The following is a 121,896-nucleotide window of genomic DNA, read 5'->3' on the forward strand; positions in this document are numbered from 1 at the left end:
ATTGAGAACTGCTGCTCTTAAAACAAAAAAGAAAAGCAGAAACATATTTGGAAGGACACATTACTCCTGCAAACAAAATACAAACTGAACTATATGCCAACATCCGCATGTATAGGTAGAGAAATTATCATCAACACCCCCATCTACATTGGAGTCGGATAATCCATTTTGCAAACAAATACGCATAGTGGTTTAGGACAAAAGCTGGAACTCAATGTGGATGTCAAGTGAAACCACAGGGAGGATGTGGAAAGTAGAATATCTGCTGGAATTAAGCCAGAATGCCTGGGAAGGAAAATGACATGAGAAACATTCAAGGGCTAGGCAGAATTTTTGTAGAAGGTGAATTAGGCATTTGCAGCCTTGAGAACCAATAGGGAAATCACAGGATTGATAAGATCTGCAGCTAAGAGGCAGGCGTGTCATTCTGTGGATTGGCAAACAGTTAAGGTGCAAGGACAGGTGTAGGTTTGTATGCACTTTCCTCCTCTGCCTAGGTGACATGCCTTTTCATGTCAAAGCTAAGATCAAAGGGTGACTGTAGACAACTGAAACAGCCTTGTCAGAACAAGAATGAGAGAATTACCTATTGGGCAGCCTGCAGACATCACAACTTTATGGTCAGCTCCATGTTTGAATGGGTCATAAGCAACATGACTCCCATTCAAATCTTTCTGTGAGTGCAGGAAATCATGCGGCTCTTCATACATTGTTGGAATACAAGTCCAAGTATGGCCAGTGGTGAAGAATGCTGAGAGTTGCAGTTCAACATCATCTGGAAAGCCACATCATTCCCTTCATACTAGTCTAGTGTTTCTCAACCTGTGGGTCCCCAGATGTTTTTGCCTCAACTCCCAGAAATCCTAACAGCTGGTAAACTGGCTGAGATTTCTGGGAATTGTAGGCCAAAACACCTGGGGACCCACAGGTTGATAACCACTGTGTTAATCAATCATGATGGTCTTGGCTGATGAGGCGATGTTTCAAATACACTGGCAACTTTAGTCAACACTGGGCTTATAGTACTGTAGCAAACTGAAATGAGTAGGGGAGATAGCCAAATACTTGGCATTGCCAAAAGTACCAAGACAAAATGAAACCTAGAGGTATTTTTGCACCTCAACTTCAAATATTTCTGACTTTTGGCTGTGCTGACTAGGGCTAATATGAAGGTTGATTACAGTATATTGTTCTTCCATCACTTTTTTATTCCTCGTGCCTAATTGGTTTGTGTGTGTGTGTGTGTGTGTGTATCACCCAAAACATGATTTTAGCCTTTTGGTTGGAGGCTTGTCATTGATGGGAGTAAACTGTTAACCTAGTTATATGGGCAATATTCACTTGAGAGGATTAGAAAACATTGTTTTACAGTTTCTGTTCATATAAGATTTGTTTCCTATTTTGCCTCACTCTATTTTATTTGTGCTGTATTCTGTTTCTCACACAAAATCAAGTCACTTCTTAACAAAGAAGATGTTTCCATGAGCACAGTCTTTCTCTTCTCTCTGGGTGCAAGGACTTTTCCCAACCCTTCCCTATACTCCCTATTCTCAGATCAGTAATGCAGTCAGACAGGTGGCCCTGCATGAGTTTGGATATTTGTCAAGTTACACCAGGCTAGAGCATTTGAAGTCAGGGTTTATAAGAATAATAACAATATAGACAGAGGTACTAAAACATCAAAGAGAACTGCAACTCATAACAAATCATAATGATAAAAAATCTAACTTGCTTAGTAACTCCAGTAGAGCTGGTTCCGAAACATAATGTGTTTCTGGGTCAATTACTGACACCTCCATTGCTAACCGAATAACTACTACCCACTATAACAAGTCACAGAGCAGGTATGGGAATTTTGTAGCTCTCCAGATGTTGTTGAACTTCAGAGACCCACAGAGCTGGAGGCAACCCCAAGGGTGCAAGTCCTTACCACTACTCAAGTATTTGTGATGGGTAGCCACCTAACTTCTGTTTTAAAATCTCCAATGAAGAGTACACTGTCTTCACAACTAGTCTGTTCCACTGCTGAATGGCTCACATCATTGAGCAAATCTTCCATGTTTAATCTGAATCTCAAAATTTGAATCAATTGGTTTGGACTCTGTCTTTTCAAATAAGAAAAAACAAAGTTATTCCACCTGCCAAGTAACAACCTTCCAATAGTTAACGAGTACTATGCTATCACTCCTCAATCTTTTCTTCTTAGCTATATTTACTCAGCTATATTTTATTTCTCTGTGCTAAATTTACTTAACTACCTCAACAGCTTCTCACAGGACTTGATTCCTCATTCCTTTACAATGTTGGCTGTCCTCCTGTGGACATTCAGCAATCTCCAGCATTCCTTTACATCCATTATGCTGATTGGGACTGACTGAGGCTATTGGGAGCTGTGGTCCATAAACATCTGGAATAATTTCCATCCCTCAAAAAAAACAACTTTCCCAACTTGAAGATGTGGACTGTAACTCCCATCATCTCCAGGAAACACAACCAGTGATCAGGCTGGCTGAGAACTGCGAATAGTAGCACAACACTTTGGAGGGCATCCAATAGAAGAGTGACAAAAAATTCCAAAAAACAGGCATGTTAATCTTTTGCAGTAAAAACAGCAGAGCCATATCACAACAATTTTGTGAGTATTTATTGCACTAAAGAAGTCAGTCTGCAGGCGAGTTTCATGCCAACAATGGCTGGGAAAATTGTATTTGGTGCACTGGCCCAATTAACACTCCACTCATTTGGGATGCTAATTTTAATTGCAGCCACCGTTAACCAGGCTGCAACAATCAGAAGCATTTCCTTTGAAGGTACCTACTTAGAAGTAAGCCCTGTTGAGTTCAGTGGGGCTTATTCTTTGCATAGGCTTGCAGCTGCAACTCATACATGTCAAAAATTGTTTTTTTTATAATTCCTTATAAGACTAAAGTGTCTAGACTTGCGAAGTAAATAAGATAGTTCAAAGAACTTTATGGAAAAAAACAAGGGAAATGTTGTAGCCAGGGTTGTTCATTTGCAAATGAACAAGCAAGTGGTTTCCACATCTTTACCACCAAAAATTTTTTGGTCATTACTTTCAATTACTCCCAGTATGATCCCTAAAGTAAGTCTTCATTAAAAATTGTATGAGCTGTTCTGCCAGATTATCAGTTTGAAGCTGATTTATAAATGACATGTAAATGTTCTGGGGTCAGACTGTTAGGGGGGTGGACTATTTCAAAAAAACAAATTCCTATGCACCCTCCACATATCTTATTTGTAGTGCAAATAAGATATTTAACATGACAAACAATTTTAGCCAACATAAACTTACCAGTATTTCAATGGGAAGTGTGAGCCTGCTTTTGACTGATGAGATAGTCAAGTTTATTAGGATTTTTGTTGCTGTGTGCCTTCAAGTTGTTTCACTTAGGGCGAAAGTTTAGGGGCTGAGTAAATGACCTTGGAGAGCCACAACTTCAGTCCCTTAAAAGAGAAATTGACTCCTGAGTTATCATGGCTTAAAAGTGTCTCAACTGATGCTTTATAGCAAATCCTTGTTTCCACAATAAGCCAAATTTGTCAAAATCCAATTATCATAGACAGAAAGTGAGGTGAAATCTTCTGAACAGGGGCATAGACAGAAAAAAAAAACACACCACAGGGGTGTTACTATCCAAAAGTATGTATGTCTCTGTGTATGTCTGTGCGTGTGCATGTGTGTATGCATATATATATATATATATATATATGTTCATAACTTGGGAACTGCCTGTAATAGAGAAAGATACTGGTGACTGGAAAAGATAACACATTTGCCATGGTTGTGTTTCCAAGGTTCAACAGTGGAGTATTTTCTTGAAACAACTAGGTAGCTGGGTTGTTGTGAATTTTCCAGGCTGTATGGCCATGTTCCAGAAGAATTCTCTCCTGACGTTTTGCCCACATCTATGGCAGGCATCCTCAGAAGTTGTGAGGTCTGTTGGAAACAAGGCAAGTGGGGTTTATATATCTGTGGAAAGTCAAGGTTGGGAGAAAGAACTATTGGTCTATTTGAGGCAAGTGTGAATGCTGCAGTTGATCACCTTGATGAGCATTTAATGGCACTGTAGATTCAAAGTCTGGCTGCTTCCTCCCTGAGAGGATCCTTTGTTGGGAGGTGTTAGCTGGCCCTGATTGTTTCCTGTCGGGAATGCCCGTTTTCAGAGTGTTGTTCTTTATTTACTGTCCTGATTTTAGAGTTGCCAGATTTTGTTCATTTTCATGGTTTTCTCCTTTCTGTTGAAATTGTCCACATATTTGTGGGTTTCAATGGCTTCTCTGGGTAACCTCCTGCTGTTCTTGACTCTGTAAAATAGACTGGAATGGAGGCCACGCCTCAACTTTTCCTGCGGTTGCTCCAGTGAGCTACCTCCGAGAAGGCTCTAGCATTGAGCCAAAAGCAGTGTCGACCTGCATCAATTGTAAAATGTAACAACACTCTTTGTTCTGTTTCCACTTTGTGTCTCGCTTTCCTTCTCTAGCCTCCACTTCCCTTTGCCAACCCGAAGAGAAGCGCGCGGCATTAATGCCTACCGCGCATGCGCAAAGGGGAAAAGGCAAGCCACCAACCTTTTCCGGCTATTCTCACGCGAGCGCGATTTTTTTCCCTATGGAAAAGGACGGGGCGGGGATGGGGTTGTCTCGCGCCGAGGCGGTTGGCTGCGCTCACGTGGGGCCGTGGTGGTCTCGCGCCGATGCGCGCGCAAAGGAACTGGGCGGGGCAAAAAGGGAGTGGAAACAGAGAGGGGAGAATGCGAGTTCCTTAAAAAACAAAAAGAAAGCCAAGGAGAAGCCGCGCGCTCTCTCGCGCGAGGACCTTGGCGCATGCGCATTCGCCGCGTTCCTGACGACGAGCCAGCGAGCGACGCTGAAGGGAAAGAGAAGCGGGAGGGGAGGGGGAGGCTTGAGGCGCGGTATAATCGCGAGGTTAACTGTCTGACAGACTTTGGGTTGGCTGCGGCGACGGCCACGTAGCGCTGCGGCCTGAGGGGAGGGCAAAGAGAAGCGCGGAGAAGGAGGAGGCAGCAGCTGAGGGCCCAGGCCTGGTCCTGAGGGAGGAGGAGGAGGAGGAGTAGAGGGGGCTCCAAGGGGAGGGCCGGGAGGGAGGGGGGCCCTGGCTGCCCTCCGCCTTCCCCCCTCCCCACCCGGGTCTCGGCATGGACCGCCAAGGAGGAGGACGAAGCGAAGGAGGAGGAGGCGGTGTTGGCGGCGGAGGAGCGCCGATGGACAGGCGGAGGAGGCGGCGGCACAGGAGAGGCCCGGCCTGGGTGAGTCCCTGCACCGGGAAAGAGCTCGGCTGAGCCATCAGGAAGAACTCCCAGATGGTGAAACCTGTTCAGCCGTGGAATATGCTGCCTTCTCTTAGATTGTGGTGGAGCTTCTTTCTCTGGAAGTGTTTAACAGAGGCAGGGTGGCCATCTGTCGGGAGTGCTTTGGTTGTGTTTCCATACAGTGGCATAATAGGGTTAGAGCCAGGCATAGGCAAACTTCGGCCCTCCCTCCAGGTGGACTTCAACTCCCACAATTCCGGCAGTTAGAAATTGTGGGAGTTTAATAATAACAACAACAATAATAATGTTATTCTTGTACCCCGCCTCCATCTCCCCGAAGGGACTCAGGCGGCTTACATATGGCACAAAGTGCCTAAAACAGCATAAAATTATTATTATTAATAATAATAATAAATCTTTATATCCCGCTTTTCTCCTTCACGGGACCCAAAGCGGCCTAAAACATATTAAAATCACATAAACAGTAATCGGAATACATCCGTAATAAATATAAGCATCATAAAATAAACATATTAAGAAAACAACACGCAGTACAATATAACAAAGTAAAATATTTAGCATATAAAACAATAATTTAAAACTCGGAACAACATCCAAAACGTATGGTGACAACTATAATAGGACATGGCCAGACTGTAGACAAGACAAGGGAATGGGATAGTACAAATTGTAGCTAAGGAATAAGGACATGGAATGAAAGTGCAGTGCTGTATTATTGATTGCAGACCATTGTGGCTAAACATTCTCAAACGTGTATACAATATACTACAAAAAACTTTTATTTGTATAAGCTCTATCTTCCTGAGAAGACACAGAGCAGTTTCCAACATAGGTAAAGCATTCAATTAACAACACAAAATCATACAAAGGCTTGTTTAAATATCCAAGTCTTCTGACCTCTATGGAAGGAGGACAGTGTGGGGACCTACATAATCTCCCTGGGGAGGGCATTCCAAAGCCAGGGGGCCACCACCAAGAAGGTCCTCTATCTCTCTCTCTCTCTCCCCTCACCAACTGTGCTTGAGACGGTGGCGGGACCTAGAGGAGTTGTGCAGGTACATAGAGGGGGATGCAGTCATGAAGATAGTCAGGACCCAAACCATTTTGAAGTGCAAAACACCTGGAAGAAGGGCCAAAGGTTGTCCATGCCTGTGGACTGAATGGTCCTTGGGGTCTCTTCCAACTCAGTACTCTCATAGCCTTGCCCCCTTCACTGGGGCTACACAGCCTTGGAGCTCAGTAAGCCGGAGTTCAGCTGGGCATCAGCAGAGTGCCACTGTGTTTTCCATATGTGTTTATTTGGGGAGACATTAGCAGCACTCTAAGGACCTCATCACACTAGAGCAGGTGTGGGCGAACTTCTGCTCTCTGGCTGTTTTGAACTTCAACTCCCACAATTCTTAACAGCTGTGGGAGTTGAAGTGCAAATCACCTGGAGGGCCGAAGTTTGCCCACACCTGATCTACAGTGTAGAATAAGAATATAATAACTTTTATTTGTTTCTTGTCTCTCCTCATGGCTCGAGACAGGGTATAATACAGTGAAAGCATACAAGACCACTTTTAACAAGCACAGCTTAATACTGTGGAATCGTGGGAATTAACATTTGAGGCCATTTTAACTACCACAGCTCAATGCTATGGAATTCTGGGAGTTACAGTTTGATGAGACACCAGCGCTCGTTAGCAGAGAAGCCTAAAGATGTAAGACTACAGTTCCAATAACTCCGTAGCTGTTAAAGTGACGTCAAACTGCCTTAATTCTCCTGAATATTCCTGAGGACAGTTACAGGTTCATTTATTCAAAAGCTTGAAATCAAAAGTATGCTTGCATGAGGGACTTCAATAGAGTTGGGGGCAGGGGAGTGCTTCTAGACAACCAAGAATGAACAAGTTGTGGGTTTCCAGATGTTTTGAGCTGTCACTCCAATCATCTCGCACCTTTGGCTAGATTTGTAGTCGCATCTGGAAAGCCACAGGTCCCCCTCCCTACCATAGAGAAGAGTGTTGGGTTTGGCACCTGCTTCATTCCCCCTCCCCAATAGAGTTAAGAAGAGTTGGAGAGAGTATGTTGTACAGTCTGATGCACCATTGCTGTTGAGGTATCTAAGAAGTTTGGTGTGGGGAGCATGGTTAAGTAGGTTAAATATCAGTTATCCGGCATGCTTGGCATCAAAAGTGTTTGGGTTTTTTGAAATATATATATATATATATATATATATATATATATATATATATATAATTTTGGAGTGCCTGCATATATGTACATAATGCAATATCTTGAGATTGGATCCAATTCTAAATACAGCATTCATTTATGTTTCATATACTCATAGCATAAAGATAATTTTAAAAAATATTTTAAATAATTTCGTGCATGAAACAAAGTGTGTACTTTGAACTACAAAAAAGCAGAGATAACACTGTCCCAGTCCCCCATGTGGACAATTTTGATTTTGGTACATTTCAGAATTCCAAATAAGGCATACTTAACTTATATTCTCTTGTGCACTTAAATGAACATGCACATACACACATCCCATTTAAGGATCCCATCAAGTAGAAAAGTTTTGGGTCATCATGCCTGAGAAATACTACAAACTATTGAAATACTTTCTCTTCTAATATTTAAATACAAGATTTATTTTAGTACATATAATTCTACTCAGAAGTGAGTTCAGTAGAAATTATGGGCAGATGTGCATTGAATTGCAGGAGAAACCACTAATTAAAACATGCCAATAGGTACTGTAAAAAACAAACATAGGTATCTAAAATGATCACCTGTCCCCTCTTCTGCAAATGGCTTGTATTTATCTAAGTTTATGAATAAGCTTACTTTCAATGTACAGTAGAGTCTCACTTATCCAAGATAAATGGGTCGGCAGAACGTTGGATAAGCGAATATATTGGATAATGAGAGATTAAGAAAAAGCCCATTAAACATCACAATAGGTTATGATTTTACAAATTAAGCACCAAAACATCATGTTATACAACAAATTTGACAGAAAAAGTAGTTTATTACACATTAATTCTATGTAGTAATTACTGTATTTACTAATTTAGCACCAAAATATCACGATGCATTGAAAACATTGACTACAAAAATGTGTTGGATAATCCAGAACATTGGATAAGTGAGACTCTACTGTATTATAGTTTGAGGCTGCAAACTTGATACAAAATGATTACTTCCTTGCTACATCCCTTTGGATAGCATATCTGTTTGCAATTATTTTAGGACAATTAAAAAAATAAGTGTCATTTTTAAAGCTTCTCTTTTCCCCGGAAAAATGCATGTTGTTTCTTGTATCTATGTAAGTTATGGGGTATGTGTATTAAGGGACTGTAGCTTGTGGTTGGTGGTAGTTAGCAAGAATATACAGAACAATAACAACTGGTGAAGGGATCTATAGGTAAAGATGTACAACACGTGTGCTCATCAGGGTATAGCCATGCTGCCTTCCACCTCCCTCAAATTAATGTTTATGCCTGGTAAGATAGAAATGCAGTTGCATTTTCGATAATTTGTCTGAAAACATCTGAACAAACGGGGTAATTTTCAAAAAGATGGGGAGGCTAAAACTGAAGTTTGCAATAGTCAAAATGCATTATTACCAGAAAATGAAGTTGCTTCACTGTGTGTAGAGGTAGTGGGCAAAGTTATGATGGACAAATTAGTGGGCAAAGAATACATTCAGGTCAGTGGATTTGTGGGTAATGTTGGTTTTACTAAGGAAAGTTGTTAATATGAACTATAATACTTCTATATGGACCAGTCAACTTATAGATGCTGGTAATATGGTGCTTCTATTGTGCTCCAGAGAAATGGGAAAAGGTGAAAAATCTCAGAGCAATTGGAGCTGTGGGACAGTATTTCATTGGTTTGTTGTGTACCTTCAAGTCGTTCTAATCTAGGGTGACTCTATGGCTTATCATAGTGTTTTCTTGGCAAGATTTGTTCAGAAGTTTTCCATTGCTTTTCTCAGAGACCGATAGTGTGACTTGCCCAAAATCACCCAATGGATTTCATGGCAGAACTGAAATTCATACCTGGTCTCAGACCACTATACCATGCTGTTTCCTGTTTTGTTTATAATTTGATTTTAAATTAAATGTGCTAGAAAAGCAAAGATAGTATCTCCCAACTTCAGAATCAGTAGCAAATGGTCCAAGCACCTGGTTATTCGACTGTTGCTTTTGTGGCCTTTTTTTAAAATGCATATTTTGTCAGAGAAGAGTTTGGAATAAAAGAAGGACTGTATTTGTTATTTCAGTTTATATTAAAAAGAGAATGAAGGGATGTACTTGCCTGATAACCTATGATCAAAGCAATGAGAACATTAAAAGGGGTTAAGGTACACTGCTGCTTTGAATATCATATTTGTTACTGGGAACACTTTTTATCAGAGATGTATGGTATAGAAGCATACATAGGAAATACTTTGGAGAGAAGATATACTGCAACTCTGGGTAAGATTAGGGTTGAGATTAAATATTATTGTATGTTATTTCCCCACTTTACTAGCATATGCTATTTCATATTATTAGGTGTGCACACAACAACCAAAAGTGAAACACACTACAATTGTGCACCAGGGATCATTTGGGATAGGATTATAAGGAGCTTTCATTGTTTGAAGTATTTTGACAGTGCCTACATTGAGCCTGTAGTGATTATTCTTTGAGATAATGTTTCCCTTTATCTGTTGCATTTTTGTTTTGGGCATCATAAAGTTTCTGTTTCATGGGTTACATAAAACACTAGTGGTTAAAAAGAGGATATAGAGAATACTTCTTGCTTCCTTCAAAGGGTGTTATTTCAAGCCTGGCAAAAGATTTCAAGAACTGAATGATGATTCAAATTGAGTGGCCTGCCATTTCAGTCTTTATTTGGGAAAACTTGATTATCTGTATCCATTTTATGCTAGACTAGCTGTGCCCGGCCACGCATTGCTGTGGCGTTGTCTGGTGGTGTTGGTGAGAAATTTGAGTTAGTGGTGGTATTGAATGTCTGTTGTATGGTTGTCTTTATGTTTAGTATGTATTTGGTTGTTTGTGTAATGTGAAAGTGGTGGGAATAGAGGGGGTCTTTGTCGCTGTGTAGTATTGTATAGTATGCATACATTGTCCAAGTGTTGTGAATGGTTAGATTGCGTCTTGGTGCATAGTAGAAAGGGTTGGGGTGGATGGTCGTTAGGGGTGTCTCCAAATTATTGGATGGTATAGTTCTATGATTATTATTATTGTTGTTGCTGTTATCATCATGATTATTATCTTTATTATCATCATTATTATTATATAGTGGGTGGATGGCCATCTGTCAGGAGTGTTTGGATTGTGTTGTCTTGCATGGTAGAAGGAGGTTGTACTGGATGATTCTTAGGGCTGTCTGCAAAGATAAGGATTCCGTGATATTAGTATTGTTATTATCAAGAGGCTGTATGGCCATCTGTTGGGGATGTTTGGATTGTGTTCTCCATGGCAGGAAGGGGTTGGACTGGATGGCCTTTAGGGGTCTCTCCTATCTGTGTGACTGTAGGATTCTATTATTATTTTTATGGTGGAGATTGTGGAGATATTGGATGGCCATCTGTCAGGAGTGTTTGGATTGTGTGGTCTTGCATGGTAGGAGGAGGTTGTACTGGATGATTCTTAGGGCTGTATGTAAACATAAGGATTTCGTGATATTAGTATTGCTATTATCAAGAGGCTGTATGGCCATCTGTTGGGAATATTTGCTCCATGGCAGGAAGGGGTTGGACTGGATGGCCTTTAGGGGTCTCTCCTATCTGTGTGACTGTAGGATTGTATTATTATTTTTATGGTGGAGATTGTGGAGATATTGGATGGCCATCTGTCAGGAGTGTTTGGATTGTGTGGTCTTGCATGGTAGAAGGAGGTTGTACTGGATGATTCTTAGGGCTGTATGCAAACATAAGGATTTCGTGATATTAGTATTGCTATTATCAAGAGGCTGTATAGCCATCTGTTGGGAATGTTTGGATTGTGTTCTCCATGGCAGGAAGGGGTTGGACTGGATGGCCTTTAGGGGTCTCTCTATCTGTGTGACTGTAGGATTCTATTATTATTTTTATGGTGGAGATTGTGGAGATAAGCACCAAAACATCATGTTAGACAACACATTTGGTAGAAAAAGTAGTTCAATATGCAGTAATGTTATGTTGTAATTACTGTATTTTGGAATTTAGCACCAAAATATCATGATATATTGAAAACATTGACTACAAAAATGGCTTGGATAATCCAGAAACTTGGATAAGCGAGGCTTGGATAAGTGAGACTCTACTGTAAATAATTCAGCTGATGGGCGGGCGCTAGGACCCAGGGGACAGCTTTTTCCCATTGCCTGCCTTTCCTCTTCCCTGCCGGCCTGGATAATCCAGAAACTTGGATAAGCGAGGCTTGGATAAGTGAGACTCTACTGTAAATAATTCGGATGATGGGCGGGCGCTAGGACCCAGGGGACAGCTTTTTCCCATTGCCTGCCTTTACTTTTCTGTGCAGGCCATGAGGGCTTCTCTTTGCCTCCTGGCATGGCTCCCTATGGTGCGTTGTGGGTTCTGTCCATGTGGAGGTGCGTTACGTGATTTTGTGTTGTTTCAACCTTAAGGCCTGGATGATGGGTTGTGTTGTCAAATTTGGAGGTTGGGGGGCCTTTACTTTTGTTGCTTTGCTCGGTGCCGCGATTCCATTAGCCTTTTATATATAGATTTTGTATTTCCCAGGTGAAATTAATGTGTGCTGCCATATTATGGACTCTTCTTATGTGGAGTGGATATAGGTTTGCAGAAGTTGAAATACCCAGATGCACATAGGTTTTATTGAATTCAACTCTGCATTGTATTACATCCTGTATTTCTAATGCGGAGAAGCATTAGAGCAGAACTTCACAGCTTTGGTTAAGACACCTAGTTATCATACAGGTTTAGATAAAATATTCAAAGCATGTACAAAAAGCAAATGAAGTAGAAGTGGATATCCCAGACTTTTCTTAATCCTCATTCTCCTTAAGTTTCAGTTTGAACACATTGTAAGTGCGTTGTTTAAATGCAGCAGACATAAAAATGGTAGGTTAGAGAGATTTCTATCAATTCTGTTCAGAGAATAAACATAAGAGGCCCATAAGAAATTGTAGAGTGAGGTTAGCCAAATATATATATTTTTGCTTTTGCAACAACTCTTCTCCCAGTACTCGCATCTCACTTGTATGCAGTCAAACGATGCACATTCCTATTTCCTTCATCTTTATTCCCTCCTTCAACAAACACAGTTACAAGTGTTGATAAGCATTATTATTTTTAAAAAGAGATTGATTTAGATTTTTCTAGAACATTATATGCAAATCTATACCTACAGACATCTATAACTGAATTGTGATTATTTATCTGACTGAATTAGCAGCTCTTTTTCTGATCATAAAAAATGCTTGGATAAAGATTTATCTAATAAAATCATATAATATTGATTACTTTTGGCTTCTTGCTAGTTCCAAGTAATGACAAGTAATTAGAGATGTATCAACATTTCCAGAAATTTCAAAGCCACAGGAGATAATATTTTTGTCATTTTTTCAGAGGAACAGATTTTGGAAAAATGTGTTATTAGCACATTTTACAGATTTAATTCTATTTCATTACTTCAGGGATATTAGATGTATTATGCATAATTTGATTTGACATAAAGTTATTATCTTTATTTATCTTATGATATATTTACAGTTTATTCTAATTAGTAGTTTCAAGTTGAATTTCTTTAATATTTTTGCAAATGGAACAGCCGAGATCCCGAGCAGCAAGAAATAACTGAAATAAAGCAGTCTATTTAATTTTGTCAAATTAAGCAAATAGTTATTAAGAGCAGACCAAAAAATACAAACAGAAGAAACTTATCAACATTAGTAAAACAGTCCTCCATAATGTCAAACTGACATATAGCACTTGTTCCCATGAAAAGAACTGAGAAAAGAAAAAGGCCAGATATTGCAATGATCATGTACATAGTCTTACAGAAAGGTTTGAGTGAGTAAATACAATTAATTGAGTATTTCTCGCGCCCCCCCCCCCCCCCCTGTCTTCATATTTCTATAGGTCTGGGAGATTCCATTATTCACAAAGCCCTTATTTTATGCTATTGAGTGATTAGTGCTTTATTATGTGTTTATTTCTGCCTTAGTTGAAAGCAAATCCAAGACTCTTTGGTAGTGTGTATAGGCAGTCTCCCAAGTTACAAATATTTGACTTACAAACAAGTCATAGTTAAGAACAGAGGTGAGACAACAGGAAGTGAGAGAAATTTACCCCTTGGAAGATAAATTCACTCCTGAAAGAGTTATTATGGGGGAAAGGTGCCTCCACTAGTAATATAATACGGCTTAAATTGTATGGCTTAAATTGTAACAGTTCAGGCCCTGCCTATCTTTGCAACCGCATCCCCCCATGTACCTGTGCGAGCGCTAAGATCTGCCGGGGAGGCCCTTTTCACAGTCCCACCACCATCACAGTTGAGGATGAGGTAGAGGTCCTTCTCATTGGTGGTCCCCTGGCTTTTGAACACCCTCCCCAGGGAGATTAGGCAGGCACCCTGTCCTCTTTCCAGAGGGAATTGAAAGACTTGGATGTTTAGACAAGCCTTTGAGCCCAATGGTCTGCAATTATAATACAGCACAGCACTTTCATCTCATTCCCTTGTTCCTTAGCTACAACTTGCATTATCCCTTTCTTCTTGTTTACAGTTGGCCATGTTTTTACGACAGTTGACGCTATAGGTTATTGGGTGCTGTTCTGTGTTCAAATTGTAGTTTTATATACTAGTGTTTTTATTTTGTATTGTACTGTGTGTTTATTTTATGCATTGTTTTAGGCACTTTGTGCCATGTGTAAGCCACCCCAAGTCCCTTCAGGGAGATGGAGGAAGGGTACAAAAATAAAGTTACCTGTACAGTAGAGTTTCACTTATCCAACACTCTGGATTATCCAACGCATTTTTGTAGTCAATGTTTTCAATACCTCATGATATTTTGGTGTTAAATTCGTAAATACAGTAATTACTATGTAGCATTACTGCGTATTGAACTACTTTTTCTGTCAAATTTGTTGTATAACATGATGTTTTGGTGCTTAATTTGTAAAATCATAACCTAATTTGATGTTTAATAGGCTTTTCCTTAATCCCTCCTTATTGTCCAACATATTCGCTTATCCAACATTCTACCTGCCCGTTTATGTTGGATAAGTGAGACTCTACTGTATCTATAAAAATGTTCTGTCCACTTGTAGGACCGACTTAACAACAAAACCACTGGACCAAATGCCCCCAAATTTGGTCACAGTACACCAACACATCCAAGGTATGTCCTTCACTAAAAAAAAAAAAAAAAAACCAGATTGGCCTATATCTATTTTTCACTTTTCTCCCCTCCCTTTTTGGCCCGAATGGTACGCTCCCCTCTTTTCCCTTTATTCTCCTCACTTGCCCTGAGGGGGGTGATTGTGTTTACAGTTGACAGGGAGCCCAGCACATGGGGAAGAGCAGGTAGACAGAGAGAGCCAGCTGCCAGGGCTTTTCTTCTTGGAGGGGCTTCTCTCCCTCCTCGCACACACAGGAACACATAGACCTCCAATTAGAAAGCATGCAGGGGGGATGAGGAAGAGTAGTTCTCCCCCTGGCTGCCAGTCAGAATCGTAGGCTCCGCCCCCTTCATGGTATATCAACCCCCTCAGCCACAATGGCACCCTGGGGATTGGCAGGATTCACTTAAGCCTCTTCCACACTACCTATAAAATACAGATTATCTGATTTGAACTGGATTATATGGCAGTGTAGACTAAAAGCCCTGTATAACCCAGCTGTATAACCCAGAATGCCAAGGCAGATAATCCACAGTATCTCCTTTGAACTGGATTATCTTGAGTCCACACTGCCATATAATCCAGTTCAGTGTGGATTTTATACAGCTGCATAGAAGGGGCCTCATATAATCCAGTTCTAAGCAGGTAATATAAGATTATAAATATAATATATGATAATTACTGTGGTATGATAAAACAGAACAATATAATCTCTAAAACCAGGACAGTAAATAAAGAACAACAATCTGAAAATGGGAATTCCAGACAGGAAACAATCAGGACCAGCTAACACCTCCCAACAAAGGATTCCCCCAGGGAGGAACAGATAGGCTATGAAGCTGCTAATCAAGGTGCCTAATTGCAGCATTCAATCTTGCCTCCAACAAACAAGAGTCCTTATCCTATGCTGGACATTACTCCACAGGTATATAAACCACACTTACCTGGCTCCTTCCTACCTAGGGAAGTCAATTGAAAATGAACAAAACCTGGCTCCCAACATTTAAAAAAAACCTCTAAAACTGGGACAGTAAATAAAGAACATCACTCTGAAAACAGGGAAATACGCTACTGGAGGAGTTTGAAATAACAGACTCACCATAGTGGGAGTGCAAGTTTACCCTACAACCACACTGAACCTCAGCAGTGCTGCATCTAGACCAAACTTGCCCAACATAACAGAATTTAAGTACTGATGGATTTTGTAGGCATGAACCAGGCATGATGTGAGTTGCAGTTCACACACAACCCTATGCATACTGTACATATATACAAGCATATACCACCACTTCCTCATTACTTTTTTTTTCAAAACCAGCAGACTACACCATAGCAGCGCCTGGCCGGGCACAGCTATTTATTATTATAAATCGGTATCATGTAGCTAGGAAAAATATTGTCACAAATGTTGATCTGAATTTCACTTATAAACAATCAATTTCCTAATTAATTATGGAAAATAATTTCTTCCAAGTGAATAGACCTTTAATTGAAAAAAGTGATCATTCCTTTTTTTTTCAGGATATAGATTTATCACAAATTATGCTATCCCATTTGTGGACAGATAATCTAGCAAGAAAAATGTTGTGAGCTCTGAACCTCTGTGTTGATTAATATTGTCCATGTTAAAGAAATGCTCAGGGGTGTGTGTAGTCAGGCGGAAAACTTAAACCATATTTCAGACAGTTCTGAACTTTTAAATCCACTCCATAATCCTTTCTACATTGTTTTTTGTTAATAAAAAGGCTTCTCTTGACCTAAAATGGCCATAGAGCACCAAAAAGGACATGAAAGGATTTGACCCTACATCTTCTAGGTGGATTTGGTGAATAAATGTTCAGCTTTTCCTATGGGTGCTCTAGGAGAGTACAGTCTTTCAAGAGGCCTGGTGGGCCAGTATGCCTCTTAACCTCCAACAGTTTCCAATAGTTATGTCATTTGCATTTGGTCGATTGGAATTAGAGAGTCTTAAACTATTAAAAATGGTAAAAAAAATACTTTAAATAAAAATAACATTTTTGTTTCAAGAGCAGGTCATTACATATTACCTTCAAATGACAGGAAAATCCAGGAAACTGTGGGAACCTTGGGTTATCACTTAAAAACAGTGAACCAATGCAACTTACAATTGATAACCATGAATTTCTGTGGATTCTTGCTTACTGTGTTATCTCAGATAGACCAGTCTCTGAATTTCATTATTCAGAAAATGCTGCTATATTTTTTCTAGTTTTACCTTATTATAGACATAGGGTTCTGATTAAAACATTTAGATCATTTGAGGGTGGGGGAATATATGACAGTGTACACTTGGAATATTTCAAATAGAATAGAACTCTTCCAAATGGCATGCATAACACATTTCTTGGAGTGTTTCTTATTTATAGAAAATATCCATTTTTCATGTATTTGCAGTAATTCTATTTGTTCCTAGATAGATGTTTGGAGGGGAGACACTGGTATTTTTATGCCTAGGTACCTTGACCAGTCAAAGTGAGGGCCTACTGTGAATTAAATCTGTACAGTTGAATGCCAGAGATTTTTATAATGGGCATGTAGAGATTTTACAGCAGACAACTTGATGTGGAAATAGTTCTGTCAAGGGGAATGTTTGGAACCATTTCCATCAATCACATTATTTTTATATTTGCATTTTGCTGTTTCCATGTGTTTTATGTGATTTTACAATTGCGCGCATATATATATATATATATATATATATATATATATATTAATTATTGTAAACTGGATTTTGAGGAGGGGTCCATTAGGACTGAAGGTGCAGATTATAAAATTAAATAAGATACAAAACAGTGAAATTCCTTATTTGTTTATAAAATTTAAGACTACTTTCTAAAGAAAAGTCCCACAGCAGTGATTGTTTCTTATAGTAATATGAAGGGTGTGTATTAATATTGCACTAATTTGTACAGACTTCTGAAGTCATTACTGAATTGTAATGTATTTGCTAAAAGTGTAGACCTGTATAAAATGAACCCTGCAACTCACAGTGAAGAGTTCTTGCTTGTGTATGTGTGTGTGTGTCCTTAAATTGCCTGTGAACATGTGATGGTGACATAGGGTTTTCTTCGGGAAGGAAATCATTGGCGTTTTCCTAAGTTTTAATCAGGAAGAAACTGTTTATGCTTTCTGTTTGTTTGAAATGGGAGGGGGCTCAATGTGTACACACAGACAGCAACTTTTTCTCACCTAGGAATTCACAGGTGCATGTAGAACTTGGAAGCAGGGAGGTAAGAAACAAGCCTGTTAACAGTTTGCAGGAGAAAGCAAACATAAATTGGCAGGGAAGAGTCATTGGCTCACATGTTCTTACCTGAGTTTCTATTTTTCCTGTAGGAGAGTTTCAGTTACATCAAGAAAGTCTGTGGTAGGTGTAACTAGGCTTTCAGCTAAGGCAGGTTTTATTTCTTTTAAGGAGGAGTAGGACTATTGTGAAATAAAACAAATAGAATGTAGATTAAATAGTTACATTTTTTCTTCCTTATACCACCTTAAAATGACTATTTTTATCTTGGGGCGGGAAGATAACTGTAAATAAAGTTAGTTGAATTTCATTCCAAGTGTTTATGTACAAGATTGCTCCACTTTAAAGACTTGGAGCATGTTTGCTAAAGTCTTTTACATTTAATAAAATGATTCTAATTTCAGAATATATTCATAACATTTTATTCTTTTCCATGTTCTGACTTAATTCTTACTCATATTCTACCCATGTACTAACAACTGGCCAAATGGCTAAAACTAACAAGGAATTCCATGAAGGCAATTGAGGAGACTGGCAGATAAAATATGGATCACTCCAGCCTTTCTTTGCAATTCACTTGTTTTTGTGAGCAATGAGAAAGTAAGGAGAGTTTCTTTCCTATTACCAGCAGTTAAACACTTTTTTGTGGCTGAAGGAGGATGGATTGCTCCATTCTTTCCCCACCACTTAGAAGATGACATGTTCTTTTTAATAGTTGAATAAAAGATTAGTTGCATGCATTTCTATGCTGTTTGCACCAAAAGGGAACTTTTATTTCTTCATGGGTAGCATGGCAAGATTACTACCGTACCTTCTTGGGAGATCACTATTTTTTTCCAGGCTAGTTGCTTTTCCAATGGCAGTTCCTCTACATCAGCAAGTATTATTGGTACTCTTGCTCCGTCCAAAGTTATTTGATGATATCTCTGTGTGTGTGTGTGTGTGTGTTTAAATAAACATTAAAAGCAGGAATGGGAAATTCGAGGTCTCCCAATTTTTTGGAATCCCATTCACATCAACCTTTCTATTTTGCTGGCTAGGGATGAAGGAGCTGTGTAGTCTAACAGTGTGTACAGGATTATATATTCTCCATCTCTGACAAATAATTTGGTTACTTCTGCTACTTGGGAGTAAATCCCATCTTAATTCATTTCCACTTCCAATTTGCCATTGTAGTTGTATATGGAGTCATGTGTGTTATTTGGAAATAAATCTTACTTAGTTCAGTAGGGTATATTACAAGTAGGACAAGTAGATGTGTAGGAATGGATCTTGTAAAATAAACTCAACTGACTTCAGTATAATTTATTTTTTATGAAAAATCATTATTTCACTCTAATAGAGGAGTGAATCTAATTTGAGTATGCCTGTTTAAATCTGTCTAAAGCTTAGTCAGTAATGAAGTATGAAATTCACAGCAGAGAAGTAAAATGTAGTCGTTACATAACATGGACACATGTGTTTTTAACATGTAAGCTGCATTTAAACTGCGTATTATGTCATCAGCAGAATCTATTCTGGTAGGTACAGGCAAAGCAGTAGTGATTCAGGCCCATATCATTTTTATGTTAACATTTCTGTTATTGATATATATTTAATGGAAATGATATAGTTTCTTTCATTATTATAGCTTCTGACTTGCTGAATTGAGCATACTCATTTATTGGTAGTGTAGATGTTTCTTTTATTTGATAATATTGGTGCAGCCTTTCCCTCAGTTTGTCGTCAAATAAAATAATATCAATATACATTTAGATTTTGAAAAATATATTAACTTCATTTTTGTCAGGAGTGTATTTTCTTATGACATAATACAAGAGTTAATCAAAATACTAAGTTGTGTACCCTTTTCTAAGATATAGAGCACTATGAAATAACTTCTACTGTGATGCAGGTAATTAAAGATCCTTGGAAAGCTTCTATAGAAATGACTGCCTGTTCAGAACAGATTCAAAACTGTTTCAGTAATATATTGGATCTGAAGTAGATAGTAAAAAAATGTATAACCCATTTGACAGATATGTGGGGAACATTGTGTGTAAGGACATGTGGATATTTGCTCTCTGTACAGGTATGCGGTCCACTGAGATATTTTCTCCTTACAGATCCATTTTATTTCTAGGGCATTGCCTTACATGTTTACTTGACTAGTTATGGCTGATTGTGTGTCTCTTCGTTGTAAAAATATGTCTGCTCCATAGCTTCAGAGACTAAGATCTTATGTGTCTAGTAGCATAGTTATGTAGGTGTTCATAAAATGTTATTTATTCTGATGGAAATTGACCATAGATTTGCCCTGGAGTACTGCAGATTCCTAGGGAAGTGTTCTCTCAAGTTTAAAAAGTAGGTTTTTTTATTTGCCATTTTCTCACGTTCAGGTGGGTTCAACTAGCCAATAAAAGAGAAAGTAATAGAGCACATTGTTTACATGTCAGAAATTCCAAGTTTAATCCATGTAACTAGGACGTGATAGACATTCTAATCCCAACATATCTGAAGAACACACATCTTGGAATGCCTGTAGAAATTTTTAAAAACTAGATGAGTTAGTGGTTTGGCTTATTTTGAGGCAGATTCTATTTTTTAAAAATCACATTCTGCAATTGATACAATAGTGCAGTGTAATTGGGACTAAGAGTGTGTGTTCCTACATGGCAGAGAATTGGATTGGATGACCCTTGTGGTCTCTTCCAACTCTATGGCTCTATGATATCACTGTAATTGTCATAGGTCCACCTTGCAAAGTTTTAGGACTTGTAGTTAGGTTGTTATTTATTCGTTCAGTCGCCTCTGACTCTTCGTGACCTCATGGACCAGCCCATGCCAGAGCTTCTTGTCGGCTGTCACCGCCCCCAGCTCCTTCAAGGTCAAGCCAGTCACTTCAAGGATACCATCCATCCATCTTGCCCTTGGTCGGCCTCTCTTCCTTTTTCCTTCCATTTTCCCCAGCATCATGATCTTTTCCAAGCTTTCCTGTCTTCTCATTATGTGGCCAAAGTACTTCATCTTTGCCTCTCATATCCTTCCCTCTAGTGAGCAGCCGGGCATTATTTCCTGGAGTATGGACTGATTGGATCTTCTTGAACTCTCAGGATTTTCCTCCAGCACCAAAGTTCAAAAGCGTCTATCTTCCTTCGCTCAGCCTTCCTTATGGTCCAGCTCTCGCATCCATAGGTTACTATGGGGAATACAATTGCTTTAACTATGCGGGCCTTTGTTGCTAGTGCGATGTCTCTGCTTTTCACTATTTTATTAAGGTTGGCCATTGCCCTCCTCCCAAGAAGTAGACGTCTTCTGATTTCCTGGTTGCAGTCTGCATCTGCCGTGATCTTCACGCCTAGAAATATAAAGTCTGTCACTGCCTCCACGTTTTCTCCCTCTATTTGCTAGTTATCAATCAGTCTGGTTGCCATAATCCTGGGGTGTTTTGATGTTTAACTGCAACCCAGCTTTTGAACTTTCTTCTTTCACCTTGGTGATAAGGCTCTTCAGCTCCTTCTCACTTTCAGCCATCAGAGTGGCATCATCTACATATCTAAGGTCGTTGTTAATGTTTCTTCCAGCAATTTTAACTCCGGCCTTGGATTTGTCAAGCCCTGCACGTCACATGATGTGTTCTGCGTACAAGTTGAATAGATTGGGTGAAAGTATACAGCCCTGCTGTACTCCTTTGCCAATATTGAACCAGTCTGTTGTTCCATGGTCTGTTCTTACTGCGGTTACTTGGTCTTTATACAGATTTCTCAGGAGACAGATGAGGTGACTTGGTAGCCCCATACCACCAAGAACTTGTAGTTAGATAGATACTTAGATTTCCATGCCAAAAAGATCTAGTTTGCAGTTCAAGACACTCTATCAGAAAATTCTAGGTATCACTAAGCTAGAAATACGAGGATTCTACTTCAGGAGACCATGGCAATTTGCTGTAATTGTGCAGTGTAGGTACACTTGAGGACATAAGACTTTTGTCCTCTATTTTTGTTGTGTTTTAGAGTAAAAGACTATTATCCTGAGTTTGACTTAAGAATGGAAATGTTTGTGTTTAAAATGAGTAGATTAAACATACAGTTAATTTCTTAATCATAAAAGCGATCAGCAGGAATAGTTCCCTTATGAGCTCTTTAGGTAAAGGTAAAGGTTTTCCCATGATATTAAGCCTCGTTGTGTCCAACTCTGGGGGTTGGTGCTCATCTCTATTTATAGGCCAAAGAGCCAGTGTTGTCTGTAGGCCACTCCAAGGTTATGTGGCCGGCATGACTGCATGGAACGCCATTACCTATTGATCTATTTACATTTGCATGTTTTCAAACTGCTAGATTGGCAGAAGCTGGGGCTAACAGCAGGAGCTCACCCCACTCCCCAGATTTGAACCGTCAACCTTTCAGTCAGCAAGTTTAGCAGCTCAGTGCTGCACCACCAGAGGTTCTCTGAGCTATTTACAGACCATATTTTATTCCTCTTTTTATAAAGCATCACATTAACTAAGGTTGGATTTAAATACTTATCAGCTGCATATCATAATTAAATCTTGGGATAATGTGGTTCATTAATTGAACACAAATATAGTAAAATTGGTTTAACTTTAATGTGAAATAGCTTAATACTGGAGAGCACTTTAAACACCTCTAAACACATTGCCTACAATTATGTTTTTACTGAAATATAATAGGACTACTTCTCGCTGGTGTATTCATAAAATATTCAAGCACATTTGATGTGGGTAACTGTTTGACAAATTTAAAAGCAAGCTTTTAAATTACAATTAAGAGCCATAATTTGTTAATGAAAGTTATTTGTACTGCATTTCTCAAAATGAAGTTTTAAAATAGAGAAACCTTATATTTTGTGGGATATTTTGAACATAATTATACATAAGTCTCTTGACTTACTCATCTTCAAAGATCAAAGATGAAAAACTTTGAGTATTTCTCAATTTTGCAGGGCAAACATAGACATGCTTACTCAGATATAAGATAGTTGCACTCAGTGGGGCTTACCCTAGTATTTATGTTTAGGGTTGCAGCTTTTATTATGCAAGTGACTTTATAGGAACTTCTGTGTAACCAAAACTGCCTTTCAAAGAAAAATTATTGACCAGAAAGGAAAAGGTAATGTATAAACCATTTAGCAGTTCATTCAGGAGGTCTTCTATATTTGAGATAGCAATAGAAGCGTAAGTCCCAAATTTTCCTTCCATATTTCTAAAGTGACACAGACTCAGTTGATGTTGAGTCTAAAACTTCAAAGTCTTTAGATCTGTCTGAATTTAAATGTTTTTAACTTATTTAGTAACAATAGATGCTACATAAGTTGGATTGTTGTTTTGAGACGTATGCTGACTACCATTTCTCTAGCTTGCCCATTATATTATAAACTGCCTTGAATCCTAATTTGGGAGAAGGCAGTACTTTAATTAAACAAATATAGAATATTTAGGCCAGAACATTCCCCTCTGGTACGTGAACGAAATCTTTCCATTGCCCTTCTGTTAGAGTTCTTCCATGGTACTTTGTAGTGCAGAGAAAGAGTGACTTTGCTGGAATGTCACTGCCTTTGTTCTCTGGTATGTGCTTATATCACTTTCCCTAAAGGATATTCATAATACCTGTAAATAAAATGCCTGAATTGAATTTATAATTGTAGCTTGAGGTACTGTATTTACATAAGTTGCTGAAAGCAGGTTGGTCCAATGTATCTGAAACACAGCCTATCACAGTGTTAGATGTTATGTTCTTAGATGTTATGTTAAGATGTTCTTCTTAGATGTTATGTTCCGCAGATCATATTTAATTTTGTTTCTCCTTTCCACCAAACCCACATGTGACATTGCAGTTCTTGAATACAAACCTGCAGTTAGTGGTGGATTGGCTAATGGTGTATAATCTTCAGTTTAGTTATGGTAATATAATTTTTTAATGACTGGAAGATCCATTGTTGATGTACCAGTTTTAGACAGGATAACATTATTCCTGTAAGAGCTGGATTTACCATTCAAATATGCTACTGTACTCAGTGTAATTTTTGATTGCAGCTGTAGTTTGGAGAACTTAATAGCTAACTTAGTTTATGTGTTGACTCTGCCTGCTTCTGAAAGACAGAATACAGTACCCATGCTTGAATGTTGCATACATTTTATGTGGGGCTGGTTTTAAAGATAGTTAGAAACTTCAGCTAGTCCCAAAGTAGCATGCATGCTTTTTATTGAAAAATGTCCCAGATTCAATTCCTAGCTCCTCTAGTTAAAAGAACTAGGTAGCTGGTATTAGAAAAGATCTTGTGTCACAAGCCCTAGGGAGTAGCTGCCAGTCATAGTAGGGAATACTGAGCTAGGTGGACAATTAAACTGACCTCTGATGCAAGACAGCTTCCTGCATTCCTGTTTTACTAAATACTGCTCACAAGTTTCAAAATGGTATTTGAGACCGTAATGTTAGGATATTTTCAGGATGCACCAAGTTCTGTGATGCAGATCAAATTCTTAGTTTCAAATCTGAAATCAGAGAAACACAGCCTTATAGAGACCGTTAGAGATTTAATATGAGAAGCTCATCTTGTTATGCAGAATTAATTGGAAAACTAAGCTACTATTTAAAGGAATTTTCAATAAATATGAATTTAATCTGCATGTTTAAATGTTTTTAATAAAATGGAGGAATACTTTACCCATGTGGTTAGGTTTAATTGTGTGGCATCCTTATAATTCTTTTGTAGTCTTGTGTCATGGAACCCAGTTACAGGGCTTTGGTAATTCAGCCCTGTAACTGGGAGTCATAACATAAACAATCCCAGGAGCACCTGGCAGAAGAAGATAGAATATGCCTGGGAACTTGGGGCCGAAAGTATAAACAATTATAATTGGTCTAGTGTGTGAAAATGGTAGTAATGTGATATTGGGGGTGGGACTTGATGATGATATTTACGTGTGGTGTTACGTAGCATCAAAAGTTATAAAAATAGTTGTATGTAAACATTGAGTCATTCCTGACTTTTCCAAAGTCATGTGTTCTTCAATAAAGATTGGATTTGAGAGCAGCCATCTCTGATCTGCGTTCAGACTGATCCTTTGAAGTGAGCAGGACAATTAAGTCAGGAATCCAGTTCTCACCCTCCTGCAAATTTGCAGTGAAGTGATAATGAGCAGGGAAGGAGATCAAAGCCATGACGGAGCAAAGGGGCCTCCGCTGGGAGCTCTGCCGTTGGCAGAAGAGACATTGCAAGCCATAGCTTCCTCTACGGGGTACCCCAAGCCGGACGGCGTGACCCAGAGGATTCCCAGAGGGGGAAGAGGCGTTCCGGCGGCGGCAGAAACCAGTTGGGGATCTGGAGGAAGTATGCCGGAGACCGTGGCCCTGCGGTTATCCATCCTGGAAACTCATTTATCCAGGCTGTCGGATACCGTGGGGAGAATAGTGCCAATATTGGAAGAGAATCTCCAAAAAGAGCACATCCGATATGGCGCCGAGAGAGAGCCAAGCAAAGGAGGCGATTGGAGCCAGAGGGGACAGCGAGCTTCAACGCAGAGTCCCGCGGCGGCAAGGGACGAGGGAAACGAGGAATATTGGCAAGAGCTGGAGTTCCGGGACAGAATGGCGCGCGAAGTGGAGCGCCAGCAAGCTCTGGGAATTCTGAGGCCGCCAACCCCAACAGAGCTCCCAACCCCCCGAATGGGCGTCGGAGTAGAAAGACCACTGGGGCCAGGGATCGGGTCCAGTGGATTAGCTGACGAAGGCGGAGAGGAGCAGGAGATCCAGGAAGAGGAGGAGGATGTGCCGTACGACGGGGAAAGGCGAGATGCGGGGGCTACAGCGAGGCCAGTATGCGGATGGGGGGAAGGGCCGACAGCGGCGGCAGGATTTCGGGAGCCGCGCAGAATGACCACCGGAGTGGGGCGCGGCGTGATCCAAGGAAACCCGATGCAACCCTTCCCCATGCCTCCCAGACAGCATCAAGGGGCCGCTGAATGGATGCCAAGAAGGGAAGATCTCAAGCTAGAATACGGAGGGGAATCAGCCGAACTGAACTTTTTTCTAATTAGCATCAGGGGATACATGGAAGACAATGCACACACATTCCCCTCCGAAGCAAGCAGGGTTCGGGCCATCGGCAACACACTAAAGAGAGGAGCGGCCAGCTGGTATGTGCAACTACATGCCAGACAGGACCCATGCCTGAGGTCAGTGCCCCGCTTCCTCGCCGCACTGGAAAACCGGTTCAGAGACCGGCTAGAGCAATTGAGGGCTCGAGACCAGCTGAAAGGAATAAAGCAGAGGGACAAAACGGTGCCCGAGTACGCAGAGGAATTCCTCCACCTCGCGGAAAGGGTACCAGAGTGGTCTGAAGTGACCAAAGTGGAATTATTTAAAGAGGGACTACGCCCCGAGATTTTCAGCTGGGCAGCGCACAGAGATGACCCCGAAACGCTCCAGGGATGGATTCAACTAGCGGGGCGCGTTGAATCCACCCTGGCCCAAGTAAGGCGCTTCAGGAGCAGCGGCGGCCAGCAAAGACCGGTGGCGAGAGGTCGAGGAGAAACGAGGAAGCAGGAAAGACCCGGAGGGAGGCCGGGGATTCCCTCCAGAGGAGACGACAACAAACCTAAACCGGGATGCTTTGTATGTGGGAAGACGGGCCATCGAGCAGCAGAATGCTGGGCACGGAAGGGGGAGCCGCCAAAACCCCCAAAGCCCAAGCCAGCAACCGGGAGGCGTGCGGAGGAGGAGGTGCAAGCCCCAGAATCTCCAGAAAAATTGGTGAGTCGGGACAAACGCATGATAGTAGTGCCAATCTGCCTCTCGGGGCTAGAGAATCGGGCCACCTGCAAGGCATTTGTGGATTGTGGTTGTTCCAGGAATATTATAACTCCAGAGTTAGCAGGAGCGTTGAAATGCCAGCAGATGGCGCTTGACTCCCCAATTGCGTTTTCGCAGCTAGACGGATCAGTTGCTACTGGGGAAGTATCTACAAAGGAAATACGGGAGGTCCCATGTAAAATAGGCAAATGGGAAGGAAGAATATCCTTTGTGATAGCCCCTATTGCCACATACCACGTAATATTAGGGATACCATGGCTCGAACAGGCAAATCCCGAAGTAGATTGGAGAGGAAAGAGCCTAGCATTTAAAGAACAGCAGACGCAATGGGAGATAAGCAAGATTGCAGAAGAGGAGGACGAGGGAGATGAAGAAGGTGAAATAGACCCACTGCTATTGCCACCTGAATACAGAGACTTTGTGGATGTGTTCAATCAGAAAGAGGCAAGTAAATTACCTCCCAAAAGGAATATAGAAGTAGAAATTGAAATAACCCCCGGAGCAAACTTACCAAAACCAAAAGTGTATCCCATGTCTGTGCAGGAGAAGGAGGAATTGAGGAAATACATTGATAAAAACCTGGCGCGGGGCTTCATTAAGCCATCCAATTCTCCTCTCGGGGCCCCAGTGTTATTCAGGAGAAAGAAAGACAACTCCCTAAGATTGTGCATTGATTATCGAAATTTAAATGCAATTACTAAGGACAATAAATACCCTATGCCCTTAGTAAAGGATTTAATTACCGTATTGAAAAAAGGGAGCATATTTACTAAACTTGATTTAATTGAAGCATATCATAAATTAAGGATCAAACCGGAGGATACTTGGAAAACTGCATTTTCCTGCGCATTCGGCCATTTTGAATATAAAATTTTACCTTTCGGATTAAAAAATGGAGGCGGGTGCTTTATGCAGCTTATAAATGAAATACTGCACCCATTGTTGTACAGAGGGGTATTCATATTTCTTGATGATATCTTGATTGTGACTGAAGATAAGGAAAAGCACGTGAAATTGGTCCGGGAAGTTTTGCAGAGACTAAGAGAAGCAAAGCTGTACGCAAAACTGTCCAAATGTGAATTTAATAAAACTCAAATTGACTTTCTGGGGTATCGGATATCTCCAGAAGGGTTAGCTATGGATCCAGCTAAAGTATCAGATGTAAAAGAATGGGGAGTGCCTCAAACAAGGAGGCAATTGCAATCGTTTCTGGGGTTTGCAAATTTTTATAGATCCTTCATAAAAGGCTTCGCGCAAATAACCGCACCCCTTACTGAACTTTTAAAAACAAAAGGGAAAGGAGAGACAGCAAAAGTAAAAGCTCCTGGCACCAAACTAAGTTGGACGCCAGAATGCCAAAAGGCATTTGAAACCCTAAAAGAATGCTTCACAGAAGGACCCATTCTAAAACACCCCGATATCAGGAGCCCTTTCATAATCCATTGCGATGCCTCAGACTGTGCGTATGGGGCAGTACTATTGCAAAAGGATCAAAATGGGAACTTAAAACCCTGTGGATATTTGTCCCGGAAGTTCAGCGAAACTGAAAAATGTTGGCCGATATGGGAAAAAGAGGCACTAGCCATATTAAAAGCCTTAGAATGCTGGCGACACTTTCTCGAAGGAAGCGGAATCCCATTTGAAATTTGGTCTGACCATAAGAACCTCCAGTATTTAAAGTCCCCTCGAAAATTGTCCCCCAAACAGATTAGATGGGCACAATACTTCAGCAGGTTCGATTTCCAATTAAAGTTTTTTCAAGGGAAGCAGAATGTCTTGGCAGATGCTCTTTCACGCATGCCTCAACACGAAGGAATACCCACAGCAAAAGAGGGAACAATATTCTCTGACAAACAATGGGGCTTAGCTGTCAGAACAAGAGCACAAACCCAAAAGGAGAACACTGCTATGGTTGAACTCGACGGAAAAGATAATTGGGGAAACGAGCTGAAACAGTCTTATGAAGGAGACCAGTGGATCGCATCCAATGCAGAACAGGGGGAGCAGAAGGGGGGATTTTGGTTTGTGAACAAGAAACTGTATATCCCAGCAACATTAAGGATCAAGATTTTGCATCGTTTTCACAACAACCAGAGCGCTGGTCATACAGGAATTACAAAAACAACAAAAGCAATAGCAAAACATTGCTGGTGGCCAGGGATGAGGAAGGACATAAAAAATCATGTTGTTCAATGTGATGATTGTGCCAGAAATAAATCGAGAGGAGGGAAGCCAATGGGATTATTACAAACAGTAGCAGAACCTACCAGACCTTGGGAATGTGTAGCTATGGACTTTGTGGGGGAACTACCAGTTAGCAAAGGACATCGTTATATTTGGACGGTATTGGACCTGTTTTCTAAACAGGCCCACTTTATAGCACTGACGAAACTACCATCAGCCGAGAAACTAGCTGAATTGTACATAAACCACATTTACAAACTGCATGGATGTCCCAGTAGAGTGGTCAGTGACAGAGGAGTACAATTCACAGCAAAATTTTGGGAAAAATTCCTGGAAATGCTAGGAGCAGAAAGGAGTTTAAGTTCTGCTTTTCACCCCATGACAAATGGGGCGGTAGAACGTACTCAGCAGACACTTGGGCAGTTCCTTCGAATGTACTCTAACATGAGACAAAATGACTGGTCTCGGTGGTTGGCTTTTGCAGAACTAGCTTTTAATTCGACTATACATTCAGCAACAAATAAAACCCCCTTTGAAGTAGTTTACGGGTATGAAATACAGCCTCTGCCCCAGCTGCCAAGATGGACAGAGAATGAGGGAACAGAGGCAGGGAAATGGAAAGCGCAAATGATGGAATGCTGGAGTCAAGTGACTGCATCCTTAAAAGAAGCACATAAAAAGTATAAAGTATTCGCAGACAGAAAGAGGGTGGAAGGTGATAAATTGGAGAAAGGAGATTTAGTGTGGCTAAGTACCCAAAACATCAAACTGGGGCTACCTTCGAAAAAATTGGGCCCTAAATATATTGGACCATTTAGAATACAGGGTGTTATCAACGAGGTGACTTTCCAGTTGGCATTGCCAAAAAGTTTAGGGAAAATACACCCTGTATTCCATCGTAGCTTACTGAAAAAATATATGGGTACTTTGGACAAAATGGACACATAGAATTATTGTTTTGTTTCAGACTTGTGATGAAAGAAGAACCGAAGAGGAGGACGGAGAAAAGGAGGGCACCATGTCATGGAACCCAGTTACAGGGCTTTGGTAATTCAGCCCTGTAACTGGGAGTCATAACATAAACAATCCCAGGAGCACCTGGCAGAAGAAGATAGAATATGCCTGGGAACTTGGGGCCGAAAGTATAAACAATTATAATTGGTCTAGTGTGTGAAAATGGTAGTAATGTGATATTGGGGGTGGGACTTGATGATGATATTTACGTGTGGTGTTACGTAGCATCAAAAGTTATAAAAATAGTTGTATGTAAACATTGAGTCATTCCTGACTTTTCCAAAGTCATGTGTTCTTCAATAAAGATTGGATTTGAGAGCAGCCATCTCTGATCTGCGTTCAGACTGATCCTTTGAAGTGAGCAGGACAGTCTTGATTATAATATTTAAACATTGGATTGAGAGAATGCCAATATGGATGTCTTGAGTTCATAGCTTGACATTTTTTGTGCCATCTTTATGATAAATGAAGCATTTTAAAATGTACTAGCTGTGCCCGGCCACGCTTTGCTGTGGCGAAGTATGGTGGTATGGGAAATAAAGTATTGAGGAATTGGTGGTAGTTAAGGTCAAGGCTAAAGGTGCCAGCCTGTTTATGTTGGATAAGTGAGACTCTACTGTATATTTATAATCTTATATTATCTGCTTAGAACTGGATTATATGAGGCCCCTTCTGTATAAAATGCTGTATAAAATGCACACTGAAGTGGATTATATGGCAGTGTGGAGTCAAGATAATCCAGTTCAAAGCAGATTCTAAATGGGTTATATAGCTGTGTGGAAGGGCCTTGAGTCTACACTGCCATATAATCCAGTGCAAATTAGATAATCTGTGGAAGAGGCCTAAGTGAATCCTAACTCTGCCTGTCCCCTGGGCTGAGTCGGTTGCTAGGAGACCAAGTGGGCGGAGCTTAGCCTTCTAAGTGGCAACAATCGGATAAAAACAATTATTCCTCTCCCTCTAATTAGGACTTTATTTTTCTTTTCTTTTTGTTGTATCAACCTAGAGCCATGGATGATGGGTTGTGTTGTCAAATTTCGAGGTTGGGGGCCCTGTAGTTTCGTTGTTTTGTCCGCTGCCCTGATGCCATCACTCTTTTATATATATAGATGTCTGTGCCTTCCGTTACTCTAAGGATCAGATGAAAAACATGTACTTCCAACAGTACAATTAAACCTTTTGTCCCTTGATCCATGAAATAAGATAAATAGTCCTTTATTGAAAATAGTTAACAATGTGTGCCGCCAATCCTGTACTTTGCCTAGATTAGGTAGCAAATGATTTTAAGACTATATTTATTCAGCCACTGACTTAATTTTCTCCTTCTTTTCTAGACAAAATATTCAGCTGTTGATTGGCAGCTTTCTTCCTGTGAACTGATGCCAGTGTCCTTGTGCTGTAAAACCTGAGTTCCATGACCTACACATGCTTTGGTGCTCTGCTTCCCAAAGGCAGTCATGTGTTAGCTATTTTCGACGATTCGTCTTGTTCCAGAGGAATTACTACATTGGTATTCTGGGATACAAGGTGCTCAATGAATCGAGAGCCCCCATGAATGAAACAGCCAGCGCTTGCCAGCAGATGGCTAAAAACTGCACCACACACATAGCAGGGATGGCACAAGAGGAGAGAGGTCAAGGGCCACCTCCTTTTTATCATGGTGCCAGCCAGGAACTGGACTTGTCCACCAAAGTGTACAAAAGGGAGTCTGGAAGTCCATACTCTGTACTGGTGGATCCCAAAGCAAGTAAGCCACATCTTCATGAACGAGAAGAGCAGCCATATTTCAGGGAGGACAGAACAGTAGGAGAGGTCCGAGCCGTGAAAGAAGACAGGGAGAACTCTGACGACTTGCAGGAGGAGGACGAAGAGGAAGATGAAGTGACTTACAAAAGGGAGCAGATAATAGTAGAGGTAAACCTTAACAACCAAACATTAAATGTATCAAAAGGGGAGAAGGGGGTCCCCTCCCAATCCAAAGAAACTGCTGTTCTTAAGACCAGCAGTGAGGAAGAGGAGGGTGACAGTGGGGAGGAAGAGGCCACTGAAGACAGTAATGATGAGGAGGAAAATGAGAGGCAGAAGAAAAAAGAGCAAAGAGAGGAAAAGGATAGTGTTGCACAAAGGAGGACAAGGAGAGCTGCATCTGCTGCAGCCGCCACAACTTCCCCTACTTCCAGAACTACAAGGGGTCGTAGAAAAAGCGTTGATCCCCCCAAGCGTAAGAAGAAAGCTGCAAAGGAGCCCAAGGCACCTGTGCAGAAATCAAAGTGTGAAGAAAAGGAGACTTTGACCTGTGAGAAGTGTCCCAGGGTGTTTAACACACGCTGGTATCTGGAGAAGCACATGAACGTCACTCATAGACGTATGCAGATCTGCGACAAGTGTGGGAAGAAATTTGTTCTAGAAAGTGAGCTCTCCCTTCACCAGCAAACAGACTGTGAAAAAAACATCCAGGTAGGTTCTCTTGCCTGCTTGCAAGATTTCCCTGCCTTCTGCTGTCCCCTGGACATTTGAAAGGGTGGAAATCCTTTGAGAAGAACAAGGTTCCAGGCCTTTCTGCTTCTATCAACATTTTCTTTTGCACATTAACGGAAATCAATATTTCTAAATGGGGGAGGGGAGGAAATTATAGCTGATGTACAAGATTTTTCTGTACAACATCACAGTGAAAATGACACATCGAGAGCTAAGAATGTGTCTTTGAGCACTGGTTAGCATAAACAGAAGGTGATTTCTGAATAATATTAATTTAAATGTAACTTTTGAGTTTGCCATGTGTTAGGGAGAAGAATGAGTCCAAGTATGATTTCACTCTTGTTTGTTTTTATACATGGATGTTACTTTCATGTAGGAAAGCTGCAAAGGACACTGTAATGCATAACAAAGGGATATGTGTCTTAAGCACTCATATATGGAAAAGGTAATTACAGATTATTTCTGAGGCATATGTTGTGAAATATATGTTTGTATACGTATTACAAAACTGTAGTAATTCATCTAATGTGAAAATTTTCTGAGTGACATGAGAAGAGCAAGATTAATGTGGAAGTTAGATCCTCAGCTCCAATGACAGGAAGATAAAGAAAGACCTATGAAGCCTGGATCAAAGAAGAAGTCTCTCTTCTCCCTTCAAATTGCTCTGGCTTTTTGCTTTTTCAGAATTGTGAGAAGCAAAATTGTACTGCCACTCAGGCTCTGTTTGTGTGGTTTGGGAGCTCAAATACTGTAAATGGTGGGCAGTGGTATTAACTGTCCATTCCCGAAGCCTTAAGGAATACAGTGGGAACTTACATGCAAAAAACACTGATAATTTTCATAACAGTGACCATTACCCAACAGTATTTCATTGCTTTTCATGTATCCTTATGTAGTTGAGTTGAGGTAGTGTAGTTAAAAGGCTTTATTCCTATTCAAGCCATAAGAAAGTGTAAACAAACTACTCACAAGTAGCAACAGACATCCGGTACAGATGACCAACACATAACACTGAGTCTGGTGCAGACATAGATGCCAATTGTGTTTTCTATCTCAGCTTTGGCAATTCTTTTGCAGGGCATAATGTTCTCCAGAACATCACAGTTGGTATACTAACTCATTTTTCAGTGTTATATTGTGCCTTAGTTTGCTATCAGCATTCTATTGCATTCTACATCGGACAAACAGAACAGTCTCTAGATCAAAGAATAAATGGGCACTAATCATAAATAACAATTGTAATGCACACACAATGGAGAAAAATGTGAGTCTCCAGGGATACGATGGCTAAAGGAGTCCTTTTAGGATGTTTGGAAAGGAAACTTCCAAGGAAAACTTGACTGCCCAACATTAAAAAGCTAAGCAAAAAGAATGATTTTTGCCTGCCAATATTCATGTGCAAGGATGACTGACACCACCCAAAATACTGGTAGTTAACTATTATGGTCATTACCACTCTTTTTATTGTAATTTTCACATTTCAGTTCCTCTGACCCTAACAGTTACAATCCCTGACTCATTAATCCACCCATGTAATGACATAATACATGAATCTTTAAAGTACTGCAAGATTCTTTACTGTTTGTTTGTATTTATTTATTTTGCAACTGAGTAATGTAGCAATCTCCACAGAAGTGCTTATCTGTGATCATTTAAAATGCAGTGTTGATGATAGCACACACATCTTGATAATGCTTCAATAATTAATACACATATTATCATAAAAACTGCCTATAGAAATTCAGGGTACAATATAAGCCATGCACTGATGATGATGATAATAATTTTCTTGCCTGCCTCTTCATGGCTTGAGATGGGTTACAACACACATTTGCCTAAAAACATTATTTAAAATAAACATATTAAAACAAATTTCCACAAGATACATATTAAAATATACCAAATGTGGATTAAACATAAAATGCAATTTTAAAATTTGTCATTAAAACTTTCTGGGTAGGCCTGCTAGAAGAGTTAGGTCTTCACTTGTGTCTTAAATTCTGGCAGCTGACATAGCTGTTGGGTGTTTTTCCGACAGGTCATTCCACAGTTTTGGGGTGGCCAATGAAAAGGTCCTCTAGGGGGTGGTTGCCAGTTGGGTTCTGGTAGGCTTGGAGCAGATGCCCTCCAGAGGACCTCCATGTTCAAGGCATTTTGTACAGAAGAAGGTAATCCTGTAGGTAACCTGGAAGTCTCTTGATGAATTGTAATTCAATGAACTTGTGTCATAGTTTTCCTTTAAAGTTTCTTCATTCAGAAACGTCTCTCTTATAGTCAGAATATTACAGTGTTCTGATAGAGTTCTGTTATTGTGTTCATTTATGGTAATTTTCACAAGACTTCATTGATTTTTGCTGTTCTGGTGGTGAAAGGCCTCTCTTTTAACCTTTATTCAATGTGACACAAAACCCCTACAATAGTATTGCCTTAGGTTAGAGTTAAGATGAAGGCACATAACAGTTACTAGGATAAGGTTGATTGTCAAAGTTGTGGACCATTTTCTGATCTCAGTGAGAATTCCAATGCATTACATACAGGGTGTTAAATGTCCAAAGGTTACATGCAGAACCAGTTTTGTTTTACCCAGACACTCAGAGGTGGAATGAAAGCATGATAAATATGATGAAATGAAATAGAACACACACACTTTGTATTGTGAAGTGTCCCCTGAGTCCAGTGACTCCTATTGTCTCCCAAATAGTAGAAATTATTATTTTAAAAAAGCCAACCAGAGCATGTCAGTTCTGCATCATGACTGAAAACATGGGTAATTTTTTGCTAGTGTATTCCTAGACATAGAACAGGAAAAAAAATATCTGTCCCATGTGTGCTTTGTTTTCAAAGAGAAATTGTACACATGGCAAGTACCTGGAATTTGGAGACATAGTGTACAATTTACAAGTGACAATGTTGTATATTCTGGACTGACTTCTGTATATATTATTTAAAATGTGCATTTCTGTGTGATCAAAATATCCCATTGTAGTCCATGTTATGTACACTGCAATTTTTGCAAAATTCCAAAGATCTACTAAAGCCTACTCTTCCTCCTTTTTAATTTTCAGATTTTTTTTGGTCATGCTACCAGAAAGCCACAACTTGTACATCTATTCAAGTGTGGCTCTTAGCATCACTATATTTGAGATACAGCTTTGTCAGCCATAATAAATACAATATGAAAGCTTTATTTTCATATTACAAAAATTCTTCAATTTGAATCATTCAGATTTGCACTTAGTAGTATTGGTTTTAAAAGTCTGAGTAATGATGATTCAGTTTCCTTTTCATTTGTATGATGTTTGTCATAGTGTGCCTTCATCTCAAGCCTATGTGATTTTGTATAATGCTTATACTTTCTTTATTTTTAGAAATATTGTACCAGAGCTGATAAGAAAGTGATTGTTTCAAAGCTGGGGGTCTCTTAGAAAGCCATTCCAGCAAGAAGTTGTGCTGTTTGTTTTCTTCTAGGCTTGTAGAAGTAATGAAGTTTAGAACAGGGACTATGATAAAAAAAAAGCCCTGGCACAGATTTATTGATGAACATAAAAGGGGTGGGGTGATATTCCATAGGGGGTCAGCAAGCAACTTCCTACTCTGAACCTGAGGAATCCAGTATTATGGAGCTAAGTATCTGGATTATGTTTACATTTATAATTTATCAAAGGCTACAAAATGATAGGGGAACCTTCAGATATTTCTGCAGTTGATGCCACACCATTTGCCTGTTTTTATTTCATGTCGAAAGCATTGCATAACAAAATACATTTTTAGAATGATAAAAAAAGGAAATCACAAGCACCTAAATAGTTTTAGACCAAAAGCAGGCAACAGCAACTACATTGTCCGTAGCTTTAAGCAACTACTCCTCTGTACATGAGGCAGGACATTGTGGGCAAGCATACATATGCGGAGTTGTTTGTTCTGCTCCACAGTCACACAAAGTGGAGGATTCCTCCAGGTAGTGCCACCTTGCCAAGTTGTCTTTAGATCTGCCCACTCCACTTCTGAGTCTGTTCAGGGACTTCCAAGTTGACCATTCTTGGTTTGCCCCTGGAGGAGGACCCTCATGGGCGGCCATCCAGTTAGAATTGCCAGGTTTAGCTGCCCAGAGGGATACTCTTGCTGCTGCTGGAGGAACATCAAGAGGAATGGTGGTTTTCATGAAGCCCTTCCTTGATTTGAGTCTGGTGGGAGGAGGCTGATAGTCATGCAGTGGGTGGCTTTCACAATGTTCGACCTTATTTCTCTCGCAGTTAGCAGCAACTTCCCGTCGCACGTCAGGAGGGGCAATGCCAGCTAACTTGTAGAGTTTATCAACAGGTGTAGGTTTAAGGCATCCTGTGATGATTCTGCATGTTTCGTTCAGTACTATGTCCACCTGCTTCGCATGGGTAGACTTTTGCCAGACAGGACAGGCGTACTCAGCAGTTGAGTAAGACAAGGCCAGGGCTGATGTTCTTATTACTTGTGGGTCTGCACCCTATGCGCTGCCAGTCAGTTTCCGCAGGATGTTGTTGCGTGCAGCTACTTAGAATCATAGAATCATAGAATAGTAGAGTTAGAAGAGACCTCATGGGCCATCTAGTCCAACCCCCCGCTAAGAAGCAGGAAATCGCATTCAAAGCACCCCCAACAGATGGCCATCCAGCCTCTGCTTAAAAGCTTCCAAAGAAGCTTGGTGTTCATGTTTGCCTGTTAAGAAGTGTCTGATAGTTAAGATGCTGAAGACTTACAGTTAGTATTCTTCAGACAGATTATAACTAAGTACCAACATCAAAGAAACTCTTCTTTGTCAGGAATACCTCACAGTGTTATGATAGCTTTGTACTTGCTGCATTTCATGTACTCAGTTGACTCTTGTAGTGGAATGTTTGCTAAATCTTCCAAGGGCTCTTCTGCTGTTCCACATTTTGATATTGAGCCTACTCTATAAACTTGAAAGAAGCTGTTCTGACATCCATGTGATTCAGATTAGCTGCTGCTCCTCTTTTCCATTTTAGATTTCTTATTATTATGCCCTTATCTCATCTTGGAAAATTCTGTGAGCCAGATTTGTTGTGGCTTTTTCTAGTTGGAACAGGAACTCATTTTCTTCTGTATATACCCGGTTTAAATGGGAAAGTACAAGCAAGTAAATTACATGAGAATTCCAAGTGGACCACACTAATCTGGATTATGTAGCAGGCTAATCAGTTTGAATGCTCTATCCCCAGTGCCAGAGGCTGGATTATAAAATCATCAGGGCTCTTATAATATTTGTTTTTCTTTTTAAAATTGATTTACTGAATGGTTAGTGCGTTTCTGTGTATTTTATGTATGCAATTGATACAAGTTATAAAATTCCACATCACTAATTCTTGCCATATGCTTTTAATGTTTGAGCATAGATTGAACATAGCCTTATGTATTATAACCTAGGCATCAGGAATTGTGTTAAGAATTTTTTGTGTTTATTCCCATTTCCAATTGGTGTATGTTACCCAATAGTGGAGGGGAAATGTTTCATTATATCTTTGCTTGATTTTAATCTGTAATTTTCTGTGTCACATTGTGTCCAGTAATAGTTTTCTGCAGACAGAACAAAGTCTGCTGGAGGTTCAAGTTACTTCTCTTCCTGCAAACTCTGTATTTTATGCCAGTAATCTTCTCCACAGGATTTGGGGGTCCTTTATAGCAGATTTTGGGAACTGCAAGCAGTAAGAGGGCATCAGACATTACAGTTAAGCAAGTGGAACTCTATTGATTTGAAATGTTTGGCTTTACCTCTTCCTCTAAGATGATTTTTTGAGAAATACTTTGGATGTATTATAATTTAGGAAGTGCCATATAAATTAATAAATAAAGACCTAACTACTAGTTGATGAAAAACAGAATTATCTCCTTTTACAAGCATGCATTGGTATGATTATTGCCCATGATTAGGTCAACCTTTTGTAAATCTCTTTAAAAACAGCCTTTGGATAGCTTCCTTGCTTCCACCCCAGCCCAGTTCCTGCCTAAACTACTAGATTTTTCTGAAATAGATAAGAACTTTGAATATACTTCCCTCTAAATAATGTATTATTATTATTCTTGTTGCTATTGTTAAATACCCCACTTTTTCTCTCCACAAAAGAGACTTAAAGTGGCTTCTGTTTTCATGATACAGGACATTCTAGACTTCCAAAGAATTGTACATGAATGCAGATCTGCTGACTTCTTTCAAAATTAAAATATTGTTGTATGCCAGCGAGGTGGCTTTAGTCACAAAAAGGATTTGGCTTGTGGGTTATACTGAATTCTTCTATAACAACAGAGCCAGCTGCTTTCTTCCATCTAAACCAAATGGAGTGGAGTGAACCACTGTATACCACACAGGTTATTGAAATCTCATGTTCTTCTCTTGAGGAATCAGCAGGTGGCATCCTAAGTCCAGCAGCATTCACTCCTTTGATCTAAGCTGGTATTTTTTCACTTCAGCAACTCTTGTGAAATGGCAGTGAGTAGCATTTTGTTAGTTGCTCTGAAATAATACATCCAAGATTGTTTTCCCTTTTCATATATATGTTTTCTTCATTTTGACTATAGTTGTCTTGAAGTATCAGAATTGAACCCTGTTTAAATTATGCCTTTTTGTCCCATCCATCCATTTAGTGTGTCACTTGTAATAAATCATTCAAGAAGCTGTGGTCCCTCCATGAGCATATCAAGATTGTCCATGGATATGCAGAGAAAAAATTCTCCTGTGAGATATGTGAAAAGAAGTTCTACACCATGGCTCACGTGCGAAAGCACATGGTTGGTGAGTTTTTGCTGCCTGTTTTTTCACAACATGATGTCTCTGTTCCATCCTTCTTAGGCTGTTCCAAGTCTCACGCTTCATTACAAGTGTTTCCTGTGTTGTAATGTTTCTTTCCTGTCCTATGCCCTTATTGATTCTGATCAACAATTACATCTATTTGAACTCAAGCTCCAAAATCAAGAGTAAATGCCTGCTGAATGTCCACATGGCAAAAGGACAGACAAGTACAAAGTTATCTGGGAAGTAAGGTTACAAGATTTTTTTAAACTACAAAGAATGGATATATTTTAATAAAAATTGCATGGATTATAGCATAGGTATTACATTATTTTTCCACATAATAACTACTCAGTTCAATACATTTTGTCATCCATGGGACGAGTTTTTTATGCCTGTGTCATAGAAGTCTCCCACCGGGGAAAGCAGCAGCAACAAAGCTGGAGCTGGAAGCAGGAGGCGGAAGTGAGGCTGAGGCTGCCTCTTGGCTGGAAGGGTTCCCTGAGCTTCCTCCTCTTTCCCCCTCCTCCTCCTCAGTGGCATCCTCAAGCAGGTTCTGCCCGGCTTTCGGCACCCATCTCCCAGCTTCATGATCTCACCAGGGGAGAAGGAAGAGGAAAGAGGAGGAGGAGGCGGCTCCTCCTCTTCCTCCCCTTGCCTTCCTCCTCTTCATTCATCTGGTGCAGCTCATCCTTGCCATGGTGCAGCTCATCAGGGGGCTCGGAAGCTCGGGTAGCCCCTCCAGCCAAGAGTCAGCTTCAGCTTTGTTGCTGCTGCTTCCTCCGGTGGGAGACTTCTATTACACAGGCATTAAACACTCATCCCATGGATGACTGAATGTATTGAAGTAATAGTGATTCTGTGGAAAAATAATGTGATATCTGTGCTATAATCCATGTACGTTTTATTAAAATATATTCATTTTTTGTATTTTAAAAAAATCTTGTACCCTTACTTTCCAGATATCCCTCATAGATCTTAGCAACGCAATTTCACATTTTTAATACCAGACTATTCACCCTCCTCACATTTTTCTTTACTTTATACGAACTGCATGGGGCCATGTAATGTGAAAGCGACAAATGCAGCTTGAAATAAGGTAGATGGCGCTCCAGACTGTGTACACTTAAATAATATTGTGCCTTGATTCAGCTTTCTGTGCGGTTCTTCCTTTTTTAATTATATAAAGATGTCTGTAATCAAAATATTCATATTACTGTAGCTTAAATGATGGGTTGGCAGGTTGTTTTGGCTAACCTTTTTTACTTCCGGACCCTAACATCCACAGACAGAGACAACAACAGTTGTTCTACTGGTAATAGTCTGAAAGAAATATGCTCAGTGTAATTTGGGAGGGAGATATACTGGTTTGCTTGATTTGAATAATAGAAGCTATGTTGCCCTTCTTAATTGAGTCTCTTTTATTAAGATGCTGTTGATGATTGAATGAAGCCATTGATTTGACCCAGTAAAATGAAATGTTTGACCTTAGATGTGGAATTTAAGACAGGGTGGGTTATTAGCAAAAGCCTGTTTTCCTCTTTGCTAATAAGAAGTTGAGATATGTAGTTCTTTGGGTCTTTGCAGTAGTTTAGCAGCAGAAAAGAAGGATTTCTCGTAATCAAATTGATAGGCCTTGTATTTGTTAGTTGTGTGATAAGATTACGTTGCCAGATTAATTGTAGCCAAATTATTTACAGTAGAGGTATAAATCCTTAGCTCTTCTAAATGTTGATGGACTACTCATCATGCTTCACAATTGATCAGACTGGGAATTGGGAGATTTGGAAAACCATAGATTCCCCCTCCTCTAATCTTCTGTTTGTTTCCTTTTGTAAGGCTCAATAGCAGGCTTTTAAGCTTTTTGGTTTAAATTGTTTTTCTTGTCATTCTCCTTCATTTATATTTCAAAGAATACATATTTATGTTTTGTTATAAATAAGCCTGGGAATTATTTTTGCTTAAAGGTGCTATAAATATATATATGAAATTAATTGAGATTGTTAATACCTTTTGAAGAATCCTGCCTAAGTATCCTGTACAATCGCCTCTTTTGATTCACTACAGTAACAGGATAAAAAGTGCAACACATATTCTTGTGGAATCTTAAAGACATCTTCGAATGCAGTATTGAGCATACAATGTTGTAAATGAAGCTGCCTGTATATTTGTAAACATACAAATATATAAAGTTGTCTATAATTTGTTATTTCAGCACATACAAAGGACATGCCATTTACATGTGAAACCTGTGGAAAATCCTTCAAACGCAGTATGTCATTAAAGGTTCACTCCCTGCAGCATTCTGGAGAGAAACCTTTTCGGTGTGAGGTATGAACTCAATTAATTCAATGTTGCACTAAGGGTTGCTTTGACTTTGAAAACCATATAGTCATGAATGACTCTTGAAGCTGGTTACATCAGCAAAGGCCTTTTTAGTTATGTGTTCTCATTCCATAGTAGCCAGCTAGTACTTCGTGAATACCTCACAAGCAAGATGTAATTACAGCAACACACTGTACCTTACTTCTGGTAACTGTTTGCTTCATGGTGACTGTTTAAACTCTTTGTAACGCTATGAATTATACCCATTCACACTGCTGGACAAAAATGGAAGGTAGAAGGAGTGTATTAAAATTTTATTTGTTCAGCTGATTGACTGTTGGTGCTATTTCATCATAAATCTTTAAGTAGTCACCATATTGCAGAAATGACTGCATCCTCTTTTAGTGTGAGCAACAGAACAAAAATTGAGTATGAATGTACAGGGCAAGAAATACTCAAACTCTTGGAAGTGTGAACTTTTTGCCACTACTTTGTCATCTGTAGCAGTGATTCGTAAACTTTGGTATCCAGGTGTTTTGGATTGCAATCCTCAGAAGCAACAGCTGCCTTGGCAATGATTAGGGATTCTGTGAGCTAAAGTCCAAAACAAACAGAAGACCAAAATTTGGGAAACATTGATCAATAGCAATGAAAAGTTGGCCATGGGAAACAAAATATCCTTCTTTCCACATGTATCTGTCTGTTGTACTTAAATTTGATGAATGCAAAATGTCAATATTAGACATGATCTAATTCTTCTATATATTCATTTAAAAACTTCTTTGATGTTGGAACTTGAAATAAAACAGAACATTTTTCCTCTTCATTTTCTGCTCTGTGTCTTGCCTTGAGGTCCATAAATCTGAAAAATAAGTATTGCAGTCCTTTTTTACCAGTGCAATAATCCAGTGAAATCTTTGTGTAGTTTCTTACTTTTAGACAATATACTCTAAAGCTATCCCCAAAACTGATCAACATTGCAGATGATTCATTTTTGAAATTTCTTTATAATATATTGTCAATAACCTTGATGTACTGTGTACTAAAGCAATATATTGATACAAATTTTCTGCTGTATTTGGGATATACAGAGTTCCCTCACTTATCACGGGGGTTAGGTTCCAGGACCACCCGCAATGTGAAAATCCATGAAGTAGGGACGCTATATATTTATATTATTTTAGTAGTTATACACTATTTTAAGTCTTTATCAACCAATCGTGTGTTGATAAATCGCCTCCTCCTCCTCCCATTGCTGCTTGGGCTCCTTTTCTCTCCCTTCGGCTTCTCCTTCCTCCCTTCCTTAGGCTGTAAATTGTAATTTTTTATGATTTATAATATTCTTTTAGAGTTTATTGAAAAACCGCAAAACAGCAAATCCGCAAAAAGCGAACCGGGAAGTAGTGAGGGAGCACTGTACTGCTGCAATATTATAATGCCATTGCCTGTGATTTCTGCAAATTAAGCATCTGTTTCTCACTGCCTTTTGCAGAACTGTGATGAAAGGTTTCAGTACAAATACCAGCTTCGTTCCCATATGAGCATTCATATCGGACACAAGCAGTTTATGTGCCAGTGGTGTGGTAAAGATTTCAACATGAAACAGTACTTTGATGAGCACATGAAAACCCACACTGGTAAGGACGAGTTGTTTTCCCCCCTCAATAATCTTTGGCAACATCAAAAAGTACATGGGACCTACTGTGATCAAATATGAGCTGAAGTAGCGAAATCAAATTTAATTTGGCAGCATGTAACTTCTTTCTTCCTTCAGTAATAATTGGCTAGTGAAGAAAAAGCCTAGTCCCCTGCTCTAGTCTAAATGAGGAAGGAAGTCAGGATTGACAAGAATTGAATTTAAAAACATTTCTGTTGGGAATGAGATTAAACAAGACATAGGGTTCACAACAAAATATTGTTGACATAATGCATGGAGTTCCATACATCAGATGCAGGAACTCCATTCATTATGCAGAAGGGAATGGAGAATGGGCATACATTATTGCATTATTGAAATTGAAAAGAAAAATATTCTTAGTAAAAATTAAGTTGCAAGTAGATGTGGGAATACTGAGATGGAACAAGGGGAGGCCAAATACGTATGTTTGGAAAAAATAAAGACGGAACATGATTCAAGTGTGGATCCTCTGAGCTTTTTCAGATACGAAGGACTTCTTCCACAAATCATGAAGAATTGCTAACAGACTTAATTTTAAGTACAGTAACTAAGTGCTGACATAATTTCTTTTGCAGCAATTATATTGACTACAGAAGTCAAGGCTAAGTTGTTAGTAATTGAGAGAAGTTTTGGAAGAGATTTTGGTTTAGAATTTGGTATAAACCAGAGGTTTAGTGTAATATCTAGAAGGTAAATGTTACTGACTAGACATGAAGACTTCTTGTAAAATAGTTATCCTTATGAAACGGACTCCAGTTGATTGAAATGAAAAATAGAAATTGGGATGCGATAGAATCAGGGGACAAATTAAAACAGTGTGGTCACTTTAGCCAGTGAGGAATAGGGAAGAGAGAATTTAGAGACATAGAGAAGAAAAGAGGTTAAAAAGTGGGTGTGGACAGCTCTGATTTTGTATCTATAAACAGGAAAGTAGAAATGTTGAGATATAATGTGTGGTATCTCAGATTAAGAAATTTCAAGGATTCATAAGAGTAGTGTGGTAGTGTTGCTTAGTTCAAAAAGTAGTAGAGCACTCTTGGATACTCTAGTATTCATTCATCTTGATTATTCTGTATTTTATTTGTAAGTTCTTGAGAGTAGACCTGCTTAGTTGTTTTTATTGCAGTTATAGAAATAGAAATAACTGAATCTGATTGAGGGGGTTTTAACACATGAAAGAATGGCATTTGATAAGTAACACTTCTAATTTTTAACAGGAGAGAAGCCTTTCATCTGTGAAATCTGTGGCAAAAGTTTCACCAGTCGCCCCAACATGAAGAGACATCGCAGAACTCACACAGGGGAGAAGCCATACCCTTGCGACGTGTGTGGTCAGCGATTTCGCTTTTCCAACATGCTTAAGGCACACAAGGAGAAGTGCTTCCGTGTTACCAGTCCTGTTAATGTGCTCCCTGCTGCCCAGATACCACTTGCCACCACCTCTCCTGCCCCCAATTTACCTTCTGTTGTGAACACAGTAAATGCCCCTGCTCCGACTCCACCGATGAATATGAACCCAGTGGGCACACTTTCTCCCCGTCCCATTGGCCATCCTTATTCTCACCTGCATCTCCACCCTCACCACCTTCCGGTTCCTGTTCCACCTGTCTCACACTTACCTCCACCTCCCGCTCTGTTTAAGAGTGAGCCTTTAAATCACAGGGGCCAAGGCGAGGACAGTTTTCTGCGACACCTAGCAGAAAAGAACAGTTCAGTACAGCACCACTAACTCTCTTGTCTTCTATCAGCCATTGTCTTGGTCTTGCGGACTTGGAAGTGTGCCCCCCACCCAGAAATCTTGTGGTTTCTTTTGCAGCCCCAATGTAAGAGCTTTCCATTAATTCTGGCTGTCTGGAAAAGTGATTATCAAGCCCAAGGGGAACTGATAGGAGAGAAGCCCAGTTTGGCTTTCACGTTTTACTGTTGACTTTTATAGATTTCGAAATGACTGACACTTGTGGAATTTTTTATAATTTCATATCAGCTAATGAGGTATGCTTGCTTTTATATCCTGGACTTTCTCCTCAAAGAGGGGATGGCCCCGGTTTCCTTTGTACTAATCAGAAAGACTGTGAGACTAAATACCAGAGCATTAATTATCACTGTGTATCATTAATTTCTTTTCTGCTTTGTATGTGTGTGTGAGTGTATGGGTGCGGGTGGATGGGCGTGCTGGCTGTGGAGTGGATCACATGATCACAGAATATCAAACATTATAGCAAAAAGACAGTAAACAAAACATAATCTCATTTGAGTAGTTCTCCTAACACACTCTTTATTTTAATACAGAAAAAATTATTTTAGAGTTTTTGTATAGACCTATTTAGTAGCCTGTTTTTAAAATGAAATGTATTTCAAATAAGCGGTGTAATTTTTTTCAGTGTAGCTGGACCTATGTTGTTACAATAGATAATTTTTATAATCATTCAAATGTGATTCTTTCAGAAAAAAGATGCAAATAACTTCTATGATAAAATTTATTATTACATCTGTACTACTCTTAAAAGGTGCTTTGAAGGGCGAGGAAAAGAATGCAAGAAGTCTCTGGTCAGGCTGCCTCAAAAATGGAGATGATTTCAGAATTTTATATAACTTATTCACAGGGAGGGTCTCTTAATAGGACTGTTGTCTTGTTTCAGTGTCATGGGGTGGGTTTGGGGGTGTTTATTACATAAGGACATTAAACTGATGTAGGGACATTAAACTGCTGTATTCCAACAAATGCTTTTTACTCAGCTCTGCTGGACTGAGGTGTGAAATGTTTCAGAATGAACATACTTTAATGAGGGGAAGATTTGGAAGCTGTGAGGGAGGGAGAGAGTCTCAAACAGAAGTGGCATTTTCAGATTAATGTGCTATCATTTCTTGGCAAACATTAGATGTAGTTCATGATATAGAAGTGTGTATAAGGGGTTACTTGATTTAGGGATCATATTTGATGCTGCTTGTTTTTTCTTGAGTTAATTGAGTGATAAGTGGGAGCCAGAATAAAGTGTTGTTTGGCAAGAGTTGTAAAAAAGGGGGGGGGATTTGGGGGGAAGGCAGTTGTCATGTTGGCTGAAAAATGTTTTCCACAGAGTATATGCACAGATTGAAGCTGTGTCCTGTATAGTTGATGATTCATATTATATAGGATAGCTTCTTTCAGATTTGACTTCAGGTTTTTCAAGAGAGCAGAAAAGAAATGTTTGAATGTTAAGCAAGTTTCCAGTTGTGTATCCTCAGTCTCCAGTGGCACTAAATTGTGGCAAACTAGTGAGAATGCAGAGAGCTATGGGTCTTATTCAGATGTAGTTAATGGACATTGAAATACAGCACCATTTAAGCAGCTGAATAGCTGTAGGCACCTTGAGGAGAAGGCAGAGATACCCACCCAATTAAGGAGTTTTATTTTCCCTAAGCTTAATTCTACCACCCAAAGACCATCATGCTGATCTTTAGAATGGAGTTCTCTTTCAAAAAAATAGACTTTACACCTATTCAGGGAGGGATATTGTATCAAAGAAAATGGAAAGCCCTCACCATTGTACTCGTGAGATTGCTGATTATGTTTCAACCATTGATTAACTTTGATTTTGCATTAAAAATAGTATTAGGCCATTTTGATTCCTGTTCATATTTGAATGAAAATCTATTAACCCCACTCTTTCTTTCTGAAAAATGAGTATTTTAAAGATGTAATAACATTTATCTGTTCCTTCTCTTTTGTAGGTAGTAAATCTAGCTATAAAAGTGAATCTTTAATATTTAACGGTTTGCCATCTTCTACTACCTTGGATGGTTTTATACATTCCATGTCATGTTTGCAGTTCTGTGTAGATATGCTACAGGACAGCAATCTGCCCTGTTAAATCTACTTTTATAAATTTTAAGGATAAGAAAAAACCCACCTTGATAAATCTGTTGTAATCCAATTTTGCAAAAAAAATGTTTTCTCAATAAATTTACAGTATTTGGCTGCTATTTATGAATCCTACTGCTTGAGATGGGTGTGCTTTTTCCTTCCCCCTGGAAAATGGGCTGTTCTTGAACAATTGAGATAATTTTACATACTTCAGAAATGTATTCTTCTATGCATGGGCAAAGTTGGACAAGCCAAAGGTGGGTGGGATATTTCAGATTATTTCAGTGTTGCATCACTTTGCACTAGCTAAGTCTTTTGTGATAGAAGTCAACATCCCTCAGCAAACATGGTTCACATGTTACAGAGAAAAACTATACATGAATTTAATGTCCGATTTTAACATTTATCATACAGGGGCTTAACCCCAGTTGTTAGACCCATTGGTAATAGTGGAAATTCGGTAATTTGACACGTATGAAAATTCTGCTACACATTTTGATTTGGACTAATAATCCAGAGCAAGCACACAACTGTATGAGTAGATTTGGCCTGTCCTCTGTATTGAGTGCCATGCCCTTTCTGGCCCATTCCTGACAGGCTCTATATCCTAGGATCTGATCCCAGGTTTTCTGTTTATTCCAGATTATCTGGCAGTGGAGACTCATATAATCTAGTTTAATGCAGAAAACCTGGGATCAGATCCTGGGATATAGGGCCTGTCTGGAAGGGCCCTCATAACATTGGGGAAAGGGGGCAACTGCTAATGGCATAATGCTGCATGGACATACATTATGTTTATTATGCCTGTGGTTTCCTGATTGTTATGTGTTTATTTGGAGTTTAATCCTAAAACTCAGGAAACATTGAGGTCCTTTTCCTTCAGAGGTTTTCAAGGGAGATTTCCTACAGTGGGTTGTTTCTCCTGTTTGCTTGGCTAGGACCAAGTTCATGGTAGAGGCAGCAGGGGAAGCCACCCATGAACAGCTCAGTCTCATTCCTGCCTTGTTCTCCTTAGGCTATTCATCTCTTTAGTTTAGTACTTTCTTAGTAGTTTCTGTTCTCTTTAATTTTCTTTCTGCTTTCTTGTCAACTAGTATTTCAGCTCATGAGGAAGATAGCCTAGGAGGTCTGGAAATTCTTCCCCCCACACTCCCAATTTTCTGTTTCCAGCAGTCAGCTTGCCATTTCCATCTGCAAGGGGAATGTTGCAATCGGAGGGTGAGATCATTTGTGGTCAGTGTATTTGATGCTGCAGTTACCAGGGTACATGGCCACAATTTCAATTCTGGATGGGATGACTGCACCTTGAGTTTCTCTCCCAGTAATGATGGGACAGACGATCCAGACTTCTGTAGCTGGATCTATGTGATCACTGCCCAAGAGGCCAGTGGCCTCCTTTGGTAGTCTTGCTTCCTGTTGGCTTATCCCCACCACTGAAGCACAATGATTTTGGGCTCCCCAGTGTATCCAACATATCTCAAGATTGTATTTCCCCCTCCCCCAATGGAGGGATCTGCTATTCCTTGCTTTAGGCATGGGAGCTTCAAACTAAAATGGCATTAGTGTAGCCTCCATTTTAGAAAAGGGCAAAGGGCAGGTTCTTTTGTACTAGCAGCAATTTTGGGCTACAAAATTTTTTCAGGACAATCTTAAATTACATAAAATTACAAATTGCCAAAAGTGGCTACTTTCATGGCTGATGTTATTCAGTTTAGTTCAAGAGCTCAAGGGGCAGCCAGATTTAGCTAAATGTCGATTCTAAGCAAAACTTCACCTTCTCTCTGTGTGGGGAAGCTCTTGAACCTATATTCATAGACATTAAAGATAAAATGAAGATTCAAGTGTACTCAGAATAAGCAAAACAATAATTTTCCACTCAGGGCTGTCTTCCTTTCATCCCTACAGGAACAATTATGGCTCATTCTGCTCATAGTGCTGCTATGCCTGTTGCTCTGGCTACAAATGCTCCTCTAGTAGAAATTTGTAGAGCTTTTCCTTGGTCTTCACCATCCATATTTGTGCATCATTTCCATTTGGATGCCTTCACCTCTGCGTAGGCCTCCTTTGGCGGATACATTCAGAAATGGATAGTGTCTACTTAGGGGTTCTTCAGCTTTACCCATCAAATTGTTGGGAGCTTTGCTATCTCTTACTGTAGAAGGTCACCTTTCCACTGGTGGAAGAAGGGGCTTCGGTCTTAACTGTGAGATGTCAATTTTTGGCAGTGGATAAGGAAGCCTCCCCCCTACCGGAAACTGCTTTCTTGATACTGGCATGGAGAGGCTCAGAGTTTGTGCTTGCAGGATTTTATTTTCTTTCCCCGCTCCCTCCATCTGCCTTTTCTTCTGTGTTATCTGGTTTCTTGTCTATGGTTGCTGTGCTGACTGAGTTATTCATGGGTCGCATCTTCTGCTGTCTGCTACTGCGAACTTTGTCCTACGTACCTTTCAGGACAACAAACCATTGCAGAAGGTTTCCCCGCCCACCACTGAAAATGAACATCTCATAGGTAAACTTAATATCCCATTTTGTATTATGGTAGTGCTGAAATTTTTGAGTGTTCTGTCTGGTCAAATGGTATCCACATTGATCAGTCCTATGAAGAAGATGCAGCTGATAGTTAAGTCAATGCTTTGAAGAAACGGCACAATAAATCAGTTTTGTTGCATCTCATCACAAGTTTTTTAGAAGGCAAGGAAAGGTGGACTTTGCCAAACAAAAGAGCTCATTTACTTTCCATGTTTTTACCAATGGCAGTACTGGTTCTAATAGAGGCAAGTACAACTAGTTTCTTTCTGATACAATTGATAATATGTTTTGAAAACATCACATTCTGCTTCCATTATACCACTACTTGGCTGGTCTTGGAATGAATGCCAACTTAGGTACACTATGCTTTGCAGTTCATAGATTCTAACAACATAATGAAGCTCAGGTGCTTGTTGGTCTCTTTCACATGGAATACAGTTTTTGTTTTATGTTAATATTGCAAACAGGTTTTCCTCAGATTGCAAATACCCGTATATGTGTTAATCTGATTTCATTGTACCTGTATGTCAGAATGGCATATATTGTACAGTTAATCTGCCAGAGTGTGGGATGTCATTACAACAAACCACAGTGTCCAATTGCTCCTTGACAAAAATCTATAAAATTGTGGTTTAAGAAAAGAGACTGTATGGGAATTTCTATTACACGTGCTAGCTATAACATAAAAGTCCTTACAGATATATGAATATCCTTACAGATATATGAAATATATGACAGTATAAGACGCTGTCAGAAATAAAAAAAATATCAGTGTCCTAATATAATTATCATTGGTATAAGAAATCAGTGAAAAAAATAAAAGCAAGTGGTAGCACTTCTGGAAAAACCACAACATGTTAAGATTCATCACTAAAGGTTTCAGTTCACCTGGGAAGAACTTTACTACTGAAAACTAAAACTCTTTTCTTTGAATACATTCTGCATGTGATGTTCCTAAGTAGACACAATGTTAAAAAATGATTTGAATCGCATATATCTACCATCTCATTTAATTTGGGGTCTGAGAATTCGCAGCTACTATGTCTGTGCATCAAATCAGTCATTTCTGGAAAAGGCATGAAATCGGTAACCCTACAGTTAAGTATTTATTTACTTTCCTGAATGCTTGTTTTTTCTTATTAATTTTCTACCATGATTGAATTATAGATTGAAACACAAGTTTATTTTCTGGGGAAAAAAACTTTGTGTCGAGAAATTCGTCATGTTGATTTGCCTGTGTAAAATGTTCCATTCATTTCCGCATTTTGTATATCCCTGTGTGCTCCTGTCTCAAGAGAACTAAAGCAGAGGAAATAAGCAAAACATAATATAGGTAGACAAGCAAACAGACTTGGTGGAAACATTACTTTAGTGACCCAAGGGATTCTGAGTTTTAAAGTCCAAAAAGTCTCCATTCTCTGTGTCAAACAGTGCAGTGTTTCGAAGCCGTTATCCTCCCCCTCCCCCCCCCCCCCCCCCCGCCCTTCTTCAAATCCCATCCTGTAGTCTGTGATACTGATTTGAAATCTATTTTCTGTTTCTTTCAACTTGACTCAACATAGGCTTTTGAATGAGATCCTTCTGAACATAGATCTCTCTATCCTTACATTTTGACTTTCAGGAAATAATAAACGGCATCCTAGGAATCTTGGAGAATAGAATGGAGAGGTAAGTTGATAATATTATAATTTTACCAGTGAATTGTGATAAAAATAGGTTTGTGTGTGTACTTAAAATTAGAAATATGCCATACCAGTTTTTCTTATGTGCAGATATGTGTTCAGTTTGCCTTAAATGCTGGCACGGTGGCATGTTGGCTAACACTCTAAACAAACTTGCAAAATTAGAAACTTGTGAAGTTACTGGTTATAGAACAGAGTCTGCTGTGCTCTTTTCTAAAAAGAGCCCTCTTTGCTTTGGCAGGCCCACTGTGGCCTGGTGAATAAAAACACGGTTATTTCTTTCCTTTCATTCATTTTTATTTGCTTCCATATTTGAAAAAAAAAATTAAAAAGAAAACCAACCTCAGACACTTTGAGAATAGAAAACTTTCCTTGTGGTAGTGTTGGAATTCTTCCTGTCATGCTCTGTTGCATTTGTTTTTAACAAACTCTGGAGAGCCATGGGTTTCTCAGACGGGCTCTGAAAGCCTTATACAACTGGATAAATGAATGGTTTTGGTGGCCTATATCCTGGCACTAGTTCATGGATGTGTTATTGGTTCTTTGTGACTTAAGGTTATGCGCTAATTGTTTCCTGAAATTTGATTACCCTGCCTTGCTGGATATTAGGCTCCCAAGTCTGTTAGCCTATCGTGTTAAGAAAATCATTGCCATGGGTAAACCTGAGATAAAAGACTGTCTGGAATGCCCTGCCATGTGGCAGGCTAGTCTGGATTATGTGGATACTGTCATTGCCTTTTATTCTTTTGCCTTCATTATCTCTTTATAGATTGTCACATGTGCTTGTTTTTTCAAAAAGTATTGTCGCCTTCTTGAACTGTCTTTGAAAGTGGGTACCAGTTGCTTTGATTTGAAAAGTGAAGAGCAAGGTTAGGGAATCTTTGCTTTCCAAAGGTTCTTGAACAACTATTTCCATCACACTTTACCACTAACAGGGTTAATGGGAATTGGAGCTCAACAATATCTAGAACAGTAGTTCCCAACCTTTGGGTCTCCAGGTGTTTTGAACTTCGTCCCACAGTTCCTAACAGCTAGTAAGCTGGCTGGGATTTTTGAGAGTTGAAGTCCAAAACACCTGGAGGCCCAACGGTTTGGAGCCATTGATCTAGAAGGACACAGACACCTGACTCTAGTGTATGGGATGCCACCTTTGTGTGTTGAATGGCTATCCGTTCCTGAAATTCAAGTGCATCTGAGCTTGAACTCTTTTTCTGCTCCCCATCAATTTATGATAACAAGATGCTGTTAAACAACCCAACGTTTTGTGTCCATTTGAAAATTTCCTGTTTCACAATGCACCTGTTTTTAAAGATACTGGTTAAACCTGTAAGAAAGATAGTGTTCTATTTCATCTTGATCTAGACTGTGCCATTTCCCTATAGCTTTCTATGCAAATTTAATTGCTAAATGTCACCAGTAAGTAGGGAGATATATTTCCTAAGTACAGTAGAGTCTCACTTATCCAAGCTAATCGGCCGGCAGAAGCTTGGATAAGCAAATATCTTGGATAATAAGGAGGGATTAAGGAAAAGCCTACTAAACATCAAATTAGGTTATGATTTTACAAACTGAGCACCAAAACATCATGTTATACAACAAATTAGAAAGAAAAAGTAGTTCAATACACAGTAATGTTATGTTGTAATTACTGTATTTACAAATTTAGCACCAAAATATCACGATATATTGAAAACTTTGACTACAAAAATGGCTTGGAAAATCCAGAGGCTTGGATAAGCGAGGCTTGGATAAGTGAGACTCTACTGTAATAGAAGAAATATATATCCTATATATCAGATTGGAAACCTTTGGCTCTCCCAGTATTTGGGACTTAATTTCCTTTCATGGCAAATGGTAAAAGATTCCAAAAGTTAATATTCTAAATGTGTGATTGATGGACAAAAAGTTTCCCACTTCTGCCACTAAAGTATGTTAGTCAAAGTCTTGAAATTGGAAAGGTGTTGCTTTCTGCGGCCAAAGATCTGTCTGCATCTGTAATGTACAATTACTCCTGTAATACTTATTTGTTTTAAGGCTCCGATTTCATTTTTTTCCATTTATGTCAAGATAGTACAAGGGCTGTGAAAGGCCAAAGGTTAAAATGGAAATATTGTTGTCAGAAGTATATGAGTCATGGACATAAGGCTAATGCACGTAGGCTGCTTCTAGAGCCTATTTAACCCTTCAAATAATGGTATACTGACAGTGATATTGCTTTGGGAAGCTACACATATATGCAATCTATTCTGTCCTCATTTGTGTGACTAAAAGCACAAATGCATAAAGAACCCCCTTTCTAGCTGTAGCCAGTTTCCTTAAATGATGTGAACTAAACACGACTTTATTTTGAATTCTGTTGGTGCTGCCCACTTTTGTTGTCTCTGCTGTAACTGAAGTAAAATTCCTTTATATTTAAAATGAAGATGCCAACATTTTTTATGCTTCTTGAACTTGAGCCGACAAAACAGTTGCAAGTTGATGTTACATTTCTTGCCCTGTGCTTGAATCTTTTGTTTTGTTCCTCATGTAGTATAAAATTAGCTGGGACAAAAACAAACTATTCTGCTATTTGAATATTATAAGAAAATGCTTGAGAAGGAAAAGATTTGATCACAGTTTTTGACATGATTCTCTCACTAGTTTTATGCAAATTAAAATAATTTGCATTAGACTATGTCCTTGATTGCTTCCTATTGTCCAAAGGAAAGATTACTTTGATAAAAATGTGCCATTGCTATACTTCAGAGGCAGAAATCTGGATTCTAATATGATTTATTTGGGGCAGATGAAATTGAGATAGTGTTACATATCTTAGTGTGATTCCTTGAAGCTTTGATGTTTATATCTTATATCAGGGAGGAGTGTGACTATTAATAGGAATTATGTTATGACATAGTTCAATCTTGTATGCAAATAACCTTGATTATATCTTTGGAATGAACTATGAGGCACTGGTCACTTTGTCTTTGCTCTACTTGCAGTATGTAGAAGTCTAAATAATCATAGGGCTGGGTTGTCATTTTTCTTCCTGTTGCACTATGAACTGCAGTGAAAACCCATGACATTTAACCTAAATGTGACCCTTTCCCTAAGTAGATCAAATACAGCTCATATGCAGCTTGAAAGAATGCAAAAGAAAGTCCATACAGCTGCACTTGTCCTTTTCTGTCTACAACAGAGAACCTTTTTTTTTTTTGCTGCAATACACGCATCTTTCAGTGATTTCCCCCCCTCTTCAGAGTGACCATATAGAAAGAAAAGACAGAGGAACAGTGGTACAGAAGAGGAAATGTCATCATTGTTTCTTGCATACAACGACTAAAGTTGTATTTGTTGAAATCCCCCCCTTTTGGTATTGCAGAGACAGGATGATGGTGATGCCACCACTGAATCTCTTACCTTATGTTGAAACGTGGCACTGATGGTACAGTGTGAGTTTGGCACCTTTTCCATTCTTGGTGAAATTCCTGACAATTGCAGAAACACTAAATAGATTGTGGGACTTCAAGAGATTTTTGAAGGACCTGCTCATTGCAAGGCAGTAAACCATCTGTTGGTGTAGTCCGCTTTGTCGAGAATTGCCATATGGAAGGTAGTGACAGAGCACAAATTGTGCTCTTCTCCCATGTTAAAAAGCTCCTGAATGGGAACTGTTTGAAGTCTTCCTTGAAGGAGAAAATGAAACATGGTGAAGGAAATTGCCCTGGAATTCAGGACCCACCACAAGGTACAATATACCTTCTCTCAGATTCAGTTCAGACCTGTTTAGAGTTGGTCTTTGGAGAAAAAGATATCCAGATGAAAGGTTTTCATATTGGACAATTTTGAGGAAAATCTCACATTGGGCTTTTTTACTGTTCTGATTCTCAAAATTAACAGAAGTGATAGTGATAAGGTTAAAGGAGTAAAAGGAAGAGCTATTGATAATTGCAGTTAAAATTTGAAAACCTACAACATGCATTCTTCTTTGAGCTGATAAAATGTCACAGATTGGATTGCAAATTTTGGCATTAATTGAACGAATGTGACCAATCTCTAGAAATTGGTTTTTTTGTGAAATGATTGTCCAGTGTGCTGTTTGCTTTAGAAAAAAGTGTTCACTAATAGAGTGACATATGACATTTAGTGTTCTTCTCCTGTATGGATCTATTGCTAAGGTGAAAATATGCAAAGCTTTCAATCCAGAAATCCAGCTGAAACTTGTGTATAAGCTTATGTGATTAACAGCTGTCATTTAATGTTTTGTTCTTTTCAGTGGCTCTCTGGCGCAGAGTAATTTGTCTTCCAATCTCCCAAAAATCATTTTAAGAACTAGAGCGAAAAGGGAGAAACTAATCTTTACACATAACTTGCGAAGATCCTGAGATGAAAAAGACCATAGATTTATTAGATCTGAGAATTGGTAGGAGCCAAGCCCTGTCACAAGAATACAGAAGCAATCCTTTCCATAAAGCCCAGAAGTTCTGAAAGGCTTCGTATGGGCAGAATTTTTACACTGTAATATTTTAGTGGGTTCTTTTAAATTTAGGACCGACTGTAAGCATTCCTCAATAGTTAGCATAAGGAGCAAAAAGGAAGCCTGTAACTTTCTACTATACCGAAATAGTGTTGGCAAAGACCACACCCGGGGCTTAATGGCCTGTTTACCTTATCTCCCTGAAACATGTGGGATTGAATTAGAAGGCCCAGCAAAACCAAAGATACATTTAGGCCCTGAAGGGCTGCCTTACTGAGCTTCCCCCACAATTTCAGGGTAGAGGTAGACTTGTTTAACATGCCACCCTGTTCTTAGTAACCTATAATCTCATGTTCTGCGTGGCAGAGTTTGGATTCTATAGTTAGCCATTAGCAGTATGATGTTTTCCAGATGTAACAACCTTTTTCAAAGGGTCTATTTTTGTTTCTTTGATTTCCAAGTTTGTCACAGCAACATTGAATTGGAAACTGCCTAGATTTTGTAGTTGCTTAACTGGAAAATATTGAAGTTATAAGCAAAATCGAGTGAAAAATCACCGAATCACATTGGTTTGCACTATTTGTCTGTGATAACATCTTAAATATCCTCAGAGGCAACGGAAAATTAGAATTACAGGGTGTATATATGCATTAAAAATTAAGCTTCCAAGTTGGGTTCAGCATTTGTGCATTTGTGATACCAGTATAAAAATGTCTGACTTGGCTTACTTAAGCATGAAGTAGTAAGGGTGGTAGTTAGCATCACACAAAATTGTTGTTATATTTATTTATATCTTGTTTTTTCTCTCATAAAGGAGACTCAAAGTAATGAAACATTTTGTTTCATTGTATTGGGGAGGAGAGGGCTTTTATGACTTTAGAAATGAATATAGTTTTGCTTAAAAGGTGAGTGAACTTATGCCTGAACTAGTGATGAGATTTGGAGAAGGTTGCTGTTTAAGCTTTTTGTTGTATTTGCAATGTATTTTTCCAGATACAGAGCTTAGCAACCCTTGTGATCATAAATTTAGAAGGGATCTGATTAAATGTTGTTACTGTGTTTGTTTTATTTGTTTGAACCAATTATATTGACTTCATTATAAACGGAATTCTCTAGAGCAGGGCTTCTTAAACTTTTCCAGTCTGGTCCCCTTTTGACCCAAGATATTTTTACGTGACCCCAGCTATATAGGTTCGTAAAATAGGTATAAAAACCAAACATTTACTGATAACAAATCAGTATTTGCAAGGCTTGCTAAACAGGCTTGTTTTTCTTTTTAGGAAATACAACTGAAGCATATTCCACAAAATCCACTGTAAACGCTGCATAACAGATTTGTGTAAATGTCTACAACAAATGCTAGATGACATTCAGGGAAAAAATTGAGGACCCCAACACTGAGCTTGGGATCAGTTTAAGCTTTTTGTTATATTTACAGTATATTTTCCCACGGTTTAAGAGCAGGGAACTAGATTAGGAGTGGGAATTCATAGCCTTTTAGTTTTTAAGCTATATCTTCCATACTCCCTGACCATTATGTAATGTTGGCTGGGAATGTTGGAAGTTGGAACATCTAAAGGACTACCCATTCTTCTCACTTGTCTGTATTTCTGGAAATACATATATGTTTTCTTCTTCTGGTGTTTTGGAGTCAGATTGTTCTGGACACTTTAGAGGGCCAAGATTGGATAAGGGAAATAATTAGACCAAAGCAAGAACTATCATTGAAAGTAAAAAACAACAACAAATAAATTGCTTTTTTAAACTTGAGAGAACTTCTCTCTAGGAATTACTAGGTCTTCCAATATGACTTTGTGGTTAGCTTCTTCTGGAGAATGATGATAGAATTGCATTTGAGGACCTCGAGATTCCTAGAAAGGTCTTCTCTTCAGTAAATAGTGACTGGAGGGCGAATGTGGTCCCTATCTTCAAGAAGGGAAAAAAGAACGACCCAAACAATTACCGTCCGGTCAGCCTCACATCAATACCAGGCAAAATTCTGGAAAAGATCATTAAGGAAGTGGTCTGTGAACACTTAGAAACAAATGCGGTCATTGCTAATAGTCAACACGGATTTACCAAAAACAAGTCATGCCAGACTAATCTGATCTCTTTTTTCGATAGAGTTACGAGTTGGGTCGATACAGGGAATGCCGTGGATGTAGCGTACCTGGATTTCAGTAAGGCCTTCGACAAAGTCCCCCACGACCTTCTGGCAAACAAACTAGTAAAATGTGGGCTAGACAAAACTACGGTTAGGTGGATCTGTAATTGGCTAAGCGAACGAACCCAAAGGGTGCTCACCAATGCGTCGTCTTCATCATGGAAAGAAGTGACAAGTGGAGTGCCGCAGGGCTCTGTCCTGGACCCGGTTCTGTTCAACATCTTTATTAACGACTTAGACGAAGGGTTAGAAGGCACGATCATCAAGTTTGCAGACGACACAAAACTGGGAGGGATAGCTAACACTCCAGAAGACAGGAGCAGAATTCAAAACGATCTTGACAGACTAGAGAGATGGGCCGAAACTAACAAAATGAAGTTCAACAGGGACAAATGCAAGATACTTCACTTCGGCAGAAAAATGGAAATCAAAGATACAGAATGGGGGACGCCTGGCTTGACAGCAGTGTGTGCGAAAAAGACCTTGGAGTCCTTGTGGACAACAAGTTAAACATGAGCCAACAATGTGATGCGGCTGCTAAAAAAGCCAATGGGATTCTGGCCTGCATCAATAGGGGAATAGCGTCTAGATCCAGGGAAGTTATGCTCCCCCTCTATTCTGCCTTGGTCAGACCACACCTGGAATACTGCGTCCAATTCTGGGCACCACAGTTGAAGGGAGATGTTGACAAGCTGGAAAGCGTCCAGAGGAGGGCGACTAAAATGATTAAGGGTCTGGAGAACAAGCCCTATGAGGAGCGGCTTAAAGAGCTGGGCATGTTTAGCCTGCAGAAGAGAAGGCTGAGAGGAGACATGATAGCCATGTACAAATACGTGAAGGGAAGTCAAAGGGAGGAGGGAGCAAGCTTGTTTTCTGCTGCCCTGCAGACTAGGACACGGAACAATGGCTTCAAACTACAGGAAAGGAGATTCCACTTGAACATCAGGAAGAACTTCCTCACTGTGAGAGCTGTTCGACAGTGGAACTCTCTCCCCGGGGCCGTGGTGGAGGCTCCTTCTTTGGAGGCTTTTAAGCAGAGGCTGGATGGCCATCTGTCGGGGGTGCTTTGAATGCGATTTCCTGCTTCTTAGCAGGGGGTTGGACTGGATGGCCCATGAGGTCTCTTCCAACTCTACTATTCTATGATTCTATGATCTGTCAGGGGTGCTTTGAATGCGATTTTCCTGCTTCTTGTAGGGGATTGGACTGGATGGCCCACGAAGTCTCTTCCAACTCTATGATTCTAGTAACCTGTAGGTCCTTCAGCATGACTGGAGAAAGTTAGAATGACACTGGAGGACATAGAGAAACATTTTAAACCAAATATGCAAAAGTGAAAACTGCAAATGTGGATGGATTACTTTGCATTAGCTGTCTGGAACCCATTGAAAGTTAAGGAGGGGCAACTTTGGTTAATACTTGGATGAAAAACCACCAACAAATACCAAGTACTATAAGGCATATTTGAGAAAAAGCAGCTGCCAAAATCACATTTGACTCTTCCTTAGAAAACTCTAGAGATCCAGTGTGGTGGTGTGCTTTGAGTAGTGAAGTGTGACCACTTCTCAAATTATGGTGCAACTATAATATAGATTCAGTTTGACACTGGTTTAACTGCCATGCCTTTGTGCTATGGAATCCTGGGGCTCATAGTTTGTTGAGGCACCAACCCTCTTTGACAGAGAAAGCCCAAGACTTTGCAAAACTACAACTCTCATTATTCTATGGCATTGAGCCATGGCAGTTAAAGTGGTGATCCGATCACATTAATGCTATAGTGTAGATGCAGCCAGAGAAAGCTGGGGACTACAACTGCCAGGAAACCATGGCAGTTTATAGTGGTGGCATTGCTTCTACAATGTGGATGCAGGAAGAGAAAGCTGGGGACTGCAACTCTCATTGAACCAGGACAGTTTAAAGTGGTAGCATTGCTTCTGCAGTACAGATCAGCATTGGCAAACTTCAGCCCGCCTGGTGTTTTGGACTTCAATTCCTAATGCTATTAGGAATTGTGTGAGTTCATAGAATCGTAGAGTTGGAAGAGACTTATGGGCCATTCAGTCCAACCCTCTGGCGAGAAGCAAGAAATCGCATTCAAAGCACCCCCGACAGATGGCCATCCAGCCTCTGCTTAAAACCCTCCAAAGAAGGAGCCTCCACCACACTAAGGGGCAGAGAGTTCCACTGCTGAACACTCTCACAGTTAGAAAGTTCTTCCTAATGTTCAGATTGAATCTCTTTTCCCCTAGTTCAAAGCCATTGTTCTGCGCCCTAGTATCCAGGGCAGCAGAAAACAGGCTTGCTCCCTCCTCCCTATGACTTCCCCTCACATATTTATACATGGCCCTCATCATGTCTCCTCTGAGCCTTCTCTTCAGCTTTTTCAGCCGCTCCTCATAGGGCTTGTTCTCCAGACCCTTGAGGTCCAAAACACCCAGAGGACCGAAGTTTGCCTACACCTGCTCTGATGCGATGAGGTCCTTAGAGTGCTGCGAATATCCTCCCATATAGGCACATATGGAAAACACAGCGGCACTCTGCACATGCTCAGCTGAACTCCAAGGCTGTGCATCTCCTGAAGACCATGGGTGACCTTGGGCGAGTCACACTCTCTCAGCTGTTTTAAAAAAACTCCATAAGGTCGCAATAAGTTTTAAAGGATGCACCCAACAGCAAGAAGTATCGTCTATGAAATCAATGGGGTTGTTATAAAGCAGGCATGGGCAAACTTCGTCCCTCCAGGTGTTTTGGACTTCCAACTCCCACTGGCTGTTAGGGATTGTGGGAGTTGAAGTCCAAAACACCTGGAGGGACGAAGTTTGCCCACGCCTGTTATAAAGCGATTTGAAAGCACCAATTAGCAATAGGGCCGGGAAACTTATCAGGGAAGATCTCTGTTTGTGTTCCTGGAGGCAGCTAAGGATGTCGCAAGAAGCCCTTCCTGATCCAGGCGACAGGTGACCCAGTTGCAGGGTGGATGAGGTCCCTGGCCTTGCCTGTGGCGTGGCTCTTCTCTTCGGGATGGCGCGGGCAAAGGTCGGTTCCTGCAGTGCTCTCCTTCCCCTCCTCCTCCTCCTCCCTGGGCTTTGCAGAGATATGGAGACGCCGGCTCTCCGGTTGCAAAGCAGGAGAATAACACTTTCTCCATCCCCGGGAAGGGAGGGATCTTGCTTTCCTTTTCCCCCTGCATTGCCCTGAAAGGTCCGGGCCGCTCATGGATGCTTTCTGCTGCTGCTGCGGGTCTCTTCCCCTTTTGATCTGAGCCCAGTCGCCGCTCCAATTGGCTGCCTCCCTTGTGACGTCTGCAGGCTGCGGTGGTCCCTATGTAGCCAAGCCTTGAGTTGCCGCCGTCCCCTTCCAGACAAACACCAAAGGGAGAAAGAAGGGTGCAGGGAAGCCGGGGACGCTCAAGAAAACCGGCTCCGGCTCCCCTCTTGTTTCCTTTCCCCCCTTTCCCGCCCCGATCCTCCTTTCGAGGAGGGGAAAGGGGGGCAAAGCTCCCTCCCTCCCCCGCACTAGTGAGGCAAGACCCTCCTCCAAGAGCCATGCAGTCCGCAAAGTTGGAAGTCTTGAGCTGAAACTACATCTCCCTCTCTTCCTCTCCTTCCCTCCCTTCCTTTCTCACAACCGGGATCCGGTCCAAGGACGCACGTGAGTCTGCCGCACTTTTGACGGGGGAAGAAGGAGTTTCCAGCATCGGCCAAGGGCAAAAGGGACGCGGGAGGGATGGAGAGGCCGCCTCCTGGGACCCCCTTCTCTGAAGCAGGAGCAAAAGCCAAGGGTGCCCAGAGAAGATGTAGAAGTAACAGACTAGAGGAGGAGGAGGAGGGAGACACAGGAAAAGGGTTTCCCAGCACTGAAGTTAACAGGTGAAGGAGAGAAGGGTCTTCTTTGATGACTTGGTGGGAAGGTGAGGATGGAGAGCACCAGCCAGAAAGTGGGGACTTGGAATCAAGGACAGGAGAGACAAGAATTAGCACCAGGACAAGAGGCAAGAGAATTCAGTTTGGACTATTTGCTCCTCTCTCTGGGTTTGGTGTTTATGTTCTAGTGGTCTAGAGGCTGACCAGGGGTCGTAAAGTGGGGTCTGGACTCTAGGGGATGATAAGGAAGAATCAGTACTGGGTGGTTGTAGGTGAAACAAAAGATGCAGAATTTAAATCATACTATTGTCAAAGGCTTTCATGGCCGGGATCACAGGGTTGTTGTATGTCTTTCGGGCTGTGTGGCCATGTTCCAGAAGTATTGTCTCCTGACGTTTCGCCCACATTATTATTTATTATTATTTACAGCATTTATATTGCCCGAAGGTGACTCAGGGCGGATCACATTACACATATAGGCAAACATTCAATGCCTTTTAACATAGAACAAAGACAAGACAAACATAGGCTCCGAGCAGGCCTCGAACTCATGACCTCCTGGTCAGAGTGATTCATTGCAGCTGGTTGCAGCTGGCTTGCTCTCCAGCCTGCACCACAGCCCGGGCAGGCATCCTCAGAGGCTGTGAGGCATGGATTTTTTCCTTTCCTTGCCTAGTTTATCCATGCCTCACAGCCTCTGAGGATGCCTGCTATAGATGTGGGTGAAACGTCAGGAGAGAATACTTCTGGAACATGGCCACACAGCCCAAAAGACATACAACAATCCTTAAGTCATACTGTTTGCTCTATTATCTGGGTTTAGGGGTCCAGATGATCAATTGGTGGGAATGGAGACCAGGGGACAGAATGTGGGGACCAGAATCTAGGGAGTGATTGGAAAAGGATAAATACCAGGTGGGACAAGAAATGCAGACTTTGATATGGACTCTTTGCTTGTCTCTCTGAGTTTGGAGACCACGCTCAAGATGATGACTTGGTGGGAATGGAGAGCAGGGGCCAGAAAGTGGGGATTGGGTGAGGATACTATGTTCTAGACCAAGCATGGGCAAACTTCAGCCCTCCAGGTGTTTTGGACTTCAACTCCCACAATTCCTAACAGCCAGTAAGTTTGCCCATGCCTGGTCTAGAGGATGACCAGGGGCCAGAAAGTGGGGACTGGACTCTAGGATGATAGGTGAGGATTATGAGGATTAGTACTTGGTGGTTGTAGGTGAGACAAAAGTTGCAGAATTTAAGTCATACTGTTTGCTTGATTCTCTGGGTTTAGATGTTATGATCAAGGGGTCCAGATTATCACTTGGTGGGAAGGTAGGAATGGAGACCAGGGGCCAGAAAATGGGGACTGGAATCTAGGGGATGATTGGATAAGGATAAATACCAGGTGAGATAACAGATGCAGAATTTGATATGGACTCTGCTTTTCTCTCTGAGTTTGGAGGAAAGCAGGGGCCAGAAAGCCAGGACTGGAATCCAGGGGATGATTGACAGGGATTAGTTCTGGATGGGGGTAAGCGGGACCAGAGATGCAAGATTCAATTTGATCCGTTTGCTTGTCTCTCTGGAGGAGGATGTTCTGTTTTGGGGGGTCTAGATGATGACATGTGGGAATAGAGACAATGGGCCAGAAAGTGGGAACTGAAAACTAAGGAATGATTGGCCAATATTTTTTTCTGAATGAGGGTAGGTGGGACAAGAGTGCAGAATTTAATTTGGTGTTTGCTCATCTCTCTGGGTTTGGAGGTTATGTTCCAGGGATCGCGAGGATGACTTTTTGAGAAGGTGGGAATGGAGACTGTAGGCCAGAAAGTGGAGACTGGGATCCAGAAGATGATGGGGCAGAGGAGATGAGACTAGCAAAATTCAATTTGGATTTTGTTCTCCTCTCTCCACGTTTGGGGGTATGTTCTATAAATGATGACTTGGCAGGAATGGAGACCATGGGCCAGAAAGTGAAGACTGGAATCCAGGGGATGATGGAACAAAGATTAGTATTAGGTTGGGGAGGTGAGACAAGACTTGCAGAATTTAATTTGGACTGTTTGCTTGCCTTTCTCTAGTGGGGGGAGGTTATATTCTAGCCCAAAAGCGTGTGATTTCCCCTATCTATTTAAAGCAATTTACAGGGGGAAATTTTCCCTGTAGAGAGGAGTCACAGCTTATAGATAGAGATGATGGCAGTGATCCAGAGTGTATCTGTCCCCTGGTCATTTGAGGATATGTGTGTGGGTGGTTATTCAATACCTTTGGCATTGGCCTGCTGTAGGTTACAATAGAGGTATGTGCAAAGCAGTTCCCTGAGGCATTTCCTGGCCCTGACCTCTATATAAATGCCACTCAGTCAATCTGGAATTGCCATGTTTACCATGATTTTTGTTCTTTGGAGTGATGGCCGGAAGTAATTTTCCCCAACCCCCATCATTTTTAAAAGATATTTTGTTTTGTAGTGGCATGTTAAAATAGACTGTCAGAAGTTCGTTCCCTTTTCATTCTCATTGTCTCACAGGAGTGTGTATATGCATGCATATGAGTGTGTGCATATATGTGCATGTGCACACTCACATACATGCACACACACAATCAAGAGATAGAAAGCCAAAAAGCCTAAACTTTGCAGGCTGGACCTGTTTTTTTGGGGGGGATGTTTTTGTTTTTTGAGAGAGAGAAAGAGAGAGAGAGAAGCCTGGGCCACGTTTTTGTCTTGAGGATATGTGAACAGAGAAAAGGAGGAAGATATTGGCTTTGGGAGAGATAAAGAGGAGTATAAATAAATGTAATTAAAGCACTCAGCTGGAGACCGAAAGGTCCCAGGTTCAATCCCTGGGAGTGGCGGGAGCGGCCACTGTTAGCTCCAGATCCTGCCAACCTAGCAGTTCGAAAACATGCCAATGTGAGTAGATCAATAGGTACCGCTCCAGGGGGAAGGTAACAGCACTCCATGCAGTCATGCCAGCCACATGACCTTGGAGGTGTCTACGGACAACGCCGGCTCTTCGGCTTAGAAATGGAGATGAGCACCAATCCCCAGAGTCAGACATGACTGGACTTAACATCAGGGGAAAGCCTTTACCTTTACCTTTTATTTAATCCCTCAGACGTTTTGGACTATGGGTCCCATCTGCCACAGTCACTACAGACAGTGGTTGTGGGTGATGGGCAAAATAGTCCATAATGTCTGGAGGGCCCCAGATAAGAGGAAGCTGAAGGCATGACACAGCAAGCTAAACTGATCTGGGACTCGTCAATACAACTAGGAGGAAAGTTACTTGGGAACTCTACATCAGCTGCATTGAGCCCCAGGGGGGAATGGCAAAATGTAGATAAAATAAACAAACAGATATGGGGAAAGCTGCATTTTTGGTTTATAACTTCCCGTTCCCCAGCCAGTTTGTGTGGCCTGTTTATCTTTATATACATATAAATTAGCTGATACTGCTGGAAATTGGACCTCAGTTAATATTGCAAAATCCAAAAGGAGGCATAAGTATCTAGGCAGACTATAGAATCGGTTATCCAGAATTTGGGAAGATTACTACAAGAGAGAGATGTGTTTAGGAGGCAGGTAGAGAATCAGTACTGGTGACACTTTTAAAAGTTCAGCAGGAAAGCCTGAGAAAAAAGTTCTTTTTCTCAGGTTGAGCTATCATGCCAAGCAAACTGGACCAGAAAGCTGCATCGTTTCTCCTGTTCTTTGGGAGAAGTCAGGAGGCGAGGTGTTGGGGTTTGAAGAAGGCTGCAAAATACTGGCTTTAAAGTCTGCTGAGAAAGTAAAGCAAGGCCTCCTGTGTGACAGCCAAGAATAGGAAAGATGTGGCACAGGTCATCATTTTTCTGCAGTTTTCAATGTTTTTCTGTTTCTAAACTGTCCTGCATCTTAATATTAAACCCATGTTACAGATGGAGACCTGAGGCAAAATAGTAGCTCATTAAAGGCTACAGGTTAGGGAAAACTTTTAACATAACACCTTCCTGGGGCCACACCAAATGCTTGATGGCTTTTGGCAGTATTATGGACCGAGATACAGGGAGAGTAGGACTGGCTAAAGTTGGTAGATGTAGGGCCTAAATGGAAAATTTTCAGTGTTATATTCATGTCATGGCAGAAGAAGTTTTCTTTGGACTTTGGACAGGATGACTTGCATTCTGTCTCCTTCTTCATAGATTACTGTGTGTCAGCCCCCCTCTTCAGAATTTTAGGGTTTTGTATAATGGATCTACCATAAAAACTATGTAAATTTATACTTTGGCTTATTGTACATAATGCATCTTCCCTCATTGGGGTTGAGTATAGAGCTGTACAAGAAAATGGGCTATTGGGATTGCCTTTTTGACTGTAGGAGCCTATGGTGACATCCTAAGTTGTTTGTCCACTGCCACATCCTGTGCTTAAGTAAGTGGAAACTCTGGAGAGTCATCTTTTTTGGACTGCAGTCCTAGAATCCTCTACCTGCATGGCTACTAGCCGTACTGGCTGGGGGATATTGGGCTTTCTAATACAAAAAGTAAATTCCAAATTCTGTCAGTTACCATGGAACATGTAGCTAACATGACTAGCAGCCAGGAGCACTGAGAGTTTCCATCTTAAACATCTGAAAAGCATTCTGTGGGAGAAGCCTGCCCTAGATCGTGAACTGGAACTGATGCAAGTGTGTGATAAAGTAGTGGACTGGTGCCAGATGAGAAGGGCGAGATGATTGAGATTTCTTACCTGCCTATCCCTATAGAAGAAGGTGGCGGACAACAACAGATTCAAATACCACAACAGATTAGAAACACAACATGAGATTAAGAACAGATAACATCACTTTTTAAAGTATTGAGTGTTACAATGCAGTTGCCATCTCATACCTACATCCTTGGGCTAAATTATCCTAGGTTTAATGGAACTCACATTTGAGCAGGCATATATAAAAATCTTCTGTAAAGATTTTTCATTGCTCTTAAAAAGTCAATCAGAGCTGGGGAAACTTAGATTTTGAAACTACAATTCAAAATGTAGGTTCTGGGACTTGCAGACTATCCCCTTGTTTTAAAAATAAACCTTTCCAAGCTCTGGCATGTCCTTGACGCATATAGACTAGGCTGCTTTGTTTCCATCTGCTATAAAATAGTTGCCCGCACATTCACCTCAATACCGTCTTAATGATATCCCTGTCCTTTTGCACATCTTTCTGGTTTCACTTCCTCGTTGGTCAATACCTTCTCATCTGATTGTCATTGGCATATCCTTTACCAATTGCCCGAGTTTCCCTCTGCCCCACCTTGATGTATGTAGATAGCAGGCTCCCTTACAAGGTTATGACAGCAGCCTTCTCATGGCCGCAGGAGCAGAAGAGAGCAACACTGAATTTAGGGCATGTTTTGAAAGAGCCGTTTAGACATCTTAAAAAATACAGCCCCATGGAGATCCTCCTCAAATAACTGCACTGCTTTTTTGGATGAAAAACCTTCCAATATAAATACAGGTTTATCCATAACGTTTTATTTCAAGCCCTTTAAGGGTTTTCTTTTTCCATGTTTGCTTATTTGTTCTTCTTCCTTTGGCTTCTCTCTTTCTTTTCCCCGGATTAGGTGATTTTCCCTTCTGAGGGACTCCCACAGACCAGCTGTCATCAGGCAAATAATGTGTTTGTCAGTGGAAAAAGGGATTTCAAACGATTCCAGTTCTTTTAACGAAAAATTCAACAGTGAGAGCTACATTTAGAAACTACCTAAATACCTTTTTGAATTCCCTCTAAATTAAAACTGTTCTATTAAAATAAAGCCAACATTCCTTCCAGGGTTCTGTGCCATTCTCAACAAAGTGAGTGGCAACCATTGGGTCTGGAATGGCAAGATTGACTTTGCACTGCATCCTCGAGATAAAACCTGCAACACACAAGTGTGAAGGTGACCTCTCTCTAGTTTCCAGTCCTACCTGACAGGGTTGTTTTGGAGGATTAATAAAATAAGAATGGCTTTATGTGATGGAAAGTGATGTGCATGGAAAAAATTATCTGTAGATGGCAATCAGTTTTCAACACTTCCTCATTCTTTGTGACTGAGATCAGCTTCTCACAGAGATGGTCAGCCTGTAGAGACGTGTATGAGTAAATACTCTTCCCTATAACACATATATTCCTTTCATATAGAAATCCGCCTATATATTCCATCCATATAGAAAGCACGCAGATCAGGGTGAAGTCTCAACACTGCTCTCTATGACAGTCTTTTATTGTGGGGGGATTATAAATATATATCTCACATATATGTGTGTGTGTGTGTGAAGTAAAGTTAGGCAAAAACTCCATGTTTATATATGGTATGCTGCCAAATGCCAGTTGCTGAGGATCAATAATAAGAGTATTTCCTTCATAGCCCAGGTCTAGGCTTCTAAGAGGGATTTCACAGACCAATATGAGAAGCAGAACCTTGGCTTATGTTCTACCTTTCCTCCTTTGAACTCAAGGTGACATAGTACATGGACCTCCTCTTCCTGGCTTCACTGTCACAACAGAAAGATCAGGTTGAGACATAGTGACTGGGTCCAGGCCAACCAGTGATTTTCATGGCCAACTAGGAACATCAACCTGTGTTACCAAAGATTTTGTTTAATAAGCTATTCAATACACCATACTAGAGCTTCCTGATTTCAGTACTACCTTCCAGCATAGGTGGATTGGTTCAGATCAGTGAGGGGAAATAGTGCTATGCTTTGAAGAGGCTAAAATCGCCATCAAAGCTTGTCCTTCTCTTCCTAACAATCTTGCTCTTTGCAGGCAAGGATTCTGTTAACAAAAAACCCTAATGAATCCACATTCTTCCTCCAGAATTTTTTTTTCAAGTTCTGATCCTCAATTGTCCTGCTCAGGGCTTACAAACTTAAGGCAGTTGTAGTTTCCTCAACTGAATTGATCCACCTGTAATTGTGCCTTCCTCCCCCGCCCCGCCCCGCCTTCTAACTTACCAAGCATTATTGTGTTTTCACTGAGCCCTAAGCACAATAGTTTCGAGAGCCAGCATGGTACACTGGTTTGAACATTGGACTATGACTCTGGCAGCCAGAGTTTGAATCCCTACTTAACCTTGAAACCCACTGGGTGATCTTGGGCAAGTCGCACTTAAAGAAAGGCAAAGGTAAACCCTCTCTGAATAAACTTTGCCAAGAAAACCCATGGTAGATTTGTCAGAAACATGCATTTTTGGGGCGAGGTTAGGAACGTACACCTGGTGTAGTGTCTTGCCTTATACAGAATACAGCTATGGTAAGAAGGTCAAATATGGGGCTCAAAGAAGCAATTGCATCTGCTTGTTTGAGCCCCAAGTTTAACTTTCTTATTGTTGCATTCTGTAAAACTGTTTAACTGCTTCTTTGAAGAAAGGACTCTCATTGCTCTCTCCTGTCCCAGCTTTGCTAGTTCCTTTGATTTCCCCCTATCTCCCCAGCTCTGCCAATTTCTAGTAGTGCACTTCCTGAAACTGAGATGAAAATAGACTTATAAGGAAAACGTTAAGAAACCCAAAAACTCTTTTTCAGTCTTCCTCAGTCTGGTGCCCTCCGTATTTCCACTTTTCAGCACTCCTGAATGGACAACATAGTTAAGTCTGATGGAAGGTGGAATACAAAACATCTAGAAAGCACCAGCTTGGGGTAAGCTGGTCTATCTAGTCTAATCAGACTTCAATCATTTTGTTTGCCATGGCAAATGGGTGCCACCCTCTAATGAAAATGGTAGGTGGATGGCACCCCAACTTTAAAGCTGCAAAATTAAATTTGAGAGGTCAGTGTGGGAAGGTACAAAAGAGTAAGCCCTTCTTGGCACTGTTGTTCTTTTTGTGCTTAGGGATCGAAAAATTATATTGATCTGCTCAGACTGTCACTCTATGCCATTGTCCCCTCAGGAAACTTTAAGAGGCTGCCTTTCTGAAAGCTTATATAAATTGCTCCATTTTAATTTTTAAAAAGACATTTTGCATAAATTTTTGCTGTGATATCAGTCAGGCTTATAGGTCAATAGTTCTTTGGGTTGGTTTTTTCTCCTTATTAATAGGGACAATAATGCTCATCTGCCAGCCTCTAGGTATACTGCATGAATTGTTAATGTGAGAGAACAACTCTGCTAAAAGTTGGGCCCACCAATCACTGTTGTTCTTAAATAGTTCAGCCGGCAAAAAAATCCTCCCCTGGTGCTTTATATATGAGAATATTAGACCTAGTGCCCATTCCAATGCATGTCAGCTGGATGTGGGGCTTGGGATTGGGGAATTAACTATAGATTTTGACATTGGCAGCCCAAAGTCACAGGCCCCCAAGCCAAGCATCCTGTTTCTCTACAGTGATCAACCTGATACCTCTGGGAACATCCTATGCCATAAAAGAAAGGCAATAGTTTATCCGTTCTATGTCTCTGTCGACCCTTTTCTGCCTTTTTATGACATCCCAAAACTGTTTCCTGAAGCAGGAACGTTTGTCTTGCTAGTGGTCATGCTGGCCTAGGAGATACATGCCTGGCACGTCTGTCCTCATGCCCAGTGCGAACAAAACTGTTGTTGACTCATCTTCTTGAAATGGTTTGTTTTTTTAAAGTATCAGGATCTCCCTCCCTCTCTACCATCATCCCTGCCCCGGTTGGTTTCCGATATGCCAAATATTGCCATGACTCAGCTGAACCAGGCGAAACAATGCACTCATGTTTAGTCTGCACTTGGCCTGCAAGCAGCGGAGTTGATCATCATAGGTTAAATGAGGACACGCAGCCGCTTGTGGACACTGTGTCTTCCCATCCGACTCTCATCACAAAGTGAGAGACAACAACAATCTCTTGACAGGAAGACGTTCTGAAATCAGAAGCATTTTTATGCTCAGAGCACAGGATGGCATTTTTTCCCCTTCTTCCCTTCTTTCATCAGATCAGCACACAGTTTCATGCTGAGCTACATGGAAAATTTTCAAGAAGCAGCAGCTTAGAGAAAGGCACATCCCATTGTTTCCTGAGCAGTTTTCATCCTGCCTTAACATTTCATTAGAACATATTTTGCAATGACAAAAGGAGAAGAAGCAGATTTAGATGCAGGCATTGGACACCTGTGTGCCAGCCCAACTAGTAGACAAAGGGCAGCAGGTTTGAGGTATCATGAAAAGACCACAAAGTGCTCACGATTTTCAAAATAAATTATATTTTATGCAGGGTGGGCCAAAAGTCACAAAGACATTTGATGTTCTAATAACTTCTTTAAAAATTTAAAAGATTTTGCATGTAATGTAATTTTCGATACACACTGTATATGATTATATGGTATTGTAAATTAAAAACAAAAAAGGAGTTACTAAATATTGAAAACCCTTTGTGCCTTTTGACTAACCAAGGACCTAGAAAATTCCTAGAGAGGACATGCATTGCTGGATGTGGGTAGGTGAAACCACAGGAACCAATCCGGTGGGTATGTGGGATTTTTTTTGTGTGTCAGGAGCAACTTGAGAAACTGCAAGTCGCTTCTGGTATGAGAGAATTGGCTGTTGCCCAGGGGATGCCCAGATGTTTAAAGTTTTACCATCCTGTGGGAGGCTTCTCTCATGTATGGGGAGCTGGAGCTGACAGAAGGAGCTCACCTACTCTCCCTGGATTCAAACCCCTGACCTGTTGGTTAGCAAGTCCTGCCAGCACAAGGGTTTAATCCATTGTGCCACCAGGATTGCAATGCATAGAAACGGTGCTCTTTCTCTCTTTTGTCATTGTCAGCTTCAGGTATCAATCTTTCTTTTCATTTTGGACTTCTTCATTTTAAAAAAATGCTGTTTATAGAAGTTGAAAGGGTCCCTGTATAGCTATCAACAACATTTATCAACGTTTACAAGAGCATATATTTGCAAGAGCATATACGTATGCATATAAACCCGAGGGAAGAAGAGAGCAATGCTGAATGTTGACAGCAGCTGTGCTAAAGTTTCGAAACAGTTGGAGTTGTGTAATGCCTGAAAGAGGAAAGAGTTGCAGCATTAAGCCTCCACTGGAAAACAAGAAACTATGTTAATAATGCTCTTGTGATCTTTATATAGGGAACTCTTGCATGTTGAAACATTGAATGATGCTGGTCGCACCCTCCACTTCAAACACAGAAGAACAGAAGTTCTGCACCAAAACTGGATTCTTTTTCTGTATAACTTAGGCAAATGCTTCTCCTGCATCTCCTCTCCCCCCCCCCCCCCCACCAAAAGTGCCCAACAGAAACACAAGGCAGGTAACAGTAAAATAAAATACAGAAATACAAAACTGCAATGCAATACCAGTGTATTAAAGGTAACACTAATTCATACTAGAAAGTGCCTGGGAGATTCAGAATTGAAACATAAGAGCGAACTTTTCCAAATTCTGGATATTTTGCAAATTGAGACTTTTTATAATATCCGGGCCAAAGATGTAGCAAAAAGGTCTCAGAATGCTTACTGGAGGTTATGGAAACTTTTTTTTTACATATATTACCTCCCCCCAAAAAAACACATTAAGGTTTTTGGATCCTGAAAGCCACAGAAATGAGCCTGGGAAATTAGAGTCAAAGGATATTGCTATTTCATGTTCTTGTCAGTAGCCATGAGGGCTAAAAACTTTATAATCTTGATAAATCACACTATTCACATGTACAATGTGATTACAATATATATAGGAGACTTATATTTCTGTTCACCACTCAATAGTATGCCTCCCTGACCAAGAAACTAAATCCATATGGCATTTGTGATTTTATAGATACTCAGCAATGCTTATATGTGAGATGCGGCAGGATAAGAAATTGTCTGCTGAATTTTTGCAGCCCGTAGTATGTTTCCACCTCCCAAAGAGATAATAGAATCCCCACTCCCACTTCGGTCTTAAGGCATCACCAAAAAAATAGCTATCCTATAACTGGCTTAAATCAAATCCTTATGGAATTTCTTTGAACTTCAGTCACATGCAGTAAGTTTCTTTTAAAAATCCTCCTGCTTCTATCCGCTCATGGGAACCATACAGCCCTGTAGATGTTGCATTTTGACTCCCAGCATTCCTGATGACTGGCTATGCAGAATGAGAACTGCTGGGAGTTGCAGTCCTATAATATCTGTGGGCTGCATGCTTCTCATGGATGGTCAAACCCATGCGATAAACCACAGTGGAGTTGGCTAGAACTGGATGGTCAAGGAGTTCACAGAACTCCCAGAATCCTTTATAACAGCACAACCAGGGGATTTGGGAAGTCCTTTTTGCCACCTAAAGCTTCCAGTGTTTCCAAGCACTGCAAAGGAATCCAAATTAGATTCCAGGATGCTCTCCGAAGTCAGCCCCAGTGGCCACTTTGCGTTGATCTGTGCCAGCATGTCATCCCCTCCCTACGTGCCAGAGCGAACGAACGTGGTGCGGAGACTGCTACCCTCCCTTTGCCTTCTGCTCTCTCTTTGAAGAAAGGTGACAGAGGGACATGGATATCTGCCTGTGGCTTAACCAGTTTCCCCCAAATTCCACCTAGCCCAGGTTGTCCCCAACTAATAAAAATACTCTCCTGGGGTTTCTGGTTGCCACATATTGCTGTGTTTAATTGGTAGCATGTGGCATTGCTGAGTCGGCACATCCTACATGCTCTGTGTTGCGCTTGCCAAGCCCGGGGCCAGCTTAGGACAGAGAACATCCTGTGAAACAAGGAGAAGGAGGCGGCCACAACCGGCTCCCCGGCCCTCCTGGCGTTAGCACTTTGACATTTGCTGGAACAAGGATCCCACAGCAGTGTTTCTTTTCTTTTTTCCAGCCAGCAATTCTTGTCGATTTTTTTCCCTTTCCATGATTTACTTTTCCACATTCATGAGATTTAGGCTGTGAGAGATAGGTTTGTTGCCTTGAGGGCTAGCCTGGTTGGCTGTTTACCTTGCAGTGGCAGCCTGCAAAAGATATTTGGGTTAATACCTCCTGATGAAAGGCTGGATGGATATTTCCTTTTAAAATAATTGTAGGCAGAACTAGAAAAACTACACAGATCACGAGAAGACAAGAGACATCAGAAAAGCAGAGAGGGGAGGGACAAGCTAATGCTTTAAGGTATACAGTTTAAAATGAAAAAGGTGATTTTTGGAATGTTAAATTTTTGGATGGTAACTCAAAGGATGTATAGTTTGGAATGGATAAATAGAGCTTCAAAAAGTTACATTTTTGCACAACTACTTTCATTTTCTTCCAGTCGGTTGTCTGGGGGTTGCTGTCCAAAAATGTAACTTTTCAAGTTTTGATGCCAATTAATATTGGGAATAGACAGATTTTAGTCTTGTTGAGACTATCGTAATTTTTTTTATTACTGTCCCCAGTTCCACCAGCTGAAGCATCACTTAAATAGCCAAGATGTAGAAATGCAAAAAAAAAAGGAGGTAGAAATAAAGAATTTTCATCCCAAGAACTTGCTCTTCGGGCCAGAACTGATCAATGCTTCTTCTACCACCTTTCTTCATTTCATTATTAAAAATTGGTGGGAGGACTTGCAGTGATAGTATCAAACTATTGGAAATCCTGTCTTACCTGCTTCAACTCATTCATACATCCTCCTATAGTTCCCAGTCTACCTTCTGCCCACCTAGCCATCCAGATGTGCTTGTTTATTCATAATACATGGACATCAAACAAGCAGGATTATTAAGATGGCTTTTCTTTTGTTTTCCATCCACTTTTGTTTTTCACACAATCTTGGTACCCCAGACACTGGGACAAATTTCTTATTTTCTTACTCGCTTCCGTAATGCATAAATTAGCAACTATTTAAAGCAGGAGTGGGGAAAATATGGCCATCTGAGTTCATTTGAACTATAGCTCCTTTTATCCTTGGCTATTTGCACTTGGTCTGGTGGGAGTTGGAATCCTTGACATTCCAGAAAGCCACGGGTTTCCCTCACCCGCAGTTCCAGAATATAGCCCTTGTCTTAGGAAAGGCTTCTTTCCTTCAGAACCTTGGCTCAAGCAACCCATTAGATACTAATGCATTCTCATGGTTATTCTCTCTAACTGAGAAGAATGTTATAGCAATGTGTTTCAGTGGTTCACAACCTTAGGTATCCCAGATGTAATTGGACTTCAACTCCATCTCTGCAGCGAGAAATAGCTAGTGGTCAGAGAGCCTGCGGAGTCCAAAACATTCTGAGGTCCAAACATTGAGATCTATTTTCCCATTCAGTGCTGAAAGAAGTCCCACTTCTTGATGATCCATTTATAATTATTTGGGTAACAAGACCCCAGTGGAGGAGCGGGTTAAACCTCTGAGCTGCTGAACTTGCTGACCAAAAGGTCGGTGGTTCAAATCCAAGGAGCGGGGTGAGCTCCTGCTGTTAGTCCCAGCTTCTGCCAATCTAATAATTCAGAAACATGCAAATGTGAGTAGATCAATAGATACTGCTCCAGCAGGAAGGTAACAGTGTTCCATGCAGTCATGCCAGCCACATGACCTTGGAGGTGTCTACAGACAACGCTGTCTCTTCGGATTAGAAATGGAGATGAGCACCAACCCTCAGAGTCGGACAAGACTGGACTTAATGTCAGGGGAAAACCTTTACTTTTACTAGTTCCCCATGCTGTGGGTGTTATCTTTTATATGTGTTTCTGTTAAAACACACACTCTGCACTTTACACTGTTCTTTTCAGAAAGGAAGACGGTTCAGTAAATTTTCAGCAAAACCAGGCACTGCCAGTACTGATTGGCTGTATTCTGTGAAATCGTAAAACCACCCCTTCTCAAATGGATTTTGCATTGTATCAGATTGATTTTTCTTGTGTGTTTCAGTCAGATAATAAAATGAATGTTTAAATGATAGTGAGATAGTGAGATAGAGAGATAAATCTGTTTATTGATCAGTCCAGGAGAATTGAGTAAACATAAGTAAACATTCATGTGAATCTTTAAATAATAAGAATGGGAAAAGACAGACCACCCATCCTAGAAGAACCGTTTGATCAATAGGAATTTGCATGGACGTTGCTAGCATTTATGAGAGAAAGCTGGCTTCTGCCTTCTGGTCTTATCCTTCAGGAGTATAAATCCAGCCATGACTATTTTAAGTTAATTCCAGTGCACTCTTAAGAGCCAAGCTACAGGTTGCAATGAAATCCCATGATTTTTGTGTTATAGATCAGGACTTTGCTCTTTTATTTTTCCTGGGCACAAGAGGGCAGTAGAAGGTAGTAGAAGAGGACACACTTTCCTTGTACAAATTGTACAAAAGAATTTATAGCCGGAACAAATCAGCAGCGAATGCCTCTTTATATAATCCTCAGTGCCAGATTTGATATGAGGCTACATCAATGGCAGTTCTGCAGCATTGCATCTGTTGCGTATGTGCGGACTTTTGGGCAACCTTTTTTTTTTGATAGGCAACCTGTTCCTGATTGTGACAACATGAGCAGGTAACAAGGATTCAGCTTTTATATGGGAAATGTGGATGATTTTGTCTCAGATCCCCCTATTGTAGACTTACGTGTTGCTTCCGCAGGAAGGTGATAGGGAGGAACCATAGCTCAGTAGATAGAGCACATGCCTTACATGTAAAATGTCACACTCATTCTCACATACATTGACTTCTCTGTGTTATGTAAAGAAGATTGCCATCTCAATACTAAGAGAACCACTGCCAACCAAGATAAACCAGCCTCACCAACTTGGGGTTTGCTAGATAGAAAGCAATGCCCCAAATGCCCATTGGCTATATTTGCTGAAGGATTTGGGGAGATGTAGTCTTGAAAATAGTTTCCAAATTCTGAGCAAAAATATGGTGCTCATCAGCACTACAGTTCTTAACAGTAGTTTATTAAAGAGATGAGGAAAACAAGTCGGTATTTGTAACAGGTGATCAGGTTTTGAAGCAATGATCAGAGCCATAAAGGGAAAAAGTTGAGATGGCATGGGTTGTATGTGTTTCTGGTATGAAGAAGGTTTTGAAGTGGGAGGCCAGGCTCAGCTTTCCCCATGCAGCCAACTTTCTCTCTCTCTTACACACACACAAATGTGATTTGTGCTTTCTTTGGCAGCTAAGAGGCCCCATGCAAAGAAAGTGTTAACTCCTAGGGAATGTGCCATTTGGGCAACTAGAGCGCTGAAGATGAAAAGGTGCTTTGAAGGTGTTGGGCTGCGGTGTTTCCTTCAGGTGAGTGGGATTCTTTCGCAATTGGGCCACGGTGGGGAAGGAGATCTCGCAATCGTGGGGCACGGCCACATTCGATGTTCAGGCCAAGCTCCAATCCCTTGCTTCCTGTGGCAAGAGGTGGGACCCCTCGTACCACAGTCCTCAGCAGGGTCAACTCTGCACTATTGAGTTGGGGAGGGGACCCAAAGGCTGAAATTGGTATCTAGAGCAAAATTGTTAAATTGTCCTCAGTGGTGCAAGGGAAGGAGGGTAGGCAACTGGCTGTGCCTCAGGTGGCAAAATGCCTTGAGACTTTAGCTTTGGCTAACGTCTTGGGCCCTTCTCTGCTATCTTAGCTTAACTGCTTTGCCTCTACTGCCTGCAACCTCTAGGCCATGCCTCTCTGTCTTCATTGGTTGGCATTCTGCATTTCTGATTGGCGGGCTGAGTCTATATAAGGTAGTGTGCGATGGCAGAACAAGAAGTACAGGTAAGCTGGAGGGTGAGATGGGCCGGATGGGATATAGTGGGCGAGGGCGGGCTCGGAAACTCCATCCTTAGAACTCCAAAATATTGGCTAATTCTATTAGTTGTTAGAGCTACACTCACAGTTAGGAGAGCTATTGTAAAAACTTTAACTGAATGCAAACCCCCCCTAAAACCCTAAGTCTGTAGTAATGAATAGACATTTTGTCACCCATCTTTTATGCATCTTGTAGCCACTTTTCCTTGTTCGCTCATTTCCCTTTCCAAGCTTTGTGCCTTCTGCAGTTCTCTCGTGTCCTGTCATTGTCCTTTTGGAACAGCAGCATGGGAGTTTCAAGGGCAGTAAATCGTCTTGTTCACTAAGGAGAACAACTAGGATTAAGAGAGACGCAAACCCTGATCCCCTTTACTTGACAGGCTAAGCCTCTTATGGTCAGGGTTGAAGATATATGGGACACGGAAGGGGGGGGGAGATTACAGTCCCACTGAGAATGGAAGGGCGCACTGAAGCATTAATCGGCCGTGGTGATTTGTCTAAATAGCTCACTTGAGATTGCCACTGCAGTCCCAGATTTACTTCTCTCTCAGGGTTTCATTTAGTCTTTTTCCACACTGGGCTTTCTTATATGAGCAGCCTTCCCTAAAAGTGTGCTACCTTGAGGATAATGAGAGTTCTGGTGCAACACCTCTCAGGGATACTGATTTTGGGGAAGCTGCTATAAGAAAGTAGAAGGCAAGCTTTTCAGAGTTGGTAATAATACCAGGAACTTATATGATGTGCAGTCACAGCTCCAGGATCACAAAAAAGTCCATGGTTCATCATGGACCAGTGCCAACCTGCAAGCTATTGCCTGCCAACCCACAGTCAGTTTCCAGGAATATGCGGATGGGCATAATTGTGATGCCAGTCTCTGGCACAGAGGCCAAAAAAAAAATCCTGCTGCTCTCCTACATAAGCTTAAGAAACACTGCCCTATATCATAAGTGAAATTTGAGAAGAGCTTGCTACAGCCCTATCAAGCAGAGATATTTTGGGATAAATTTTTGGAATCCCCCAGCCATCAGGGCCTGATAAATCCTACAGGTTATAGTCCAAAAAATTATTTATCCAGATGATTACCACCAGTTGTGTGGTGAGAAACACCTAAACAAGCCTGTGTTCAAGCATCTTGTGCTTTTTAATTTTTTCAGGATGGGAGCATGGCTGCCACCGCAACACAGAAAAACCTCCTTGTTTTTGACTTTGACGAGACCATCGTAAACGAGAACAGCGATGACTCCATCCTCCAGGTTGCTCCGGGGAAACAGCTTCCGGAGTCGATACGCCAAACCTTTCGAGAGGGATCCTACAATGAATACATGCAGCGTGTCTTGAAGTACATGGGAGATCAAGGGGTGAAGATGGCCGATTTCAAGGCAGTCTATGAGAAGATCCCACTTTCTCCTGGCATGCGGGACCTCCTCCAGTTTCTCTCCAAGCAGCAGGACCACTTTGAAATCATCCTCATCTCTGATGCCAACATGTTCGGCATTGAATGTGCCTTAAGGGCTGCCGGGGCCTATTCCCTCTTCCGTAAGATCTTCAGCAACCCTTCCAGCTTTGACAAGAGAGGCTACCTCACCTTGGGCCCCTACCACTCACACAACTGCCCACGATGCCCAGCAAACATGTGCAAACATAAGATCCTGACGGAATACCTGGCAGAGAGGGCTCGGGAGGGAGCCAGGTTCGAGCGGGTCTTCTATGTTGGAGATGGAGCCAATGACTTCTGCCCTTCCACCGCTCTAAGATCAAGTGATGTTGCGTTCCCGAGGAAAGGCTATCCCATGCACCAGCTCATCCTGGAGGTAGAGAAAAACCAACCTGGGACCTACCAGGCCACCGTTGTCCCTTGGGACTCAGCCATAGAAATTTGCTGCTACCTTCAAGATGTTCTCAAGAAAAAGTGTTGAGGGAGGAGAGGACTTGGGAGAAGAAAGTGCTGCTTTTCATCCATCCCCTACAAGCAGTTCAGAAAAATCTGAACCATTAACATCACACTTCTCTCATGCTTGTCTTAACTCTGGGTTTTCTTCTTCCCATTTCTCAAACTCTGGTCTCTGGATATTCCTTTCCTTTGGTCCTGAGACAAGAGCTTTCTATGCAGTTAAGTGATCCATTCAAGAAAGGGTGGGTGGATGCTTTAGCCATTTAAATTTTTCCCACTCCCTTCATGTTTTTAAAAGCTTACTTTGGCATTCCCTCACATCATGTATCTCTTTAATCTCAAATTACTCATCAGAAGCACTTTGGGGAGAGTATGGTTTCTATTGCCGCTGAAGCACTTAACAGTTGGAGATTATGGGGCTGCATTGCCCCCACTAGGAAAACTTTTAAGGGCTCCACTTTCCCTGCAAAGCCAAATGCTCCCCAAAAATTCCTCCGAAGTCATAAGGCATTTTGCCATGTTTAGTTCCCAATCTAGGCTACATGAGACCTTTCTCACAGTACGAAGTTATCCAGAAGTCATTTCCATATTACCTCTTGTTTTTGATTTTTAAAAGTGCCCCTGGTGGTGCAGTGGATTAAACTGCTGAACTGCTGAATTTGCTGACCAAAAGGTTGGCGGTTCAAATCCGGGGAACGGAGTGAGCTCCCACTGTCAGCTCCAGCTTCTCCAACCTAGAAGTTCAAAAACATGTAAATGTGAGTAGATCAATAGGTACCACTCCGACGGGAAGGTAACACTGCTCCATGCAGTCATTCCAGCCACATGACCTTGGGGATGTCTACGGACAACGTCGGCTCTTTGGCTTAGAAATGGAGATGCCACCAACCCCTAAAGTCGGACACAACAAGACTTAACGTCAGGGGGAAACCTTTACCTTTACCTAAGTGTCCCTGACCCTAAGATAGGCCAAATGTTCTTCCATGTAGCAAATTGTCACTTAACCCCCCCTAGAGCAGAGCTTTCCAAACATTTCATGTTCGTGACACACTTTGTAGGCATCCATCATTTTGCGACACCGCAATTCAGTTGTACTCCAAACTAGAAATACAGATCCATACAGAAATTGTAATGATGGAATGTGTAGCAACACAATATATCCCGTAAAAACATTTCAGATATATGATTTGTAAGATAATAACATACATTGCCAAGGTTTTTGCCCTTTCTCGTTGCGTTCACTTACACACTACAGACGACACACTAATGAGTCACGATACAAAGTTTGGAAAGCTGTGTCCTAGAGAACATTGGGGACAATTGACAAAAATGAGCTTTTGGATCAGGCATGGGCAAACTTTGGCCCGCCAGGTGTTTTGGACTTCAACTTCCACCATTCCTAACAGCCTCAGGCCCCTTCCTTTTCCCTCTCAGCCGCTTAAGCGGCTGAGAGGGAAAAGGAAAGGGCCTGTGGCTGTTAGGAATGGTGGGAGTTGAAGTCCAAAACACCTGGCAGACCAAAATTTGCGCATGCCTGCTCTGGATGCATAACCAACGAAAATTGGCTTTTGAAAAAAGGGGAACATATGCCTCCAGAAGATTCCAAGACATCCAATTCTCCACCACACTTTGGTATAGCAAACAATGCAAAGACTATAATCTTTTCCTTTTTTGCGGGCAGGTCAAGGGGACATTTTCCACCTCTGTTCTATATCCACCCTGAGCTTATGCCGATCTAGTTTGGAGCAGAGGAAAGATTCTACTGTTTCCAGATAGACAAGGGGGTAGTGACACTGGAGAGATTATTCTGCAACTGTTTTGGTCACATCTCTGTCATCTGGTAAGCATTCCTGTTTCACGGCACGGTTGTGGGACTTCCTTCACTGGTGAGATGAATGACCTAAACCGGGCATGTTGTAATGACAGAAAGCACTTTTGCTGCTGCAACAAACAATGGGTGTTCATCACCCCTCTCAAGGGTGGCATTGGTGCTGCTAAAAAGAAAAAGGTTTCTATCTCAATGAGGCAGGTTGAGGATGCATAGCTGGTACAACAGTGGTTCTCAGCCTGGGGTCCCCAGATGTTTTTGGCCTACTACTCCCAGAAATCCCAGCCAGTTTACCAGCTGTTAGGATTTCTGGGAGTTGAAGGCCAAAAACATCTGGGGACCCACAGATTGAGAACCACTGAGATACAAGGAATGATAAAATGGACAACAAAGCAAGCAAACGACTCCATGGTCGAATGAGAAGCAAATAGGAACAACCTATTGGGGACATTGTACACGTACAGCTCCCTCCATTCCCTATGTGTATAAGAAATCAGAGTTTGTAAGCTGCTTGTTTTAAACTGCTAGCCAGGGGATTCTGGGAATTGTAGTCCAAAAAGTAACTCCCAAGTATATGACAGTTTCCTGCCTAATTTCTCAAAGGGGTTATATGGCAATATTTTAGGGTTATTTTTTATTTTACTGCTCTGATGTTAATTTTTTATGACTCTGATGTTAGTCTTTATATTAATTTTCCCTTCATATACAGCCTTTCCTTCAATTACAGACTTTATCCTTTGGTTGGAGGTGTGGGAATCTATGACAAGTCCAGGGGCAATTTTTCTTCTTCTGCAGATTGTATGAACTTCCCAAAAACAAAGCAAAAACCTGGAGTGGCCAGAAGTTCACTTCTGGGTTTGAAAAACGGGTATTTTTTTCGACGTTAAATGGCACAGAGGCAACCTGAAATCTATTCCATGCCATAAATAGAGTAATATCGGAGTCTAAAGGGGTTGAGGGCCATATACAGTCCATGCATAATAATCACATGGGGCCCAACCGCTTTACTTTGCCCACCTGCTCTATTGTTTCTCACACACGCACTAAAACTATGCTGAAACAATGTGTTTGCATCCATTCCCCCCATTAAATATGCTGTGTGGGGAGTTATGGAGTGCGAGGACTCTGGAAATGATATCATTGCATTATTCTAAATATAAAGGGCTTCTTAAACTGTATTTACGCTGCTTTTATATAATGGATCCAATAATGGTTTCCTCCAAAGAATTGTGGGGGGTGTGGTTTGGTGATAGTGTTGAGCGTAACTTGTTTACATATCAATGGACCACTTACAGACCTAAAGTTTCTTGAGGGTTGAGAGAGAAATTGCTGGCCCATGGGATTAAGCCCCGTTGGATTACTAGGGCAGCCAAAAGTATATGGTAAATAATTCCAATTTCAGTTGCATTTTGTATAGTATGTTGGCATTACCAGTAATCATTGCATGATCTACCTCTACATTTTCAAGTGTTGCCTCACACTATGTTGTTATCAGGATTCCCATTTTCTTGTCCTGAAATGGTGTGTATGGACTTCTACTTTAGGCAACACGAACCATGGAAAGATGTCTCTACTTTTCTATCCCTGCCTCTTGGGGAGTCACCCATGATCTCATAAACCAAAAACCCAATTTCTCTCTCAGCCTTCAGTACAAAGCTACTTAGCAATCTCAGTGCTCCCACTTTAGAAAGCTATGCCTTCAGTTGCTTCTTTTTATTTTAATGTGCTTTGTTTCCTCTCTTTAAAAAATGAAAGCAGAATTAAAGGGCAGAAATCAGGAGTCTTGAGAGTGCTGCATTTCACTTAGCTTTATACTTAAAGCAGTAGGAGGGAGCCATCAAGCCACAACCTCGTTCTACATGGCCTCCCCTGGCTTCACTCACAATCATGTACAATTGTCTCCAGATTGGTCAGACATCACACTTAGAGGCCAGGGTAGTTGGATGGCTCCAAAACATTCCCCTCTTTGCCTCAATCCAAGAAAAAGATGTGGCTGAAAATATTCAGAAGAGAAGATTGAGGACTGATGTGATAGCCATAATATCTGAAAGGATGTCATGTGGAAGATTAAATCTGTGGGTTGAGAGTCTATGGATACAGAGGGCCAGCTATATTTTTTACATTGTGGTCTGTGCCCTTTAGGTTTTACCCAATTTGGATCCCCAGGTGTTATTGAATGAAAACTCCCCATCACTTTTGATTATCCGCCATGTGAACTGGAGATAATGGGGATCACAACCCACATTATCCAACAGTGCTTGTGGCTCTGAGGTTGGGGAAATGTTTAAGGACATTTTAAAGGCAGAAATCATATCCACAAGCTTTATATCCAAATTGAAATCAAATGCAGATGTTACCAACTCCCATCACCCCTAGTCATGATGGCTAATGATGAGGAATATGAAGTTGTAGTCTAGCATTTTGGAGGGTCACATACAATGATATAGGCTGGATTCGGACTGTGGACCTTGAGTTTGACATCTGTGAACAAGGTGGTCTATGGGAACACTCCAGATCCACTGTTCTATGAAAATGAAAACCTGATGCTTTTGTTTTCAGAGAATGGGATTGGGTTTACTGCAAAATGCCCCCCACGTCAGCCTGAACAGATGAGAATACCATTGAGTTTTCCAGCTTAAGAGAGCCTCTTTGCAAAGCAACATCATAGCAGATTCAAGCATTATTCCATCTTGCCAGGTGCTACATTTTGCATGTAGAAGAGGTTGAGAAGTGTTGACCTTCCAGTTTTGATGGACTACTACCACATACCATTGGCTATGTTACTATATGCCTGTGGGAAGCCCCAAACATCTGGAAACCCACCTGTGCTGCAGATTGAAGTTAGATAACACTGCTACCTTCTGGCATTGAGAGAGGAAAAACCACACCGTGTCCTTCAATGCACTTTAATGATGTTTATTACAATTCAGGATGGAGCAAGTAATGGTTTCTGCAGCAACTGCTTTATGTCAGTGCTTTAATGTATCTTATTAGCTAGTACAAAGGCTTCATGGAAGAGGATCCCAAAAAGCATAATAGTTTTAATACTGCAAAAAAATGGGAAGTTTCCTGTCATAAATGGTTTCCTGCTAGTTTTCATTCAGCCTGCAAGTCAGGGAAATTATGAATGTTGTTATAGCAACATATACCACTGTCCACTCAGGATTTCTTCTGTGTCTCATTTCAAAGCAAGAGCAAGGCAGTCAGTCTGCTCCAATCACAGTTCATCAGAAATCACAGTGTTCACTGCCTTGCATTGTGATCCACGTCCTTTAGTGCAACGGCTCCACGTAGTTGCCAGGGAACAATCCTGTTGCATCACTGGCCACACCTTCACACCAGCCATCCGAATATTTTCGCGTCACATAGATAATACTCCCTTCTTCGAATGAGATTTCGTTCTCTTTTTGCTGAGTGTAAGGGTAGAGAGTCACAACTGCAGGAGAAGAGAGGAGCAAGTATTTACTGGGGGAAGCAATAAAAAAGAAAGTACAGTAGAGTCTCACTTATTCAACATAAACGGGCTGGCAGAACGTTGGATAAGCGAATATGTTGGATAATAAGGAGGCATTATGGAAAAGCCTATTAAACATCAAATTAGTTTATGATTTTACAAATTAAGCACCAAAACATCATGTTATACAACAAATTTGACAGAAAAAGTAGTTCAATACATGGTAATGCTATATAGTAATTACTGTATTTATGAATTCAGTACCAAAATATCATGATGTCTTGAAAACATTGTCTACAAAAATGCGTTGGATAATCCAGAATGTTGGATAAGCGAGTGTTGGATAAGTGAGACTCTACTGTACGTAAGTTTTCAAGAAGTCTCTAAGGAAAATTATGGAGGTAGTGACAGGGGAATTGTATTGTCAGGGCCACCTGATTCAGCCAATATATAAATAGGCTATGGAACATCCTTCCACAAGGCTTTCCATCATGGGGATGATATCAAGAGACAGGCAGATTGATCTGACACTATGAAGGTGCGTGCAAGATTTGCTGAAAAAACAAGAACTTTTCCAAAAACGTGCTGGAACATTTAGTCAAGTTCATGTAGCATACTTACTTGCAGCTTTTCAAAACTCCACTCAGGACTGACACAGCAGACCTCATGCAACAGGTTTGGGATATTGTTTATTCAGAAGGGCTTGGTGCCAGACACAACCTCATGTGCAAATTGGATTTCACTTTTCAGGAGCACAAGTGTCTGTGGCTGCTCTGATAAAGGATTTCTGACATATATAGCCAATTTCTTTGATTCTAAGACATACTTTCCCCTTACATAAACATCTCTAAAAGTAGGGTGCATCTTAGAATCACAGGTGCTTTTCTTAGATATAAATAAAGCCTTTTTTCTTATTGGTGGTACTGAAATTAGTGTGCATCTTACAATGAATGACATCTTAGAATCGAAGGAATGCAGTAATATACATGCACGTATGGCACAATCAAGGAAAAGGAGATCTACACTTTCCAATGGTACTATCACCAAATGCTCAAACTCAAACTTAGAATGGGTCCTCAGCACTTTATTAATAACAGAGGTAAGTCAAAAATTGAGGTTGAGGACAGCTGTGCAAGACAACAATAATGCCTTCCATCTTGGAGCCCTGGCACCCAAAAGCTCATTATCCCAAAGCAGAAGGAAAGCAAAACCACATCAGCTGTTCTTAGGTTATGACTAAGATACCTTTTTCCACATATACTTCTGGGGCCCATGGTAATTTCTCTGGGGGAGGAGGAGGTGGCAGATATTGAGGCGTCAACTGCTCACAGTTAGTGGTGTCCAGAGGTGGTGGAGGCGGAGATGTTGGAAAATCAAGATCTGCAAATATGTGACAAATTAGCCTGTTTCACATGTTAGAAAATCAAAGATGCATTTTGTGTATATACTGCCATATCCTTCTAGTGTCCACACTTCTCAGACTTGTTGGACACCCACAGCCTAGCTACCTATTGGCTTCTAAGTTTTTGCCATGGATCATCTGCTCATTTTCAGGTCATATTTACAGACATAGAGACTAGAGACTTGATCAAAACCAAGCATAAAACAGTGTGGGAGGAGCGATAGTGCAATGAGTTAAACCTTGTGCCGGCTGCTGACCAGAAAGTCAAAGGTCCGAATTCACAAGACGGAGATTCAAGTCTGTCAGCCCCAACTTCCCATGCAGAGACATGAGAGAATCCTCCCACAGGATGGTAACACATCCAGGCATCCCCTGGGCAACGTCTTTGTAGACGGCCGATTCTCTCACACCAGAAGCGACTTGCAGTATGTGCTCAAGTCACTTCTGACATGATAAAAAAATTAAGCAGTGTTACCAGGCATTTGATTTTGAATTCAAATTTGTTCCTAGTTCTTATAAATAAAAAGCTCTCACCTGATGGCAGTGGTAATATATCATCATTTGCAACAGGTGGGGGTGGCAAAGTGTCTTCTTGGACAGAAGGGACGAGATTGTCGCCTTTTGTTGGTGGAGGGAAAAGTGACAACATAGAAGGTGGAGGGAGAGGTGGCTCAGGAGGCGCGTTTGTGGTGGCACCAACCAACAACTCTGTGGCACTGCTGTGACATTTGGATAAGGACACATTTCAGTTGCATGAATAGTACATTGGGCAAATATCTATGCAGGCAGTGGAATATGTGGTAGGAGTCTGAGATGAGATATATGAAACTGTATGTGCCCCTGCTGGCACAGCGGGTTAAACCACTGAGTTGCTGAACTTGCTAACCGAAAGGTTGGTGGTTCAAATTGGGGGAGCAGGGGGAGCTCCTGCTGTTAGCCCCAGCTTCTGCCAATATAGCAGTTGGAAAACATGCAAATATTTGTAGATCAATACATACTGCTCCGGCGGAAAGGTAATGGCACTCCATACAGTAATGCCGGCCACATGATCTTGGAGGCATCTAAGGACAATGCCGGTTCTTCAGCTTAGAAATGGACAGGTCTAAACTTAATGTCAGGGGAAAACTTTTACCTTTACCTATGTGCTAGAAAGGCAGATATTTTTTTCTTCAGCAGTCCTCTGTGGCCTGGATAATCTCAAGGAGAATAGCTGTGTCCAGACATTATTGAATACTTAGCCCCAAACCAGGCAGAATTTCCACATTTCTGGCACCAGTGTCCCAAAAATGCTCCAAGGCAATCTTCCCCAACTAACTGGTCTCTAGATGTGTTGAATTGACTCTTATCCTACCCAACTTGGAATAGCCAACAGCCATAAAGACTGGAAAAGATAGAAGTTGTAACCCAAGACCAGTCTGGAAATGGTTGCACAAATCCCTTCTGGGCAGCTGAGAAATATTATGGTTAAAGGATGCACACTGAATTGTGTCAAGAAAAGCTGCAGAGTTTATTTACAGTGTTCTTTAGGGATTGATTTCAAACATGAAAAGACAACTTTTCCGAATATCTGTTGAAATAGCTTGAAATGACTGGAGGGTTTGGGCAGCAGGAACCATTGCATTTTAAAAGACAATTTGTATAGTACTATGGCCGGTATCACTCAGGATAATGTGTCCAGGAGAAGAGATGGATTAACACAACATCAAAGACCAGTTTGACCACGTCTATTGGGGTATGTATCTAGACCCCTCTCCTAGTACAAGTTAGTGTGCAAAGTGCTTTACAGTCCTTATCATCTTCAAATAATTAAAGAATGGAGAAAACCTTTGGCCTTCGTAATGTTTTGGATTTCATTTTTTAGAAGGTCCAGTCAACTTTGTTATTGGTATGGGATTGTGGGAATTGTAGTATGAAATATAAAACATCACAAGAGCCCAATGTTCTCTGCTCTGATATAAAGTGGAATGATTACCCTAAAGACAAGTAATATCACTTATTCCTTGTCTTTAGCAAAATTATTTTAGGTAAGTGACGGTCATACATTGTTCTATTATCAATAAAGTGAAATAATAGCAGTTCTCTGACCTCAAAAACTTGAACTGAAAGTTCTTCTGACATAAAACATTGCTTTTATGGGCTGTAAGCAGCAGCAACCAATTTCCCCTTAAGCCTGCTCTTTCCTATTCAGTGGTACTGGGGGGTCTCACAATTGGTACCTCAGAGATGACACAGATGAGGCTGAGGAGAGTTTGCCATCTGGGATCACTGGTGTTAGTATTGGCTCCAAGCTTCTATGACTTCTCCTACAATAAAAAGACAAGTTTACACAAAAGTTTCGTCATGTTCATTTTTTTAATGTTTCTAATTTTATTTGAAATTGAAATAACCAAAGCCTTATAAAGAAAGTACAAAGTGCTCGTTAATTTACTGATTCTTTGCTTAATTTGTCCCCAACCTCCAAAAAGAGTGCTTAACAGTAATGAAATTCAAATTTAAAATAGAACAAGTTCGGAAATGAATTAAAAGGCACATCAATGAGAGACTCAGACATCTTCAACAGGATACCAGCCTAGAAGCCAAAGGCTTACCAGAATACTTTGTCTACTGATGGAAAAACAGGAAAGGAAAGGTACCAGTTTCTCTATATTAGGTAGGTAGTCTATAGAATCTATATATATTAACTATTATGTATTATTTTATTGCATGGGACAGGAAGGTTCAAGGGATCCAGAGTCTACCATCGGAGACTCGGCTAAGGCTGGAAAAATAAGGGGGAACCTTGAAATCTGTCATAGAATCATAGAAGCATAGAATCATAGAGTTTGGAAGAGATTTCATGGGCTATCCAGTCTAACCCCCTGCCAAGAAGCAGGAAAATCACATTCCAAGCACCCCCAACAGATGGCCATCCAGCCTGTGCTTAAAAGCCTCCAAAGAAGGAGCCTCCACCACACTCCGGGGCAGAGAGTTCCACTGCTGAACATCACTCAAAGTGAGGAAGTTGTTCCTAATGTTCAGGTGGAATCTCCTTTCCTGTAGTTTGAAGCCATTGTTCCATGTCCTAGTCCCCAGGGCAGCAGAAAACAAGCTTGCTCCCTCCTCCCTATGACTTCCCCTCACATATTTATACATGGCCATTATGTCTCCTCTCAGCATTCTCTTCTGCAGGCAAAACATTTCCATCTCTTTAAGCCGCTCCTCACAGGGCTTGTTCTCCAGACCCTTGATCATTTTAGTCGCTCTCCTCTGGACACATTCCAGCTTGTCAACATCTCCCTTCAACTGCGGTGCCCAGAATTGGACACAGTATTCCAGGTGTGGTCTGACCAAGACAGAATAGACAAGTAGCATGACGTCCCTGGATCTAGACACTATACTCCTATTTATGCAGGCCAAAATCCCACTGGCTTTTTTTTTTTTTTTTTTGCTGCCGCATCACATTACTGGCTCATGTTTAACTTGTTGTCCACCAGGACTCCAAGATCTTTTTCACACGTACTGCTGTCGAACCAGACATCCCCCATTCTGTATCTTTGCATCCCCTTTCTTTCTTCAGAATAAGCCTATTGGAGCTTAGAAAGACACTGAGCTACAATAGAAGCATTCATTGAGAGCTAAAAGTGCAAATTAGAATCCAAATCTCCTTTTGCTAACCCAAAATTCTAGACTGGGTATGGGGAACTAATCAAGGGGACAGTTCTGACCCCTGATTAGCACCAATCTGGCCATCCGGGGTTCCTCACTTTGTCCTGACCCTTTCCCTGTGATATCATCATTTGAGGGGCAGGGTCTGGCGTTTCTATATTCTTTTTCTTCCCATTGTAAATGAGACATCAATTAGATAATTTCCTAGATTTTTGTCCCCAACCCCCCCAAAAAACACCAAGTTAAAATATTTCCCTTAAGATTTATTGGTAGTAAGAGCTTTAATGTAAAATACGTTGCTATTTGCCCCAACTACCATTGGAATATGCACACACACACACACCCAATAAATATAAACCCACCTTCTTGTGTATCAACTTTGGACCTCAGGCTGAAAGAAACCCTTTTAATGAAGGAATGCCTTTAAATGCTTGACAATCTTTACAGCAGAGGATTGGCACATGTCAAAGAAGACACATCAGTCACCCTAACTGCACTACAAGTTATAGTAATCTATACCAGGTCCATTGCCTCTCACCCAAGGCTCCCAGATGACTGTCCGGCTAATGTCTTGGTTCCTCGTCGGGTCAGAGTCCCTGTTCTGGCCAACTGTGAGCTTTGGTCCTAGGGAGAAAGTAATCACATGAGTAGATTTGGTTTTGGAAAATTCTTTTGATATTCAAGGATTTGCAAGTCCTTTTAAAATCACGTATTAGTTTATTGGAAACTAACAAAAGGATGCAGATATTTCATAGCCTTTTATTGGCTAGATAATTTTTCTCCACTTGTGATCCAATGGATAGAAGATCTAACAGTGCTAGGCAAAATGTACAAATGGACCTATATCTGGACATTTGTTCAGCTTTTATAGAAACCTATGACTAATGTGGTTATTTTTCCTCTTTGTATTTTTCTGCTTTTGTTATACTCAAACATCAATGTAAACAACTGAGCTCCCTTTAAAATGTAAATATGTTTTTAAAAATTGTTATGGCAAGGAAACAGAACATTCCTCAAGTACCTTTCACTGGCAGTACAAAGACAATAATAGCACATTTTAAAGTAGCAATTAGCTGCTCTTTTATGGTACACCTCAAACCTGATGCCCGAGGCATCCACTTCACTCTAACTCACAGTAAGCCCAGCCCTGAGCATGAACAGCGTGTTGTGTTGTTGATCTATATGCAGGTCCCTTAGGCTGAAGTCTCCTTTCACCTGGGAATTGCTCCCAGGAGGAAGAGGAAGTAAGTGTTTTCCTGGCATCCTTCCAGGAAAGAGCTTGAGGCTAAGCCAAAAAAAAGAGTGGATCGGGGGTTGTTGATGGCGTAGGAGGGAGAGGCATGGGAAAAATCAAAATTAGCTGGGAGTGAAAGGCAATGAAAAGAAAGGAAATGTGCAGAAATATTTTCTTAATGAATACAGAGCCATGTTGGAAGCATCAATGCAGTAGTCCTGGGGGGAAAGCAAGGACACCATCATGACTTTGTAGCCACATGCCCCAAAGCAGCAGCTATAACAGTACTATTCAAAGTGGCGTTCCACTGACCAAAGTCAGCCCTTGAGCCATACATTGCCAATCCGCAGCAAGTTTCCAAAAAAAATGATGGGAACAGAATAATAATATGGCACTAATGTGATGCCAGTCCCTGCTACATTGGAAGGGGAAATGCCAGTCCACCACATCAGCTAGCTGAAGAACTTCAATTCCATAGGGAGCCTCTGGTTTTGCAACAGACACAGACTACATTTTTTAAAAAATTTACTAGCTTGGGGACCCGGCGATGCCCGGGTCATTTGAGAATGGTATTATTTGTCTTTTAATGTTATGTATTCTGTTTGGAGTGGGTGAACTACAATTCCCAGTATCGTGGCTGAATCCTCCCCAAACCCTGCCAGTATTATAAGTCGGCCATTTGGGGCGTGTGTACCAGGTGTGCTGCAGTATTGTGTGGATGGGGGTGAACTACTGCAACTCCCAGATTCCCGGGGCAATTGCCCCAAAATATCTATCAGTATCCACAGCAGGGAATATTTAGTCTGTGTGCCAAGTTCGGTCTAGATTTGTTATTGGCTGGGTTCAGTGGTCTTTAGATGGAGGTGAACTACAACTCCCAAAATGAAGGCCCATTCCCACAAATACCTACAGTATATTCAGTAGGTCATGAGGCTTCTCTGTGTGACGTGTGGTCCTAGTGCATTGTTGGTTGGGGTCCGTGTTTATCTGGCTGCAGGTGAACTATAACTCCCTTTTCCCCAAACTTGTCCAATATGTTGTATTGGTTATGGGGGTCTGTGTGCCAATTGTGATGCTCATTCATTGCAGGTGAACTATAAATCCCAGTACCTACTACTCCTCAACTTCCAGGCCAATTGCCCTCCAAACCCACCAGTAGTCAAATCTGGGCATATCGCGTCTGCATGGCAAGTTTGGTCCAGACCCATCATTTTTTGGGTTCATAGCGTTCTGGGTGTAGGTGAACTACAACTCCTACATATTCCCCAGTTGGAGTGACAGTGCTCTGACTTGATTCAGGGTGAACTACAACTTCCACCATGTGGAGTCAATCCCTAAACTCCTCCAGTAAGTTTAGTTGCAGCTCAGTTCTGCTGTGTTTGTTATGCAGAGAGATTGGAAAGGAAAGGGAAGTGGCCATGCAAATTCCACAGCAATTGAGAACCCTGGGATGCCTGCCTGTGGTGGAAGAAAAAGCAAAATCTAGGATGAAATGGTCCCCAAACGAAAGCATTCCTTGGGTGGTGGGCTGTAGTGTTTGGGAAGGACATTGGCAGGGGCTGGGCTGCATGTTCATGACGCTCGCTGTAACTGTAATGTCAGTGCCAAGAGGTGATTTGCTAGATTCTTAACCCTGGGAAGTATAGCCTGTTTGTGGAGGCCGGAGGCTGTCTGTGTGAGTGGATACCCGTGCCACATACACACTTACAGGTTTCACTTTTATTATGGATTTAGATTAGATTAGATTAGATTAGATTTAGATTTGTGACATTTATATCCTGTCCTTCTCACCGTGAAGGGGACTCAGGGCGGCTTACAAGTTATATGTACATACAATATATTGTTATTATTATTTTATTTATTTAACCAGTCATATGACAATTTCAAAGTACAACACAAATAAAAACATGGCAGAAAGGAGCATAGCACAATATAAGCATTATATATTACTATATTGTACTATAACACTATGTTGCAATGTTATTAGTAAGATTACTTGTCATATATAATATATAATTATGATAGTGTAGTATTACAGTAGAGTCTCACTTATCCAACATTCTGGATTATCCAACACATTTTTGTAGTCAATGTTTTCAATATATCATGATATTTTGGTGCTAAATTCGTAAATACAGTAATTACTACATCACATAAATGTGTAATGAACTACTTTTTCTGTCAAATATGTTGAATAATATGATGTTTTGGTGCTTAATTTGTAAAATCATAACCTATTTTGATGTTTAATAGGCTTTTTCTTAATCTCTCCTTATTATCCAACATATTCGCTTATCCAACGTTCTGCCGGCCCGTTTATGTTGGATAAGTGAGACTCTACTGTATTATTATTATTATTATTATTATTATTATTATTATATTGTCAATTATATTTATCCTAATGTTGCCATGACTGTGGCCGTGCTGGTTGGGAGATTTTGAAAAGTATATTCCAACAAATAGCTTTCCCAGACTTTATATGGAACATAACTTGATAAACAATATCTTACCCCCTTATTTCTTTAACCTACAACAGGGGGCAAAATTATAGATGTTTATATGACGTATGGATAAGTCGAGGGTCGTTCTGCAGAGAGGAGAAAGTACTAATGCTACTGCAGGGAGCCAGCCACCCCATCAATTGCTGCTGTCATTTCAAAAAGGCCAGAAGTGAGACAATATGGAGAGAGTAAAAGGACCGGTGCTTCTTTTAGGCTCTCCCACAGTGGACTAAGCTCTTGCTTTTCATCACCTTTACCCAGCAAAGGGGTTGGATTCTTTTAAAATAAGAGTCAAAGCACAATACTCACTTTGACCAATGGATAAGCCACCCCATTTTAAGGGGGTTGATTTTTGACTAAATTTCCAGACTGAGTAGGTTAAGGAAAAGGTTTGCCCCTGACATTGTCTAGTCATGTTCGACTCTAGGGGTTGGTACTCATCTCCATTTCTAAGCTGAGGAGCCGACACCTCCAAGATCATGTGGCCAGCAGGACTGCCGGAGCGCTACCTATTGATCTACTCACATTTGCATGTTTTCAAACTGCTAGGTTAGCAGAAGCTAGAGCTGACAGTGGGAGCTCACCCCACTCCCTGGATTTGAACCACCAACTTTTTGGTCAGCAAGTTCAGCAGCTCTGTAGTTTAATCCACTGTGCCCCAGGGGCTCTAGTCTGGGTATATAGGGTAATTTGTTTTTAAAGTATCTTTCCAAACTCCTCTCAACGTTGTTTCACTGTGGGTGGATGTGCAGTCATGTGTACTCAGTCTGCTGAGTTTCCGGATTGTCGTCGGATCTTTCCTGGCACGGCTGCACCTGCTCTGAGTAGGAGGTAGTTGAGGTTTTTTCCCCATCCAATTTGAGCCCCAGAACACCAAGTTAGAAAACGTTCCTTTCCGCAGAGGGGCACCTTTGCTTAAACTAGGTCATGTCTTTTCGCCCCCAGCCACGTTGCTTGCTGTTGATGCTGTGGCTTAACAAAAGAGCGGCAAAAGCACTGCAAGGCCCCCGCTGTGGTATCGGCCTCGGTGGTGGTGAGAAGACCGCTGGGAAAGTAGACCCCGACGTGGGAACAGAAAACTCATGCAGAGCTTCCTCTCTGTTCAAAACCTCTTTGCCTCATCAGTTTCAGATGCTTGTGGCTTCAGATTCAGCCTAGCTGGCTGGCCACAGCTGACAGTACAATTCTCCTTTTCTTCTCAAGGTGGCTTGCAAAGCCCAGAGGAGACAGAAAAAAACGCTTATATTTAAACTTGAGTGCATTGTTATGGCTGCAGCTTTTTAACTTGCTGGCAGGCTGAATTTAGAAACCTATTCTTGCTCCAGAGAAGATTGAGAAATGTTTGAAAATCATGACAGTGAGGCAGGTGGCTGCTCTTGATAGTGCTTAGCCAAAGGCATTGCCATTTAACAGTGTAAAAAAGTAATAATCTATAGTAAAATACAATAAAATGCCCTATATCCAATTGTTAGTACCAACTAGCGTTAGATCCGTTGAATATTGGGAATACTGGGATTTCAGCTAATACAGAGTACTTTAAAATTATAACCATGCAATAGAGATACTGACAATTGTTCACAAGTAATGAATAAGAATTTGTTAAAATCAACCACAATTTCCTGACTGCTAGAGCGAATAATACCATTTTATAAGGGTATACGCTATAGATTTAATGCAGTTTGATGCCTCTTTAATTGCTGTGGAATCAGGAGAATTCAAGTTTTACAAGATCATTAGTCTTCTCTGCCAATCTTCACCAAACTTCAAATCCCAGGATTCCATAGCATTGAGCCATGCCAGTGAAACTGGTGTCAAACTGCATTAATTCTACAGTGCGGATGCACCCTGATTTCCAATAAATTCCAATTCTACAAAGGGGCTTTTCACAGTATGTATGGTTATAACACTATGATTCTATTTTTACTGCCATGACAATACCCTGCAGAATCCTGGGCTTTGTAGTTTGATAAGGCAACAACGTTTCTCTGGCTAAGTATTTTTTTTCCTTAAACTGGATATCCAAGTTTTCCTTAGGATGGAACCACGACAGTTAAAGAGGAATCATACATAGCACCATAATTGTCTCGTGTGAAAGTGTCTCTTTGCTTTTTTAAAAAAGAGGAAGAAAGTAGTTACTTGGTGCTTCATCAAAATACTCGGTTTTTCCACAGAGGAAGTGTTTGGAGACTCACTGTCTGTGACTGACTTTCAGTCTCTATATAACTCAGCTAAACTTGTAGGCAAGCCAAAGTACCTACTTCATTTTCAGACCTAAGCAAACTACACTCTTAGTGCCACAAGCAGCAGCATAACCAGACATGAATAAAAACAAGTGTTTCTGTACTGACTTGCTGATTACTTTAGTAGCTCAACAATTCTGATGTTAGTTGGAGATCTACTATTGCAGCCTTCTACCTGTAAATAAGTACCATGACCCTGGACTTTTCCAGGCTCTCTAAAAAATGCCCAAAAAAATGCAGCATGGGCACAGATTTAAATGCTAGTCTAAAATGTGTTGTTTTGCATGTGTGTATATGCCTTCAAGGGTGTACATATACTGTAAATGAATGCTGTTTGCCATGGCTCAATCCTACGGAATCATGGAAATTTTACAAGATGCTTACCCTTCCAGCTCTTACCTTTATCCCATGGCCAACTTCATCCAAACTGCTGAAGTTCAGTGGTTTCCTGTAGTATGTCTCCAAGGGCTCAAGATTTTGGGGGTAGATGATTTTCTTGGAATTTGGAAAAGTCTTGCAAATGGTAAGAGACCCAATTTCTCGGCGGGACACTTTCTCTTTGTGTATTTCAACCACCTACAACAGAAAGACATTGACAGGAAAGCATTTAGGGTTCTGGTTTTCTGAAGACTCAGCACCAACTCTATTATTTATTTACTTACTTACTTACTTACTTCATTTCTATCCTGCTTTTCTCTACCCCAGAGGGAACTCAAGGTCCCAGATCTATCCCTATATGTGTACCATACCCACCAACATTTCACAGATGGAATTGTAGTCCAAAAAGTGCCATTTCTGAATCATAATAATAAAATGCACGTGAATAATTTGCACCGATTTAACTGGAGATTCAGTACCACTTAGCAACATCCCTTCGGGGAGATGGGGCGGGGTATAAAAATAAAGTTATTATTATTATTATTATTATTATTATTATTATTATTATTATTATCTCTTCCCTAAAATAAGGAAAAGGAAAAGCAGCGGAGAACACCCAGAACTGATCATAATTAGCCATCACAGCTGGCTATACCAATATACCAATACTGAATTCCATCTCAGAATATAGATTCTTATGTAGCCAACCTGAAAAAAGTTAATGGAAGAATTGAGAGGCAGATCTTCAAAACTGCATCTTTTGGAAAGTAAGATTCCTAGAGTCCTGCTGAGTGGGAATTATAGAGAGTTGTAATCTCCAAAAGTAACTTTTCCAAGATGTGTTTCAAGTTCTGCAGGAGTACAAAAATAAGGCAAAATTCAGAAATACACACAAAGGGCCTTGTGTTGTGATTTCAGCTCTGCAATACCATGGGTCCAGAATCCCAGTGTGTCAAGCAGCCAGAAGGTTGAAAGTAACATGGATGGATTAGAAGGTAAAAGCAGACATTTTTATTCTCAATTATCGAAGAGGATGTTAGAAAAGCATGCATTCAAAGTACTAACATAACACAATAGAAAATACAGAACATTTTTATGCACTTTGTCAGGTGTTCAGAAAAAACATGCAGGCTCCTGATTGTCTGAGAAACAGACTGGCTAGGATCCAGACTCCCGTTGGCTGGGAGCTCCATGAAATGGCTCTGATGGTTGACTTCTGGTGCTGGTGGGAAATTCAATAAACTGTCATTCGTTGATTTGAAGTGTCAGTCCATTTAGTGATCCACCCCTGAGAGGGGCACCATCAAAAGGAATGCAATGTGGAAATATGTAAAACAATCAATTATGGACTTAATAGGGCCGCCCAGGTAAACAGAATAGAGTGAGCTCAGTGTACACAAAAAACAATGATGGATGATAGTCAAGTTAATGGGGAAACTTAGCCCAGAGCTTGGGCGCTGAACCCCAAGCAGAGATAGCTCTGATTTTATCAATGAAGGCAGGAAGCTCATGAATGAGAGTAGGAACTTCACTGATGGGACAGGAGTTCTCAACAGTAGTAGGGAGAGGTTCTTCAATGAAGCAGAAATTTGTCAGTGGCCTCGGAGAGTGCTCTGACATATATGCGCTGAACCGCTTCTCCCTCTGTTGCCCAGTCAACTATGAAAGGATTATGCAGATGGGGATATGGATCCTAGGCCACAGTCCAAAGGTGATTTTATTGTGAGAGGTTACAGGAAGTCAAAAGGAGTGGCCTGCTGGCTCTCGCAGCAATAAAATTATTATTTCATATTACTTAATCCGAGTTTTATCATCCATAATTTGGGGGGCTGATTTCTCAATAACACATGCCAGCTACGCAAGTATAGTAATATGATGCCACTTTATCTGCCATGGAAACATGCAGAGTTTTTTTATTGACAGTTTAGGAAATAGTGAAGTCATTTGAGTGTTGGAATACAACTCTGAAGACTAGGGTTCAGATTCCTGTTCAGCTACAGAAACTCACTGAGTGGCCTTGGGCAAGTCACAGTCTCTCAACCTCAACAGAAAGCAAAGGGAAACCCCGGTGAAGAATCTTGCCAAGGAAACCCTGCAAGTGGGTGGCCATAAATAGGAAAATACTTGAAGGCCTGAAACAACAACAAAACTTAAAATTTTCTACTAGGGAAATCAAGTCCAGCCCCAGACAACCCAAGGAGGACTAAGCACGCACAAATCAATAACTGCATGTGAATACAAGGAAGGATAGGAATCTCAATTTGTTAGCTTTCCTGTTTACTCTTTTTTTTTTCTTTTATAACTTGTCTATTAAATTGTTCGCATGATTGACCTTTCTAGATTCATTCCAGAGCCCGACAACATTACTTTTAGGAAGGCAACTTGCAGAATTTCTTAACAGGCCTATTTAGTGTCCAAACTGGGAGAATCAAAGACTTGCTGTCCCAAACAGTAATTTTCCCATTTTGTTTAAACCCCTCCAAGGTACATGAGAAATACGTTGTAGTAATGATAAGCTACAATGCACTACATGACAGTTAAAGTGGCACAAAGTTGCACTTCCCTTATAATGGTCACTTTAAAGAGCAATTGTGCTTCCTCCCAGTTTGCTTTCTAACAATGCTTTAGGAGGCTAAGAGGCCTCAGACTGGTCCAAACTGGTTCTGGGACTGAGTCTTTAAGATTAGCCTTTGGCCTTTTGCCCCAGTAAAGCAGAACATCCTATTTGAAGCGTGGCTGATGAGGGCCATTCTAATCTCTTCCTGACAACAAGCTGAAAGGAACAACTGGTAACCTCTAAAAAATCTCCCAAGAGGGATAACAGGCTTGTTAGTCTATTTCAATGCTTGGAAAAGTTGCTTTATGGGACAATAACTCCCAGAATTTCCTGGCCAGCATAGCACAAGCTGCTTGGGGAGATTCCTGGAAACTGACTGTAATCTAAATATATATATATATATATTTTCAAAGCTTGGGTCCATAACAACAAACAACAAAGATTCTTGTAGGACTTAACGGTAGGCTGATTTACTGTAGCTTTTTATTTACTTACTTAGGGGACTGAGATTTGTTAGATTCAAGAAATTCAAATTATATTCCCAGTGGCCAGGTGGGTTAAAATAGAGCATATGTAGTCACAGGCACACACACGTGCTGAGAGACAATATACATTTAAATGACAGTAAATGCAAGAAAACAGTTGGTAGGAGTTTTGTTTACCATTCAAGCTGAGTTGCCATTCACAATAGCAATAATGGATAAAACAGCAGCCTAAGCTTTTCTATACCAGGAACTTATGTCTCAATCTGAGTCTTTAAAAATCAAATCAAACATTCATATGTATTTTCACTTTCCCATTTCAAATAGGAGTGTCTTTCCAACATTCATTTGTGAAATAATGTTTAAAAAAAAAACAACCTCAGACCAGCGATCTTGGAAGGTGGAAATATTCTCCATATTTAGAATTATAACAATTGCTAAGAGCCCAAGAAGATAGGCTAGCAGGGTGAACCCATAAAGGTTTTCTGTATGAGTCCATAAAACAGCAAATGGCATCCATCCACCCCACAAGATCATGGTACATCATTCCTAAAATCAAACTTATTTTAGTTCATAAAGCAGAAAATTCAATGGGATATCTCAGGCATGGGCAAACTTTGGCCCTCCAGGTTTTGGACTTCAACTCCCATAATTCCTAACAGCTTACCAGTCCAAAACACCCCATGCCTGGGATATACACATGACACAAGAAAACACCATTTGTATGCTTCACTCTTCTACAAAGATGATCTGCAAAATAAATTCGAAGCTTGGATAAAGTAACATTTCGAGCTACAAGTCCCTGAATCCCTCCGGTGGCGTGGCCATTCAACAATGCCAGGAATATTCAAAGGTGGACTCTCTCAAGGAAACTTAACAAAGATTTTAGCAAACAGATAAATAACTAGTGAAAGGACAAAGCTGATTAATTCATTCCACTGATGTTTCCTGATTTATTGTGCATTTTTCTTCTTGTTGTGGTATTATATCCAGAGAAACAGGAAAATCATCAGGCAGCTCTCAAGTCTTTTTTCCAGTGAACAGGAAAAGGGATCTGAGTCTGAGAACATTGTGTATATGTAATATCAGCCTCCCTACATTCCATTGGGAGGGGAAAATAGAAGGGGAGGAAGAGCTCGCTTTCTGACTAATTCACCAGGGATCTCAGTTTGAGGATGGGTTTCCTCTGGGCAACGATCCAGATTGGCATGTCAAGAACCACAAAAAAGACTGAAAAAATACCCAACTCATAAGAGGTTCTAGTTTATAACCACATGTCAAATGAAGCTCTTATTCCCTTCTCAAACTATCTCCCCGAATGCAGTTCTTTCTTGCTCACCTGTGTGATGGAGCGGACATTGGCTTCCACTTGCCGGATTTCAGCCGCCTGCAAGTCCAGCATTTTGAGGATGTCACTGGCCAGGTTGCTGATTTGGTAGGCCACACTGGCTAATGACTGAGTGGCAAAACCCATGGTTTCCTCAAGGGCTTTCCGTTTGTCTTGTGCCTAAATCATTTCAGAAGACGAGGAAAAGAAAGGGGAAGAGGAAACAGGAAAACTTAGAGAGATACCGAGACATATTTGGTGGTGGCTAATCAGACAGCGCTCCATGCAGTCATGCCGGCCACATGACCTTGGAGGTGTCTATGGACAACGCCGGCTCTTCGGCTTAGAAATGGAGATGAGTACCACACCCCAGAGTCAGACATGACTGGACTTAACGTCAGGGGAAACCTTTACCTTTAATCAGATGTAACTTTTGCTATGGAAACCTTAATTAAGTATGGTTTTATCCTTGTGATGCTACAAACCTGGAGAAGAGTTTATAGGTTATGCCTGAAACACTGGGGTTTTTTTTGTTGGAATCTTCACAAAACCCTGTGAAAATTAAAATGCAAGTAACCTATAGTTTACTTATCTCTAGAAAATAACCTCTAAAGACCTTCCAAGAAACTGAAACTTAGTCCTTAGGCTTAAAAAAATGTTCCCTACTCTTGTATTAGGCAGAAGTGAACAACTGCATAGATGGCAGGGAATAATTTACACCCTTCACAGAGACTTCCCATTGGGTCACTGCAGTGCACTGAAATGAGGTCATGGCATATCTGGTCATCATTTTTCAGCTGTATTTTGATCCAAAGAAGGCATAGGATTGAAGAAATCAAACTGCAGAATTTTTTGCCTGTTGAGGACATTTAGGGCTTGAAAAATCAGTCCAAAATCACCCCAAAGTTTCAGTTGGAGGACAGATTCGAGTTTTTGGGACATGTAAAGATGCTTTGGTACAACAAAGCTGATCCCCTTCCCATCTCTTGGTTAAATGGTTTTCTGGCTTCCTAGGCAGGAGTGTTGGGTGACTAGGATCTCTGCATAAATGCAGAGATGGTTTTATTGCCCTGATTTTAAAAAAAATTAATGCTGGTAGCCAGATTTTGTTCATTTTCATGGTTTCCTCCTTTCTGTTGAAATTGTCCACTTGCTTGTGGATTTCAATGGCATCTCTGTGTAGTTTGACATGGTGGTTGTTAGAGTGGTCCAGCATTTCTGTGTTCTCAAATAATATGCTGTGTCCAGGTTGGTTCATCAAGTGCTCTGCTGAATCACTTGATGCCATGAATTAATCAGGGTCAGCTAACACCTCCCAACAAAGGATGCCCCCAGGCAGTAAGCAGCCAGACCTTAAAGCTGAAAGGCTATTCAATGCTAATCAAGGTGGCCAATTGACACATTCACACCTGCCTCAAACAGACAAGAATTCTTTCTCCCATACTAGACCTTCCACAGATATATAAACCCCACTTGCCTAGTTTCCAGCAGACCTCCCAACCTCTGAGGATGCCTGCCATAGATGTGAGTGAAATATCAGGAGATAATGCTTCTGGAAAATGGCCATAAAGCCCAGAAAATTCACAGCAAACCAGTGATTCTGGCCATGAGAGCCTTCAACAAGGGGATAACACTTTCTGCCACACCTGAGAGCAACAAGCTAGTTTATGACATATCAAATTACTTCTTGACTACAAATCCTGGAATCTCAATTTTTCTGGAAATTCTAGGAATTACAGCCCAAAAGGTAACTCAAGTCTCCAATAGCTGTAAAATAGTGCAATCCTCCAACAAAAGGGATAGGCCAGCAGACTAAGAAGGAACAGCTGGGGAAAACTGCAACTGCCTCTCCAGCATCTGCCACCTGAACTAGTTGTTTCTACCCAATGGTAGAGCCAGCCCTACTTCTATGGCAAGCACTGTCTCAGAGTCCTACCCTGCTGTGACTCACCTGCCCATAGTTGCTCTCACAGTAATCAGCCACTTTGAGCAGGTTGTTGTAGTTGTCCTTCAGGACCCCCCTTGCACAAGGGATGGATGCCTGCATCAGCTGCTGCAGCTCGGAGGACATGCTGTCACCAGTGTGGTCTCCACACTTCCTCCTGACAGCGTCTGGTGTGGCAGCTTCACCCGAGAACCAATTTTAGTCTCACACAACTCGTGGTGACACTGTCTGGCTGGGAACTCTTTTAAACTTGAGTCGACGCCTCCTGTGGCAGAGCCAATCCCACCCCTCGGTCTTCTTGCTGACACCCTGAGATTTATTGCTGTCCTCCAAGCATGCATGGAAACTCCTGTGTGGACACCCTCTCCCATCCCTGGAGTGACAACTAGCTCCAAGCTTAGCATACGAGATAAGAAAACTTTCTGAGAGAACAACAATACATGATGAGGAAACATTGAGCGGGTGGTACAGGGAGGGGAGCGAGACTGTCAAGAGAGGAAACTATTATTTTTAGAACTTCGTTTGCTTAACTGATTGCAGCGATGCTGACTTTTATTGCTAAGCAAGCCAGGTGAACATGTGTAACTTAACTCAGGCCCCTTCTACACAGATGTATAAAATCCACATTATCTGCTTTGAACTGGATTATATGGCAGAGTAGAGTAAAATAATCCAGTTCAAATCAGATAATGTGTTATTTTTTTTTGCTTTGATAACCTGGATTATTTGGCAGTGTAGAAGGGATCTCAGAGTTTGGGACAACATATTTTGGCCTACAGTTCCTAGCATCCCATTGGCCATGCTGGCTTAGGGATTCTAGGAACTATAGTTCTCCAAAGTTACTTCTCTAAACTCTGAGCTAATCTGGGGAGTGGATGTTATAGAGGAAAATTTATATCTCCCTTGATACTACTTTACAGCACACATTGCTAATCAACATGGAAAACTACTACATTGTATCTGATCCATCAAACCAGCATGTCCAAGCTGCCCAACCCATTTATTTATTTATTTACAGTATTTATATATTTATATATTTATAAATATATATTTATATATTTATAAACACACACATTACAACTTGTACCCTCAGTTCGCTTCTGACACGATAAATAAATAAATAGTATTTATATTCCACCCTTCTCACCCCACACAGAACACATATACGGCAAACATTCAATGCTGATTATAACAAAGACAAGATAGAGAACAGATATATATATGCTTTCCCATCTTTCGGCATCTTTAGAGACTGTGCTCAGTTCCGGCCACCAGAGGGTGCTGTCACTCCATCTTCCTGCCGAAGAGCTTTCTTTGTTCGTAAATGTCCTCCTTTTTTCTGATCGAAATGTCGAGCCTAAATACCTCCCCGCTTTGAAGTGGTTCCTACTCTACTCACATTTGTTTTCAAACTGCTAGGTAAGCAGAAGCTGGGCTAAAGGTCAGGAGCTCACCCTAGCCCAGGCTTCAAACTCTCAACCTTTCAGTTGGCAAGATTTATTGCACCTTAGTGATTAACCTGCTGTGCTAAAGCCCAGCAATTATTTAATTTGCTTTTCCACATTGAGCATTAATCACCCACTCACTTCTTGAGATCCTTTCTGATTCAACTGGTTTCCATTCCCATCCCACCCCCATGGACCCTTATGTCCCCTGTCCCATCAGGAGGGGGAAAAGCAAAAGAACCTTGAAGCTACTCAGGGAAAGTAAGAGAAGAACTACACAAATTGTAGTTTCTGTCTCTGTTTTGGGCCACTATCTCAGTCTGCTTCCATCTTCTTTGACACAAACAGGAAAAGCAGAAGTCAAACCAGCTATACTGCTATCTTGAAGTACTAACTCAATTTTGCATTGACCTTTACTTGCAGCCCTCTCCAAGGTGTTGGCTGGGAGAATCCCCATCATCTGTTTCAGGCAGAAATTCATCGTATGCCCTCCCAAGGTTCCTCTCTCCTGCACCAACAGTGGTTCCCATGTTATTGAATTATGAAACTACTACAGGTTTTTAGTTTCCTTAAAATTTAAGGGAACTGACCTGGAGCCTAAACCCTGATAATTAGGGAAACTGGCCTGGGGACTATAACCCAAGTCTTACCAATTCCTTTCTCTGAAATGTTGCTACAGCTCCTGGTATTCACTGGCAGCCTCCCATCCAAGTATTAACTAGTGCTGACCCTGTTTAGCTTCCAAGATCAAACAGAATCTGGTGCCTTTAGTATATTTAACCTCTATGTTTTGAGGATAGTAGATGCGAAATCACCAGAATCAACCAAGGCAATGCTGAATTAATGTGTTGCCGAAGGCTTTCATGGCCAGAATCACTGGATTGCTGTGAGTTTTCCTGGATGTATAACTATGTTCCAGCATTCTCTCCTGACGTTTCACCCACATCTATGGCAGGCATTCTCAGAAGTTGTGAGGTCTCAGCCCAGTAAACTCACAGCAACCCAATGCTGAATTAATTTCCTCATGTTCTGTAAAATCCATATAATTGAAGTAGCAATAATTGTCAGCATAACCCAGGAGCTGGAAAAACCAGACCTCCTTCCCAGAATCTAACAAAGCTTGTAAACTAAGGCCCTTGTGAAATACATTGATTTATACTACACATAATTGATAGTGTATTTCCTATTTGTCATTAAATAAAAGAAGAATGTGTGTCAAGGATTTATTTGAATAAAAGCTGAGATGCTAAAGATGTTAAGTTCTTGAAAAGGCAGAAACAGCTTACATAGGTACAATAAGATGAGGAGAGCCAAAGGAAGCCAACCATAGACACCTGTAGTTCAACATCATTAGATGTCTATGGGATGTTCACAGGTTGTTCACCAGTAACTGATATTAGGAGCTGAGTGCGCATGTGGAATGCATATTGCCCTCTTGACATGCATCCAATTCTGCTCATGTTAAGCCACTAAGTACCTTTAGGAGACTAATTCCTACTGGAAGACTACACAGAAACACAACTTGAATTTAACCTTGATATGCCTGATCATAATTTTTTGTAAATATATCCAGAAAGAAAAGTGTGTATATGTATGGGGTGGGACAAGAGAGAGATCAAGGTTAATGAGCATATGAAAGCCATTCTCTTGACCTCCAAATATGGAACCTTATTCCTGGTCCTAGTTGTGTAGAGATTATTATTGTTCTGTGCCTTCAAGTCCTTTTTGAATTATGGTGACCCTAAAGCAAACCTATCAAGAGGTTTTTGGGGCTAAAAGAATCTGACTCACGCAAGTTCATCTAGTAGGTTCCATGGTCAAGTGGGGAACTGAACTCTGGTTTCCAGAGTCAGAGTCCAATGCTCAAGGCACTACACCAGGTATCCTCAAACTGCAGTCCTCCAGCTGTTTGGACTTCCAACCCCCAGAATTCTTGACCATTGAAAAAGCTGGCTAAGGCTTCTGGGAGTTGGAGGCCCAAACAGCTGGAGAGCCGCAGTTTGAAGATGCCTGCACTACATCATGTAGAGATGGACAGTGACTATTTTTTGATGAAGGAAATACAATCTTTCTCGGCTCAGGTCACCTTTTCTTATTATTGCTTCATATATCCTAGAAGTTGTCAATTTAACATAGGGGCTTATGGGATGAGTAGAAAATAATTGTTCAATGAACCCATAGATAACTAGTAGGTTAGCCCTAGAGTCAGTTCGGTGCAGAGGACAAGCAGACAAAAACAAATCTGGAGCATTTCACTGAATAACTAGGGAATTGTTTTGGGGACTCAGGGTTGAGGTCTAGATTTTGAGCCTGGAACATCTCATTTAGTCACATCTGCCTTGTGTATATGTCTCCTATTCTAATGGATCCATTGATCTATTTTTTTTTTTCAAATGTGCCATCTGTTGTCTCTCTTCTCTCTCTCAGCTTAGCCTGGCCTTTGAGGTTAATTCACAACACCTGACCAGTTTTAACCAGCTGAGTTTATTATCAGATTAAGGACAGAAGACAATCAGTTCCAAAGGAAGACACCATCTAATGCCAAAGTTTTCTTTGACCAGAGAACTGAACACAGCAGAGGACTTATTTTCATCAACTCGGGCAGATGTATCTCTAAAACACCGTGGAGTTTTTGAGGGGGAAACACATCAAAGGAGGTAGGTTGGTATTCTTTCATAGAATGGGGTTGGTTGAGAGGCAAGGCATCACATAAAGTAGATGTCCAGTGTACCTTTCCATGGCAGAAAGCGTCATTTATTTCAAAGTATCTTACTCAGAAATAGGGTCAGAGACAAAGATTTGTTGGGTTTCTGTATCCATAAGGTCTCGCTTGAAAATGAAACAAAGTGAAGAGACTTCCTTTAAATGTTGGCATCATCAGTGTGAGTGTGTCTAATTAGATCAATGGTTCCCAACCTTTTTTGACCAGGCACCACTCTTCAACATCGGTACCAAAAGGTTTACAAATCAGTTTCTGGTCAACTTTAGATTTGGTTTGGTTATTTGGGGTGCTGATTCAGAAAATTACATTGGCTAGACCATATCAGCTGTAGTTTCTGATACAGAATATTTGCCATCCAGTAGTTGCCATCTGCTCGCCCACAGAAAACCATATTTAATAATCTAGAATTGATATGGTCTATCCAATGCAATTTTCTGAACCAGCACCCCAAATAACCCCAGGAACAGGCCTAAAAACAAAGACACCAAGAAAACTTTTTTTTTGTTGGGCTGTGTTATCAGTAGTAACGGTGAGGCTGCGAACCATATTTTAGTTCTTGCGGACCACTAGTGGTCCACGGACCACAGGTTGGGAACCACTGGCTTCGATGAAGGGCTGAAGGGACCAATTTGACCAGGGACCACACTCCAACATTAGTACCAAAAGGGTTACAAATTAGTTTTTGATCAATTTTAGATTTGGTTTGGTTATTTGGGGTGCTGCTTCAGCTCTGGTTTCTGATACAGAAGATATGCCATCCAGTAGTTGCCATCTGCTTAACCAGAGAAAACCATATTTAATAATCTTTTTTGGGGGGGAGGGGGGTTAGGCTGTGTTATTATCCATAGCAGTAATGGTGAGGCCGCGGACCAAATATTAGTTTTTGCAGACCACTGGTGGTTCATGGACCACAGGTTGGAAACCATTGCCCTAAGGCAAACCTATCATGGAATTTTCAGATATCCCTTGTCTTTCTCAGCCTCTCTCTCCCCCCCCCCCTTTCTTTAAGGAGAATCACAGTGCTATAATGTGCCAATAAAATTGCACTTTTGCATTATAACACTTTAACACTGAGCATGCATAAAAAGTAAAAGCAATGCAGTTTGGCACCACTTTAACTGCCATGGCTTAATTAATTAATCCTCATGGGAGTAGTATGGATGTTTCATAACATTGTTAGTCTTCTATACAGGACCATTTGAGCAAACCATGTTTCACTTTTTAGAAAACATTCAGAGGAATCCTAGCCCAGATCCATGAAGTCACTACAACCCTCCTCCCCCCCCCCCAAATGGAAATAGTAGACAAGGGGGTCACAACTATCAGCAAAACTGAAGAAGTTTTCATGCGAAAAATCATGCTTCCTTAGACAAATCTGAAATAATCTTAATACATACGTAAGAGGGATGATTATGCAGAGACATAGCACTCATGGCATATGCAGTGGTTCCCAACCCTGGGCCTCCAGGTGTTTTGGATTTCAGCTCCCATAGTTCCTAACAGCTGGTAAGATGGCTAGGATTTCTGGGAGTTGAAGTCCAAAATACTTGGAGGCCCAAAGGCTGGGAACCACTGGCATATAACATGACATGTTATACCAAATCTCCTTTCTTCGTGTTCTTCTTTGACATATCAAGAATCTTGGTGCACTTCTGCACCTGGGACCACAAGATGCTCTTGGGCTGAGAGGCCACTACAAAACTTAGAATAAATAATTTGGATTACAATTTCATCCCCTCTAACTATCCCAATTTTGCAGAGACAATCCAAATTGATCCTCCATCCTTCCATTTCTTCAGTTGCTTTTTAAATGTTCCAGTTTCTCTCAGGGCTTTTCCAGAGAGGCCCTATATCCCAGGATCCAATCCCAGGTTTTCTGCTTAAAGCTAGATTATATGAGTCCACACTGCCTGATAATCTGTGGCCCCTTCCACACAGCTGAATAAAATCCCACATTTTCTGCTTTGAATATGGCAATGTGGCCTCAGATAACCCAGTTCAAAGCATATATTGTGGGATTTTTGCCTTGATATTCAGGGGGCCCTTCCACACAACCATATAACCCAGAATATCCAGGCTGAAAATCCCATAATATCTCTTTGAACTGAGGCCTCTTTCACACAGCTGAATAAAATCCCAAATTTTCTGCTTTGAACTGGAATATATGGCAGTGTGGATTCAGAAAACCCAGTTCAAAGCAGATATTGTGGGATTTTCTGCCTCAATGTTCTGGGTTATATGGCTGTGTGGAACGGCCCTGGCCATACTGCCATATATTCCAGTACAAAGCAGATAATGTGGGATTTTATTCAGCTGTGTAGAAGGGCCCTGGGATAAACAGAAAACTTGAGATCAGATCCTGGGATATAGGGCCTGTCTGGAAGGGACCTCACCTCTCTCTACCTTCAGCTTATTTCAATTGCTGCAAACTGATTTCAAAGGATAGAAAGGGATTATATCTAATTAGCTCAGCAGTAGAAAGGGGGAGAGTCCAAAGCTTGCATTTTCCTGGAGGCTTGGACAAAAGCAAACTGCTACAGCCTCTCTTGGTTTGTGTGTTCTTCCTCATTATTAATTTTACCTATCTTGAGTGAGATCTGATGTTGCTTGGCCACTCATGTTCACCTGTGAAATTCTGGAAGATATGCAACCTCCAGAATCTTCAAGCCACCATAGTGAATCCCATACAGTGGAGAATGAAAGTATTTTATTTTATCAACAGTTTGACCTAGCGATGCTTCTATAAATTGGGATATTTGTTTCATAATAGGTTAAGAAATGGGAAAGTCCACAACTCAGGACATCACATTCTGCATATTGAACAGTTCTTAAATTATATGTATTAGACTTTTATTTATTTTTTACAAAAGGATAGGCAACTTGCAGCCTATGAACCACTGTCAACACCAGATTCATTTCTTTGAGTCCTTATTGTCCCCCCACATTACTATGGCAAAAATCTAATTTACCGTGTTTCCCCGAAAATAAGACAGTGTCCTATATTAATTTTTGCTCCCAAAGATGCGCTAGGTCTTATTTTCAGGGGATGTCTTAGTTTTCCATGAAGAAAAATTCACATTTATTGTTGAACAAAAAAATGAACATTTATTATATACTGTACAGTAGTTGTCATCACATGCCAGCATAACCAGACAAACTGTGAATCCTATCAAGAATTTCTTATTCCTACCATTATTTCCATGTACAACATTCTATGATACGTACATTTACCAATCCTGCATGCTCTGGTGTTTTGTTCGGCGGGCATGCTTACAAGCAAAAACTTTGCTAGGTCTTACTTTTGGGGGAGGCCTTATATTTAGCAATTCAGCAAAACTTCTACTAGGTCTTATTTTTGGGGGATGTCTTATTTTAGGGGAAACAGGGTAGAAGCTGCAGCCGTGTCTATTTTTTTTCTCCTTGTAAGAACACTTGCAAGGATCTTGTAGGCCTCCGTGGCTTGTTCTCTACTGTGTCATATATTTTTAGCCTTATCCTGCCAAAGCAGTTCCATTTGCATGCATTAGATCTGTAAACTCCATCAGCATTAGCACAAGAAGTCCTAGCTTACTTGAACAGGGTCATACAGATTTGGATTAAGTATTTTGTCCCAATATCGAAAATAGTTCAAGGGAAAAGGGTGGTGGAGGGTGGGAGACGAAACCTGTTGATAAGACATTGGGGAAACATGCAAGGGACAAGGAACAGCAGATTCATGCCCTTTATATATGAAGAACAAAATAATGTTCTTGAAGAAAAACATATTTCAGTGTCTAGACCAGGCATGGGAAAACTTTGGCCCTCCAGGTATTTTGGACTTCAACTCCCACAATTCCTAACAGCCTCAGGCCCTTTCCTTTCCCCCCTCAGCCGCTTAAGCGGCTGAGGGGGGAAAGGAAGGGGCCTGAGGCTGTTAGGAATTGTGGGAGTTGATGTCCAAAACACCTGGAGGGCCAAAGTTTGCCCATGCCTAGTCTAGATATTCTGAGATTGACTTAACTGCTAGTCAAACAATGCTTGAACACATTCTATTCAGTTGCTACAGAAGAGTCTGTAAAGGAAGAATCTGTGCTATGGACTCATGGGTGTTATGGTTTGTTGAGGCACTCACAGAGAACACTAAAGACCTTGTACAACTACAGTTCCCAAGATTCGATAGCATTGAGCCATGGCAGTGAAAATGGTGCCAGACTGCATGGATTCTACAGTATATATGCAACATGTGCCAGATAGCCTGGACCTGAGTCATATAGGGCTTCGTAGGACATCTGTTTCTAGGCACACTTGCAAAGACGTAATGATGGATGACATTGTATGAGAGTTTCAATGCTCCAGTTCTAGAAGAATAGCAGTCACTTTCAAATATTGCAGCAACACTAGCCAAGGGGCATTCACAGGATCAAACCAGGATGTTTTAGACTGGTTGGGGGAGACCTTGCCGAAAAATGCATTGGTCCTTGTAATGCATAGGATAGGATTGCCGGATCTCAGTGCCTGCTTGGTCCTGAGTCTCAGCCTGGATCCCTTTCTTTGATCATCTGAGCAAGGGGAAGGAATCTCAGGGCAAGAACACTGTATTGAAAACATTGACGACTGACAACAATGCCTACTAACAAATCGACTACAAATAAAGATAGAATTGGAGCCCCGGTGGCGAAGTGTGTTAAAGCAGACCGAAAAGTCCCAGGTTCAAATCCCGGGAGCGGAGTGAGCGCCCGCTGTTAGCTCCAACTTCTGCCAACCTAGCAGTTCAAAAACATGCAAATGTGAGTAGATCAATAGATACCGCTCCAGCGGGAAGGTAACAGTGCTCCATGCAGTCATGCTGGCCACATGACCTGGAGATGTCTATGGACAACACTGGCTCTTTGGCTTAGAGATGGAGATGAGCACCAACCCCCCTGGACTTAATGTCAGGGGAAACCTTTATCTTTTTAAAGATAGAATTACATAAAATGAACTTGCAGTAACAACGTTGTCGGAAGTTAAATCCATAAAAAGTTCAGTCCTTGCAACCTAGAGATACAGCTGTGGATCCGGGCAGGAGGCAGACTGCATTGGATAATCCAGAACATTGGATAAGCGAAGGTTGGATAAGCAAGACTTTACTGTATATAGATTTCCTCAAAGTGAACCAAATTGTAGGGACCAAACTGAAGTGAAGAGAACCAAATTGTAGGAAGACACTGGGAGATTCAAAAATGCTCTTGGGAGACAACATAAAGGGCACTGGCTGTCTTTCCCCACCCCTGCTTTTTGTCTGTCACTATGAATCTTCCTATCAGAAAGTGTGGCGTACTATCTAGAATGGGGTGGGCAAAATGTGGTCCTCTACTACCTCGTCACATTAAGGCTTTAAAGCGGACACAGTCCCCTTCTTCTTGAGTGAACAGAATTCTGGGAAATGTAGTTTAGGGTGGGACCTTTTGAATTCACTGCCACAGGGGTCCTTGCCTTCCCAAACTACATTTCCCAGAATTCTGTTTGCTCAGGAAGAATGGGGCTGTCCGCATTAAAGCCTTAATGTGATCAGACACTTAATGTTGTTGGACGGCACTCCAAGCATTCCTCAGCATTGATGATGTTGGCCAGAGATGATGGTAGCTCAATCCAACCACAGCTGAAATAGCTTCCCCTCCTTTGCTCAAGATTCAGGGCTGGGTGAAATCACTTTTAACCCATCCCTGAATCTTGAGCAAATAAAGGGAAGCTATTCCATTTCAAGAGCTGAATTCATTTTGAGAGAGGTTGCATTTGATGCTGGAGAAACAAAAGCAAAGTCTAAGAACCAAAAATCTCAGCATATTTCAAGTGCAAAGCACTTACTTTTGCCTTAGAAGAATGGAGGGAAAATGAACAAGTGTTGAGAGTTGATTTGTCTGTTTCCCACCATTTTCCCAATATGGGATACAAGGCAGCAAATCATCAAATGATGGGGTCACACCACCCAGCCTTCTAGGCTCCCTCTGTGGGGCAGAATCCAGCTCCAGGGTCTCAGATTCCCCACTCTTGGTGCAGAACATTGAATTGTCCATTCAGTCTCCAAGATCAAAAGTTCTTGGCCCATCACAGATTTTCAATGTAACCCTACAACGTAAAGGCCGTAGGACAGAGGTGTGTCTGGGCCATCTTGTCTTTGTCTCAGGTGGGTCAGATCTGACTTAAAGGTTGTTTTCTCTGAACTTTTAATGCATCACTGAATCTATGAGAAATCGTAGAGGCCCAAAGGATGGGTGTACTTCTTTGCTCATTACAGTTAGTCCCCGAGTTACAAATATCTGACTAACGAAGAACTCACAGGTAAGAACAGGGGTGAGACAAGAGGAAGGGAAATTCTCTCCTGAAAGAGTTATCATGGGGAAAAGATGTCTCCATTGAAGTTTTATCACCAATCCTTGTTTTCAGAACAAGCCAAAATTGTCCAAATCCAATTATCACAGGGACAGAAAATGAGGTGAAATCTTCTGAACAGGGGCACAGACGGCAAAACAAACACCACAGAGGTATTAACCTTTCGCTATGCTGTATGGGGTTGCGGTGGCATAGTGGGTTAAGCTGCTAAGCTGCAGAACTTGCTGACCAGAATGTCAGCGGTTGTAATCCACAGGAAGGGGGAGCTCCCATTGTTAGCTACTGCTTCTGTTAACCTAGCAGTTCAAAAACATGCAAATGTGAGTAGATCAATAGGTACCGCTTCGGCAGAAAGTTAACAGCACTCCATGCAGTTATGCCGGCCACATGACCTAGGAGGCGTCTACGGACAACACTGGCTCTTTGGCTTAGAAATGGAGATGAGCACCAACCCCCAGAGTCAGACTTGACTAGATTTAAAGTCAAGGGGAAACCTTTATCTTTACCTTTATGATATCCAGAGCTAAACAATATATATCTGGAGACACACTTCAAAAATGTACCTGTTCAAACTTACATACACATTCAACTTATGAACAAACCTACAGAACCAATTTTGTTCGTAACTCAGGGACTGCCTGTATTGGTTCAAAGCTTTTCTAATATTGTTATTGCTGTGTGGCTTCAAGTCCTTTCTTACTTATAGAAACCCTAAAATGAGTTTTTCTTAGCAAGATTGACTCAGAAAGATTTACTTTTCTCTCCCTCTGAGGCTGAGGGAGAGTGTCTTTCTTAAGGTCACCCAGTGGGTTTCCATGGCCAGGTGGAGATTCAAATCCTGGTCTCCCAGTATCCTAGTCCATCATCCAAACCACTAGATCATGTTAGTTTACCTTTCTTAAATGTTCTTTCTTACACAATGTGGGAGGGATACAAATCAAATGAAGACATTTTTGAATACAATTAAAGATGAGAAGCAGTCAACCCAATCAAAGAGAATTCACCAAAAGCCACCAATGACCAAAAGTCCTTTTTAAAAAGTAAAGGGTTCACACTGCAGGCTCATAAGGCTGTAAGAAGAGCGCTGAGTGGAACAGACCAAAGGTCTCTTTAGTCCAACATCCTATTTCCTACTGTGATCCACAGCCTCTGAGAAGCCCACCACCAGCAGAACATGAGTTCAATAGTACTCCAAACCCCACTTCTCATTGAGCCTAAATGGTGTAACAACACTGTTAAACTGCATTGGAGCTCGTTGTAACACAGTAGTCCTCAACCTGTGGGTCCCCAGATGCTTTGGCCTTCAACTCCCAGAAATCCTGATAAACTGGCTGGGATTTCTGGGAGTCGTAGGCCAAAACACCTGGGGACCCACAATTGAGAACCACTGTTATAATGCATGGGATCGGGTTTCCAGGTCTTAGGGCCTGGTCCTGGGTCTCAGCCTGAGCAAGGAGGAGGAATCTCAGGGCAAGAACACTGCCTTGAACTGTGTAAGTTTATGTGAATATAAATTTCCTCGTTTGTTAGATTTTGGTTTTTAGTTAGTATAAAACGGTATCTGTGCAGCTGTCTGGATATTTAAGGTATCACATTCCTCTTGAAACAGCATCCTTGTGACATCACCATGATCTGCTACCTATCAAATCAAGAGGTCATCACTAAGTCTTAGGGTTTGGTCTTGACATTTTAGGGCCAATGATAATGCTGACTTGGCAAACCTAGAATGGGGTGTAATTTGAGAAGCAAAACAGCTTGGCACTTTTCAACAGCTCCTCGTTGTGGCCAAACCTACTTTTTTTTTTTTTTTGCTGGATAATGATGAGCCTTGGCCTGCATGAATTGAGCCTACATCTAGCCTTAAAAATGCCACCAAGGGTATTGAGAAAACAATAACAAGAGTATCACAAAAGAACTGTTGCAGAAGAATGAACCCAGATCTTGGCAATTCATTCACAATAAGCACTTCAGATTACTACAACATACAACATTGCAATACATAACTCCAAAATGTCTGGACACAATTAATCATTTTTTTGCATCGGTTCAATGTACTGAAAACCTGTTTTAACTGCAACCCAAAAACTTCAGCCTGGTTTTGTTTAATGACCTTGGAGAAGCCATTGAAATAATTCATCCCTGTGTGCCATTGGTTCCTGAAATGCAGATAAAGCTTACCTTCCTCATGGGGGGTATGGGTTGGAGAGAGTCAGAGAGGCTTAATTCATTAGTGATGATCAAGCACATTGGATCTCAGGCATGGAAAAACCGTAGCAAAGGACAACTTCTTAACTTCTTAAGTTCAGCCTGGAAATAGCAACAAGGTTGACAAAATGTTGTGTGTGTGTGCGATTGAGCAGAAGCCGGTCAGATATGCTTCAAAGAATAAATTCTCACATTTGCTAAACATGCATGGTGACCCTACCATAAGGCACAGGGAGGCAACCACACTGAATGACTGGAAAAGGAGGTCTGTTCTCTGATTATTTCTATGTCCGGGTAGCATGTATTCCACGTAGCATGCATTCAACCTCTGAGCTAGTCCGCTGCCCTTAAAGGTAGAGGATGTGGCCCTACCACCACTATACTCTCCAACTGTCCTGATTTGGCAGAGACAGAGCCAATTAATCCCATCATCTTATTTTAAAACGTCCCAGTTTCTCTCTCCTCCTCCCACTTTTCCTTTTCATCTTCATCTTACTTTACCTGCAAACTGAGTTCAAAGTATATAAACAATTTGTCATTGAAGGGTTTCAAAGCCGGAATCACTGGGTTGCTGTGAGTTTTCCTGGCAATATGGCCATGTTCCAACAAATTCAACAACCTTTGAGGATGCCTACCATAGATATGGCGAAACGTCAGGAGAGAATGCTTCTGGAATATGGCCATATAGCCCGGAAACCTCACAGCAACCTATAAAAATAATTCACATTCAACTTAGCAGGAGAAAGAAGTGCTCAGGAAAAAGCAAACAGCTATCTTGTGTGTTCCTCCTCATTAATAACTATTGCCATCTTGACCAGTTCTAATGTTGCTTCACCACACATGTTCTGATTCTAATCTGTGAAATATTGGGGAGATATACATTTGTCCCATTATTCCATGGTCAGTTCACTTCAGTAGATGAAATAAAGAGAAGATACTCCAGGTATCAAAATGTCTTAGGTCTAGTGAAGGTTCTGATAATACTTAAGTGAGACTATTCATTTCTCTGTAGGGCAGTGGTTCTCAAGCTGTGGGTCCTCAAATGTTTTGGCCCTCAACTCCCAGAAATCCCAACAGCTGGTAAACTAGCTGGGATTTCTGGGAGTTGTAGGCCAAAACACCTGGGGACCCACAGATTGAGAACCACTGCTGTAGGGTTACAGATTCCACAGTTCCATAAGTGGAAGGAATAACTATTCAGCTAGCTTTTACCAGTACCTGGGATATGTCAATCGGCAAAAAAGTTGGAAAAATTACTTCATTGGCTACATTTCATTGTAGCTGGCTGATTCATTCTCAGAGTTGTAGTCCAAAAAGAGTCATTTTTCCAAGCACAATAGACAAGCTTATATAGAAGCCTTCCCAAACCTCCGTAGATGTGCTAAACAACTGTTTCCATGGTGAGGCTTTAGTGCAACACATCTGAAGGGCAACAGGAAGAATGAGGAAGGCTGTTGCATGAGTTGGAAGAAACAAGAAACAGGCAGGCAAAACAAACAAAATAGCGATATCAGAAACAGAAGCCTTTATCCGGCTTTTCACAAATTCAAATTATCAAGAAATAAATGAGAGCTTTTGCAACCATTTAGGGAATAGCTAATCAAAGCAATGGCATATGGTGGTAACAGGAATTTGAATAAGCAGCTTAACCACAGAACTAATTGATTAAACTTGGATTTTACTGCTACCTTGAGGGTGAGAGAGAGAGAGAGATGTGAAATCATCATTGCTGAGATTGCACAATGAAGCAAGGAATGTGGCCTCCAAAAAACAAAAAACAACATGTTAAACTGAGCTGAATCGAGACTTTCTGTTAAGAGTCTGTATCAGATATTTTTGATTACATGTAAGTCAGTGGTTCTCAACCTGTGGGTCCCCAGGTGTTTTGGCCTACAACTCCCAGATATCCCAGCCAGTTTACCAGCTGTTAGGATTTCTGGGAGTTGGAGGCAAAACATCTGGGGACCCACAGGTTGAGAACCACTAGTGTAAGTGATCTATAGGAACTGTTTATCAACTAAAAATGAGCTCCCAGTGGTGCAATGGTTTAAACCCTTGTGCCAGCAGGACTGCTGACCTAAACGTTGGCGGTTCAAACCCGTGGAGAGCAGGTGAGCTCCCTCTGTCAGCTCCAGCTCCCCATACGGGGACATGAGAGAAGCCTCCCACAAAGATGGTAAAACATCAAAACATCCAGGTGTCCCCTGGGCAACGTGCTTGCAGATGGCCCATTCTCTCACATCAGAAGCGACTTGCAGTTTCTCAAGTCACTCCTGACATGAGAAAAAGCAACTTAAATAGGCTGTTCTGTTTTGTCATTTCCAGCTATGGCATTGAATTATTTCACATTGTTTACACTTTTTGCGCCAAGCTAATGCACAACTGTTTTGGGTTTTTTTTACCCGAATGAACACCTTTATAGGAATCTCTATGTCCTCCAGTGCAACTCTATGACCAGATCATAAGATTTGTACTAGTTGTTTTGCACCGTCTTTCCTACTACTGTAACTATTACTCTTTTCCTCCTCCACCTCCTCCTGACTCGTCTCCTCATTTCCTTCTCATTCAGACTCATCTCACCTCCTTCCTTTTAATTCCAACTATCCTCTTCCTCTTCTTCCCTTCTGCTTTTTTCTCTACCTTTCACACTACACAAATATAGCATATCCCGCAGACGGGGGGGGGGGGGGGATTTTTTTTCAGGTGACTAATGTGGGTTTATGGTTTGGATTGCAGGGCAAGATGGCCCAGGATATGACCGAGAAGGAGCTCCTAAAGATGGAAATAGATCAACTGAAAAAGGAAGTGAAGAACGAAAGACAAATGGTACTTCACATTTCTTCACTCTACTCTGGTACAAAATATCATTGTCTGGTAAAAGCCAACCGGTCGTTGCCAGTGTTTCAGACTTTTGGAGTTATAAAATCATATTTTCAGCTGGAACTGGACAAGTTTTGAAAAACAAAGGGGACAATCACAGACTAGGGCAAGACTGATTTCTGTTTATCTCTAGGGAGATAACTCTTATCAGAAGATCTTTCCATTGGTTTGTCTATTGTTATTGCTATTTGCCGTCAACATACCAGCCAGGTCTTACAAATTCAGAGATATGACTTCCTTGAATGAGGCCCCTTCTACACTGCCATATAAAATCCACCTGCTTTGAACCAGATTATATGGCAGTGTAGACTTGAATAATCCAGTTCAAAGCAGATAATGTGGATTATCTGATTTGATAATCTGCATTATATGACAGTGTAGATGGGGGCTGAGTCGATTCATCTATAAAGTAGGAGCTCCCGGTGGAGTAGTGGATCAAAGCCTTGTGACTTGAAGGTTGGGCTGCTGATCTGCAAGCTGCCAGGTTCAAATCCCACCCGGGGAGAGCGCGGATGAGCTCCCTCTATCAGCCCCAGCTCCATGCAGGGACACAAGAGAAGCCTTCCACAAGGATGGTAAAAACATCAAAACATCCGTGCGTCCCCTGGGCAATGTCCTTGCAGACGACCAATTCTCTCACTCCAGAAGCAACTTGCTTCAGTCACTCCTGACACGAAAAAAAAATCTATAAAGTAGTCTTCTTATATAAAATTAGTGCCTCCCATTTGATTGAGTATTGTCTTTTCCAGTGAGTCACTGTGTCCCATGATGTGCCCAATGTATAATAGCCTCAGTGTAGTCATTTTGGCTTCTGTTTGGGAATTTGGGAATGATTTCCTCTAATACCAATTAATTCCCCTTTTTGGTGATATATGGTATCTATAGAACTCTCCCAGAACATTGTATTTCAAATGAACAAGTACTCTTCCTGTTGGGTTTCTTCACTATCCAGCTGCATTGTGTCTCCTATTAAACCACTAGGTTTAGTTCTTGGTCAGGCATCAAAGAATCACAGGCCAGGTGCTTTCAACGCTTTCCTTTTCTTCTCTCACAGGTCTCCAAGACAGCTAAAGAACTCAAGGATTATATAGAATCCATGGCTCCCGAAGACCCTTTCTTAAAAGGCATACCGGAGGATAAGAATCCATTCAAGGAGAAGGGAGGTTGTATAATAAGCTGACCAAGGCCCCACCCAGAGAAGATCTTTGTTGCTCTCCGTATACAATTCCAAGACACCGTGGATTTTACTTACCTGTCTAGTATAACTGAGTCTAAATGGATCTTCTGCAGGGGCAAAACAATGAATAAATAAATTTGGACTTCTATGCTGGGAATTGGAAAAGAGGTCTCCAGCAAGATAAAACAACAAAGAGGATAACCTTGATCTTAGGATCTTAGCTGTGTTAGTCTGGATCAGTACGCGAAGGGATCTTGTAGCACCTCTGAGGCCCTATCTACACTGCCATATAATCCACATTATCAGAGCAAGTAATCCATATTATCTGCTTTGAACTGGATTATATGAGTCTACACTGCCATACAATCCAGTTCAAATCAGATAATCTGGATCTTATATAGCAGTGTTGAAAGGGCTTGAGAAAAGGCTGGTGGCATGAGCCTTCATAGACTTAAGTCTACTTCACCAGTTGCCTTTAAGTCTGTGAAAGCTTATGCGACCAACTTCTTTCTCCCAGTTAATCTCAAAGATGCTACAAGCTCTCCCCATTTTAGGAGTTCAAGCTCCACTTCTCTCTTGTAAATACACCTCAGTCTGTTTCCCTAAGAAGCCGACTTTTAATGGATGTTTTAAAAAACCACGTAGACATTTGGGTTTCATTGGCTTAGCTTTTCTTAGTTTGGTTTGGGTTTTTTAAGAAGACAGCAAATGGAATAGAAAGGCTTACTAACCACTGTGTAGGGTAGATATATCTTTTCAAAAGACGTATCTTTTACAACAAAGGCAAATATGCTCCTTTCTATCAAGGGCCACATTCTTTCACAGATAATCAGGTAGGTCTCCATACTATTATTTCTCTTTTTAATCTCCCCCTATAAGATCTCTCCTTTAGCCCAATATTTGCATGTAACAAAATTTCATTTTCTCCCAGTTTCAGGAGGGTTGATTTGGACAAGGAAAACCATGAATTAGGAGATATATAATCCTTTTTCTCCCCCACGCTTTATTCCCAACACCCCTACAGTCTCAGATTTTAGTTTTCATAACAAACACCTATACAACTATTAAGTTAAACTACTACTCCTTTCTCTTGGCCAGTTGTGTCACTAGGTTTGGCGTCACATCTTATTTTAAAAAGCCACAGCAGCAACGAAAACAACAGCACATGCAGACAAAATAACATGATTTGGAGTATCACTGTAATAACAGGATAATTATGACAACTCTGAGCATTAGAAGTTTCAGAGTTAGCAGAGTGTTTTAGCCTTGTTGGTATTGATACTGTACAGCACATGTAAGCTGGGGTTACAAAAATGTTTTTGTGGTTATAACTAACTACAGGGATATTTTTTACAAAAAATAATAAATTTCTGCTGAAACGCTGCAAAAAAAATGTACAGACTATCATTTTGGTGTCACCCGGTGTAGCCTCATCCCCACAGCTCCCTAGTGACACGACTGCTCCATCTTTCAGGCTAAAATGAGATTAAAGCTTTTAAACCCTATGGACGAAGCAGTACAGAATGTATTACTGGATCCAAGGCCTAAATGGGGCCCATCATCTTTGTCAAGGATAGCTATGAGGTTGCATTTCCAAATACCAATGCAAATTGGTCTTTCAACATCATAAACATCCTCATTTTTAATTGTCTTGTCAAGTAATATTAGTAATATTTTGAAGCCGGCTTTTAAATTGTCAATTATATCGTGATGTACAAATGCATGTGTCAAACTGTTAAAATTAAAAATGCAGATTTGGTGTGCAGCACTGGGAATGCTCTGCTTTGTATTGTTTCGTTTTGCTTGGTTTGAAGCTCAGACAAAAGCATCTTGAGAGAGGTATAGTTAATTCATGATAAAGTGGGATGGCAATTTTGAAATGGAAATGTGAGGTTGTATGAAAAGTCATCTCCCATCCACTCTTTTAAAGGGAGAACTACAAAATAAATGGAATGACAAAATGAGTGTATTCAATAGAGTTGTGCACAGATCTGTTTTCCTTCATTGCATCCATACTTTCATTACCTTTGGGAGCACGTAATGGGAAGCTCCCTCTCTGTACAAAAATCAGCTCGACACTAAAACAGACTGGATCCCAACCTACTCTCCGAACCCCAGAGTGAGAACAGATATCTGCCCTCCTGATTTTGGGAGGCTCCCAAAAGGCGGATTGGAAGCCCAATTGAAAGCTGGGACACAAACCGAGTCAAAGTTTACTGGATTGCACAACGCTAGTTTTCAAGTGCCTATTTTAAAGGGAGGGATGGGAAGATTGATTCTCTCTCTTATACATACTGTCTCTGTGGGTGCATCTACACTGTGGAATTAATGCAGTTTGACACCACTTTAACATCCATGGCTCAATGCTGTGGAATTATAGAGGTTTAAGTTTTACAAGATCTTTAGGCTTCTCTGCAAAGACTGCTGGTGTCTCACCAAACTATAACTTCCAGCGTTTAGCCATGGCACTTTAAAGTAGTGTCATACTGCATTAATTTAACAGTGCAGATGCACCCTCTGTCTTTCTCATCTAAAAATAATGCACAAATGCACATGCATTTTGCCATAAAAGCTGGAAGTATCCATCCTTTTGGGTTGTCTTGGTTTTTTTTTAACTGCCAGCCACCCTTGGATTGAGTTTGCTTCTGAAAGCCAGCTGACCCACTTAAACAAAGCTTCCTACCTTGCAATCCATGTCAGAATGGAATAATCTCTCTTAAAGGGATTTAGGCTTCTAGGCTTTTCCTGTTTGAGTCTGGATTCTTTTGAAGATTTCCTGACAGTCCAAGAAGCAACAAGGTCACTCACAGCAATTTTTAGAAATCATGGTTGGATA

The 121,896-nt window shown here is 41.0% G+C and overlaps 4 protein-coding genes across 10 annotated transcripts; 3 read left to right on the forward strand and 1 right to left on the reverse strand.

Annotated features, from left to right (window-relative positions):
- Nucleotides 1-4,780: 4,780 nt before the first annotated feature.
- On the forward strand, nucleotides 4,781-47,193 carry znf652 (zinc finger protein 652). Its single transcript, XM_003222632.4, has 6 exons — nucleotides 4,781-5,288; nucleotides 31,293-32,415; nucleotides 39,070-39,217; nucleotides 41,430-41,545; nucleotides 43,032-43,176; nucleotides 44,435-47,193. The coding sequence occupies exons 2-6, from the start codon at nucleotides 31,384-31,386 to the stop codon at nucleotides 44,944-44,946; spliced, it is 1,953 nt and encodes a 650-aa protein (XP_003222680.2). The 5' UTR covers nucleotides 4,781-5,288; nucleotides 31,293-31,383; the 3' UTR covers nucleotides 44,947-47,193.
- Nucleotides 47,194-60,828: 13,635 nt separating this feature from the next.
- Nucleotides 60,829-82,895, forward strand: phospho1 (phosphoethanolamine/phosphocholine phosphatase 1). 5 transcript variants are annotated; one of them, XM_062957488.1, is made up of 4 exons: nucleotides 61,214-61,543; nucleotides 71,810-76,157; nucleotides 76,779-76,894; nucleotides 78,551-82,895. In XM_062957488.1, the coding sequence occupies exons 3-4, from the start codon at nucleotides 76,850-76,852 to the stop codon at nucleotides 79,310-79,312; spliced, it is 807 nt and encodes a 268-aa protein (XP_062813558.1). In that variant the 5' UTR covers nucleotides 61,214-61,543; nucleotides 71,810-76,157; nucleotides 76,779-76,849; the 3' UTR covers nucleotides 79,313-82,895. The 5 variants fall into 5 exon arrangements, with proteins under 5 accessions (XP_062813560.1, XP_062813558.1, XP_062813559.1 ...); XM_062957489.1 differs by lacking the exon at nucleotides 71,810-76,157 and adding an exon at nucleotides 77,266-77,363 and having other exon boundaries at nucleotides 61,216-61,543; XM_062957487.1 differs by lacking the exon at nucleotides 71,810-76,157 and having other exon boundaries at nucleotides 61,216-61,543.
- Nucleotides 82,896-84,015: 1,120 nt separating this feature from the next.
- Nucleotides 84,016-107,914, reverse strand: abi3 (ABI family member 3). 3 transcript variants are annotated; one of them, XM_008113507.3, is made up of 8 exons: nucleotides 107,845-107,914; nucleotides 100,348-100,515; nucleotides 95,991-96,167; nucleotides 90,155-90,240; nucleotides 88,188-88,274; nucleotides 86,506-86,690; nucleotides 85,815-85,949; nucleotides 84,016-84,551 (listed from the first exon to the last, which is right to left on the reverse strand). In XM_008113507.3, exons 1-8 carry the CDS (start codon nucleotides 107,878-107,880, stop codon nucleotides 84,388-84,390), a joined length of 1,038 nt encoding a protein of 345 aa, XP_008111714.1. In that variant the 5' UTR covers nucleotides 107,881-107,914; the 3' UTR covers nucleotides 84,016-84,387. The 3 variants fall into 3 exon arrangements, with proteins under 3 accessions (XP_008111714.1, XP_008111713.1, XP_003222705.1); XM_008113506.3 differs by lacking the exon at nucleotides 107,845-107,914 and adding an exon at nucleotides 102,287-102,691 and having other exon boundaries at nucleotides 86,506-86,687; XM_003222657.4 differs by lacking the exon at nucleotides 107,845-107,914 and adding an exon at nucleotides 102,287-102,690.
- gngt2 (G protein subunit gamma transducin 2) lies at nucleotides 106,171-121,034 on the forward strand. Its single transcript, XM_003222630.4, has 3 exons — nucleotides 106,171-106,382; nucleotides 117,740-117,829; nucleotides 118,938-121,034. The coding sequence occupies exons 2-3, from the start codon at nucleotides 117,746-117,748 to the stop codon at nucleotides 119,061-119,063; spliced, it is 210 nt and encodes a 69-aa protein (XP_003222678.1). The 5' UTR covers nucleotides 106,171-106,382; nucleotides 117,740-117,745; the 3' UTR covers nucleotides 119,064-121,034.
- Nucleotides 121,035-121,896: the final 862 nt, after the last annotated feature.

This window comes from Anolis carolinensis, chromosome 6, assembly GCF_035594765.1.
Source record: "Anolis carolinensis isolate JA03-04 chromosome 6, rAnoCar3.1.pri, whole genome shotgun sequence".
Classification (NCBI taxonomy): Eukaryota; Metazoa; Chordata; class Lepidosauria; order Squamata; family Dactyloidae; genus Anolis; species Anolis carolinensis.

What these genes read in the sequence shown, in the direction of transcription:
- znf652 (XM_003222632.4), top strand. Translation starts at nt 31,384, where the DNA reads ATGCTTTGGTGCTCTGCTTCCCAAAGGCAGTCATGTGTTAGCTATTTT. An exon ending in ACTGTGAAAAAAACATCCAG is followed by an intron (nt 32,416 to 39,069) that starts GTAGGTTCTCTT and finishes CCATCCATTTAG; the next exon opens with TGTGTCACTTGTAATAAATC. An exon ending in AGAAACCTTTTCGGTGTGAG is followed by an intron (nt 41,546 to 43,031) that starts GTATGAACTCAA and finishes TGCCTTTTGCAG; the next exon opens with AACTGTGATGAAAGGTTTCA.
- phospho1 (XM_062957488.1), top strand. Translation starts at nt 76,850, where the DNA reads ATGAAAAGGTGCTTTGAAGGTGTTGGGCTGCGGTGTTTCCTTCAG. An exon ending in GGCTGCGGTGTTTCCTTCAG is followed by an intron (nt 76,895 to 78,550) that starts GTGAGTGGGATT and finishes TAATTTTTTCAG; the next exon opens with GATGGGAGCATGGCTGCCAC.
- abi3 (XM_003222657.4), bottom strand. Translation starts at nt 102,406, where the DNA reads ATGTCCTCCGAGCTGCAGCAGCTGATGCAGGCATCCATCCCTTGTGCA. An exon ending in TCATCTGTGTCATCTCTGAG is followed by an intron (nt 86,691 to 88,187) that starts GTACCAATTGTG and finishes CAAATGTCACAG; the next exon opens with CAGTGCCACAGAGTTGTTGG. An exon ending in AGAAGTATATGTGGAAAAAG is followed by an intron (nt 84,552 to 85,814) that starts GTATCTTAGTCA and finishes CTTCTCCTGCAG; the next exon opens with TTGTGACTCTCTACCCTTAC.
- gngt2 (XM_003222630.4), top strand. Translation starts at nt 117,746, where the DNA reads ATGGCCCAGGATATGACCGAGAAGGAGCTCCTAAAGATGGAAATAGAT. An exon ending in TGAAGAACGAAAGACAAATG is followed by an intron (nt 117,830 to 118,937) that starts GTACTTCACATT and finishes CTTCTCTCACAG; the next exon opens with GTCTCCAAGACAGCTAAAGA.